Here is a 127,835-nt window from a genome sequence, read left to right on the forward strand (position 1 = left end):
TTCCCTGCAGTCTTCAGGATGTCCAAGAGCGGAAGGTTTTCGAGACCGCCCAATAGATCCTCGGAGAGCAGGCCATTGCTGAGAGCTGGAAATGGGTATGGGGTCCTTGGGGGTCAGATCTGACAATTATGGGTCCTCAGTCCTTACCCCCTTTTATCTCTCTTCCCAACCAACCACACACACACACACACACAGACATACACACACACCCCTGAAGGAGGTTGTCACAGACTCTCACTTACCACCTGTCAAGCTTCCAGCAAGATCTGTGGAACTCAAGGGCAGGGTCGGAATCATAGGCAAGGGCAGTGTCTGGTCCAGGGGCAAGGTCACGGCTTCCAGCAGGACCAAGGTCTGGGCCAGCAGCCCACAGAAGACAACAAGGCCCCCAGTTTGAAACATCTTCTCATTCAGTATCTGTGGAAAGAATGACAGGTCCACTGTGGCACGAATACAAGAGAGGAACCCATCCACCGCCTGCCCCTGCACACCAGGGAGTGAATAGCACTAACTAACACGTTTCCTCCGAGCCAGGCTTTGGGCTGAGTCCTCCACACTCAGGCAGTGGAGGGGAGGGGACGGAATGGGCCGATCTCACCTGGCTTCTCAGACGTCCCAGCAGATGTCTTGGTCTCCTCTTCCCTGCTGGCTACTGCTGAGGAGGCAGCCTCTTTTATAGTGTGGGAATCCGGAAACGAGCAGTTGAATGATGGGCTTCTAGATAACTCAGAATTCTGCAATCTGGTGGTGTCTTTCAAAATAAGATACCAAAGTAATAATTGCTCTCCAAAGTAAATAATTGCCAGTTACAGTAGTAGGTGGGACAGTTAAGCCGTTTGATTGACAAGTTAAACAGAGGAAAACTTGAGATGGGGATGTTACTCAAGACTTCATGGTTTCACGTGTGGGCCTGAGGCTGGGGACCCACGCTCTGAGGGCCTGATGATCACACTTGGAAACCCTGGGAGAGGCAGCCGGTGGAGCCCAGGAAGGGACCTCAATCTCGTATCCAGACCTTTTCCATTCCTGGTCCAATTATTCTTTTCCAGTTGGAGGGCTCTTGCTCCCAAAATGTCAAAAAAGAGTCAAACTGTCTCTGATTTCCCTACATCTGGGGCACCCCTCAGTTCCAGCGCAGGGGAATCCTGACTTCTGAATCCTAATTGCATGACAGTCACATGCTGGGGGCTACACATCCTCACAGAACCCTGGAGGGAGGGGTTGCTGTTCCTCCTTTGCAGAGGAGAAAACTGAGGCCCAGCGGGGTCAGGTGCCCAAGGCACAGAGAGGATGGGGCAGAGTTAGTGAGACAGGCTGGGGCCTGGGACCTGGGACTCTTTGCTGCACTGCTTACACCTGGACAAATGTCTCCTCAAGCAACAAAATACAAAGAACTCTAAGGGACTAAACATAACTGCGTGCATGGGCAGTTGGGGCAAATTATGGACAACAAGATACAAAAGGACCTAAAACCCATCTGCCACTTCTGAAGAGCCAGGAGCAAAAACAGAGTACTGCGCAAGCCCCCTGAACTCAACACCACCAGAGGGGTGGGCAAACTACGTAAGCCACCCCTCTAGCCTGACCCCTGGACGCACCCCTACCCTCACCCCATAGAAGGAACCAGCTTGCCCTGCCTCGGGGGGTGAGCAAGGGAACCTGTTACTAGTTTTCACTCCCCCCTGCTGCAGCAGGGGCGCCCATAAAGCCTTGCCTGAATTTCTTGTCTGGCCTCTAGTCAATTTCTATTGATTAAGGAAGGCCAAAAACCCTGGTCAGTATCATTAGGACTCAACCCATTGGATAATAATAACAATAAAAACAGTGTCAACAGCTAATACTTGCCAAGCTCTTGCTGAATGCCAGGCGCGGCATCGTTTTTCACCTCCAGCCCCTCACAAATCCTCACAACCCTGTGTGGCATGGGAATGAGTATGTCCATTCTACAAAGGGGAAACTGAGGCTCGGAGTGTGAGGTGACACGTCCAGAGCCTCATAGTGGGCATGGGGCCCAGGCATTCACGCTCTAGTTCTTTCTCTTTTTTTTGCGGTACGCGGGCCTCTCACTGTTGTGGCGTCTCCCGTTGCGGAGCACAGGCTCCGGACGCGCAGGCTCAGCGGCCATGGCTCACGGGCCCAGCCACTCCGCAACATGTGGGATCTTCCCGGACCGGGGCACGAACCCATGTCCCCTGCATCGGCAGGTGGACTCTCAACCACTGCGCCACCAGGGAAGCCCTAGTCCTTTCTCTTAATCACTGGGCTGAGAGATGAGGATGCCTTGGGCACGCTCTGACCGTTTTGCATCCCCCTGTCTGTGAATGTCATGCCTCCCACTTTTATAACCTGGAAAATGCTTTCCAGTTTCCCAGGCCTGAGGGATTGTGTGACATCCTGGTCTCTACCCTTACCCTTTCTTCTTCCCTTCCCCAAATGAAGTAATGAGGCAGTTGTTACCACCCCTTGGGCCTTTGGAGTCTATTTTACAGATGAAAAAACGAGGCACAGGGAGGTCCAGGCCCTAGTCCAGTGAGAGCAGCACTTGTCTTGCAGAACCAAACACATTATAAGCAAAAGCGGAGAGAGGGGCTTCCCTGGTGGCGCAGTGGTTGAGAATCTGACTGCTAATGCAGGGGACACGGGTTTGAGCCCTGGTCTGGGAGGATCCCACATGCCGCGGAGCGGCTAGGCCCGTGAGCCACAACTACTGGGCCTGCGCGTCTGGAGCCTGTGCTCCGCAACGAGAGGCCGCGATAGTGAGAGGCCCACGCACCGCAATGAAGAGTGGCCCCCACTTGCCACAACTAGAGAAAGCCCTCGCACAGAAACGAAGACCCAACACAGCCAAAATAAATAAATTAATTAATAAACTCCTACCCCCAAACTCCTACCCCCAACATCTTCTAAAAAAATAAAAGTTTAAAAAAAAGAAAAAAGGCGTAGAGACAAGGGCGAAATGCACATTTGTGGGCTACCTACTATGTGCCAGGTGCTTTCCATACTTGAACTTCATCTTTGTCATGAGTGGTTGATATTGTTGAACCTCAAATGTCAGATAAGGAGACAGGTTCAGAGAAGGTGATTACTTCCCAGGGATACACAGCGAATGAGTGGAGTCAGAATTCTCCCCTGTGTCTGATGCCCCTGTAATCAGTGAGCCACGCTGCCTTCCCCTCATGTCAGACCTTCACTGGAGATGCTCCCACTTCCTGTGAGAGTCTGGCCGATGCCTCCAAGGGGCTGGGCCATGGTCTTGAACTCAATCATCCATTCAAACACTCACCAGACTCTTCCCACAGCTTGTATGTTGTCAGTCATCCTCAAAGGAGTCCCCTTTTATGTTATCTTGGTACAACTCTTGTGGTTTGGGTCAGGTTGCTACTATTTTTTGGGGAAACGGAAGCAGATAAGCCAAAGAATGGATTCAAAGTTTGTTACTGGATAGCTAACAGCTGATGGTTTGAAGCTAGGAAGCTGCATTTGTGTTACGGCAGAAAGGGGATGGATATGGGCGCATATTGCCCTGGTTCAAATCCTGTGACCCTGGGCAAGTCCCTCCAAACCTTTGAACTTCAGTTTCCTCATCTGTAAAATGGGAGGATAATATCTACCTCACAGGGCTGTGGGAGATAATGTCTGGGGACGGGGTATGAACTTCAGTTCATAAACTCATGTGTCTACATTATTTTTTGAAGATTTTTTTTTGATGTGGACCATTTTCTAAAGTCTTTATTGAATTTGTTACAATATTGCTTCTGTTTTATGTTTTGCTTTTTTGGCCACGAGGCCCCTGGGATCTTAGCTCCCCAACCAGGGATCGAACCCGCACCCCCTTCATTGAAAGGCAAAGTCTTTTGACCATTGGACTGCCAGGGAGGTCCCTACATTTTTTTTAAAATACATAATCCCTTAATTTATTTATTTATTTGCTTATTTATTTTTTTGTATTTTGGGGGCGCCATGCCATGCGGCATGTGGGATGGTTCCCTGACCAGGGATCTAACCCGGGCCTCTGCAGTGAAAGCTCTTAACCACTAGGCCACAAGCGAACTCCCCTACATATTTTTTTTCTAATGTATGTATAGTTAAGCATTTCAAATGCCATTTTGCTGAGTAACAAAAACTTCCCCATTTCCCCCTGGGATTTTATTTCTGTTCCAGGGGATTTATTTGTGCCAAGGCATCTGAAGAAGGCTGTCCTGTCCTGTTTTGACTGGAAATATAGAAACAGCCATATGCCATCTAACCCCTTGATGCCAAGATGCTGTGCTTCCCTCCTGTCCAAAAGGCCCCTTCGAATTTAGCCTTTACTTTTTACTGGACACACTTGCTGGACACCCAAAATTGTTCTGTGTCTCGATTCCTTGGGCCTCAGGCAGGACCCCGGGGGACTGCCGCAGCCCATCTGTCTAGGACTACTGAGACCTTCCAGTTAACTTTCTCTCCCTGGGGTTCTGCCACCTCTCCTGGTTCTGGAAGGGAATGTGGGCACAGAACCCCTCTGTTCTGGAATCCCGCACATCAACTTGGGGTTCCTGTTGTCCTCCTCCCACGTCAAGGTTTGCCTGGGGAGAAGCAAGGCCATGAGACACTTCTCAGAACCCACTAGAACTATTTTCTCTTCAATTTCTCTTGTACCCTCACACTCCACCAACCCAACATGGGAAATTTTCTAGTCCTGGGGGCAGGAAACCTTGCTTCAGTTCATCATGTATATGCTATTCTTAATGTCTCCTATGCCTCAAATTTTGAAATGAAAAACCCAGGCTTTGGGAGTTCCCTGACAGTTCAATGGTTAGGATTTGGTGCTTTCACTGCCGTGGCCTGGGTTCAATCCCTGGTGGGGGAACTAAGATACTGTAAGCCGCAGGGTACGGCCAAAAAAAAAAAGGGAGAGAGAGTGAAAAGAGAAATAGTATCTTATAACTAAAACAAACAAACAAACAAACAAACCCCCAAACAAACAAAACAACTCAGTCTTTAAAAAAATTTAACCTACAGTAAAATTGACTTTTTTTGGGTGTATAATTCAATGAGTTTAACACATGATTAGTTTTATGTAGCCACAATAATACAATAATACAGAACAGTTCCATCACCCCCAAAATACGCTCATGCTGCCCTTTCATAGTTACCCCCTCCCTCTTCCCCTGCAACTAGCAACCACTGATCTGTTTTCTGTCACTGCTGTTTTGTCAGAGACCCAGGCTTTGTAGACTCAAAAGCCTTCGCTCTGCTCTGCTTAAGTTGCCCTTCCTTGAAACACAGGTACTGCTTGTTCCAGTGCCCTGAGCAGGGCAAGGGTCATGGGGCATCAGGAAGCATGGACGGACACCCAGCTAACATTTCAAGACAGTGTTTTCCGCATTGGCGATGTCAATGCCTCCCCAATGTGTTTGTCAGAAACTGGAGGTCATGCCCTTTTCTTCCTACATATCAGATTGTGACTGTGTTTGGGAGCCTTTACTGGTGTCATTTTGTGAATCAAGGGATCCATTTTTATGTACTGAATTGAACTATGGTTTAAAATAGACTGAAAAAGTAATATTTCCCCTCTAATAAGTGGTTATTGTAAAGAAGAATGGGTTAGTTTCAGATCAAATAAGGAAGCTACCTCTTCTCTGTATATCCAGTGTTTGTGGTTCTCTGTATATCCACTTTATATTATTGCTAATGAACATGTGTTCACTGGTGAAAAATCTGGAAAATACAGATGAACCAAAAGGAAAAATTAACATCTAGAGTCCTGCCACTTCCCTTTTTATTTTAATAAATATCGTCCAGTCCGGTAAAAAAAAAATGAGATCCATTTCTAAAGGGCAGAGTTCATTTTATTTTTCAAGGGACTCTGAACTATGCAAGGTCTGTTCTCCAGAACTTGGGGGTGGGATGCTGGTTCTCTTCCCTGGGAGTCAGAACTCTGTACAGAAGGGCCTGGAAGTTACAAGCACAGGTGGGCAAGGTCTGGAGCAAGCTTCTGAGTATTTGGGGCTGAATTTTTGCTTCAATTACCCCCCCCATCCCGGACCCCAGTATCATAATAGAGGTCCATTGTGAAACAAGCTCCTCCAGGAGAAAACACAATGAGTCCACAGCTCTGTGAACCTCAAAATGAAAAGAAAACAGAATGCGAGAAACCCAAGGAGACCCCTTGAGAAAGGCACCCCTGGCAGGGTCAGGAAGAAGGCAGACAAAAGCTGCCTTCACAAGGGACCAGGCAACCTCGCTGGAGGATGGGGCCCAGCCCTCCCATGTTTGTTCTTTGAATCATGAGCCGGAAAACCCCTGTAAACTCAAGGCTGTCAAGGGGGATCATTCGTGTGAACATGGGTGTTTAGGGTTGCAGATCCCCAGTGAAGCATTTCGGATTAGGGAGTCTGAATTGAAAGATGGAGACATGAGTATCTCTTGCCCTATTCTCATCTCTGAGCTGTTGACACTTCCTTGTTTGAGCTTGTCAATCTAGCAGAACGCAGATTTCAACATTTTTCTCTCAGTGTGGGGTTGTGGGTGGGATAGGGGTGTTAGAAGGAAGGGAAGGAAGACTGAAGTGGGGATTCAGAGTGGTCAAGGCTGTGGGCTCTGGAGTCGGGCTGCTTGAGTGCAGTCGACTTGGTCATTTCCTGGCTCTGTGACCTTGGGCAAGTGGCTTTCCCTCTCTGAGCCTCAGTGTCCTCATGCATGAATAGGATAGCAGTTTTGGACTTCATGGGGTTTCTGTGAGGATTTGATGAGATGCTGGATGCAAGCTCCTAACGCCAAGCTTGGCACATGCAGAGTGCTTAGATGTATGTGCTACTATTACTGTGTGTGTGTGTGTGTGTGTGTGTGTGTATTTCCCCTTGATTTCTCAGTATGTTGTCCCTTTCCTTGGGTGGAGGAGGGCAGGAATCTATATTTAAGAAGTGAGTAGTCATTAATCAAATAATTAACAATGAATTAAATGACTTTTAATAAGTATTTCCCATGGACCTAGCAGATGCTAAACATATTGCAAATGTCTTTTCATGTACTCCTACAAACATTCTGCATGGTAAATAGTTTTTATTTTCAAAAAAAATTTTTTGTTAAAATATAACATACACAAGAAAAATGCACATAAGTGAACAGCTCAATGAATTTTCACAAACTGAACACCCTCCCCATAACCAGCACCCAGATCAAGAAACAGAGTGTTACTAGCCCTCCAGAAGGCCCTCCTACTACTTCCAGTCACTAACCCTCTCCCTGAGGGTAACCACCATCCTGACCTCTGACAGCACGGATTAGGTTTGCTGTGTTTGAGCCTCATATAGATGGGAGATGTGTGTTTCGGGGCCTGGCTTTGTTAGGTGTGTGAGATCCATCCACGTGGTTGTGTGGGTGTAGGTTATTTTCATTACTGTAGAGCATTCCACTGGTGACTATCCCACAAGGTATTTACCAACTCTATTTACCCATTCTTTTCATGGGCATTTAGGGAGTTTTCACTCTGGGGCTATTATGACTATGGGTCTATGAGCAATCTTGGACACGTCTTGCGGTGCCCATGTGCATGTATTTCTGTACCTAGGATCGGGACTGTGGGTCAGAGGGAGGAATATATTGCCCTTCAGGGGATGTTGCCATGAGTTTTACAAAGTAGAGATGCGACTTATCTCGCTCCAGCAGTGTGAGGCCCCTGCTGCTCCACATCACGTAAGATTTCTATTCCCACTTTGCAGGGGAGGGAGACCAAAAGGTAAAATGCCTTGTCCCTGATACAGTTAGGGAATCATAAGACGAGGACTCACCCATTATTTAACTCTGGGTATTTGCTGAGCACACACTTGGTGTCAGGCCTGTGCTGGGGGCTGGAGGGTCATTGGTCACCATGATACACATGTTTATACCCTCCTGGAACTTCTCGTTGGGCTGAATCAAATTTGAACTCAGATCTGTTTGGTGCCAGTGTTTATACTTTACCACTCTGTCACCGTTCTTCTTCACCCCCTTGGAGCCCAGCAAGGTTCTGGGCACATATCAGGTGCTCAATAAACATGGGTTGAATGAACAAGGGGATGGGAACTCTCAACAGGGCCCTCCCCACATTGATGAACACATCCATGGATGGGCTATCGGCTGCAAATTACAGGAAAAGAAAAAGTGTTTTCTCTGGCATTTCTGGGCTGATGAGCAAACCCAGGCATATCCTGGGTTTGGGATGGACCTTATCAGCCATCAGTCAAGTCTCAGGATGGGCCTTCATCAGGTCTGATTTTTGGAACTCAAACCTCAGGGCCCAGGCAGAAGGACCTCTGTACCCTTCAGAACTAGAGTTTATTGTGGAAGAGGACAGGATGTCCACAGGGCCTGTGGTAAAAGTGGGACATCGGAAGCCCCACTCTGAGGGAGACTTGTGGTCTCCAAATCTGGAATCTCCTTCTGATTATCAGTGGGCAGCTAGGGGGTGCTCAAGTCTGGCTCGTGAAAGGCTGGCTGGACTCAAAGTTGGTTGAGTTCATGAGCAATGGCCTGCTCTGTAAGGAGAAGAGGCAGAATCAGTCACCAGGTGTCTGCCCTCTGACCCCCAGGTCCACACCGAAGGGGTCACTCATCCATCCATGCTGACCAAGGCCTGGTGCCGGGAACATTCACATTAAAACTCTTAAAATGGTATCTAATTATTCAGTTCTTGTGTTTTCCACTCACTGTGAGCTCCCTGAAGGCAGGGACTATATCTGTTTATCTGCAACTGGGATGGGGGTGGGCTTGGGTGTGTGGGAGGGCAGTGCTCCCTAAAGGGTTGAGTGGAGACCTTGGGAGAAGCTCTGGTAACCTGGAGGTTTGGGTGAATTGGCGGGGCACAACCTGCTCGGTAGGGGTGCCCTCTGCTGTCCCGGCTCTCTCGGGGGATAGTGAAGGTCATGGTCATATGGTCACCTCTGAGTGTCCTCGGAGCACATGCAGACACCCCTCAGCAGGCCTCAGTGAGAGCTTCAGTGGGGGCACCTCTTCTGGCCATTTGCCCGTCCTGAGTCCTCCCCCCGGAGGGACACAGGTGCTCACTCACCCATGAGGCTTTTCAACAGTTTCACATCCAGCTGCCTGAGGATTTCATCGATCAGAGGACATTCCTGAGCCACCAACACAGAGAGGAAGGTCAGACCAGGGAGCGGGAAAAGAAAACTGGAGGGGCTGTGGCTGGAATCCACGGGATTTCCACAAGGAGTCATGGCAAGTGTGGCTCCCTTGTACTGAACGCCAACTACCCACCAGGTGCTATACACAGTACTTCTGTGCTTTGCCCCCCTGAATCCTTGTGGCTCTCTGTGAAATGGGGACTGTGACGGTTCCCATGTTACAGATGGGGAAACTGAGGCTCAGGGAGGTTAAGTCACTTGCCCAAGGACACACTGTCAGTAGATGGCAAAATTGAACATCTTAATTTGAGATTTCTCAGGTTCTAAAGCCCAATTCTTTGCTGAAATGCCAATATATATGCCCTGACCCTTGGACTCAAGGATGCCCAAGGTGAAACTACTTTTCTGAAACTTACCTGACTTTCTATCAGGTGTGGGAAAACTTTTTCCAGGTTGTCTCTGAGGTTGTGGAAAAAATGTTTCATCTTTGGTGGGATATCTCTAGAAAGAGAGATAGATATACAGAACAGAACAGATAAATACAGACAATACTAATGTCAGGTGCTGTGTGTGGAGAACATCTCACACAGCCATTTAATCCTCAGAGAGCCCTACATGAGAGGCATCATTGTAAGCAATAGTCAAAGGCGCAGCTCAGAGAGGTGATGTGCCTTGCCCAAGGTCACACAGCTAGTTAAGTGCTGATTAGATTAGAACCAGGTCAGTAACTACAGTCCACAGTCTTCTTCGTGGATGTCCGGCATGATCTAGGCATTCAGTGAATGTCTGATGAATAAATGAATGGATATCCACTGATGACCTAGTTGCTTTCAGCATTCTGGAATTACAGAGAGAGATCAGACACAAATCTTGCCCTTGAGGGACTCAGTCTGTTGGGGTTGACACACTTAGTCATCTAGTCTACAGATCTTTATTTAAGTCTATTTTTTTCTATCTTGTTCACTACTGTATCCTTAGCATCAAGCATGTTGTGCCTAGCACATAGTAGGTTCTCAGCAAATATTTGTTGAATGAATGAGTGATGAGGAAGAGCTTTAAAGAACGAAGGAGGGGCATCCAAGCATAAGGATCAGCATGTGCAAAGGCACGGTGGTATGAAAATGTACGGTATATTGATGGAGGGGGGGTTCTTCAGAGAGACTTGAGGGCAAAAGGCTGCAGAGTGGAGTAGGGGACAGGACAAGTAGGGCCTTGAGTGACATCCAGGAGTTTGCTCTTCATCCAGAGGGCACTGGAGAACCATTGGAGTGTCTGGAGCAGGGGCTGGGTTACATGGTTAGATTTCTGGGCTAGAAAGTGATTTCTGCTGCAGGGGTAGAAGAGAGTGAAAGCGGTGAGGTCTGAGTCAGGGAGAGTTGGAGGAGGTTCCCACAATGGTCCAGGAAGTGGACTATGAGCCCAGTCAGTGGCTGTGGGGATGGAGAGAAAGGGAGCAGGGGAGGGTTGCCAGGAGGTCATTGATGGGACCTGTGGAAGATGGGCTGTGGGGAGTGAGGCAGAGGAGGAGTCTGGCTTCTGGGAGGGTGGCAGGGCCATCTCTGGGATGGGGATGCAGGAGGAGGAACAGATCCTGGGGAAGGTCCTGGGTGAGATCTGTTTGGGGCTCACCCAGGAGCTGGTGGAGACCTGCGGCTGCAGCCAGGGCCAGTCAGGAAGGGGCCCAGCCCTGGGGAGGGGCGGCTGGGATCTTACTCAGTGAGGACAGTCATGCGGACGCTGCTGGGCTCCACGCAGCAGTTGCCTATCACCAGATCCCTCCGGCCAAACTCATCTTTCTCCAGCCGGAACTCCACAGCGAGGTTCATGCGTGCGTGTGCCTTTATGATCTGGTTATTGAAGGGCCTGGGGACGAGAGAGAGGAGGAGGGGGGAGGGGCAGGAGACAGAGAAAGAATAGAAGGAGGAGGAAGCAGCCAACACTGGAGAGTGGCTCTTTCAACACACCAGCACAGTGGGGCTCCACGTTGCCTGGATGTTAAATTCTGTGGTCAGCCATTAAGGAGAAAAACATTACTAGCCAGAGTGCCTTCTGAACATCCTTGAAATGGACCAGATTAGGGGGCCTTCGGAAATTCAGAAATTGAGAGTTAATCTTATTCTAAAAACCTTTACCATTTAGTGGAGCCCTCCCAGAGGCAGTAGATGTTAAAGGGTAGTCTAAACCGGAGGAGGGAAGGGTGATGCGATCATTAAACTGTTTCTCTTTTTAAAAATCATTGTAGGGAACTCACATAGGTTTAAATGAGCAACCTGCTTCCACTGACCAATGATCGCCATCCACATTTCAGCTGCAGAAACCAAGGCTCAGAGAAGTGAAGTGACTTGCCCAAGGTCACACAGCAAGTGAGTTCGGAAACCAGGAATTGAAACCAGTTTGCAGCAGAAAGATCTGGGTTCCCCAAATTGCCAAAATCCGCCCTTCCTCCCCCCACTCCCAGGTTCCCAGTGAAGAGGAACAGTGCCCTTCAGGCCCCGCTTCTGCATGACTTACAGTCTCGAGTCAATGTCAAATTCAAGTGAGATGTTTGCCAAGAACCACTCCTTATGGAAAGACATCCGGATCCCGCCATAGTCCAGCTGAATGTTGGTGATGTTGGCGCTGCACAAGGAAAGAGCAAAGACCCCCGCAAGGGTGAAGGGCCTCAGACCTTAGGCTTTGGGCGTTACAGACAAGGCTGGCCTGTCTCCTAGCAGTCAGATTTGGAGTCAGATCCTTTTACAGATGCTCTGAGGGCAAGAGCTCCCTGCAGGAGCCCTGGGGTTACAAGCTGTCCCCGAGCGCCCCTGAACAGCTCCACACAACTGACTTGTGAAACCCACAGCCAGCTGCAGACCCAGCTCCTGGGCCCGTTCTCAGAGCCAGCCTCCCACTCTCAGTGGATAGCCCCACCACCTGCCCAGGGGCCCAGACCCAAACCATGGGAGCTGTCTTCAACTTCTCTCCATCCCTCACCACCACATTCCACTCATTAGCAAATCATGTTGGCTCTGCTTGCAAAATATATCCTGAAATGCAGCACTTCCCATTACTCTGTTGCTTTCGTCTGGTCCAGGTCACCATCACTTCTTGCCTGGAGATGCTCTAGTTTCTCTCTGGGCTCCAGGCCACGATCTTGGACTCTCCACAAACCATCTCCATGTGGCAGCCAGAGGGGCCTTAACACTCCCCTGTCACTCAGTGTTCTCCACTGGTTTCTCACTGCTCTTGCAATAAAATCTGAACTCCACATCACAGCCCCTCAGATCTGCAGGGTCTGGCCTCACCTGCCTCTGCAGCCCCGTCTCCTACCACCCTCCCCTTGCTCACCCAGCCACACAGGACTTTTCCTCTTCCTCAAATGCATCAATCTCCTTCCTACCTCAGGGCCTTTGCACTCACTGCGCCCCCATGACCTCATGTCACTTACCTCCTTCTCTTCATTCATATTTCTACTTAAGGGTTAGGAAGGTCCCCCAATCAGCCCTCTCACTCTCACCCCTGACCTGGCTAAATTTGTCTTCATGTTATATCCCTCCATCTGAAATTAGTTATTTACTTTTGTGGCCTATCTCACTAACTAGGATGTAAGATCCAAAAGGGCAGGGACTGTAGCTCTATGTAGAGCTGTATTCCCAGTACCCAGCCCAGGTGCTGGTACACAGTAGGCGCTCAATGAATAACTGTAACAATTGTTAAAGGAATGAATGAAGGCAAGTGATTGTGGCTGCACACAGCAAGGGAAACCCTGCTGGTGAGTACTGGCGCTCATTAAAATGGAGGGAATGAGGGATTCAAATCAGAGAGGAGGTAGGTCAAGGGCACAGCAGGCTGGGATCATGGTGTTACATTTGAGCAGCTTTGAGACCAGGCAGCTGGGGAGGCCTGCATCCATTGAGAGGAAGGGGGGAAAATGGAGGTGGAGGACAGGCCCAGTTCGGCGAGGCTAATTATACCAATGGCTATGCATCCACTATGTGCCACAGGGAAAGCTCGTAACAGCCCCAGGACGCAGGGATCATTACACCCATTTCCTTGAGGAGGACTCAAGGCTGAAGCTCAGGGAGCTCAAATGCCTTGCCCAGAGTCACACAGCTTTCAAGCAAGAGTGGGGTTCAAATGTCTGACTCTAGTCCTGGTTTCCATGGGCACCCCAGGTGTTTATCCAGGCTGTGCTTTGGGTACCCATTTTATAGATGAGACCAGAGTGGCCCAGCAATCTCCCCAAAGTTGGTGGCAGAGTCAGGATTTAAATGCAGAAACTTTTGCTCCCAAACCTTCACCTTTAATGATTCTGCTGTGCTGCCTCTCCCAGAGACCCTTTGTACCGGGTCCCCTACTCATCCTTGTGTTGGGTCTGACATCTCCTTCCAATCCTCCCTCCTTTCCTCTTCACAGGCCTTGTACTGCCATGCCCTCAAGCTCTGCCCTCTTACTCAGAGCTTTATCAGGAGTCCCAGGGCCAGTGATGGGGCTCAGGATCTCACCTGCCTTCTTGATGCTGCTGAAGACTCATGCTGTCAATTAGCCATCCCACCATCCCCGAGGCCATCTGCCTGGAGGCATTCAGACTGTCCAGGAAGCGGATGTTCTGGATTCGGCGCTCTGTATTGCGCTTCATGAGGCCCTGGGCAATAACTGGAAATGGATATGGGACCAGTGGCATTGCACGATGTCCTGGCAAAGGTGGGGGGTTTGGAGCCAGGAGGCCCAGGTTGCAGGCTGGCACACCGGCTTCTTGCTGAGTGATTGGTGTGTCATCCCCCTGCCCCCAACACTGAGATCCACATTCTTCATCCGTGAAATGATGCTTTGCAGTGCTGGTGTGACACACCTCCAGAGGGTCTGGCAGGCAATAGCTGCTCAAGAGAGATATTATGGTTGAAAATCTGCCCAGTGCTGTATCTCTGAATCTGGAACACAGAGCCTAACGTGCAGGATCTAGATCACAGTAAATGTTGGTTCAAGAGAAAAAAAGGTGGGCAAATAAGGAGAGAATAAATGGAAATCCTCCCCACCATGCTCGGAATAAACTGCAGGGCTGGGTGGAGCTACCAGCGGAAAAGAATGAATTCCAAAAAGGAGGGAAATTTGAAAAGCTATTGACTTGCGTGAAGTCCTAACTCTCTGGGCCCTAGACCCCAGCTGCCCAGATTGGGAGCCCAGTTCTGACAAACCTCAGAGCTCACCTCAGGACACATTTATTGCACTGACTAAACCCTCTAGGTGTTCAGGCCCCACACTGAGAACTATGTATTACTGCTGAGCCACAGAAGCCATTGTCACACCTCACCCGTATCCTCCCGGGCCAGCCCCCAGACCCCCTTTCAGCACCCCATGTTTCTGCTGCCTAGAAACAAGAAAGTGTCTCTGGGGCTTCCCTGGTGGCGCAGTGGCTGGAAGTCCGCCCACCAATGCAGGGGACACGGGTTCGAGCCCCGGTCCAGGAAGATCCCACATGCCGCCGAGCAGCTAGGCCTGTGCACCACAACTACTGAAGCCCGTGCACCCAGAGCCCGTGCTCCGCAACAGGGGAAGCCGCCGCAATGAGAAGCCCGCGCACCGGGACAAAGAGTAGTCCCGGCTCACCGCAACTAGAGAAAGCCTGCGCACAGCAACAAAGACCCAATGCAGCCAAAAAAAAAAAAAATTAAAAAAAAAAAAAAAGTGTCTCTGGGGTCATAGATCTGGGTTCAAATCCTAGCTCTGCCAACTCCCTGAGTCTTGATTTCCTCATCTGTGTAATAGGGCAGTAATAATACCCATCTCATAGGATACTTACTAGGAATATTGAGACATTTAGCCAAAGGATATTTACTGAGCATCTACTGGGTATCAGGCCCAGTACTGGGCACTAAACACACAAACCATTTTTCTATCTAGTAGGAGAACATACAGTAAAGAAATAGTTTCAAGGATGGAGTGAAACTATAGGTATGCCTAGAACTCTTAGTAGTTCTTGGTTAATGATGATAGTAGCACTTGGGAATTTGTGAGCAGCAGACACTAGTAGTTGTCAGTCCAGTATCCATCCATCCATCCATCCGTCCATCCATCCATCCTCCCATCTATTCTCCATCTATCTGTCTATCCAATATCCATCCATCCATCCATCCTCCCATCTATTCTCCATCTATCTGTTTATCCAATATCCATCCATCAATCCATCCATCTACCCATCCACTCTCCCATCCATCCATCCACTCATCCATACATCCTCCCATCCATCCTCTTATCCACCCACTCTCCCATCCACCCATTCATCCTATTCTTCCCATCTGACCCCTGTTTTGATTCAGACACTTTTCAATTCCTGGTCCAGATGAGGTTGTTGATTATCATTGCATGGTGACTCTTACAGGTACAAAGTTTGCATATGATCCAAGTTGGTTCTATCAGACTAAACAGAAGACCCTATGCTTCATGTTTGAGGGGAAGGTTTCTTTCTCTTTCTCCTACTGGAAAGGAACAAGACAGCCTATAGCTCCAATGGCCACTGGCCACCATTTTCCTATCACACTGTGAACCAGCAGCCTGCGGATGAAACCATGATGATAACAGAGCTAAAAAAGGATGAAATTCAGTTCTGGTTGGCAGCTTTGAGCTGCTGATTGAACCAAACCCGGAGCTTGCCCTACCTATGACTTTCAGTTGTGTGAAATATTTTTTTTTATTGTTTAAACCAGATTGACTTGGGTTTTCTGTAACACCGTAACAGATACGTGAGAAGTGGTTGTAGAGATAAACATTTTCACAGTTGAAAAACACTTTGCACATACATGCCTTCATTTAAGTCTCAAAAGCAGCCCCATGAAACAGCATTCTAACCGCACCTATCGTACAAATGAGGATACCTGGAGCCACAACCACATGTGAATATATTTGATAACCTAAATGCAATGCATACCTTTATGGCAAACCATAAAATGCCAAGTCATGATGAGGGGAAATGGAAAACACTGATAACTTAAAACCATTAAGAAATAGAAACAGGTGATCTCATTCCCCAAAAGTTTTGATCTAGATGGTTTTATGGAAGACTTTTACCCAACTTTATGAAAAGGTAATTGTGAAAGAAAATAGAAGAAGAAGATGCAAAATTCATTTTATGAGGCTGGTACAACTTGCTTCAAGAACAGTACAAGGAAAAGATATTACACATCAATTTTATGTATGAAAAATTTGCTCAGATCCTAAATAAATTACTAGCTAACAAATCTAATAGCTAATAGTACGTTATAAAAATGTCATATTGCATTATAAAATATAAATTTTAGTTTGATACATTATAAATACATTAATGTATATTATAAAAATAATACATTATAAAAATAATAAAGTACATTATAAAAATAATACAATAATAGCAGATTATAAACAGATAATTATAGTATGTTATAAAAATATCATATTTATTCCAGAAATGCTAGGATGAGTTCAACATAAGAAAATCTATTAATACAGTTTATCACATTAACAGAGTAGAAGAAAAAGATGGATGAATTTTTAGATGCAGAAAAACATTTGTTAAGGCCCAATACTGATTTATGATTAAGAAAAATTTAGGAAACTAGAAATATAAGGGGACTTTCTTAACATGATAAAAACTATATCCCAAAAACCTACAGAAATATACTAAGTGGTTAATTCTAGATATATTCCCATTCCTATAGGAGGCCTTGGCTATAGTGCAAGATAAGAAAAAGGCACAAGAACTATAAGGTTTAGAAGAGAAAAGATAAGACTGTCACTATTTGCAGATGATATAATCCTCTAGATAGAAAATTGAACAGAATAAATAAGACTAATAAATAGAACTAATAAGCGGTCAGTAAGACTTTTGGATAGCAGATTAATTTTTAAAAATCAACAGCTTTCCTCTCATCTGTACCAGCAATACCAACTAGAAAATATAACAGAAAATTAGGCAATATTTACTGTGGCAACAAAACCCATAAATTCTCTAGGAATCAATTTAACAAAACATACTTAAGTCATTTATATAAATTTAAAATTCTATTAAGGGATCTAAAATATAACCTGAATAAATTGAAAGATATACTACTTTTGTAATTGCCTAACATAATACTGCAAAAATGTCAATTGTCATTAAGTTAATAAACAAATTCAGTGAAACCTTAATTAAATTTCCAGAAGATTTTTTTCTCTTTTTTAAGGAACTCAACACAGTCTAAGATTCATTTGGAAGAAGAAAGTTCTATCAGATAAAATGGCATTTTACAAAGATGTAGTATTTAAAATGTTATGTTTTGGGTACAGAAACAGTTACACAGACACAGAACACAGAACTCAAAAGGGAATCCATGTGTTTGGAAACTTGACCATTTAGTAGGTAGGTTGAATGGACTCATAAGGAGAGAAGTGAAGCTGAATCTCTAATTTACAGATGTAAACATACATAAAGATGGCCTCCAAATGGATTAAAATCCTATATGTGAAATGTGAAAGTGTAAAGCTGTTAGAAAAAACAGGGTAGAGACAAGGGCTTAAGACTCATCAAATATAAACCATAAGATGAAATGTTGATGAGTTTGAAAATATTCCTGTTCAATGAAGTGTCTACAAACAAAGTTAATAGGTGACAGTTTGGGAGAAACGTTAGCAATGTTTAGACCTGACAAGGGACAAATGTCAAGAATAAATGAACATCTTCTCAAATCAAAGAGGATTAAAAAAATTGGAAAGCAAACAGAAAAATGGGCAAAAGATAAGAACAGGGAATTCAAAGAAGTCAAAATGGCTAACAGAATTAAGACGTGTTGCTCAAGCTTCTCACTAATCAGATAGTCAAACTAAAACAATTAGATATCACTCAAACACACATCAGACTGGCAAACAATTAGAAAGATGCTGTTATGTACTAAATTGTGCTCCCCCCCGCCCCAAATCAATATAGTGAAGCCTTAATCTCCAATGTGACTGTATTTGGAGATGGGGCCTTGAAGGAGGAGTTAACATTGAATCAGGTCATAAGGGTGGGGCCTTAATCCGATGGGACTGGCGTCCTTATAAGAAGAGGAAGAGACACCAGAACGTGCTCACTCACCCTCTGTACACACACAGAAGGACACAGTGAGAAGGTGGCCATCTACAAGCCAGGAAGAGAGGTTTCACAAGAAACCAACCCTGTGGGCAACTTGATCTTGAACTTCCAGCCTTCAGAGCTGTGAGAAAATAAATGTCTGTTGTTCAAGCCACCTGGTCTGTGGTATCTTGCTGTGGCAGCCCAAGGAGGGTAAAACCAGTGGATTCTATCCAGTTTTGGGAAACAAGGGATACAGGTATGCTTGTTTGTTACTGGAATGGGTGTAGACCTGCACAGCCATCCTAGAAAGCAATCTGGCAGTCTTCAGTTAAATTCAGTTTGCACCTGCCTTAGAGCCCAGCCATCTCCCTTCAGGGTATAACCCAGGGAAATTCTCCCATACGTTCTAAGAAGGACACGTGCGAATGTTCATCGCCGTGTAGTTTATAATAGTGGGGAGTTAGAGACAACTCAAGTGTTCATCCCTAAGGAAATGGCCAAGTGATGATGAAGTGGATGTATTTCATGGACTTTTCTGCACAAGTCTGAAGCAACAGATGTCAACAGCACGGTGTCCAGTGAAAACAGTAAAAAAAAAAAAAAAAAAGAAATCTATATGGCATTACCATTTATGTAAATCAAAACACTGTATGTTTTACAAGGATATGGGCATTTAAAAACACATATATTAGGGAATTTCCTGGCTTTCCAGTGGTTAGGACTCTGTGCTTCCACTGCGGGGGCCCGACTTCAATCCTTGGTCAGGGAACTAAGATCCCACAAGCTGTGCACCACCACCCCAAAAAAGCCAACACCTATATTAAACAAGCTGCAGTGCCTGCCAAGGAAGAGGGGAATGGGAGTGAGAATAAGAGGTCAAGAGGAAAATAACATAAAATAAAGCACAAGAGGGGTCTTGCCATGGTTCATGATAATGATGATGTGCTAGGAATAGGCATATGATCAACTCAAACTCAATTCTGTGTACTTCAGGTCTAAGAAAAAAGGAAGAGAAGAGGGTAAGTGACCAATTCCAGGTCATCTAGCAAGTCAGTGGTGGGGTCAAGTTAATGCTTTCCCTACCCTCCCTGTGATAGCGGGCAGAGCATGGGCTTAACTTACTTCTTGCCAGACCCGATTTGTTGTCTGTGTGGGTCTTGGCCAGGCCAGGCCAGTGCTGCTTCTGTAGTGCCAAGGGCAAGGCCAGCAAGCTGAGGAGGACCAGGAGCCTCCAGAGTGAATGCATCTTGGGTTCTTGGACCTGTGGGTATTAAGAAAGGTCAGATGGTACCCATGTGGATGGCTGCAAGGGTGGCCACCCGGATGGATGGACTTATGGTTTTCTGTAAGAAGACGACACCGGGCTTAGCCCCCAGCATGCTGTGGGGACATGTCGTGATGCGCACTGGCAGCTGCCACTGGGGTTTCATCACATGGTGAGGGCAGCAGGTGGAACCCTGTGGGGAGGCCAGGGATCCAGATGGAAGCCTTGTTGCTTAGAGACACCCAGTAGACCCCACTGTTGGGTCATCCAGTGGGAAACCTCTCCCAGACCAGCACAGGGTGGATGTTGGTGACTCTTCAGTGAATGAATGAATGAATGAATGGGCAAGGATGGTTAATCTCAGGCTTTCCAATTGGCCTAGAACTTTCTTAAGGGCAGGATCATCTGCAATGCCTATCGCAATGCTTGCTTGTGAGAAATTAAGTGCTGATGATTGTTGAGGGACCAGATGACTGAATACATAAAATAGTGAGGATGGATGGCCTCTGAATCCCCCCACTAAATTATATGTTTCTGGAGCGCAGGGTGTGAATTTAATTAATCCTCCTGTGTCCAGTGCCTCCCATGTTTACCACATGGCAGTTACCAGTGATGTTTATTAAGTGATACAAATGAATGAATGAATAATTGGATGGATGGATGTTTTGTGGATAAGATTTACAAGGAGGGGACAGAGAGCCTTGAAGCCAAAGCGTTAGGTTTATCTTGTTGCTCTGGGTTGGAGGGTCATTAAGAATTCAGTTCAAATCCCCTCTCCTCACCATCTCAAGACATGGCATCCCAATCCATCCAGTTGCTCCAACCACAGCCCTTGGAGTCCCCCTTGACTCACTCCTCTTTCCTCATCTCCCATGACCCATCTGCCAGGAAGTCCTGTCAACACTTCCAGGATCTGACCACATCTAACCACTCCTCCTCAGCTGCCATCATCTTGGCCTGAGTTATTGCAGGGATGTCCTACCTGGTGTCCCAGCTCCTTCCCTGGCCCAACTACAATCTCTTTTGCATACAGCTGCCTGAGAAATCATTTTAAGACATAAATCAGACCATGGCACTCCTTTGCTCAAAACCCTCCAAAATTTCCCGTTGCACACAGAGCGAAAGCTGAAATCTGTGCAATGCCTCTCAGAGCCTGCAGGGTCTCTGGTGTCCTCTCTGACCTCACTCTGTCCCTCCTCTGATCTCCTGCAGCTGCACAGGCCTTGGAAGTCTGGGACCGACAATTCAGCTGCCTTGAGCTCTGAGACAAAGGCTCTTTCCCCTTCTCGTCCTCTCCCCCCAAGATGCAGGGGGCATGCAGGGTCCTGTGCGAATTTCCCAGAAGCCCCGGGCCATCCTTGGACACTTCACTTCTGGTCTCGTAAATCAAAAGCATTAGTTCAGGGTGATGGCTTTCCTGATCTGAGGTCCTCTCTCAGTGTTCATGCCCCACTTGGGGATGTTTGTAGAATATCAATTACTTTAAATGTACTTTTCTAGTCTTCCTGGTCTTGTGTAACCAGTTGGGATTTTGTTACTTTTTTTGTCAAGAAAATTAGAGAAGAGTGGTCACTGTTGTCCTTGGCTCTTTGGAGAGCTGAACTGGGGGTGGTGGGGTTGTCAGCCCCACCTCATCACAGGCTGTGGTTGTCAGGGCCACTGAGTGTAAAGAAATGATGACGTGTAGGGTGTAGAGTTCTGGGTCTGGTGCATGACAAGGGAGCAGGAAGCACTGCTCAGGGGTGAGCCCCGGATTTGAAGCCAGCTTAATGCATAATCACACGCGGTTAAGAGCATGGGTTTCTGAGTCACACAGACCAGGGTGCAAATCCTGGCTTTCCCTCCTGGCAGACTCAGGAGGGAAAGCCAGGATTTGCACCCTGAGTCTGGATAATAGTGTGGGGCTGTAATGAGACTTAAAGAGAATCATGCACAGCAATGCTCAAATACCTTGTTGCTATGATTGCTGTCATCGTCACTCTCACCTCTCTGAGCCTCAGCTTCATTACCTGTAAACCAGGGAAGCTGGTGGAGTGAACGACACCAAGTATGATTAGCCTAGAGATGGTGCCCAGGACGCTGAAAGTGCACAACCTGTCAAGGAGCCACCTCTCCTGAGCACGTCCGCAAATGAGTGTACAACTGTTTGGCAATTCTAGCAGGAATTACAACTGGGGGTGCTGTGATGGTTCAGTGCCTGGAGGCACTTGCAGGAGGGAGCCTGCAGACGTCCGATCAGATGGTGGGCTTTGCTCTTGTTCATTCAACAAACAAATAGGGTGGGACTTCCCTGGTGGCCCAGTGGTGAAGAATCCGCCTGCCAAGGCAGGGGACACGGGTTCGAGCCCTGGTCTGGGAAGATCCTACATGTCGCAGAGCAGCTAAGCCCGTGCGCCACAACTACTGAGCCTGCTCTCTAGAGCCCACGAGCCACAGCTACTGAGCCCGCATGCCACAACTACTGAAGCCCGCGCGCCTAGAGCCCCGTGCTCCACAACAAGAGAAGCCACTGCAATGAGAAGCCCACGCACCGCAACGAAGACCCAATGCAGCAAAAAAAAAAAAAAAAAAAAAAAAAAAAAAACCCAAAAAACAAATAAAGCAGCTAAAGACAGTGAGTGCTAAGTGTCAGGCACCATGGGCTCTGAGCAGCCAGGCAGGTTCCTCGTCCTCCTGGAGCTCACACGTGCTGGGGAGACTGACAGTCTGCATCTCTCCCCGCCAGGAGCATGTGGTTATGAAGCACGGCTCTGCTGCGGAGCAGAGGTGGGGGGCCGGGGGAGGTCAGCAAGGGCTCAGTGAGGGGAGACCTGATAGTTGGGGAGCAGGGTAAGCAGAGAAAAGACGTCCCTGAGGAGGTAGAGCTTGAGCAGCTATTTAAAAGAAAGCCTATAAGTCAGCTGGGTGTTTTCCCGGCCCAGTCCCCCACGGGTGCTCCCAGGGAGGAGGCCCCTGGAGGGATGCTCTGCCCTGCGTAAGAAGCTACTTCTCAGGTTGGTGATGCCGATATTTACCTGGTGGCCTCATTCACTTTGCTAAGCCTGCTCCGTGTGGGATCACATTGCACCCTCCAACCACACATGAGGGGACATGAGCCTGAGGGGCTGCCACCCCAGAGCTGTGAGATGCTATTTCCTTTGGGAGAGGGAGATGCTAGACACCCCCAAACCTTACCCATTAGCAATCTCCTGTACTATTTCAAAGAACTTACCTTAGAACAAGCTTCTTTACGTTTTTGGGAGGCATTTTGAAAATTGATGAAAACTTGGGTTTGTGATGATAAACATATATGTACCTGGTTTAAAAATGTTACTCACAGTAGCAGGATTTCTGTGGTCCTCTTAAGATGTGCCCACTCACACTGGCCAAAACCCCTGCTCCTCTGGGTAATTGGCTTTCCAGGAGTTTGACTTGGAGGACCATTCACTTGTCCAGTCAACCAATATCCCCTGTGGGCCACGATGTGCCAGGCACTGTGCTTGGCTCTGGGCAACAACAGAATCCCTGCTTCAGCAGCAGCTTATAGTCTGGAGACAATGAGAACAAAAGATGAACAATACGTGAAATAATTACCAATTGTATTGAGGGGGGAAAAAGCAAAGTGAAATTGGGAATTGCAGGGAGGCCACTTTAGAAAAGAGTTAGGGAAGGTTTCCAGAGAGGTGACATCTGAGCTGGGCCCAGGAGGAGGAGACGGAGCTGGCCTTGGGTGCAGGTGTAGGAGGGCACACCTGGCAGGTGGAACCACAGGGAAAGTCCCTGGGGTGGGGAAAGGCTCAGCAGGTTGGAGGAACAAAGGAACTAGGTGTGGATGGGACCTGGGGTGAGAAGTCAGTGGCCATGTGCCCCGAAGAGGCTCTGGCTCACGTCCATGGCTCCAGGGAGGGACACCCAGGGATGTAAGGAGACAGCCGCCTCCCCTAGCAAAACGAGGGTTGTACAGGCTTTTGTTCATGAGCGTCCTCCCATGGCCATTGGGAGTGGCCACTTCCTCCTCTCCTTGGGCTCTAAGGCAGCTCTAGGTTCCCCAAAGCAGAGGTCCTCACACTCCAGGGGGCAGTAGAGTGGGTGAGTAACATGCAGATTCCTGCACCCGAATCAGTAGGGTCTGGGACAGCCTGGCTTAGTCCATTCACTGAGAATCACTCATCTAAGGAACAGGATCTGTTATTCATGTATCCCATTCTTGGTAGAAATGTACACATTTTACAGTCATGGAAGACTGGACACTGGAACTTTAACCCAAAGTCAAATTTCCCTAAAAGTGGGGGTAGGGCTCTTTCTGAGTGGAATATTAGGTTTGATAAAAGATGATGATGGTGGCTCTTCTGGGTTCTGGGGTGGCCTGGAGAGGGGGACAGGAAAGTGGAAGAGCTTGGGTTTCTGGGAGCATTGTAGTACTTTTGGGGGGAATGGGTGATGCTTGTAAAATGCAGATTCCTAGGCCACCCCTGAGCAATGGAGTCAGAGTCTTCCTGGAAGTGGGACCTGGGAATAAGCTTCTGGGCAATCCCGCTGTACATGGAGCACGAGGCCCCCTTAGCTGAAATAAGAGTGATGATACTAGTAAACATTTGTTGAGCGTTAACTGTGCTTGAGGGGCAGTCTAAGCGCTTTGCTTGTAATCGTTTATTTAATCCTCCCCAGCCCTCTGAGCTAGGTACCGTTATTATTGGCCTTCCTTTGCAGAGGCACAGAGAGGTTGGGTAAATTCCCTAAAGTCACCCAGCTGGGTGAGGTGGGGCTGGGGCAGGAGCCAGGCAGCCAGGCCCACAGGAGGAACATCAGAGGAGCTGTGACTCATTCCCCATCAACCTCCCCATCCCACACCCCACTCTGCCCCCCAACACCAGCCCACAGCCCCCACAGGCATTGCAAGGAGAGCAGACTCATCGAGCCTGACTGTGGGCCAGCCTCTGCTCTAAGCATTCTTTGTAGGTTAATGAAATTAATTAATCGATCCTCCCAATAACCCTCGAGGCTTGCATTGTTACTGCCCCATTTCACAGATGCAAAGCCTGAGACAGAGAGATGGGGTCACTTGCCCAAGGACACACACCTGTGTATGGGTCTGACAAGACCAGGCATGACCCAAGGCTGGACAGCCTCACCATCGGTGATCCAGGAAGAAACTACGGACAGGACTTCTTGAGCAGAGGATAAAGCAAGCAGCCCACAGAGGAGAATGAAGAGGCCAGAGACCTTCAGCTCCTTGGGTCAGGTACCTGTGGGGAAGCAGGGCAGAGAGGGTTGGTTGTGGATCATTCTCTGAGAGAATCTCCCCAGAGCTTGGGTCCAGGATGGCCACGGAACTCATGTGGAACCATTTTACAGATGGGACCACTGAGGCTCAGAAAGGAGATACACTTTTCCTCATAGTATAGAGCAAGAGATGGAAGGTCCAGCCCAAGGCCACACAACCCATATTTATGCCCAAAAGATCTGGATATATAGATTTTCCTGCAGGAACACAGCCTTCTTCAGTGGAGCCGCACTGAAGCCCTCCACCTCTTACCAGGTGTGGGACTGTGGGATGTAGGGCAAGTTGCTTCATCACATGACACTGTGTGCAGGACATATTATCCTCCCTTTACAGGGAGGAGTTGACAGTGATGTGCACTGGCTTCAGAGGAAGGTACTACTGGAAGGAAACCTCGAAATTGGTATACAGATTTCCCTCAACTCACTGGACTACTCTTAAGCTCACTTTTGCAGTGTGAGACTTGTGATACTGTGATTTATAATAAGAAATGTATTTTTGGTTTTTGTCCCTGTTTGTGGCACAGAGCTCCTAAAACCCTTGGAATTTCCTAAGTAAAGAGAGCAGTTAAAGTGTCTTTTGTTATGTTAATGAGGCAACTTCTGGAAAGCACTTAAGGATGGGGGCCGGTTGCCAGGGGAACCAACCAGGTGATAGAGAGTTGGAACTTTCAGTCCCACCCCACAACATGCCCCTCAGGGAAGGGAGGAGGGCTGGAGGTTGAGTTCAATCACCAGTGACTAATGATTTAATCAATCACACCTATGTTAGGAAGTCTCCATAAAACCCCCAAAAGATGGATTCACAGAGCTTCTGGGTTGGTCATCACATGGAGACACAGGGAGGTGAATCTGGGTGATTGATGTACCCAGAGAGAGCATGGAAGCTTTGCACCCCTTCCCACATACCTTGACCTATGCATCTCTTCCATCTGACCATTCCTGGGTTATATACTTTTATAATAAACTGCTAGTCTAGTAAGTAAAATGTTTCTCTGAGTTCTATGAGTCACTCTAGCAGATTAATTGGACCCAAGGAGGGGAGTCATGGGAACCTGATTTATAGCCAGTCTGTTAGAAGCACAGGTAACAACTTGGACTTGAACTGGGCATCTGAAATGGGGGGGCAGTCTTGTGGTGCAGCCACTATGGAAAACAGTATGGGGGTTCCTCAGAAAACTAAAAATAGAATTACCATATGATCCAGCAATCCCACTCCTGGGCATATACCCAGACAAAACTATAATTCAAAAAGATACATGCACACCAATATTCATAGCAACACCATTCACGATAGCCAAGACATGGAAACAACCTAAATGTCCATCACCAGATGAATGGATAAAGAAATGTGGAACATATATACAACGGAATATTACTCAGGCTTTTTATTCTTATAAAAAAGAATGAAATAATCCCATTTGCAGCAACATGGATGCAACTAGAGATTATCATACTAAGTGAAGTAAGTCAGGAAGAGAAAGACAAATACCATATGATACCACTTATATGTGGAATCTAAAATATGGCTCAAATGTACCTATCTACAAAGTAGAAACAGACACACAGACATAGAGAACAGACTTCTGTTTGGTATGGGGGAGGTTGGAAGGAATGGGGTTGCACTGGGGGTTTGGGGTTAGTAAATGCAAACTATTACATTTAGAATGGATGAACAACAAGGTCCTACTGTATAGCACAGGGAACTATATCCAGCCTCCTGGGATAAACCATAATGGAAAAGAACCTAAAAAAGAATGCATGTATGTGTGTGGCTGAGTCATTTTACTGAACAGCAGAAATTAGCAGAACATTGTAAATCAACTATACTTCAAAAAAATAAAATTAAATTTAAAAAAACAACAAAAAAATATGCTGCCTACAAGAGATTCACTTTAGTCATAAGGACACACATAGACTGAGAGTGAAGGGATGGAAAAAGACATTTCAAGAAAATGGTAACAAATGAACAAACAAAAAGCAGGGGTAACTATACTTACAACAGACAAAATAGACTTTAAATAAAATTGGAAAAAGGGACAAAGAAGGTCAATATATAAAGAGGGTCAATACATCAGGAAGATAAAACATTTACTAATATTTATATGCTTAATATTAGAGCACCTAAATATATAAAGAAAGAATAAAGAGAGCCAGAAGGAGAAATAAACAGCAATACAATAATAGTTGGGGAGTTTAATACCCCACTCGCAACGATGGATAGGTCATTCAGACAGAGAATCAATAAGGGAAGAAAGGATTTCAACAACACATAGACAAAATGGACCTAGCATACATGTACAGAACATTCTATCCAACAACAGCAAAATACACATTCTTCTCAAGCACACATGGAATATTTTCTAGGAAGACTGCAAAACAAGTCAGAGCAAACTCAAGCAGACTGCAATCATACCGAGTACAATCTCCAACCACAATAGCATGAAGCTAGAAATCAACAAGAGGAAAACTGGAAAATTCACAAACACATGGAAATTAAACAATACTGTCCTGAACAACCAATAAAAAGAATAATTTAAGGGGGAAATAAAGTTTCTTGAGACAAATGAACATGGAAACACTGTATATCAGAATTTGGGGGATGCAGCAAAATCAGTTCTAAGAGGGAAGTTCATAGCAATAAATGCCTACATTAAGAAGCAAGAAAAATCCCAAATAAACAACCTAGCTCTATACCTTAAGGAACTAGGAAAAGAAGAACAAACTAAGCCCAGAGTTAGCAGAAGAAAGAACATAATAAAGATTAGAGCAGGAGTAAATGAAATAGAGAACAGAAAAATAATAGAAATTATTAACAAAAGTAATAGTTGGTTCTTTGAAAAGGTAAATGAAATTGACAAATTTTAGCTAGAGTAACCAAGGAAAAAAGAGAAGGGAACCAAATGAACAAAATTATAAACAAAAAAGGAAATATTACAACTGATTCCATGGAAATTCAAAGAGTCATAAGAGGCTGCTATGAACAACTATATGTTAACAAACTGGATGACCTAAAAGATTCGGGGAAATCTGAGATTAGAGCCCATGGTAGGTATTTACTCCTCTTTCTCCCTCCTAACTGGAGACAAGAAGGTAAACACAGTTTATTATTATTATTGTTATTATTATTATGATTATTAAGGGACATTATATAATAACAAAAGGGTCAGTTTTTCAAGAAGATATAGCAATGCTAAATGTGCATGCACCTAACAACAGAGCTTCAAAAAGCATAAAGCAAAAACGGATAAAGCTGAAAGGTGAAATAGGCAAATTCACAGTTATGTTTGGAGAGGTCAACACTCCTGTCTCAGTAATGGGAAGAACAAAGAGACAGAAAGTCAACATGGATATTATTATTACTGAGAGCTTAGTATGTACCAGGCTGAATGCTAAACACTTGCATTTTCTCATTTGGTCAGCACAGTACCTATGAATTAGGTATTATTATCATCCTCAGTTTACAGATGTGAAAACTGAAGCTTAGAGAGGCTAAATTGGTTACAAAGTCACAAGTTAGTGGCAAAGCAAACTTGACACAAGAGTCTGAACTCCTTTTCACCATACTATGCTCCCTCCCAGGTACAGGAATAAGGTTGAAATTAGGGGTCCCAACTCCTCTGGGAGCCCTGCTCTGCTGAGATGGGTGGGCCTGACCTGTCCAGTAATGTGAGTGAGATGTTGGCTGGGTCGTTGGTGCATTATTCCACGATCACTGTGGAGACACCAGTCTTGGCATCAGTTTCAATGCTGACACTAGTCTGGAGGTCCAAGTTGAGGCCCAGGTCGACAAGCTCACCCAACAGAGGCCTGCAGGAAATAAGATTCACAGTGAACAGAGGTCTAGAAGTCCATTCACATTGTCCACTTGAGTTCATCCATCTGTGTGGACATTATATGGGATGTCTATGGATAATGTCAATATGGTCTATTTTCTTTATGGAATCTACTTTTTTACATTAGGAGTTTATTCACCTGGCCACATGGGTTTGGTTCATGTGATATTTCTATACAGTATGACACTGATAATTAAAATAAAAATAATAGTTAACATTTATTGAGCACAAATTCTGTGTTAGGTGTTTCAAAAAAACTATTTTACATGAATTGATCCATTGAATCATTACACCAATACCATGAGGGAAAAGTACTATTATTGGTACTGGTACTCGTATAGAGAAGTTAAGTAACTATCCCAAGACCTCATAGGTAATGAATGATGAAATCATAGTGCAGTTACTTTATAAAGACTCTTCTACACATCCTCATTTTCCTGTCTCTGTATCTGATTCCAGATTGGAGATCCATCGGCCATGCTGCACTGCCTCTCCCAAACCTCAGATTCTAATGCCTACTCATAGGGTCAGGGTGATGTTAGTGGTGATGGGGATACTCAGGCTAGCACCTTTGCCATCAGGAGTCACTTAGAATTTGATATCCAGGATGTGGACTTTACTGATTTTCAACCTGTGCCAAAACCACAGTTCACCCTTGTCACTCCTCATGACAGCCATTGCTGGGCACTTCTCTATGCCAGCATCGTGATGCGCATATGAGCCTCACTGACCTTGCCTGCTTTGGTCTTCATGAAAGCCCCGTTCAGAGGTTTGAATCTCTCCATTGGATGGCGTGGCATACTGGTTTCCCCCAAGACACAAAGGGTAAATACGTGTCAGAGCCAGAATTTGTTGTTGTTGTTGTTTTTAATTGAAGTATAGTTGCTTTACAATGTTGTCTTAGTTTCAGGTGTACCACAAAGTGATTCAGATATAGATATAGAGATAGATAGAGGTAGATAGAGATATATATTTTATTTCAGATTCTTTCCCCTTATAGGTAATTACAAAATATTGAGTATAGTTCCCTATGCTATGCAGTAGGTCCTTGTGGGTTATTTATTTCATATATAGTAGTGTGTATATGTTAATCCCAAACTCCTAATTTTCCCCCCACAGTGCTTTCCCCTTTGGTAACCATAAGTTTGTTTTCGATGTCGGTGAGTCTGTTTCTGTTTTGTAAATAAGTTCATTTCTGTCATATTTTAGATTCCACATATAAGTGATATCATATGACATTTGCCTTTCTCTGACTTACTTCACTTAGTATGTTCATCTCTAGGTCCATCCATGTTGCTGCAAGTGGCATTATTTCATTCTCTTTTATATACAGTCAGAATTTGAACCCAGAACTGCTGGACTCCAGAACTTCATGTGTGGAGCCACCTATGTATTGTGAATTCTGGTTTCCTCTCTCCTGAGGGCATTCAGACTATATATACTCAGCTATTTTCAGAGAAGACAAGTCTTATTCCTTGGAAAAGTGGCTTTAGGCACCAGCAAACAGGTAGAGGTAAGGGTAAAGAGAACCTTCATCCTGACCCTGAAATCACAGAATGAGAAAGCCCAAAACCATGAGATGCCCAGCATCAGGCTGGGAGCACTAGCAGAGAGCTCCAGGTCACCCAGTGTCCATCTCCTCTGGTCGCCCACCTGCAGCTCAGTAGGGATCTGTAAGCCCGTCCTCCACATGAACACGTCCAGAGCAAAGTAGGGGTAGGGCTGGAGGCTTCGGGAGCTAGTTTTCCTCACGCTGACTGTGGTCCCACCATTAGAGCACAGAGCAGGGAGAAGGTGGTAGCCCAGGTGCCCAAGCCTGGGCCTGGGACGTGGAAGATGCTGTCCAGCAGAGCCTTGGGCCGATCAGCAGATGCCCCTCCCTTGGCTGTCTGTGCCCACTTCTGCAAACACATGAGGTCCCTCTTGCCCTGGTTGTGGGCACAGAGCTGAGGGCTGTGCTGAAATCTTGTGAAGAGAGTTTTTCCCGCCTCAGGAACACAACCCAGGGGGCCAAGTGTGATGTAGTGACCTCAGACCTGGTGTTCACCCCAGGCCTTAGCTGTGTCATCGTAAAATGGGTAAACAACCCCCGTGCCTGGATCCAGATTGCAAAATGGAAATTAAAAGGGTACGGAGGGGGCAATATTCAGACCCCGGCTCTGGAGTTGGGCAGGCTGGGATCGAATCCTCTCTCATTGCCTGTTGCTGGCTGTGCTGCCTGGACAAGGGGCTTCATCACCCTGAGCCTCAGGTTCCCCTACCTGTGAAATGGGACTAATGATGGGCCTTTCTCCCAGGCATATTGTGAGGATGCGGTGGGATAATGTGTGGTAGGCCCCCGATACATGGTGACAACAGTGATGATGATTATAATTATTGCTGGTTTCTGGTCACTTCACTCCCCTCCAACTCAGGTCTCCCATCTGTATGTGGCCCCGCCCCACAGGGTTATGGAGAAGATTAAGCATCCAGTATGCTTAATGCTTAATCAACAGCAACAGCATTTCTTCTTTTTGTGTGCAGTAAAGACCAGATGAGCTAAAATGGTCTCAGGCCTCCATTATACCTGTGTCTGGAAATTCTGACTCCCTTAGGTTGTGTATAGCCCTTGGCAGGTGTCATTCCTCACTGAGCCTCAGTTTCCCTTCCAGGGCCAAGTAAGGGAACTCTTAGGAACTATGTTCTCAATTACAAGTCTGATTGATTGTAGGGACTGGATGGAGCGTTCTACTGAGAAGCCCTCCCAGGCAGCTCCTGGGCTGAGAGGGCATCATTGATTAGCAATGTCTGCCACAAGTTCAGGAGGGGAGAGTGGAGCAACCGCACGTTTGGTGGTGCGGGACCAGGTCATCTCTAAAAGTCCCTCCAGCTGGTGATGGGCACATTGACACCACATGTTCATGGAGGGTGGGACTCTGGGACCTGCCTGGTGCTGGGGTATGGAGGAGGAGACCCCGATCTGGGTTCCAGTCTTGGCTCTGTTAATAACCTGCTTTGTGACCTGGAGCAAGACACTCATTTCCTCCTAGGGTCTCCGCTTCCTCTACTACAAAATGAGCAGAGGTTCCCTGATAGATAGCTGAGCTCTCAGGACTCTGAGAGGTGGTCAGATCATCTGGGGGCTACTTGCTACATTTCCACACTCTTGCTCTGAGCAGGAATCCCACCAGCTCCTAGGGGCACAGTGATAATCGCCCCTACTCTGAGGCCATGAGGGCCAGGACTACAGGGCATCATCCCCAGGGCCTGACACACAGTAGATGCTCAATAAATATTTATTACAGTCTGCAGAAGCATTTTTCTTTATTGCTGATTAATTAAAATATACACATTTAAAAATTCATGCATTTTATTTATAACAGCACAATAAGCTTGCTCTTAGTGTCAGCCTTGGCTGTGCATCCCGGACTTTTCCCTTGTTGGCTGTGTGACAGCAGGCAAGTACCCTAACCTCTCTGAGGTCTGGGGTTTTTAACCATAAAATGAGAACTAGAATGTCCTCTACCTTAGAAGAGCTGCTGGGGGAACTAAATGAGGAAATGTCAGTAGAGAGCCCAGCCCAGCCCTGGCTGCAGAAGGTGCTCCATGAATAATTGCGATCATCATCATTACTATTATTACAATAAATAGTAGTGAGTGGTGACCTATCACAGCATTTAGGAGCCCAGGAAAATAGGAGGGTGACAAGGGGCAGTGTGTGCAGTTCTCAAAAGCATGCTAGGCCTGGGTTCAAATCCTGACTCTGCCACTTACTAGCTTTGTGACCTTTCCCTCTCTGAGACTCAGCTTACTCACCTGTAAAGTGGGCACAATGGGTCTACCTACCTCACTGAACCAGTCTGAAGGGTACACAAGTTAACATGTATCAACCTGGACACAATCTCTAAAGATGTGCTCCTCTTGCTCTTCCACTGGAATGGGGGCCCCATGAGGCAGGGGTTTTGTCTGTTTTGTTCCCTGATGTGTCCCCAGTGCCAAAACAATGTCCTGTAATAGTAACTGTTGAATACATGTTCCTTGACTTGTCATTGTTGTTGTTGTTATTATAATACACAGATCAGGGACCTTGCCCATGGGTGAATTCCTGAGGGAGAGCCATGTAGATCTGTTTTCAAGTACTTTGCTTGCACATCTGCCTCTCTCCAGACACTTGGCACGTTTGCTGCATTACGACCCATTGCTCCTTTCTCTCAGGCCCCTCCATGTTATGGTGACCCCAGGTCTGTGTAGTGGCTGAGAGTGTGGGCTTGGTTGGCTGGGGGCTTCTCGCCTCAGCTGTGGGCCCCTCTGAGCCTGTTGTTTCTCTGCTCTGGGCGCTAATGCCAGGCTGAGTGCTTCTCCAGGCATCTGTGACGTGCAATAAGAGGATGACAGTCGGGTGGGCACAACTCGGGGTGCATCAGTGCCCCTTCCCGCCCAAACCCTCTCCAAACCCTGCAGGGCCTGGGTATGGGGGGGCACGCAAAGGGTGCTGGCAGTGGGTAGGGAGGTTGGTTCCCTCTGAGGACATCTGAGGTCCAGACTGGTCCAGGTCATCCCGGAAAGAGAAGTGATGACAGCTCCTTGCACCGAAGGTATTTGTCTTTCAGGGACAAAGGTCCCAGCCACGAGGGTCGTGAGATGAATTTGTTATTGAAAATCTTCAGCGAGTCATTAAGGCTTAGCCGTCCCAGGACTAGGACATCCTACTCACCGCGTGACTGCTAATCCTCAGCCATGGCAGCTTCCTGGTCCCACTGACTCAGCCCTTAAGCTCCGAGCTGGTATCTCTTTCCAAACACAGTTCAGGCCCGAGTCGAGAAAGGTCCTAGGAGGTCATCCAGGCTACTGAGATCAGAGAGGATGTGGGTGTGGCTGGGGTTGCACAGCGGCAGGGGCAGGTCTGGCTGAGTCTCCGTGCTCCCACTCAGCTCCCAGGTTCCGCCCACAGGCTCCCCTCCCCCACCACTTCCCTCACAACGGCAGACATGTGGAAGGGCACCCACGTCCCATCCACCAAATGTAATTTCTTCATGTTGCTATAAAAAAAGCTGAAAGAGGGGCTTCCCTGGTGGCGCAGTGGTTGAGAATCCGCCTGCTAATGCAGAGGACACGGGTTCGAGCCCTGGTCTGGGAGGATCCCACATGCCGCGGAGCAACTAGGCCCGTGAGCCACAACTACTGAGCCTGCGCGTCTGGAGCCTGTGCTCTGCAACAAGAGAGGCCGCGATAGTGAGAGGCCCGCGCACCACGATGAAGAGTGGCTCCCGCTTGCCACAACCAGAGAAAGCCCTACTCACAGAAACAAAGACCCAACACAGCAAAAATAAATTAATTAATTAATAAACTCCTACCCCCAACATCTTCAAAAAAAAAAAAAAAGCTGAAAGAATCGTCATTTTGCTTTAGAAATCAGGCAGGCAGGAATAATTCATCCAACTTATAATAGGCTCGCATTTCTCAGACTTGAATTGCTTCCTCGGGAATTCTTGCCAAATAGGAAAGATCAAAGTAACAACTGTTTTCAAACATATTGTCATTTTCATGACTGCTAAATATCACAATGAACAAAGTTGTTATAATGTTACAGTCTGAAGACCTTTAATTTAAACTTCAAGATTTTGACATTTTTCTGATTTTGAAGGGGACACATTTTGTTTTTTTCAGCTTGCAAACATTTTCCCAAGCCCTGGGCTCTGTGTCTGGAACACCTATTGGGTTAAACAGCTCCCCCAGGTGCCGGCCCCTAGAAAATGAAGAACTACTTCTCATGGACTGACCGATGGACAGGCGGGCTCGTCCCACACCCCTCCCAGGTTCAGGTCTTCTTCCTCCTGCCCCATGAAATGTCCCCTGAACACTTTGCCCAAATCTCCCAGAGAAGATTCAGCACACAGTTGAAGGGAATGTTCGGCAGGTCTGGCTCCTTCCCCGAGTCCCTTGAAGTCTGGACACCTTGTCTTTTTTCACCTTGGGTCCCTCAGAGCAAGATCTGATTAGAGTAGGAATCAAATGATGTTTGTGGGAGGGAAGAAGGGAGAGAGGATGGAAAGAGAGGAGAAGGGAGGAAAGGAAGGAGGGAAGAAGAAAGAGAGGGGTTGGGAAAGGGAGGTCAGCTATGTCCTATCAGATCAGATCTCTGAGGTGAGGGATTGCATCATCTCCGAGGTCCCAGTGACCAGCACAGGACCTAGCTTGGCTAACTGACATGGGCTGACTGTCTGAATGAATGAATGGGCAAAAGAATGAGGTCAGCAGCCTATTGACATGAGTGAGCTCTGAATCCCTCCCTAGTCTTAGCTGACCTCCCAGAATTTGACCTCTTGTCTGTCTTCACCCTGTGTCATCTTCCAGATCCTTCCTGCTAAAGTGAACTGCGCCCCTCATCCATCTATCTATCCCTTCATTCATTCATTCATTCATTTAACAAATGTTAATAGTTTTGTGCTGGGACCACTCATCCATTTGATAACTGTTTATTGGGCACTTCCTGAGGGCCAAGTCCTATGTCAAAGATGAATGAATCTTGGTCCTTGTCCCAGAGATGGGCCACCCTCCAGGGCAGTAGATGAGCCACTGAGATCAGCTCATGACTACTGAAGGAAAGTGTAATCCCATTGTTTACTCCTCCAAACAACCAGAGGCAGGTAATATATTTATCCCCATTTTATAGACAAGGAAACTGAGGCACAGAGAGGGAAAGTGAATTGTCCAGGGTCACTCACCTAGTAAGTGGCTGAGCTGGGATTAAAACCTAGGTAACCCGATCCCAGAGTCCGTGCTCTGAGCCACTTACATCACACTGTCATTTACATCTTAATAACTGACATCCCTCTTGGACTGTCTGAGCCCTTCAAGGGTAGGAAGCACTCTGATTCATCTCCGTTTCCCTAGCATCACTCTGTGTCAGAGGGGGCACTCCATAAAAGTTTGTTGGTTGAAGGAATGTGTGTTAGCCCTTTCCCCTCTGCTAGACTGGGTCTCCTTCAGGTCAGGGACCACGGCTCTGCCATCTTTGTGTCCCCAGGAGCCAGCTAAGGCCTGGCTTGTGGTAGGTCCCAGTAAGCACTACATTGAATTAAAGTGAAAAGAGCAACTTAATCAAGTTTGACCAACTGGCTGAATAGATGAATGTAGGGGATGAGACCCAGAATCTAGCAAGAAGAATCCAGAATTCCATCCATCCTCCCATCCTTCCATCCATCCACTCATCCCATCATCCATTCATTCATCACATTTGTTTGGAACTTCTATTCTGGCCCTGCCCCATGCCAGGCTCTGGGGTCCCAAAGAGCACTCGTGTGTGCCCACCTTCAGCGCCCACCAGCAGTGGGTGGAGGCAAACATACATACTGACAACTATTTTCCCCAAAGCAGGTAATGTTCTTGAAAATGTTCTATACATTGAAAACTTCATGCAAATGGTCAGAAATTTCCCTCTTCCTGCTTTGGCTGCTGTCCCTGGCACAGAGCCTCGTCCTGAGGAAGGCCTTTCATAAACACTGAATTGGGTTGAATTGAGCACTTTGGGACATGAAAGAAGAAACAATATGACATTATGGTGTAGCTGGAGATAATACAGATAATACAAAAGACCGATGTTGGCAGAATCCCCAAACTTGGGGTAGCTCTGAGTGTGTTTGTCTCACAGGGCTTTCGATAATTAGCCAGACTTCAGCTGGAACCCTAACCCTGCTGCTGACCAGCTGTGTGACCTTGGGCAAGTTACATAGGCTCTCTGAGCCTCCATTCCTCATTTGCAAAGTAGAGCTCACGATAGTGCATTTGATAAAGTTGGTGTGAGGATTAGGTGAGATTTAAGCCTGGAAGCAGTTAGCCCAGTGTCTGGCACATGGTGAGTACTCAGAAAAGCTAACTCTGCCCAGGGGAAGGATTAAGGGTGAGAAAAAGGACAGGGTCTCTTTCCTGACCCTACTTCTTACAGGTGGTGATTTTAGGCAAGTCAGCTCTCTGAACCTCCTCTCTAAAATCAGATGTGGATCCTGGCTGGGAGGCACTGGGGATGCACTGAATAAAAAGGAGAATAGGGCTTCCCTGGTGGCGCAGTGGTTGAGAGTCCACCTGCCGATGCAGGGGACACGGGTTCATGCCCCGGTCTGGGAAGATCCCACATACCGTGGAGCAGCTGGGCCTGTGAGCCATGGCTGCTGAGCCTGCACGTCCAGAGCCTGTGCTCCACAATGGGAGAGGCCACAACAGTGAGAGGTCCGCATACCAAAAAAAAAAAAAAAAAAAGGAAAAGGAGAATAAAACGTCCTGGAGCCTTATGTGGTGGCCATTGAATTAAAGGGGAGGAAATGCAGAGAAAATAGCAGAACTCTTTGCCTTTCCTCACTGGACACATGTCTTGTGGGGTATCTCTCACTATCATTCTCAGGCTTCTTGTCTCTCTGGACGGTCCCCAGGGCCTCCTCTCTGGCTTCCTGGACCTGCTTTGCCCAGAGCCAGGTCTGACGATGTCACACCCTGCAAATCTCTCCCATCTGGCAGGACAGGAATAAAGGCCCAGACGTAGAGAATGCACTTGAGGACACGGGGATGGGGAAGGGTATGCTAGGATGAAGTGATAGAGAGGCATGGACATATATACACCACCAAATGTAAAATAGATAGCTAGTGGGAAACAGCCGCATAGCACAGGGAGATCAGCTCTGTGCTTTGTGACCACCTAGAAGGGTGGGACAGGGAGGGTGGGAGGGAGGGAGACGCAAGAGGGAGGGGATATGAGGATATATATGTATACATATAGCTGATTCACTTTGTTATACAGCAGAAACTAACAGAACATTGTAAAGCAATTATACTCCAATAAAGATGTTAAAAAAAAAATCTCCCCCACCCTTCAGGGAACATCCCCTATGAGACCCTCAATGATCCACCCCGCTGGCCCTTCTTACTTTCCTGCCTTGTGGTTTTGGAATAGGTCTCTTCCTTTTCCACACACACACACACACGCACAAACACACACACACACACACACACGATTGTCAACTCTGAGAGGCCAAGGTCTGTCTGAGATGCATCTCTTGTTTCCCAGGATGGTTTACACAGAATGAGTTGAAATGTGTTTGTCAATTGCATCTGTCAGGATTATTTGTGTTATTTGTAATGGAAAACACTACCCAAACTGACTTAAGTGTAAAAGGGAGTCATTGGCTCCCCTTAACTCAAAGGTCAATGGATTTCAGGCATGGCTGAAGCCAAGTGCTCAAAGGAAGGTTTCAGGACAGTTTCTGTCTGTGACTTGGCTCCGCCTTCTTCATTGGCTTCATTTTCAAACCGACTCTCCCCAAGGGGTAGCAGAGATGACACCAGGCTCACATTCTCTCTCTCTCTCTTTTTTTTTTTTTTTTGCGGTATGCGGGCCTCTCACTGTTGTGGCCTCTCCCGTTGCAGAGCACAGGCTCCGGACGCGCAGGCTCAGCGGCCATGGCTCACGGGCCTAGGCACTCCGCGGCATGTGGGATCTTCCCAGACCAGGGCATGAACCCGCGTTCTCTGCATCGGCAGGCGGACTCTCAACCACTGCGCCACCAGGGAAGCCCCAACCCTAGCAGAAAGAGCGTTATCTCTCTCCTAATACCTCTTCCGAAGTCTAGGGCTGATCTGCATTGGTCCGTCTGGGGTTACATGCCGAGCTCTGAGCAAATCACAGTGGCTGGGGTGAAGGAATACACTGATTGGCCACTATGAAAACATTATGCCTGCAAAGGCGGCAGAGATGGAATGGTGGGCAGGGCAGGAGGACAGGCAGGGGACGATGGCCAAGGAAGAACTGGTTTCAAGGAGGAGGAAGTGATGTCTGTGCTGCCATCAAGTAAGATGAGGCTGAAAAGGGCCTGCTGGTTTCTTCCACATGGAGATTGTTGACGTCCTGGTGAGCACTGAGCTGGTAGGGTGACCAGTGAAACTGGGTGGGCAGAGGGGTAAACGTGTCCCAAGCAAGTGTGCTGCTCAAGGGGTGACCTGTGGATCAGTAGCATCAGCGTCTCCAGGGAGCTTTGAGGAAATGCAGAATCTCAGGCCCTGGCCCAGACCAACCCACCAGAACCTGCATTTTAACAAGAGCCCCAGGCGTTTTGCACTTGTTCCAGGCTGAGAAGCCCAGCTCTGGGGAAATCTGGCTGTGAAGGAGGGGAGGAGGGCGCTGGAGGGAATGTGGCATTAAGAGAGGAACCTTGATTCTTCCTTAGGAGGGAGAGCCTGAGACGTGTTCAGCTGTGCATTCTTAACAATGAGAAAATTAACTTTCTGTTCCCAGCATGAAACTTCATTTGTATTTTGCAAGACCCTGTTTCAGATTTGCATAAATCAGATTCACATAGATGTGACCTGAATGTATTTGCTGCCTGAAGGAAGGAACGTCGTGGTGGTGGTGTATCCTGAGAGTCTCCCACGGCAGGTCCTTTGGTGCCTGGAGGCCCCCCCACCCCAGGATCATTGATTCTGGACCAGGGACACCTGGCCCCGCAGAGACTTGGGGAAGAACCAAAGGCCACTCCAATTCCCTCTTCTCTCCCTTCTTTGTCCCCGCATCTGGCTCCATGTGACTCCATTCCAGGCCCATGGAAACCCTCGGGGTGTTCACAGAGATGGTGCTGGCAAAAGGAGGTTGACAAAACAAATGCTGTCACATGTATCACTGGGCCAGAAGGGCACATGAGCCACCACCGTCAGGGTTCTTCTGGCCGGGGCCCAAGGGGCACGAGGGAGGCCTAGAGAGGACTGGGCTCTGGGGCCGCTTTGTGTGGGGTGTGGGGAGAGACCTGGGGGCTTGGGACCCTCCCGTCACTGCGGGTTCCCAATGGCCCGACCTGTGGTCTCTTGGCTGCCACCCCATGAGTCCCCCCACCCCCAGGATAGAGTTGTAGGACCAGGCAGTGGTGAAGAGGCCCAGCTTCATGAATCCCAATTCCCTGTGGTACCAGTGGGGAAACTGAGGCCAGAGCAACACGGGGTACTCAGCAAGGATGTGGCAGGGTAGTGCTGGGCCAGAACGAGAACCTACGGCATCCCTCCTCCCTGAGGCCCTGGACACCCTCCCTCTTCCAGCCTCCTGCTCTGCCAGAAGGCCTGGGTCCTAATTCACTCTACCTCCTTCCAGCTGTGTGGGAGTCGGCTAGGCAGCGAGCCTCTCTGAGCCTCAATTTCCTCATCTGCAAAACAGGGTTAGGGTTACTTCCTAGGATGGTTGTGAGGACCACATGGAATGGCCCATGTAAGGAGCACAGCACAGGGCTGGGCAGAGACTAAGAATAAACAAACAGCTAAGGTCTACTACCTATCGTAATGGTATTGCTATTACTATCCCTATTTTTCAGATGGGGAGACTGAGGTTAAGCGTCTCCGTAGACTGAAGAATTGGGATCTGAGCCCAAGAGTTCTGACTCTCAACCCACACATCTAGTAGCATCACTTCTCTGAGCCTCAGTTTCCCATCTTTAAGATGAAGCTAATTACACTGACCTTGAGAGATGGATTTGAAAATTAAACGAGATCATGAAAGCCAAGTGCTCAGCACAGTACCTGGCATTAAAAAAAAAAAAAAAAAAGTGCTGCTTTATACAAATTATCTTCAGTGTAAGAAACATGAGTTTGCAGGGTCATGGCTCCACCTTGTGGTATCATATGGGAACTGCAACCTATTACCCAACCTGGGCCAACCCCATGGATTCTTCTTACTCCTTCCTCACGGGGCCTGGAGGGTAGGCGGTAGGGGGGTAGGGAGGGAGTGGAGAGGAGGGTGACTGAAGCTCATGGAGTCTCCAGCCCCTGTGATTGTGGGAGCTCATCTATGGGGAGCAGGAGTGAAGCGGGGAGGGGGGTTGACAGTGTGTTCTCACAGCCCTTTGCATTTTCCCTTCACATCTTTGCACCAGTTCTTCCCTCTGCCTCGCAGTTTTTGGACCACCCACCGGTGCAGGCAGTTTATGACAGTGTCCCAGGCTCTGCATCTAGGCTTTCCTCATGCATTGTGTCAGGATTATCCTATAAAATAGCCACTATTCTCACTCCCATTTTGCAGAAGAAGAAACTGAGGTTCAGAGTCAGTGGGAAGGGTAGCTTTTTTTATTTTTTTTTTTTTTTGCGGTATGCAGGCCTCTCACTGCTGTGGTCTCTCCTGTTGCGGAGCACAGGCTCCGGACGCGCAGGCTCAGCGGCCATGGCTCACGGGCCCAGCCACTCCACGGCATGTGGGATCTTCCCGGACCAGGGCACGAACCCGTGTCCCCTGCATCGGCAGGCGGACTCTCAATCACTGCGCCACCAGGGAAGCCCAGGACTTAGCTTCTTGAGTTGTCAGAGAGAGGTCAAGGCTCCACAGTACAAACTAGAAGGGCTCAGCCTGGGAGCCCAGGGCTGGTCTGGTGCCCGTAGGGACTACAGTCCACTCCACACTGCTTCTAGGTGCTTCTGGGGTTGGTGGTAGGGTCTTCGTGCCCAACCCCAAGGTGGGACCTGGGCACAAGCAGGGACTGGCAGGACTTGCCAGGGCATCAAAGGCCAATGCGAATGGCCCACCTAGGGCCTGGGACAAGCAGGCTCTACAGAAGGACACTGGCAGGACCCAACCTTCCCTCTGAATGCTTGACTGACGCCAAACAATTGTTCGGACCGAAGGGAAGTCCTTAGGCCCAACACTGGACATTCCAGCCATCCCAGTGCCCCAGCCAACACCACATGTGACAGAAGAACTGCTCAGTTAACCCACAGAAGCATGATAAATAATAAGTTGTCAGGCTTTTTAAGCCACTAGGTTTTGGAGGGGTTAGTGATCAGTGATAAATAACTGAAACAGAGTATTTCCTAGGAATCAGCAGCCTCAAAGGCAATTTTATCACATATGCCAGCATCCCACGTTGTGCCTGTTACTTCAATCTGTGGGATGCCCTTGCCCTTTCTCAACCTCACTGGATTCATCTGAAAAATGGAAGGATTGGACTAGAAGACTACTCTTTCTCCTAGTGAACCTACAACTGACATCTTAGGTGTGGGATTGAAGGCCAGGGTGGTGAAGTTAGGAAGGAAAGAAAGCAATTTCAGAGGCAGGGTCACTCACAGGACTTTGTGACATTGTGACAAGACTCTGATGAAGTAGCCATTTCAATGAATCTGGAAGGACCTTTGCGAATGATTTGACTAAATGAGTATAACAGATGTGACACCACATGACTTCCAAAATGGATCCTAAAAATGCCATTCAGCTTCCATTCTGTGCCTTTGGGATGCTGTGCCTTTGGGATGCTCAGCCTTTGAACCCAGCACATGGACAGGCCACGTGTAGGTGTTCTGACGACAGCCACCATCAACCACCAGCCAGCTGAGTGAGGAACCCCCCAGGTGACTCCATCCCCCAGACAGCAAGTCACCCCAGCCATTCTTCCCAGCTGAGGCCTGACGTCTTAGAGCAGAGGTAAGCCGTCCTGACCCACAGAATCTGTGCAAAAGCTAAAACTGTGCTTTATGCCATTAAGCTTTCAGATGGTTTGTTACTCAAGATTAGTAGCAGAAACACCTACTAAGTGAGCTCTTTGGAGGGCTTCTAGCATTTGTTATTCATCAGCTACAACTGAAATAGGACATCAGTGGAGCTACCTAAGAAGTCTCATTGCATGTCCCGCCATGAAATCTGCTGCGCTGCTGTGCTTCAAGGAGCAGCCTCGCTCACATGCAGAGAACTAGAATCCCTGCAACTTTGAGGAGCATCCTTGGTTTATTCGTGGAAACTCAGTATCATCCAGAGCTGGTGGAGATGCTTAATAGAGCCTCTTCTCACTTTTAAATTTAAATTAACAGTTCATTTGGTTTTGTCATTGTCAACTCAAGATGGAGTGATGGTTTGGTCCATTTCACCGTGAGCCGAAGGAGGAGGGGGCGGTGTGGTCTGAGGCCTGAACAATCAGGCCAGGTGTTGAAGACTCTCTTGAGTCAGAGGCACTCATCTCATCGAGCCTCACTCCTCGGTTATACCCAGCACTGTCCCAGAAGTCCCAGCGTGCCAGACCACTCTTTATCACTTGGATCGTCCACCCCAAGCTACTCTGCCCAGATTCTAATCTGATCTGCGACTCTTTCTCCTTCCCTACTCTTTCAAACCCACTTTCTCACTTTGAAAGAATGCCTGAGCATACCCTTTGACTTTTGAGAAATCATAGCCAATGGGAAATGAAATGAGTTATTTATAACCCCAAAATGTACACCCCCCCCAAAGTTTCAATTCTTTCAAAAATTCAACAGCAGAAAAACTTAAACTTGTTGAAGGCTGTGGGTGTGTTTTAATGTCTGAGGAAGGGGTATGAGGGCCATATGGAGGGCTTCACCATCCCTCCTCCAGCACAGGACCAGCAGACAGATGGGGCTGAGGAAGGGGGTGGGGGCAGGGTTTGCAGGGCCCTGTGAGCAGTGGTGAGGGGTCTGCATTTTGCTCTGGGTGCTATGAAAAGTCCATAGAAGAGCTTGAAGCAGAGAAGGGAGATGACTGGATGTGCAGTTTTAAAAACCCAACCTTCTGGCCGCTGAGTGGAGAAAGGATAGTAGGTGCAAGACTGGAAGAAGGGAGACCAGTGAGGAGGCCGGAGCAGTGGTTCAGAGGAAAGATGATGGAAGGGGGTAGAAAGGTGGAGGTAGGAACAGAAACAAATGGATGAATTCATAAGGATTTGCAGGAGGGGTTCTAACATTGGAAGTAGGAACAGCCTTAGCCACTGGCCTGGAAATCAAGTTCCTGTCGCCCTCTTGAGGCAGGACTTCCTCCCCTCTAGCCTTTCCCAGGGCAGACTGGACAGGAAGTCCTGAGCTACTTCTCTTTGAGCCCCCTTCCCAGGAGCTAGGATTTGGGTGTTACCAAGGAGACCAGGAGAGAAAGAGACCCTGGATCCTGGGGAAAGGAAGGGTGATAGACTGTGAAGTCCCCTAGAGGGGTCTCTGATGATGCTTCCTCCTCAGAGAGACCTTCGCTGACCACCCAGTGGTGCCTCCCCCTCCCCCTTCCCTCCCTGATATGTGTCCCCGTTTATCTCCCTTATAACCCTCAAGATGATCTCAAACTAGCCTTTTTGTTTACTAATTTACTTGTTCTTGTTTCCTTAGACCTTACTATTATAGGTCTGTCTTGTGGACTAGGATCTAAGCTCCAGGAGGGCAGAGTTGGTAGCCACTTAGTGAATGAATGAATGATGCAGCCAGGAATAAACACAATATATTGGGTTACAATAAACTGTTGCAAATAAACTAAATAGTTTAGCTCCCCAACATTTAAGTGAAAGAAAAAACAAGACATGGGGGGAAAAGGCTTTTTAAAAATCACTGGGAGGAAGAAATATCTTACTTGTGTAAAAGGGCCTTCAGTATTTATATGCCCCTTCTAGGCTAGAAGCTGGGATCAAATAAGTCTGTTAAAACTGCTCTAAATGTGCTGCGTGGCTCTAAACACAGACATGGAGCTGTTTGGGAGATCTGCCCCTGCCTTGCTCTAGGAAAGATCCCTTGGGCATTCTCTTGCCAGCATGCCAAGTGCCCCTCCTTGTTCTCAGTTTAGCTCTGATCAGAGGTGTAAAAGTTAATAAACAGAAACCTCAATTAATTAGAGTTGGGAGACCAGAAAGGGGAGCTGCCACATCCCACAACAATAGCAGAGCCCAACAGGAAGAAGAAAGACTCCTCTTCCCTGATAAGGACTCGGCCCATGAAAAGCCACGGACTCTTTGTTCACTACAGACCCAGCAGCTTCCTTTCCCCCCTCTATAAAAGGGTTCTCCTTCCCTTGCTGCGAGGGGACTTGCACATGGCTCACCATGGCGGCAGACCCCAGATTGCAATTTTCTGCTGTGCCTGAATAAGCCCATCTTTGCTGAAGAAATAACTGGCTGTCTACTTGTTCTAGGTCAACAGAGGCAAGAGGTCCCATAGGCTCACACTCTAGAAATTAGCTCTAACCACAGCAAACACAAATTAAGCACTTACTGCATGCCAGCCTCAGTGCTAAGCAGCTCGGGAAAAAAATGATCTGATTTAAATAGCCTCACACTCATTTTAGAGTATTATTATTATTATCCATTTTATAGATGGGAAAACTGAGCATCTGAAGGCTAAGGGGTTCACCAAGTCAACCAAGTGACAGTGATGGAATGTGAGCCCCATCCTCCTGACTCCAAAATTCTTTCTCTTTAATGACCTCCTGATGCCAGAGTTGAGGTTGGTGATGTATAAAGCTGTCCTGTGGCAGGGGAACCTCTCTATAGAATGCTGTCTGATTGTTTTTAATATGGAGACATTGGCTGTTTCCCTCACTGTCTGGCAGATAGGGTTTCCAGGAGCCGTGGGATGGGGCTTGGGGAGCAGTTGCTTTGAGCAGACAATACATGGCCAAGATCTAGGTTTCATTCTAGGATGTATAGTCACTGGGCTTTATTTCTAAAATCCAAGGGCTTGTCTGTAAAGAACTGATATGGGAGCTTCCTTGCTCACTTTGTGGGCTGCTGCTGCATCTGCGCCTCCCCAGCTTGGACCTGAAGGCATGAGGTGCCTAGTATTTCTGCAAACTCTCTATGGCAGCAGGAGCCTCACTGCCCCTCAGTCACGTCTCCAGCCTCACCTACACAGGAGGACACGGGAGAGTGTGGGAGACATTACTGTGCTGAACGATATACCTGTTTTTCCTTTCCTCCTGATCACACTTCCCTACCCCTTGAGGTCAGGCAAGATCATGTGACCTGCTTTGGCCGATGAAATGTCAGCGGAAGTGATGTGCTTCTCTTCCTGGTGGTGCTGGAAGTGCTGATGCTTGACTCCCTATGCTTTCTTTGTTCCGGGGACTGTGCAGCTTTGGGGCCAAATTCAGCCCAGGGCTTCTTCTTGCATCTTACCAACAGAGGAAGTGTGGTGTGGAGAGGACATGGGCCCTGCAGCTAAATCATCAGGTTTAAACCCCAGCTCTGTCACTTTGCAACTGTGTGACCTTGGGCAAGTCACTGCATTTCTTGGTGCCTCGGTTTCCCCACCTGCAAAATAGGGACCATCCTGGTGGTCTCTTATGGTGCTCTTATGACATTAAATGAGATCAAGTCCCAAAGCCTCAGTGCTGGGCTCAGCAGGTAGCAAGCAGTCAGTAAACGTCTCTCAGGAAGATGAAGCAGGAGGGTATCTTATTTTTGCCTCTTTCATCTTGCCCCTGGGACCTGAGATGTGCCCATCCACCCTTCTGGACCTGGGCAAATCACATGCTGGGAACATAGAGGGGAGGGGGTGGCGAGAGGGCAACTGAAAGCTGAGAAAGGAGAGGAGACCCTTGTCATCTTGGTGCATGGCAGTTAGGCTAGAGGGCGATCTCTCTGGCAGTGTGCAGTCAGTCTGGTGACTTTGAACTTGCTGCTTCTGAGTTCTGGCCCTCCCCGTTGTGCTGCGGAGTTGCGGGGTTGGGGGACTGAGGCATGAGGGATAAGCCAAGTGAAGGCTGAAGAAAGCCGTGAGAACTGAATTAAGGTCTCCTCCGGCCCATCTGCAGCATCCTCAGAGGCGTCTGTCAGTTTTCAGTCATGAACTGAACCACCCTTCGTGCGGCTGTAGCTACATCTGCCAGGTGCCTCCCGCGAAGACTTGAAGGAAAGAAACACCCAGACCCTGAGGGAGGGTCCTTTGTGGAGACTCACCCCAACTGCAGGGAAAGTGGAATCTTTTATTGAAAGCGTAATGTTCTTGGCTTGGGGTCTGGGGGCAGCCTGGAGTCCGAGGGGCCTCAGTCCTCCAGGCGACCGCCATCCCCCCGTGGGGGTGGGGAGCAGGGCTGACCATGGATGAGATTGTTTGTCAATAGGGGCAATGGCTGGGCCCTTTCTCAGGGTGGGGGCAGGTGAGAAGAGGGTTGGAGGGCTGGGGAGGGGACTGTCGAAGGGCTGAAGGGACTTGGAGCCGGGGACCGTGTCAGCACGAGCCTTTCCTGGGCTGGTTCTGGCTTCTTTCGGGGCTGCGGCAGCATCCCTGCCTCTGTCACTCAGGTGCTCAGCACCAGAAGGTCCTTGGAAGGCAGAACAGAGAACCCAGTTAGTGGGTGGGGTGGCTTCTGGCTGCAGCCTCCACAGACAGTCACTTGCCTATGGATCGAGCTAGTCGCATTTCTCGGCAGCAGTAACTCTGAACAGAGGAGACAGCTGGGGTCAAAGGGTCCTGAGGATCACCCTGGCCGTGTCATCAGCTTGCTGTGTACAGGGCATCCTGGGCAAGACCCTCCCCTCCCTGTTTCTCATTTCCTTCTTTTCCAAAATAAGAGAAGCAGGACTGAGCCCCTTCCACACTCTTCCAAAATCCAGTTTTTGTAATTAAAACACAATAATAAATAATAAAAGTAATAGACCGAATCCATAGAACAAATGAATACCCATGCGTCCATACTGATATAAATCATTGAGTAAATAAATAAATGGGGGAGAAGGGATGGCTTTTCTTGACGGCAGAACTCCATTAATAAGTGTAAAAGGAATTACAGAAATAGAAAATCACAATCGGGCAAACAGCACGGTAATAACTGTTGTAGGCAAGGACCATTAAGGAATGTCCAAATCAGTGGGAAAAGTATAGTGAGAAACAGGATATTTGTGTAGTGTCAAAGAAGTTTAAGTCCCATGAGATATTTATTAGTTGCAAAGGGAAAACATAGTAACTTAGTGGAGAAACCTAGCAGGAACCATCTTAACCACAAGATCAAAGTGAACATGTCTAGGAATAAGAGGCTGACATCATGTGCCCCGACATAGTGCACAGCATCATTTGGTGGAGTTCTTGTCCAAAATACATAACCTCAATCTAATCATGAGAAAATATCGGTCAAATCCAAATCGAAAGAATCCCACAAAACGGGCCCGACTGGGCTTCCCTGGTGGCACAGTGGTTGAGAGTCCACCTGCCGATGCAGGGGACACGGGTTCGTGCCCTGGTCCGGGAAGATCCCACATGCCGCAGAGCGGCTAGGCCCGTGAGCCATGGCCGCTGAGCCTGCGCGTCCGGAGCCTGTGCTCCGCAACAGGAGAGGCCACAACAGTGAGAGGCCCGCGTACCGCAAAAAAAAAAAAACCAAAAGAAACAAACAAACAAACAAAAAACGGGCCCGACTCATCAGAAATGTGAAGGTCATAAAACACAAGGAAAATTGAGGAACTGTCACAGATTGGAGGACACTAAGGAGGCTCACGTGACTGGAGGCAAAGTGGGACCCTGGACCCTGAAGCAGACAAAGGACGTTAGTGGGAAACCTGGTGGGTGAGGCCTGTAGATTAGTTAATAGCTTTGTATCAATGTTAATTTCCTGATTTTGATCATGGTACTCAGGTTATAGCAGATGCTAACATTAGAGGAAGCTGGGTGAAGAGTGTCCTGGAACTCTCTGTACTATTTTTGCAATTTTTCTGTAAGTCTAAAGTTATTTCAAAATAAAAAGTTAAAATAAATAGCTAGACCCATATAATAGTTACAATAATAGGAAGAATAGCTACCATTTACAGAGGGCCTTCAAGATCCTCTGAGTCTTTCTTTTGTTTTTCTCAGTGTTTCTTTGAACCAGTGGTTCTTCACCTTTCAGACTTAACACCCATTTTACATTTTATTATAGGTCTCCATATTATTTCCTTTATTATTCTGAAACAAAATTCATAGATTATACAGTCTACTTACACATTTCTTTAAAAAACTAGTATAAATTCACTCACCAGAATGTAAAGAAGAAATAAGAGGTAAGTAATTTATAATAAAATAATATGTCTTTTAATGTGAAATATTGAAACATGATTATTCAGGAGAGAAAGACTCATCCCCACTAATTTCAAAAATCCCCTCAGGTTGGGAGGTGGGTTGCAGTACAGCCCTGGTTGAGAACCACTGGTTTGAGCTGCCTCTATTATTTCAGTGCAAATCCTACCTCTCACTGGCTGAGTGACCTTGGGCAAATGGCCTACCCTCTCTGATACTCAGGACCTTCACCTATGATGTTAGGGCAAACATCAACCGGAGCCCTGGTAAGGCCCAAATGCATACAAAACAGGGCAGGGGGCACTGCACACGCTCAGTAAATGGTAGTAATGATGATGGTGCTGCTGTTGATGATGATAAATTTGTGCCAATCCTGTTCATATTTCCTAACCTATTTTTCAAAGTGAATGGTAACAGTTAACACTAAAATTCTGTATCTCATTTAATCTGTCACCATAAATTCCATGAGGTGGGTAGTGTTGCCCCATTTTCAGATGAGGAAACTGAGGCTCAGAGAGGTGCTGAGGTCGTGCAGGAGCTCAAGAGAAGGGACAAGGACCGGCACCCGAGGACTGTCCCACAGCCTGCATCTGACTGCTGCCCACACTGCCCACCCAAGGTCTCTGCCACTTCCCTTGACTGCTCCCCTAAGGTGGTGGGGGGCTGCCCCTGGGCTAAGGCCCAAGCCTGGCATGAGTGTGAGGAGCTGGGCTCTCTGCACACGGTTGGTGGCTATGCAAATAGGTTCCACCTTTTGGAAAGGAAATTGTCAATCTGGGGCAAAGGCCCATTCACTCCGCTTCCGGGAGTATGTTCTAAGGAAGTAAATCCCGAGGCCAGAAACAGTTCTGTCCACCAGGATTGACACTGGAGCCTTCTTTGTTACAATGATGACACTGATAACGATGGACACTTCTAGAATGCTTACTATGTGCCAGGGGCTGTATAAGGCACCTATATGCAGAATCTCCTTTTAACCTAAATGCAGTCCTATAGGTAGGTACTATGATTAGCCCCTTTCTATAGAGGAGAAAACTGAGGCCCAGGGTTACTCAGCTGGAAACTGACAGAGTCAGGATTTGAACCCAGGCCATTGGGCACCAGCACCCTTATTCTTTAACTCCTATGCTCTACTGACTGACCCCCTGATCAAGTAATGTTTAAAAATAAGACTCCAGGGCTTCCCTGGTGGCGCAGTGGTTGAGAGTCCGCCTGCCGATGCAGGGGACGCGGGTTCGTGCCCCGGTCCGGGAGGATCCCACGTGCTGCGGAGCGGCTGGGCCCGTGAGCCATGGCCGCTGAGCCTGCGCGTCCGGAGCCTGGGCTCCGCAACGGGAGAGGCCACAGCAGTGAGAGGCCCGCATACCGCAAAAAGAATAAAAAATAAAAAAAAAATAAGACTCCAGAAAGACTGGAATGAAAAACGGCAAAATGTTCTAAGTGGCAATTTCTGGGTTGCAAATACATCAAGGAGGGTAAACACATGTTTGATTAATCTTTTCTGTATTTTCCAAATTTCAGATACTGAGCACTTGTGTTTTTTGTAGTGGTAGTAGACCCCCTTCATGGCACCAGCCATGATTATAATTAGTGACTATTTCAGGAATATTTACCCAAAGGCCCATCTCCCCACTGGTTGGGAAAGCTTTACAAGGGCCAGGATTGTGCATGTTTTTTTGTTCACTGCTGTATCCCCAGCCCCTTGGGAGTTGTCTGGCACACAGTAGGTGCTCAATAAAAGTTCTTCTGATGAACTATGTCACACTTCCACTTTGGGCAAGCCCCTTACTGCTCTGAGCCTCAGTATTCCTATCTGTGAGATAGGGGCAATGACATCTGTCTTGAGGACTAAATGAAAGCATGGATGTGAGAAGCTTCATTTAAGGCTCTTTGGCAGCTTTGTTTCTTGTTCGCTCAGCCCCATTCTTTGAAAGAAGAGGCCCCTGTTATCCCGCCCTTCCCTTCCCTTCTCTTTCTCCTCCCAGTTCCTAGGTGTGGAGGGGAAAGCAGAACAGAGCTCTATCTCCCCTTACCTCCAGGATGTCGATGTCTGCATTGCTGAAGTCAATGTTGAGGATTTTGGGGAGAGGGATGCCAGAGCCCATCACGGCTGCAGGGAAAAAAGCATGATCAGGCATAGTCAGCATGGCGGTAGCCTTTCAGAAGCCACCAGTGTTTTCAAGAAGACTAACCATGTCTTTCATGCCTCTAGGCCTTTGTCCTTGAAGGTCCTTGTGCCAGGAGCACACTGCCTCACCCTTGCCTGCCTGCTGAGTTCTGAGCCTTCCCCGAGACTCTGTTTGGATGTCACCTCTGTGACCCTTCCTCCACCCCAGACCAAGCAACTCTGGGCCCCTGCCACTCTTCCCGGACAGCTCCATTCCAGAAATCATAAAATATTAATCCCCTGTCTCCACATCTGTCACCTCCACCAGATCGTGAGTTTCTTCAGGCAAGGACTGTGTCCCCAGCATCACCCAGCCCTGGGCCGGGCACAGAGGAGGAGACAGATATTTGCTGATGAAGGTGTGGAAGGATGCACATGGGACCCCAACAAGTGACCGCCGTGGGATGTACTGTTTGGTTTAGATCATCAGAGCCTGACCCACTGATTAACATTCCAAGAAGGAAGGAAGAAAGGAAATGAGGAAGGGAGCAGGAAAGGGCAGGTGGGGGAAATAGGATGGAGTGAGGTTGAACAGACTTCCTGACTCCAGCAGGATTTTTCAGAGAGCTAAGAACATTGTGAATCTACCCCAGAGGAACCTATTCAGTATTTCCCAAACTTGCTTGACCACGGAACCCTTTTCACAGAGTATCTTGTGGGACTAGTTTTCTATGGAACCCTCTTTGGAAATCATGGATCTAACCCACTCTCTCACTTTTGAGAATGGTAAATCACACTATAGTGAGATTGAGGGACTTGCTGCCAGGTTCACAGTGCCTCTGCCAGGACGAGTGTCTCCATCTCTTGGCTTCCAGGTCAGCCCAGCCCGGCCAGCTCCTGAGAGCATCCTCTCCTGCCAGGGAACGAGCATGTGCCTGGTGACCAGCACTTCCCTGTGATTCAGATTCAGCCTCCTCTGGTGACAGTTCCCAGAATAAGGGTCTGTTTGACATCCAGAGCTCCAAAAGGACCCGGCTGGTACAGCTGATGCGGCCCCTCTTCATCCTCTCTTCCAGGAAGCGGAAGTGGGGAGAGAGAGGTTGGGGTGCAGTAGCATGAGGGATGGGGACTAAGGTTACTGATGGGGAGGCTGTCCCAGCCTCCAGTGGCCCCCGAGTCCAACAAGGAGCCGCAGAGAGGAGGCACCACGCTCAGTCTGTTCTATTTATAAATTTGGGTAAGAAAACTCTCTAACTGACAATGTGACTGCCTAGGGGGCAGATTCTGGGTTAGGAGGTTAGGGATCCCCACAAGAGCAACTTTAGCTTTGTACTGATTGAACTTTTTACAATAATAATGTATGCACGTGGTCCCTATGAAAGGAAAAATAAATACACAATTAAAAATAAGTCAGGAACACAACCATGTGAATATACTTAACTTAAAAATGGCTAAGAAGGTAAATTTTATGTTATGTGTATTTTACAACGAAAAATAAACACTTAAAAAAATAAGTCTGGAAACATCTTGAACTGTATGCTAAAAAACAGAGAAAGAACCGTTTAGAAGGAAATATACCCAGATGTTGGGATTAATTGTCCCTGGGAGGTGAGATTTTCTCTCCTAGACTCTTCCGGACTCTCTAAAATGTATACGCATATAATTTTCATATATATTCAGAAGTTTACATAGATAATCAGAAAAATCAGCCAAATAAGGGCGGAGGGAAGAATACAGCAAAAGTGGCAAATAAGGAAGTTGATGGACTCTTGAGGCAACATTTGCATTCAGAGGCTGAAATAAATAAGCTTAGAGTGAAGTTCTCAGAAATACTATTGAGGTGGAACAGCTGTGCATCAAATATGCCCAACAAACCAGTAGCCACCCGGTCCCCAAGTCTCACGCCCCCAGGGAGGCCCGGGCACCTGCTCTCACCATTCATCGCGGGCATGAACGCCAGGTCAAAAATCATCCCGACCAGCACCTCCAAGAGGCCAACCTGCAGAGGAAGAACAAAAGGGCAGTGGTTCGCTCAGATCCAAAGGGATGCTTGAGGCCTCCCTGTGGCTGGAAGGGAAGCCACAGAGCTGTCCCGGGACAACCTGGGAGGAGGCAGTCAGAGCCCCTGTGATTCCAGAACCCCCAAGCTGGTAGCCCTGAAGCGCACCTGGTCAGCCTGCTCCCTGTACAGTTGGGAAGCGGAGGCCCAGAATGGGGCAAGTGCTGGTCCAAGGCTTATGGTGAGGCAGGGGCCGAGGGAAGCCCAGCCAGCCTCACAGGGATGCTATTCCTAGATCTCACTCTGGGGCCTGAGCTTGGTACTTACATCAAAATTGCCCACATCTGAGGTTCTGAGGTTGAGCCTGGTCCTGCAGATAAAGAAAACAGCTCATTAGAGGTAGAGATTGCCTGAGAATCATAAGGGGCTCACATTTCAATAGACTGCCATAAGCCCCTCCACCAACATCCTCACAGAGACCTCTTTCAGTCTGGGGGAGGTAATAAGAACAAGGCTGGTCTCCACGTGGGGAGCACTAACTATGTGCCAGACACGATGCCATATGCATACGGCTCACATCACAGCTGTGTGTCCTTGGCAAAGTACCTAACTTCCCTGTGCCTCAGTTTCCTCCTCTGCAGAGTGGATGGCTGCAACGACTAAATGAGATAATTCAAGTAAAGCCCTTAGAATCACACCTGGTACCCAGTGAGTGCCGTGCACGTGAGCATCGCTACTACCTCGTGTGATCCTTCAGGAACCCCGTGGAGGAGGAACCAGAGGCTCCCAGGGAACTGGCCAGGGCCACAGAGCTGGGGAGAGGGCGCCCCAGTCTCGCACCCTGAGCTGCACTCATCGCTGCTGTGCTGTCCTGAGCAGGGAGGCCCAAGGCCTGGGTTTGAGGTCTTTTCTCTGCACCGTGAGGGCCTCAGTCTCGCTGCACCTGAATCTCACCTGCAAACCGACAGTCCCACCCAAGAGGCCAGACCAGACCCGCCCATGGGGCAGAGAGACATTGGAGCCACTGGCGTCCAGAGCGAGAGAAACAAATGAGGCTTCTCAGGGGAGAAGACTCTGCTTTGGAATGTTGGATTCCTTCCCGACTTCCACTCCCATCCCTCCTTCTCCCTCGACCACTCCATCCACGACGCCCAAGCTCTTTCCTGCCCCTGGGAGTTTGCCTGCACTGCTCATGCTGCCTGAAACCCCAGCTCTTCACCTGGCTGCCCCCTTCTCCCCATCCAGGCCTCAGTCTCAGATCTCCTTAGAAACTCCTGAATGGCTCTGATTAGCATCATCTTATGAGTAGCTCTCACTGTTGGGCCTCATAAATATTTGTTGTAAGACGAAAACCTTACAATGAACTAGGCACATGCTGAAAATGTTACATACTCTCTCATTTATCTTGAAGTGGGACTAATAATAGCCCTTGCTGCCATAGGCTGATGTCAAGAATTAAATGAATGGGAATTCCCTGGCAGTCCAGTGGTTAGGATTCTGCGCTTCCACTGCTGGGGGCCTGCATTCAATCCCTGGTTGGGGAACTAAGATCCCACAAGCCGCATGGTATGGTCAAAAAAAATAATTAAATGAATACATTGAAGGCTTAGCTCAATGTCTGGCACTTAGAAAGCATCTAATAAATAATAGTTCTTCTTATTATGAGTCCTATGAGGTATAGAGACAAAGATGCCCATTTTCAGATGAGAAAACTGAGTTTCAGAGAGGCAAGGTCACTTGCCTTACATCACACAGCCAGTCGGTGGTCACGTGAGGATTTGAACCCATACCACTGGCTCCACAGCCTGTGCTTGTAACCATTTGACACAGCTCCAGGTCAGACAGACCCGGGTTGGTTCACTGCCCCTCTCTGTTCTCATGGTGCAGCCTTGAGTAAGTAAATCCACCTCTCTGAGCCCTAGTTTTCTCCTCTTTAAAATAGGAGAATAACAGCCCTGACTCTGCAGGGCTAAACCAGATAAGACATCGAAGTACCCAGTGCAGAGCTTAGCACATCGTCACCACCAGCAGCATCATTATTGTCCATGCTGTTGTCAGCAGTAGGTTCTTCTGTGAAGCTCACAGCTCCACCCACCCTACCCGGCTCATGCCAGTGATCTTGGCAATCACGGCCCATTTTCCCCTGTGTGGCCCCTTGGATTTACCCTGGCAGCCGTGCCCGGAGACGTCTAAGCCCTCCCTGGTCCCTCAGTGAATTGGCACGAGACACAAGAGCACCAAAGAGGCCTTTCTGAGGAGCAGGAGACCGCGGCAGCAAACACCCTTACTTGTCCAGCTTGGTGTCAATCATGAGCTTGTCATTCTCCACGGAAAACATGGCCAAGAGTTCTGTGTCCTGGAGGAAAGGGAAGGTGAGTGGAACATCACTGCTGTTACATGCTGGTCATTGCTTGCTGGCGGCTCACTGGGAGACCCCCAGTAACGCAGACCATATGATGGATTTTCCCCACCTCCAGAGGGAAGGAGATGGGAATCGTCAATTGCCTGCATTAACTGTTGTTCACAAGTAAGTCACGGCAAGGCCTGGGGAACATTCCTCAGAATGACAGCTGTCACAGGAAGATGACGATTGGCATGCGAGGTGTTTATCAACTTTCTCTGAGCTGTCTCAGAGGAGGTGGGGATGGCCTGCAGCCTAGGAGGCCTGCTTCAGATCAGCCATTGCAGATGGGATTGGGCATCGTCACTGTCAATCATAACTGCCCCGCCCTTCCAAGGAGAGGGCATAAAAGGTCCAAACTCATCCGCCTTTGCAAGTAGAAGCCTTGTTGTAAGAAGATCCCTATTTGCTTCCCTGCCCTCCAGGTCATCTGGTCCCCAAACTGGACTCATAGTCACTGTGGTGGGGACCATGGGGATTTGTAGGTGTCTGCAGACTCCCCGAGACCACGTGACCACTCAGCCCCACTCACCACATCGATGAGGCAGATGTTGGTCTCGACATCATTGGGCTGGGAGACCATGACCATGGAGGTGGCAAACACCTTCACCAGCGCCTGGTCCTTCTGCAGCATCACTGAAGGTGGGTTGGGCACCTGGATCCTGATGGTGAGGGAGCGGGACTCGGGGTACTGCTGGAACACCTGTGGGCGGACACTGGGTGAGGTGAGCAGGGCCCTCAGGGATGGGCAGGCTCGGGGTCGTCAGTCAACCTCTAAACACACAGCACAGGGTTCCACACTGGATAGTTTCAGACCCAACAATATTGCTCAAGTCCTACAAACCACATGCAAAGCCTCCAACCACTGTGCGGTTTGGACAGGGGCTGCCTTCTCTGAGCCTCTCACACAACGTTATCATGAGAATTCAATGTGATCATGCCAGCAAAGCTTTGAACTCAATGCCTGACCCTCGGAAATGTTCAAAACCTGGTCCTTAGGGAGATGGGGCGGGGGGATGGGGCGGGGGGATGTGCACTGAGGCCAGTGCTGGGCATTCATGATTTCATTGATCCTTCACAACTCCATAGGGGAATTTTTTCTCCATGTTACAGATGAGAAAACTGAGACTCAGAGGGAAACATCAAGCGAATTATCCAAGGCCAACAGGAGAGTTGAGATTCCAGGCCAGGTCCGTGTGACTCAGAAACCCAGGACCTCTCACTGACTCTCTCGCCCCACCTGGAACGAGAAAGTCCACAATTCGGGGTGCCTCACCATGAAATTCCCAGAGCAAGGCACAGCCTGCCCCACCTGCCTGGATTTGCTGGGGTCTCCGGAGACCCACGGCGGGAGGGATCTGAGCCCATTGGCTGCAAAATTGATTCCTCCAAAGCTAATTGGCTAAAGGGACAATTCATCAAATGACCAGCTTCCCATATTTGCTAAATAACTGATTTACCAAAAAGTTTGTTTTAAGGAACACTTTTCTTGAATATTTTAAATGAGCATAAGTATGTGGGAAAAACCACAAAGTTACTTTAAAAAGAAACTAATTTAAACATAAACTTTTATACTTGCAGTGCAGCAGTGTGGGTCCTCGTCCTAAGAAGACATTCATTTTCTTGAACACATTCGAGGTGAAACTCTTCTGGACAAGCTCTTGGTCTAATGGCAAATCTATCAAGTTCAGCCAATTGACCACTCAGTGGACTCACCTTTTGACAAATCGGCTTCCAGCAAATCAGTGATTTGGTGCATTGGTTTTTCACAAAAGGATTTTCAGGATACTTCCTCAAAGGGGCCTGGTGTCTCAACCACCTCTGCCCCAACATGCAGAATCTCTAAGAATTAGCAGCACTGCCTTCACAGGGACCCTGAAAGGTTACCTTGAACTCTCTCCCCGCAGCAGTAGGGGACCAAGGATGCCCTCGTAGCTCTGGTCAGGCGTCTCCAGGTGACTCCATTCCTCTGTGTCTAGCCTGAGCCCCCCTGCTGCAGACCCAGCTCCACATGAAGCCCTGCGTCCCTGCTTTGACCACATTGTGTGACCGCTCTGAGCCTATTTCCCCATCTGTAAACTAGCCCCGTGGATAGGGGGGATGATTAAAACCAAATGAAAGAGTGGATTCTTAAAAACTTTCATGAAGCGTAAAGTGCAGTGCACATAAGAAGTGGTCCAATATAAGATCCAGTTGACTGAGGGGTCCACTTGCCTCCTGGAGAGGCCACTATTTATGGCATTAGTAATGGTGCCCTGCCATTCGGCTTTCAACCACATGAGGGTGATAGTGATCATTTGTGGAATTTGATCTCCTTTCCTGCCTCCTTTGAATTCCACCCAGAACCAGATGGGACAGGTAGAAAGGAGATGAAAAATGTCTAAAATGGCTGTAAAGTACCGCAATCCTGTGCATCTGTATAACACTACATAAGAAGTTCTTTGGTGCCAGGTGCAGGATAGCAGGCCTGGGACCAGAGCTGGGATGAGAACTGGGATCAGAAAGGCCTTTGTTCCAATTGTGTATGGTGGCTGATCCAACAAGAGTACATTTGCTCTTTTTTTTTTTTTTTTTGAGGTACGCGGGCCTCTCACTGTTGTGGCCTCTCCCGTTGCGGAGCACAGGCTCCGGACGCGCAGGCTCAGCGGCCATGGCTCACGGGCCCAGCCGCTCCGCGGCATGTGGGATCATCCCGGACCGGGGCACGAACCCGTGTCCCCTGCATCAGCAGGCGGACTCTCAACCACTGCGCCACTAGGGAAGCCCCATTTGATCTTTTTTTTAAAAAAGATATTGTTATTATTAACAAGAACAATCATAGATAACATTTATCAAACGCCTACTCTGGGCCTAGGTTCAAATCCCAGGTCTGCAGCCACGCTGTGAGGCGGGCTTTGTTGCTCCTGTTTTCCAGATGAGGAAACTGAGGCTCAGAGAGAAGTCACTTGCCTAAGGGAGTGCTGAGTTGGAATTCAAATTCATGTCTATCTGCTCCAAAGATCTGGTCCTTTCCCTCTAGGCCTCCGTGCACCTACATGTGCCCCATGTCAGCATCTTTATGTGCATTATCTCCTTCACCTCCTTTATCCTCCTGGATGAAACTGTGCAAAAGGTATTAGCATCCTTTTTTGACAGATAAGGAAACTTAGGCTCAGAGATGTTAAGACTCTTGCCCAAAGTCACACAGCGAGGAAGTGACCAGGCTGGGATTAGACCCGGGCAGGCCAGTCCACCGCTAGAGCTCAGGTTCTTTCCAGCTCAGCCTTCTGTGCCGCGCCCCCTCACAGGGGTCCGGCCTCCAAGCTTTTGTCACTGCACCCCCAGGGGGCGGTGGGGTGGAGTACCTCACTCTAGTACTGAGTGTCTTCCCTTCGCACCCAGCTCCTGGGACAGCTAGAGGGGGCGTGAGGCTGAGACAGGGGTAGGCACCAGCCTTACGTACCTTGGGAATCAGGGCTCCCAGTGTAGACGTGGTGAGTGGAGGAAGCTCTTCAAACTGCAGGGAAAGAAGAAGGGTTATGAGAGTCCCTGAAGCTAAAGGGACAGACAGGAGTTGCTAACACACTGTGTTAAATTCCTGCACCCTCTCAGACAACCAGTGGGGGCATCTCCTCCCCCTTAAAGACCTCTTGGGAGGCTCTGCCTGTCCAACAGTGGCCACCATGCAGACCATAGTATCTGTTTTGTGTTTAAGTGGATGGGGGCAGCCACTGAAGCTTACCACAGAGAGGACTTTTCAGGGCAGGAGGCAAGACCTGAACCTTCTCCTCTAAAAATGTGATTCTTTATTAAAACAAGGTGAGCATCAGCGTGTCCATGTGCAAAACCCAGGGTCCACTACGTGCATGATTCTGCCATATCCCTGAACTACCTGTACTATTATTTACTTAATATCTTCTTTAAATGAGTTTACTTTTTAAAATGTCAAATACTAAAAAATGGAAAGCCAGTACCACTTGACAGAAGGAGATGGCAGGTGTAAAACTAAATGCAATAAAAACAAGACAATGACATTACATTCTGCATGGATACCGTTGTCTTTGGGGGACTTTGGGTGGGAATGCTGTTCTCTCTCAATTAAAAGAGGACAACTTAAAGTTTAAGAGAGGGTTACATTATACTGGCACCAAATGGAGACTTTTCTCTTGATAGAATCGAGGTTGACATATGTATATGATTTTTTTTTGAGAACATCTTGTTCTTATGAGATACACACTGAAGTTTATGGAGTGACATGTCATGATGTCTCCAAACACTCAAGTTTTTCAACAGCAGATAGATGGATGGATGGATGGATGAGTAGATAGGTGGGTGGGCAGATGGATGGATAGTTGGAAATGAAGCAAATGTGACAAAATATTAGCTGGTGAATCTAGGTGAAGGATATTATGGCATTAATTGTACTATTTTGCAGCTTTTATGAAGGCTTGAATTTTTTTTGAAAGAAAAGATTTGCAGAGAAAATGACTCTGGAACATACCTAAAGGTGGTATTTTATTCTTACATATCTTTTAGTTACATAGTATCAATGTTTACCAAGTAAAAGGATTCTAAATATTTATATTGAGATACAGATATATGGATTTAAATCAGGCTTTTTTTAAAAAAAAAGAATGGGAATAAAATAGAATTGGATAGGGAGCAACTTTTTGATGTTGTTTAGTGTCTTGTCTGTGAATCACCTAAAACCCTCCCAGGCACCACACTTTGGTAAACACTGACATAATCGATACACATTCTGAACTGGAGATAAGTCAAGGGGTGGACTGTCTACAGTTTTTGCTTTAAAGCCATTTCCCCAAGGCCCTGGGGACTAGAGAGGATCAACAGCGGGCTGTTTGCTGCCCAGCCCACCTCACCCTGGGGGCTGTGACTCACCATGCCGTCGGTGATGTCAATATCCAGCGCCCCTCGCTTCTGCAGGAGAGTCAGCACTGAGCCCAGAAAGTTGGCAGAAATGGCCAGTTGGCAGTTGGTGTTGTCACCCATGGGGGGCAATTCTGGCATCTTCTGCCTGGGAGACATGGCTGGCCGCCCCAGTGGATAGTCAATGAGCTCTCCTCCAACCTCCCCAACCAGAGTCTGGGGAAGCAGAGAGGAAAGGGGTCACAGCAGGGAGAGGTGCAGGGAGAAGAGTGGAGGAAGCGGGCTGAAGGGTGGGGGGAGGACCTGCACCTGAGTCCAGGAAGCCTTCCTTGGTTAAACCCACTGGGTGGGAGTGACTTTTTCATTTATGACCCTCACAAATTCAATTTGTGATGGAATAGCATCTCTTGCGGTTCCCGCTTTATGACCACTTATAATTAAGCCGTGGTACAGCACCATATATTTGAAATACGCCATAGATTCTGACCCACCCCACCCTCCCAGCCTTGCTCTAACAAGGTACAAGTTAATGCACCTGCACAATATACACTGGAGTATCTACTCTAAAGACTAGACTACTTTCCATAGCCTACAAGGCATTGTGCGGTTTGCCCCATCTGGAGCCACTCTGCCCCTCACCCACCCTTCTGCAGGGCAGCCACCAGGGTCTTGTCCATCCCTGCCGCCACCTCAGCACCTCCACCATGGTGCTTCCCACCTGCCGTTCCCTCCCCTACACTCTTCTTTTGTTACATCCCGCTCATCTGGCTGGTCTCAGCTCAAGTGTCACGTCCTCCAGGAAGCCCTCTGTGACCTCTCTGGGTGAATCATACCCCCTGCTTTAGGCTCTGATAGCCTGGGGCCCTCCTTCACAGACTTCATGGTCTCTAATTGTTTGAGGGATTCTTGGATGGCCTATCCGCTCCAGTAGATGGTCGGCTCCATCAAGTCAGAGATCTTGTTGTGCTCATCACTGCACCTCTAGCCCCAGCCCAGAGCCTGGCACACAGCAGGTAACTGATAAACGTCTCTTGAATAACTATGTGTTCATGGATATACTCGGTGTGCACAGGTGTGCTGTGTCTGTGAGGGCACGGTGTGTGCTCTAGCTCTGCGTCTGATGGACGAAGTGGGGAGGCACTCAGGTTTGCACAGGCCAGGGGAAGTACGTCTGCGCGTGCGCCTGTGCAGTTATGGGCCAGATTCAGTAGTGTGCTTGAGCCAGCTCACACCAGCTCATGAGAGCCAATTCCAGGCACCTCTTCCCTACACCATGTTTAGGCCAGGGAGGGAGTACTTATACCGTGGAAATCATCAAACACTGCAAATTAGGGACTTTAAAAAAAAATCATGGAGTGGTTAATGCTTACCAGCACACGATTAGCCAGATCCACTCCTCCAGCAAACCCAAGCCCATAGCAGCAGCTCTCATAGCTAGAAGCCAGATTGCCTGGTTCAGAACCCAGGTTCACATTTACTAGCTGTGTGACCTTTGGCAAGTGGCTTAACCTCTCTGCGCCTCAGTTTCCTCAATAAGAGTGCCTACCTCATATGGTTAATCTACATAAAACACTAGGAATGTGCCTGGCACACAGTAAGCACTCGGTAAGTGTTCGCTATGATTGTGTTTCCCAGCACGGCTCCTAGAAGGTCTTCATCTAAGCAGAAAAGGGTTCTGTTCAAGTGCTGCTTCCCAGACATTCAGCAGCAGCCCTGGGGGGCTCTCACTCTCACCTCTGCCTATGGGGAGAGGGCCACCTCACCTGCCCGAGCCCAGGCACTCACATTGAGGTCCAGCTCCAGGAATTCCCCAGTCACGAGCGGGAGGCTGGAGAAAGTGTACTGGATGCTTCCCAATATTCCCAGAGGAATCAGAGCTGCAGACAAAGGTGGGGGTCACAGGAAGGTCCCCCTCACCCGCCCAGACACCCTCCTTGTGCCCTGAGTGGAGCGGGGCAGCAAGGTTCCAGCTCCAGACACCACGGAAAGAGCAAGCATTCTGGGTAAAAACCCAGCTCTGCCTCTTCCTTGCTGTGTGATCTCCGTCAAGACACTGCACCTCTCTGAATCTCCATTTCCTCCTCCGTAAAATAGGCTTAATAGAATTCCTTGGACTATATTGGGGAGCCAATGAGATTCTGCATATTGATAAGCTTTGTAAGCTGTGAAGTGCTGTACACGAGGGAAGAAGTTTTAGGGCTCCACAACGTGGTGCTTAATTGAATCTGGCATTTCCCTGACTGCTTGTGATGGACAGCCCGACCTTCTGGGCTCTTCTGGCCCTGTACGGCTGTAGAGACTGTGCACTGCATAACTGATGCTACCATTATGTTGTGGTCTATCTGGAAGGAGGTCCCTGGAATCATGGAGTGAACGACCTGGACAACCACATGGGGCAGGCTTGCCTTCATGAATGTTCACTCAGAAATCCTGGATCAAGGGCTAGTGCTGGAGCCTGAGTCTGAGGACCTGGACAGTCTCCACAGCGTCTGTCACTCTCTAATCTATTGCTATTCACTCCAGTCTCTCTGGGGGCTGAAGCCAACTCCCCCACTTTAGAGATGAGGAAATTGGGAAGAGTCTCTCCAAATCCACACGATGCCCAGGCTGAGCCAGGGCTCGAACCCAGCCAGTCCAGAGCTGTAGCACCCTTGGGTCCAAGCGGGAACCTCCTCCCTCTGGGACTTGGGGGGATGTTTGGGGACAAGAGGAAAGACCAGGCAGCCCCTCGCCCCTGGCGTCAGCCGCATAGCACCCCACCCCACTGGGCCTTCCTCCCAGACGTTGCTGTGTCCCCAGGGCCTTCCGAGGGCTGGCCCAGATCAGGCGCTAGTGGATGTTGGTTGAATGAAGCAAAGCAGGAAGGACTTACAGTCCACGAGACCCAGCTGGTCGTTGACAAGCCCCAGCACCACGTCCACGATGGGGCAGAGCTGTAGGGTAGAGAGGGCATGGAGCTCTGGTGACGGCGCAGGGGGTGGAGGAGGGGGTGAACGAACAGTAACAACGGCAATAGCTACTGTGTACTGACTGCCTCTCTGTGCACTATGCGGGGGCACTGTCTTCCCCGCAGCCCTATGGGGAAGGCTTTCTCATGATCCCCATTTTACAGATGGGAAAACTGAGGCTCAGGTGATTCAAACCCAGAACTGTGTGGGTCTCGAGCTTCACCTCTTTATCCCTCCACTAATCTGTCCCTCCACATTCCTCAGGGCCCTTCCCAGACCCCCAAGGACACATCCCAGCCCCCTGGCTCCCTCCATCCCTCTGGGTCACCTGCAGGCCTCCAGGGATGGAGGCTGGATGACTGTGGCCCCTCGGTCTAAGGAAAGTCTGTGCCCCCCGCTCCCCGTCCCAGGATGGGTTCTTACCAAGTCCGGGAGGACATTGGCCAGGACTTGGTTTACTAAGTTGTCCACAAGGTTGGGAAGAAGCCTGAGGAGAGAGGAGTGGGGCGAGGAGAGACTCACCAAGCTGTCCACACTTGGGGCCCCTGTCCCAGTGCTGTCTGAGCAGCAGAGCCCTTGAGTGCTGGAAAATTGTTCTGAAGGCTAGAAGGTCAGTGTATACTCACCCTAGACCTGGCTGGACAGGCTGCTCAAGCAAATGGCTTGGCTTTTCATCATTCATTCACTCATCTATTCATTCATTCAAGAAACAAACAAATGTTCCTTGAGCTCTACTATGGGCCTAGCCTAGGCTGGCACATTCCTGTTTTTTAACTGCAAATGGCATTCCCTCCTGTTCATCTGCCCCTCTAACGGGCTGTTTGCTGCAGCTTTGCATAATCTTCCCAAAGGGAAGATGAGTGTATTATTTTACCCAAGCACCTAGCACAGTATCTGGTGCATAGTAGGTGCTCAATAAATGTTTGTGGAGGAGAGGGAAGGAGAAATACTGGTCCACCAGAGAAAATGAGTTCTTGGTGCTGAAAAGATTGGGAAATATGGTCCATTCTACAGACAAGGAAACTAAGGTCCAGAGAATTGAGCCAGCGCAAGTTCTAAGTGCATCACCCAGCTCTAAACTAACTCTCCTAACCAGTTAGTGAAGGGAGGAAAGAGATTACTGATACATAGACAAAACACATAGATGGACGGACTGACAGACTTGTAATACGTTTGTTTGTTTCTAATGTATTTGTTTCCCGAGGCCCTGCGGTGATGAGAAAATGAGGGAAACATGGCTATCCTAACACAAAAGTATCACTGACAGCCTGACCCCTTAGATCGGTCCCCCTCTGCCCTGCTGTGCCCCTTCCCCACCCCCAGGTTGAAACTGATTGTCCAATGCTATGCAAAGCAAAGAATTTCTTCAGATAAAGTCCTAATTCCATCGTTTCCCCCAAGGTTACTATGTGTTATGGTCTCCTTTTTAAGCGAATTCACCTTAAGGAGTCTTGTCTTGGTTCTACATCTCCTTGGATGATAAGGGCTGTGAGAATGCACATGCATGTTTATCCGTGTGTGTGTGCCCACCCACGTGTGTTGGGGGGATAATTTGAAGTTAATCTATGTATATTCAGGGCACAGACTGCTTTCTCCTGGGAAGTTATCCAACAGACACATTGGCCCATGTGTGAAAAGATGTATGTAAAAGACTATTCTTTATAACCTCATTTGTCAGAGCAGATTAGACAAATTGCAATGTTCAACACCAGGGAACAGGGCAAATCAATGATGGTTCATCAAGACAGTGGAATATTACACAGCTGTAAAAAGGTAAACAAAAGGAAAGCATGTTCCGTACAGAAAATTTTCCCAATAGATAAATGGTGAGAGAAAAGTGAAAAACAGTGTTTACAGTATGTGCTCATTTGTATTAAAATGAGGGCGGGGAATGAGAATTTACATTCACGTTTGCTTCACTTGTTCAAAAAAATTGGATGGAGAATCAAGAAACAAATAACCATGGTGAGGTCAATGGGAAGGGGGCAGATGGGAGACAGGGAGGGAGGGGGCTGTGCCTTCTTATCATTTTATATTTTGAACCATGTACTACCAGGTATATTTCCTTGTGAAAATGTGAATTAAAAATCTGTGAGGTTTTTGTGTTTCCCTCCCTCTCCTCTTCTCACCAGAACACCCCTGGGGCTGATTTTCTCTGCCTCCACCTACTCTGGAGCAGAAACAAAGACTCAGAGAAGCCCACATGAATGGGAAATGTGGGGCTCAAGTTACACAATGATTTTCTCTGATCCCACAGTCTAGATAAGATGAGGGCTGGGGGGATTGGGCCAAGAAATTGATAAGGCAGGAGGGGAAGGAGTAGGGGGCCTCAAAGAGAGAAGCAGAACAAGCATCTCCCAGGATGAGGGCTGGGGAGTGAAGAGAAAGGGACTCAGCTCTGAGCTGCCCTCATGTGCCCTCATCTAAGACCATCACCTGGGGGCAGCATACCGGTCAATATACAGACACTTGAAACCACTCTCCACAGAAGGTGCTGACTTGGCCTCTTTGTGGGGAGTGTGTAATAGAAAATACTCACCACCTGACCAAGGTCACATTGAACAGAATCAACTGGGAAATTTCCCTGTGAGTTGGAGCACCAATGGATGCAAAAACTCTGTTAGACATATTCATAAACTCTTAAAATGTGCCAGATTCTTCACTAAGTTTTTTACATTCATTATCTTCATTCCAAAGGGGAAAAGAATCACCCCCACTTCACAGATAAAGAAAGGGGAGCTCAGAGAGGGGCAAAAGAGTTGCCCAAAAGTCACACAGCAAGCGAAAATGAAGCTGAAGAGGTGTGAACCCCAGCCTGCTTCCAGAGCCTCTGCTCTTAAATATGGTTTGCCAAAGACAGACCACTCCAGCATCTGCCAAGGCACTCCACAGCCCGCTGGTACTCACCCTCGCAGCAGCTTGACTTTGATACCCCCCGGGAGGGTGTCACATTGCTCCATGACCAGCCGTGGGTAACCCGTGCGGTCCATGGTCAGCTGGACCTTGGCCGTGATGTTCACCTCCACTGCGATGTCCAAGAAGCCAATAAGACTGGAGGAGACCATGGGGCCAGGGAGACAACGAGTCAACTCCCAACCACCACCTCACACCTCGGCTTTTGCTCCGGCTGGTCCCGCCATCTACTATGCCGCTGGCTCACGTCTAGGGGTCCCAAACCAGGCTTCTCTGGTCCCTCAAGTCATCTGTGAACAATTCTACCTCCCCTTAGCCTATGAGAGCTCCAAAGACTAGGAATAGAGATCCATAAATGAACTCTATGTATAAATGCTGGTTTCCAAGGTGACCACCCAATCATCCGGCTTTGTAGGCATGACCTCATCCCATGGGATAAATCGATGCAAAAGTCCACTGTCTGAGGTTCTCTAATGAACACCACCTACGTGGCAGGCACTGTTCAGCAAGGCCTTTGCTTGCTGTCCCTCGCTGTGGCTGCAGCCACCTGGAAAAGGATATGTCTTATCATGCCCATAGCAGGTGAAGACACTACAGCTCAGTGAAATTAGGGGGACTGGCCTGAGGTCACAGATTAAAAGAGAGAGTCAGGATTCAAACCCAGGCAGTCCCCAGACTCCAGCCTTGCAGATCTTAACACCACACAGACTGCCTTTACTGCTCGCCGCTCAGGAGATGACCTGAGCCCAAAGGTATAAGCCATGCGTGTGCTGGTGACACCTCAGGTCTTTTAGTCCCCACATTATGGACAAAGATGGGAGATGACCTGCCCAAGATCTCCCAGCTAGGATGTAGCGGGGCAGGGACCCCTCCGGGACCAAGGGCACACACCTTTTCCCGTCGATGGCCACGCGGGTGTACAAGTTCAGGTAGACGCCCACACCCGGCAGGAGCCGCACAGACACCCGAGGGAGAGTCAGCTCCATGATGCGCAGCCTGAACAGGACCGAGAGCGGTGAGAGGGCGTCCAGCCCCACTGCCTGCCACGCTGCTCACCCGGGACCGCCCTCCCTACACCCTCCTCCTCTGAGCCCCATTCATTCCTCCAGACTCCAGAAAGACCTGGGGTTTGTGGATAGAACTCGGAAAACACAGAGAAGTTAAAGGCAAAAAAACACCACGACCCATACTCCCACTGGAGACCCACCGTTTATATTTCCATGTATTTCCTTTGAATTTTTTTTCATGTAAAGATGCTATTCCTTCTGCCTGTCCCTGCCCCTCTTTGCCTGGTTCCCTCCTACACATTCTTTAGATTTCAGCTCCAGGTCCTCTTCCTCCAGGAAGCCTCCCCTGATCTCTCCACTATACACATCCTCACTTCTCCATGAACTTCTTAGCACTGTTGTAATTGTATGATTGTTTCTAGGCTTCTTTATTGATGCCATATACCCCACCAAGCTGCAAGCTCTGTGAGGACAAGAGATGTGTCCTGTCTTGGCTCACCATGAGGTTGTGTCCCTAGTACCAATATAGTGCCCCACACATAGTAGGCCCTCTAAATATTGGTTGAATTAAATAGTGAATGTGAGGAGGAGGCTGGTATAGTTGAAATTATAATATGTATGTATGAGCCTTGGGTTTGTTACACCTAGACTATATTACTATGACGATTCTACAGATGAGGGAACTGAGACTCAGAAAGAGGAAAAGAATGGCCCAGAGTCACACACTAATATAAAAGGTTGAACTGGGACTCAAACTCAGGGCTGTCTAATGACAAGACCCCAAATCATACAACTTGGGACTTGAGATGTCCAGTCCTGGGGCCAAGCCCTAAAGTGTACAGGGCACTGAAGACCATCCCTTTTCCAACTCCAGGCCTCTGGGGGTGATCATTCCTGTTTGGAGGTTCATCAGGGAGCTTGATAGGGAGAGCCTGGACCCTCCTTACCCTGTGATGCCCTGCATGGTGCTGAGGATGCCACCCTCGCCGAGTGCACCCAGGACACCCCCTCCTCCGAGAAGTCCTCCAACACCAAGGAGACCACCTCCACCGAGCAGGCCACCTTGGCCCGCTAGGATGCCGTTGGCTGTCAGTATGCCTCCAGTGCCCAGCAAACCACCTGGGCCCAGCGCCCCAGTGGCTACACCAGGTGGGATCTCTCCAGGCTGCAGCTTTTGCCGGTGAAGTCTGCCCATGGTCGCCGCCACTTCCGCTGACCTGTACCGCCTGTGGCCCCTCTGGCTGCCATATGCATTCTCAGCGTTGCGGTAGTTGCCCTTCCGGAGGTCCCTGATGCTTCCATCAGACTCAAGGATCTCACCGTAATGGTATTTGTCCCCCAGCTGAGCGGTGTTGTCATTGGCCTCAACGTGACCGTACTTGTAATTACTACCAAGTTGGTTGCCACTGGTATACTCTGGGGGTGGTTCTTGGATGTGAAACTCATTGTAGGGAACACCACCGACACCTCGGGGGAATTCAGCGCCTCCGTAGTCATCGTAATGGTGTTGGCCACCACCCAAAAGACCACCACCACCACCCAAGAGACCACCACTGTCACCCAGCAGCCCCCCACCACTGCTACTCCCTCCACCCAAAAGCCCCCCACCATTACCACCCAGGAGGCCTCCATCACTGCTGCTACTGACACCCAGTAAGCTTCCACCAACTCCACCCAACAGGTCACCACCCCGGCCACCTCCACCTCCACCAAGCAAGGCCCCCAGGAGAGGCCCACCACCATCACCACCAGCTTTATCCATGGGCACTTCTCTCAGGGCTGAGCGGAGAGCATCACTTTGCTGCAAGGTGCCTGAGATGGCTGCAGAGAAGCAAAGGTCTCAGTTAGGGGCTCTTCCCCCTCCAGCCCCCAGGCACTGCCTCCCAGCATTGCTCGGCTCTCTGGGCCCCACTTTTCCCACTGGTAAAACGCTGAGGTCGAATGGAAAGACTCCTCCAGACTAACCCAGCCCTGACACCCCCGGGAACTCATTAGCTGCTGGCTTTGACCTCTCACACTTTAACTGGATTTCGACAGCATTCAGCTAAACCTGGATAGATTTTCTTCATGATCCTCCCTTCCAGTGCTCCACACTTTACAGCTTAAAAAAACCTACTTCCTTGTGCATTATTCAATCTGATTCCTGGGAAATAGTCAAGACCAGAATTATTGTCCCCATTTGATGGATAAAGAAATTGAGGCCTGTGACACTTAGGAAATGACCTCATTTTTTTATTCTTATGATAGCCTTGGATAGGAATTAGGGCAGGGAATGTGTCCTCATTTGCCAGATGACAAAAGTGAGGCCCCAAGAATTGAAGGCAGAATCAATATCAGCTCCCACTTTTGAGGGCTTTCTATGAACCAGGAACTGTGCAGAGTTTTCCAAAGTTCATCTCATTTAATTCTTGAATCAATTCTCTGAGAAGGGGACCATAATTACACCTTCTTTGCAGATGAGAAAACTGAGGCTCAGAGAACTCAAGTCATGGGCTTAAGGTCACACAGTCAGTATCTGAACACCAGGAAGGCTGACTCTAGGACCCAAGCTCTTAATCACTGCTTTCTACAGCCTCAAGCATAAAGTCCCCAACATGGTGTCTGGCACATAGCAGGTGCTCAGGAGATGGGAGCCAAAAGAAAAAGAGGAAACTAAGGCCCAGAGAAAAGCCACCCATCCATCTGATGTAGAATCTGCCAGTAAGGAAGAGAGTCCTTGGGAACTTCAGACTTGGCTGGACTTCCCTCCCTGCCCCCTGCCACTCCCCACCCACTGCAGGGCTGGACTCACCATTGCTCAGCACGTCTTTGGTAACCCTGAGGACAGTGTTTGTCTCTTGGCGGATGCCACACACAGCCACCACGGACAGAGTAGCCACACACCACGCTGTCCACATTCTGGCACTGCTTCTCTGCTAAGGAGACAGTGGGTCGGTCATATGGCCATGGCTGGGTGTCACCGCACTGGCCAGCAGGTGGAGTTAGCACCACCACCCCTCAACCCGCCAAGAGTCACATCAAGACCCTGAGGCCCAGAGACAGGGTAAACGACCCCAGGTCATAGAATGGGGCAGGTCCAGAGTTCCTGATACCACCTTCTGAGTTTTTCAAATTGCAATTAATCTGGGGGCTCAAAGCAGACCCATTAACCAAACTGTCCCATAACATAGATGTTTTATTATCTCCTGAGATGAAAATTTACAAACGGAGCCTCAGGAAGAGAGAAGAGTAACCGGGATTCCAACCAAAATAGCAAATTAGTAGAAGACAGACTCTGGGGAAATGTCTCCAGAGATTTCTGGAGAAATCCACTCATATATTCATCCAACCATCCATCCATCGATCCAACCATTCATCCAACCATCCATCCATCCATCCAACCATTCATCCACTCATCAACCATCCATTCTCCCCCTCTTATTCATCCATCCATCCATCCAACCATCCATCTATCCATCCTCCTTCCCATCTACCCATCATTTATCCATGTTCCAACCAGCCAGCAAGCCAGTCATATGTCCATCCATTTATCTTTCTTTTCTTCCATCTTTCCTTCCATACATCGATCATCCATATATCCTTCCATCAGCCCATGCAGCTGTCAAACATTCATCTAGCCACACTTCCATGCATCCAGCCAGCTAGCAAATACCTTTTCCTACCTCTTTGGAGGAGACAGTTCTACACCATGTAGTTAAGATTAAGGGCTCTGGATCAGAGCTATCTGCGTTCTAATCCTTAGGCAAGAGACTTGACCTTTTTGAACTACAGCTTCCTAGTCACCAGCACATCATATCTGGTACATAGCAGACACTCAGTAAACAGTAGTTATTGTTTGGGGACTATTATTTCAGACCCCTAAGAAGTGGGTGTGAAGTATTCTGAGATTGGAGGGGTGAAGCATGCATTTGGGGATGAGCAGGTCAACCTCCAGGAAACTTTATTTTGCTGCCTCCATGTCTAGTCCACTTCTCTCACTCCACCAGCCCAGTCTAACCGTTCTCCAGCCTCAGAGAATCAGAACAGGACATGGCCTCCCATCTGGGCCAGACTGTGAAATTTTTGGATTCAGTTCCACTTATGCACACTCTTCCCTTTTCCCTGCCCCCACGTCCCTTGAAGTTCACAAAGCCCCCAAGTTCTTTTCCCGTTCCTAATTGCTCCCAGGAGAGTATCAGAGGCACTCATTTATACTAGAATATTAAGGACTAATATGTTCAAGAGGTTTTTTTCCTCCAGCTTCCTCACCTCATCCTAACCCCACTGCCCAGAGAGTTCTGTGTTCAAAGAGGGATCACCACCTTCAGTTTAAAAAGATGGGCATCAGGGGGCTTCCCTGGTGGCGCAGTGGTTGAGAGTCCGCCTGCCGATGCAGGGGACACGGGTTCATGCCCCGGCCCAGGAAGATCCCACATGCCGTGGAGCGGCTGGGCCCGTGAGGATGAGGATGGGCGTACCCCGCGCGCTCACGCCCAGCGCCACCCGCGACAACACGTTCACCTCCGCTGCCAGCTGCAAGAGGCCCCCCAGGGGGCTGCGAGACCAGATGCTGGGGGCGTGGCCAGGCGGCCAGGCGGCCAGGCGCCACCCACCAGGGCCGCCTTAGCCGCGCCCACCCCGGGGCCGCTGACCAGGGCTCTGACGAGGGGCGGGTGGGTTAGCCCCATTCCCTCCTCTAACCTCCTGCCTCCCTGCCCATTTGCATGTCCCTGCGCCCCCTCCCTCACCCCCACCAGTGAGCTCCAGGCAGTGGGGTAGGGGTCTCCAGAGAGAGAGATGGAAGTCTCTGGACGTCAGTGGGATGGAGATCCCTGGGGAGGGGTAGTGGGGTGGGATCCAGGGAGGGAATAGGAAAGTGGGAGTCTCTTGGGAAGGAAGGAAGGAGGAAATAGGGGGGCAGGGGGTGGGTGTGGAGAGACAATAAGGTAGGGGGTCCCCAGGGGCACACTCACCCGGAGCCATGCAGGCCCACCTTGGTGTGCAGGCTCAGCTGCACTCCAAACCCCGGCAGCAGCTTCAGAGACACCTTCGGCAGTGTGATTTCCTCAGTCTTCAGCCTGCATGGAGGAGAGGGCCACTGACCACCAGACAACTCCCCCCCCCCCGCCCCCCCCCGCCCCAGCGCCAGTCCCTCAGTGCCTGGACCATCCCAGACCGGGCAGAGCCTGGAGCCTCTCTTGGGTGTGTCCCCTGTCCCACCTCTAACCCATAAACCCAACTGTGCGCCCTTGAGCCAGTTACTTCACCTCTCTGGACCTCAGTTTCTGCATCTGTAAAGTGGAGTTATACAAGTTCCCACTTCATAGGGATGTTGCAGAGACAAATGAGATAATGTAGGTGCACAGCTGGTAAAGCATATGCTCTGGAAGTGTAATATCATCATCCTCACTGGAGGCTCAATTAGCTAAAGTGCTCCCTCCACCCCATCCCAATGGCCTCAGCCCTGGTTCAGTCTCTGGCCTGGGTCGTTGTCCTTCCACTCCCATCTCCTAGGCTCTCACACACACAACCCAAGGGGGTTCTCAAACACCCCACGGTTTATTATTTTCTCTGTCCACTGGGCCTTTGCCCAGGCTGTTCCCTCAGTCTGGAATACCCTTTCCTTAATTTTCCTGCCACTCTGCATCCACTGTCAGCTAGGTGACTCCTCCAGCTCTCCTGATTTCAGCTAGGGTAGCTCCTCCTCCAGGAAGCCCTCCTTACTGCTTCTCTGACTCAGGCAAATACGCTCCTCTGAGCAGCCCCCACAACCTGCCTGGTCTGCTTCTATCACTGCCCTGAGCTTACAGGATCATGACTGCTGGGTCCGACCTCATACTGGGGGCTCTTTGAAGCTAGGACAGTGGTTCATGTCTGAAGCCCCAGCCTCACCAAGTAGAGGGGATTCTACAGTGGAAGGGGGACTAGATCTACTAATAATGATAATAATAATAATAGTTAATATTTATGAAGCATTTATTATGTGCCAGGCTCTGTTTCAGCCTGATACAGATTCACTGTCCTGGCAACAACACCATGAGTAGTTGCTCATGGTGCAGCCAGTAAAAGCCAGATGGTTCAAATCCCAGCTCTACCACTAATTGACCGGGTGACCTTGGGCAAATCACATTGCTGCTCCGTGCCTCAGTTTCCCTGTGTGTAAAATAGGGATAATGACAATACCTACCACAGATGGGCACTTAGTGATCCTTGAGCAGTCAGTCCTTACCAGCCCCCTTTCCATACATCTGTTTACTGTTTTGGGCGGTGGGCATCCATTCTCCTGCTCCCAGCACTCCATTTCCTCCTGTAGAGTAACACTTCCCCATACCCCTCTCCTGGCCTTCAGCCTTTCTTGAGGCCTGTTGTTTGGCCATCCCCTGATCCACCACCAGCTGTGGACTCATTCCTGTCTACCTGGGGCAGGCAGTATGGCGGTGATCAAACACCCAGACACCGCCCCCGTCCTGCCCCGCTACTGCACTCCCTAGCTGGGTGAGTTCAGGCAAGTCCCTTCACTGCCTGTGGGGACGTCGATCGTCTCACCTGTTAAGTGCAGTTGATAACATTCCTACCTCTAGATTCATTGGATAATTTACTCACAATGCTTAGCACAGTGCCAGGCACCCAGAAAACCTGTCTAAGTGGTCATTAAGTTATAAATATTAGCTCCTAAGTGATTTCATTCATTCATTCAAAAATATTTTTTGAGCATCTGTTATATGTCAAGCACTATTTATGATACTGGGGACACAGCAGTGAACAAGCCAGACAAAGGTCCTAGCCCTCCTGGGGTTTATAATCTAGCAAGGGAGATAAGAAAAAAAAAAGTGAAATATCTGGGGTACGGGGGGGTGATTCATTCCCTATAGAACATGAAGGCAGGCAAGGGGACAAGGAGAGGCTGGTCAGGGCAGGGGTCTTTGGAGCAGACACCTGAAGAGGAGGAGGGAGGGAGCCATGCAGATACCTGGATTAACCCAGAGAGAGCAACTTGGATTAGCCCAGAGAGACTGAGCAACTTGCCCCAGGTCACACAGTGAGTAATTGAAATTGACCCCAGAGCTGGAACCCTCAACCACAGGGGCATGCTGCCTGGCATGCAGTAGACTCTTTATTTTCTGACTCTGGTTCTTGGGACTCCCTGTCCAGGCTCCCCATGAAATTCCCACTGCCTGCCAACAAATTAAAAAGAGTCAACATCTTCTCTATTCCCTGAAGCAAAGAAAAGATCAGACTTCCTGTAGGGCACACAGTAGGTAGGTGGTCAAGCGGCCACACGGTAAGGACTCACCCAGAAACCTCCTTGACAACGCCAAGAACCCCTCTGTAGCTCAGCAGGCCACCTCCTCCAAGCAGGGCCCCTGAGCCCAGGAGGCCCTGGTTCACAGATGTGACAGTCCCCAGCACGTTCTGCAAACAGGGTGGTGGGGAGGAATGTTCGTTTTACAGATGAGGAAGCTAGGGCCCAGAGAGGGGCAGAGATTTGTCCAAAGTCACACAGCAAGTTGGGTTTGGGACCAAGAGTATGACTAGGGCTCCTGACCCTGAGTCACCTGGTAGCACTGAAAGTTGGGGCAGAAGTAAAGGAGGGAGCACGCAGCCACCAGGGAGCGATCAAGAGGGAGGAGGCGACCTCTGCTCCTCCTGGGCACCCTTGGTCTGACTCTGTGCGGATTGTGAGAAGAGCAAGATGGAAGGGACCGCCCTGTGGAGGTTGCAGCGGGCCGGGGTAGCCTCCGTGAAGCATTTGCTATTCACAACTATGGTCACCCTGGGCCGTTGAGCCCTGGAGCAGCAAATGCCCAGTGGAGTTCCCCCACCCCAGAAACATGGGGCAGAGACGTTGGCCCAGCCAGCACCCTCCCCTGGACCTCCTCAACCGCCCTCCCCCTGATCCCTGAGGGAGACACAGGCCCCGCATGCCCCTCCCACCCGGTTCACCTCTCAGAAGAGAGTGAACTAATCGCCCACTGGAACCTGCAAGCAAAGCTTTAACCCCCTGAACTCCCTATGCAGTTGGGAATCAAAACCTGTTCTCATCTGTTCCTGAAGCATAAGCACGTGAGCCTATCTTTGGGGCGGTTTACTCTGCAGCTGGACCCCTCACACCCTGCCCACCTCGGGCTCACCTTTGCCGAGTTCATCCTTGTCAATTGAGCAAGCATGCCCACCGTCTCAAGCAGCCCCTGGCACGGAGTCACCAGACCTCAGAGGAGAGGCAGAGACCACACGCCCAACGTCGTCGGCATCACACCTACTGGGGGCGGAAGCAGGAGCCCTAAGGCCATCCTTTTGCCCAGACGTTATCTTCTCTCTGCCCCTTCACCAACCCGGGGTCCTCCTGCCCACCTGGCACAACTCAAGCCCAGCTTCACCCCCTGGAAAGCCCTCTCCATCCAATTCAAGCAGCGGCTAACACATTTGACTTAAAAGTCTTAGTCCTCTGCGGCCCCAGTGGCCCTGGACCTGTCTCTGAGGGAGAGCCACAGAGGGGCCTTCCTTTCTGGGACAGCAGGATGGGAGCTCTGTTTACCGGACTGCTTTCCCATTGGCTCAAGAGGCCATTCCAGAAGGTGTGGCTGATTGGAGACATTCAGCAGTTAGATTAACATGTCCCGTTTCTCTCCTCCTCCCCTGCCTCTATCCTGGAGTGATGTTGAAAGGAACGAGATAGGAGGTGAGAGCAGGGCTAACTTACTAGTTTCATAGAATGGGATTTCTCTGTATGAAGTTCCATATCTGCCAACCCAGTCACATACCCATCTATCCCCTCATGTGACCCCTGCTTAAACCCTTCAGCAGTCCCCCACTGCCCTCGGGATAAAACCCAGGCTCCTTACTGTTACTCACAAGGGCCCTGCCTGCCTCTTTGACCTTCTTAGTCTTAACCATGACAAGCTCCTTCCACCTCAGGGCCTTTGCACATGCTGTTCTTTCTGTTAGGGAGGCTCTTCCTCTGGTTCTTTGCATGACTATCTCCTCATCTTTCAGGTTCTGAATAAATGTCAACTGCTTGGAAAGGCCTCCATCCTTTACTTTGTCCACAGAAGCCCATCTGTCACTAAACATCATCCAGAATATTTACTTTAAGGCAATTTGTGATCATGCATTGTGCTTGTGTCCTCATGAGCCATGTCTGTGAGCCCTGTGAGGGCAGGGACTGTGTCTAGGGCCTCCACGCACTGTTGTGTGCTGGAGGGGGTGCCTGCTAAGCGGGCAAGAGTGGATGGAAATCCAGCCCTACTTCACTCACCAATAGTTTGCCCTGGTGCAGGCTGTGTCTACCCAAGAGGACACCTTTTCCTCATTTGCACAGAGGTACATATGGGCTCTGTATGGACTAGCAGCCATCTCAGCAGGACTGGTCCCAGAGGGGTTCCCTGTAACCTTGAATCTCTTATAGAAGGAAATATTACCACAATGAGAAACCAGTCAGAATCCGTGGCTTAGAGAAAAATGGAACCTCCTGCCTTGAGCCTAGGACAATTCTGTCCTCAGTCCACACATCCCTGCTTTTGCCCCTCTCTGAGCCCCAGTTTTCCCATCTGCAAAATGGTCTTTTTCTCCCATCACCCTCCAGGTACTCCCAGTGTTCTCCTAGGGAGAATTCTTTCAGTGCCCATCATTCAGATGGGACAGCAGGATGGTCGCAGGATCAACGACTGAGGATCTGGATAAAGCCAGGTCTCCCACAGGCTGCCTTACCCGCTCCTGCAGCTCCACGAGGAGTGGGTGGGCGTTCCCAGCCTCCTGTCGGTTCCTCCACCCTCTCAGGCCTGTGGGCAGCTCTTATATGCCCACAATGGCTCTGGGGACATAAAGGGGCACAGCCGCCAGAAACCCGTTAGTGTGTCCTGTCAGAAGCAAATTGCGGTTTTCCCTGTGGGTCTGGGCTAAGCCTTCCTTCCGGGGGGAGAGTAAAAGGGGGGACTGGCTGGGGTCAGTGCCCCAGGGTGGGAATGAAAGCACGGGGACTGCAAAGGCAGCCACCTCCCCCCCAGAACTTGGGGTGGGGTAGGGCATTCAGCCCATATATGGGGTCTCCCTCCAGGGTTCTCCAAGGGTCACACCCCGATGGCACAGAATCCACCCTGCTTCCCCACCTACCCCAACTGAGGCCCAGGGAAAGAAGGAAGGAGCTTAAAGCTGCTGGGTATTCTGTCCCTCTGCCACTCCCCCCATCCCAGGCCTGGCATGGAGATGGCCATGGGGCCTGGAGAGAGGAACTCTGGGCCAGCATGGGGGAGGGGCCCCAACTCCACCCCCACCTCCCAAGACCCAGTGTCCCCACCCAGGGTTCCAGAGCAGGCTGCTTTTTTCCCTTCCTGAGTCTGGTGCAGATGACGGTAGAGAGAAATTCACTCATTCATCCATCCATTCATTCATTCATTCTTCAGCAGGCATTTGTGGAGCACCTACTGTTTGCTAGGTGCTGGGGATACACATGTAAACAAAAGAAACAAACCACCTGCCCTGAAGGAGATGACCAGTAGAAATATAATGCAATTAAAAAGTTTTCTAGTAGCCACATTTTTCAAAAGGTGAAAAAGAAACAAATGAATTAATTTTTTAACATCTTAATTGGAGTATAATTGCTTTACAATGGTGTGTTAGTTTCTGCTTTATAACAAAGTGAATCAGCTATATGTATACATATATCCCCATATCTTCTCCCACTTGCGTCTCCCTCCCACCCTCCCTATCCCACCCCTCTAGGTGGTCACAAAACACCAAGCTGTTCTCCCTGTGAAATGAATTAATTTTAATAGTATAGTTTAAATTGTACGTGAAGAGTATATGGCTGTTTACTGTTGCTATACTTTCAACTCCTCTGTGGATTTGAACATTTTCAAATACAAAAATGGAAAAAGGACTTCCCTGGTGGCGCGGTGGTTAAGAATCCGCCTGCCAATGCAGGGGACATATGGGTTCGAGCCCTGATCCGGGAAGATCCCACATGCCATAGAGCAACTAAGCCTGAGCGCCACAACTACTGAGTCTGCGCTCTAGAGCCCGTGAGCCACAACTACTGAGCCCGCGTGCCACAACTACTGAAGTCTGTGCTCCGCAGCAAGAAAAGCCACCGCAATGAGAAGCCCACGCACCACAACAAAGAGTAGCCCCTGCTCGCCGCACCTAGAGAAAACCCGCATGCAGCAATGAAGACACAATGCAGCCAAAGATAAATAAATAAACAAATTTATTTTTTAAATGGAAAAAAAATAAAAAAAATAGTATAGTTTATTTAACTCAATATATCCAAACATTCAATCAATATAAAATTCTTAATAGGTTCCCTACACTCTTTTTCTTATACTAAATCTGGACACCAAACTTGGACTCTCACATTTCAAGTGCTCAGACTCTTTGTATGACTGTTGGCCATCATGTTGGCCTGTGCATCTCTGGAGGGACCAGCTAAGCATGTGATGCAGTAAGTCAGGGGCTGATGACAAAAATAAAGCAGGGGAGGGGGTGTAGTTTTCAGTATGGTGGTCGGGGGGAGGCCTTACATTGGAGCAGGTGTGACTTTTGACCTGCAGGAGGAGAAGGAGTGGGCCAGGTGGTTACCTGAAGAAGAGCCTGCCAGATGGAGGGAAGGGCAAGTTCAAAGGCCCTGAGGTGATGTTCCAGGAACACCAGGAGGCCTGTGCGGTTCAAGGGGTGTGGGGACCATGGGGCGGAGGAGGTGACGGGGCCCCTCAGGTTACCATACAGACTTAGAGACTTTGGCTTTTGTCTACAATTCTTCAGCAGGTCCTAGCTAGGCATCCCCTCCTCCAGGAAGCCCTCCTGACTCCCAAGCTGGCTGTGATCCCACAGCCTCCTGGGATCCCCTCTCTCAGAATCTGTGACATGCAAGGCTGTAACCGTGTTTCTGGGTACTCGTGGATCTGCCTCCTGCATGGGGCCCTGAGGCCCTGCCTGGTGAGATGGGAAGATGGATGGTATTTGCCTGATTCACCTCATAACCTCTGAGCCCCTAACCATACAGTGTTTAGCCTATGACTTTAGACACTGAGCCTGGTTACTCAACCACATCACTTAAAAAAAAAAAAAAAACCTTTTATTGAAATATAAAGCCCAGGGCTTCCCTGATGGCTCAGTGGTTGAGAGTCCGCCTGCCGATGCAGGGGATACGGGTTCGTGCCCCGGTCCGGGAAGATCCCACATGCTGTGGAGCGGCTGGGCCCGTGAGCCATGGCCGCTGAGCCTGCGCGTCTGGAGCCTGTGCTCCGCAATGGGAGGGGCCACAACAGTGAGAGGCCTGCATACCGCAAAAAAAAAAAAAAAAAAAAAAAAGAAATATAAAGCCCAGATCCTAAGTGTACAGCTTGATGAATTTTTACAAAATTCTTTTACTCCAGAAGCCCCCTTCTGTCCCTCAGTCCTGACCTCTAACACAATGGATGATCTTGGTCTGCTCTTGAGGGTCCTGTAAATGGAATTGCACATGTGCACTCTTTTGTGCATGGTCCCTTCACACCCCATGTCCCTGCAATTCATTCACGTTGTGCAAGGCAATGATTTGTTCTTTGCTCTATGCTACTCCACTGTGTGAACACATCCAGTTTGCTTATCCATTCTCTTGTCTAGAGGCACCCAGGCCTTCCAGTTGTCGGCTATTAGAATAAAGCTGCTCTGAACCTTTGTGTTGAGTGTTTTTGTGGACATGTGTTTATTGTCCACTTCTCTTGGGTGGCCAGCCAGGAGACTGGGATTGCTGGGTCCCAGCAGCGCATCGCATGGAGAGTTTTCCTAGGAGCCTCCGGGGCTATCCCATTGCCTCTGCACTGGCACACCCACCAGCGGTCTGAGAGTCGCAGCTGCTCTGCATCCTCGCCAGCACTGGGTACCACCAATATTTTTAAGACATTTGTTGGGGGGGGAAGGAGGGAAAGCTATCACCTGCCATTTATTGAGCACTTATTGTTTGCAAGGCACTGATGTATACGAATCCGTACAGTCATCACGATGACCAGGAAGGTCAGCTCTGTCATAACTCCCTGTCTTACCCTCAAGGAGCCAAGTCTCTCTCTCCAAGGGGAAGCCATTGGCCCAAGGTCCCAGGAGAGTCCAGCCAGCCCATCTGACTCTGACACTGTTCATCTCCCCCCACCACCTTTTTTTTATTGTAATATATTTGATTTACAATGTTGTGCTAATGACACTCATCATCTTAACCACTGCCCTGCCCAGCCCAGCCCCCGAGAAAGGAGAAAAGTGCTACTTAATTTCTGGCCTGCCTTATCTTCGCCAATTCCTTCCAGACCCCACTCCAGAGGAGACCCCTACTCGCCAGCTCCCTAGGCACCTACAAGCCACCTCATGCACTGAGGCTGAGTCAGGGATTGGGCCTGCCAATGGGAAGGATGAATGAAAGTACATTTCTCCAGGCCCCACCCTGCAACCCTGACTCAATAGGCCCAGGGTGGAGGACCCAGGAACTGGCGTGCTTAACCAGCCGCCAGGGGCAATCTGATGTGCAGCCCTTTTGAGAACCCTGAGTGATGTGGAGCCACAGAAGGGATTAGAGCAGGGGAGGGATTTGATGAGGAGATGTACCCCTGGACATTAGTTCCTAGAGTGAAGTCCCTGGAGCCAGAATTCCTGGGTCCAAATCCTGACTCTGATCATCACTATCTCCAAGCCTCAGTTTCCCCAGCTGCAAAATGGGCCGATGTTAAAGATGCCCACCCTCACCTGTGAGGACAGGTATCCAGGAGATGGACCTTAGGGCATTAAGGAAGGGCTGCCAAAGATGCCTGAGAAATTCAGACGATGGCAAGATCCCCGGGAGGCCTTCCCGTAGGTACTGGAGCTGAGAGTGTGCTGGGAAGGGAGAAGGCAGGATGGGTGGTGACTGGTGTAGACACAAATGTGGGGGATGGTGTATGGTCTTCAGCTTCTCTGGGGGGCTGCCTGGCAGGCTCTGGGGCTCGATAGCCGTGGGCTCAGGATCAAAGACGGGGCTCTGCTCCCTCCTTGCTCTATGCCCTTGAGCTGACTACACACCCTCTCTGGACCTCCGTTTCTTTGAAGAAGGATGATGCATCTAGCTGCTGAATGTGGTGTGAAGAAGCAAGGAGGAGACTTGGACTCAGGCAGGCAGGGTTCAAGTCCCAGCCCCCCATGCAAGTGTGTCCTTGGGCTCTGGCCTCATCTCTCTGAGCCTCCACGTACTCATCCAGGGTTGGGAGTCTTGGAAGATGAGCAATGCCCACAGGCAGAGAACCCCCATCATTGCCTCTCCAGGAGGTGGAGTCACAGCGCAGGGCTCCCCTTGCCAGCCCAGCCCTTATTTTCTGCCCAGGGTAAATCTGAGGCAACTGATCACTCAAAGAATGTCACAATCAGATTAGAGGTCAGAGCACTCAACCTATTTCCCAGATGGGAAAACTGAGGTCCAGAGAGGAGCTATGGTTTGTTCAAGGCCAAAGCAAGAACCCTATCCTCCTGACTCAAGCTTTGTGCCTTGGTTTCTTCATCTGTGTACTGACCTGGGAAAGACGGTGGCATGGCTTTAGGTGGCCATGAGTGTGCTATGTGAGCATCCAAGGATGGGATTAGGGGAGTGGAGGGGGCATCTCTGGCACGTCTAGGGTCAGGCATCAGTCACCCATGGATTACCCAGGCATCCATATCTGCCAGGCCAGTCTCAAGACCACCATTGTCCCAGAGCTGGGAGATGATGGGTGATGAGATTAGGGATGACTCTGAGGGAAAAGGGGACGGCCCTGGCATCGGGGCCAAGGCGAGGGAGGGGCCCTCCTTCCTCTGCGACATGGGTCTGGGCCAGGCTGGTACACAGACCCACCCCCATGGAGACAGAGACCTTCTGACAGACGCACACAGCAACACAAGGACACGTGGATACGTGGGGCCACCATCTCAATAATTTCCAGGGCTGGAGCACCAGCTGATCATAGGGGGCTCCGATGTACTTTTTTTTTTTTTTCTTGCGGTACACGGGCCTCTCACTGTTGTGGCCTCTCCCGTTGCGGAGCACAGGCTCCGGACGCGCAGGCTCAGCGGCCATGGCTCACGGGCCCAGCCGCTCTGCGGCATGTGGGATCTTCCCGGATCGGGGCACGAACCCGTGTCCCCTGCATTGGCAGGTGGATTCTCAACCACTGCGCCACCGGGGAAGCCCTCCGATGTACTTTTATTTCAAAGTTATGGACTTTTTTTTTTTACATTTAGCAAATGATACTGATTTTCAGGGTCCACTTGGAAAATTTTACTTTAAATTGTATTTTTAACTTAGTTATATGTAAACATACATTTACTTTAAAAAGAGTCAATTTGAAGAACAGTATCAGTGTGAATCCCAGGAGGGGTGATGGGGCAGATATGACAAACAGCAGGAGCCAATCCTCACATGAGTGTCGTCTGTGAAACGGGGAAACACCCTGGGGCAGACGACACGTGAGTGACGTGGGAACATGCAGACGCACGCAGACGTAGACGAACACCAGCGGTCTCTTCACGCACAAACCTCCACAACTGGACACTGATGTCTGCACGGACGCCTTGGGCCGCCGTGATCCAGAGGACATTTATACACTGACACGTGCTTTAAAATGCACATGTGCTCCAAAATGCACACTCCAGCACACAGGTGTGTCTCTGTTGGAGTGGTTACACACACTCCAACAGAGACACACCTGTCCACATCTCTCTCAGCCTTACAAGCTCACCGGTGCTCACTTATGAGCACTTACTTTGTGCCAGGGGCCATGCTAAGCAGTTTTCATGATTCGATTCATTTAACCTTCATGACAATCCTGCTGAGCAGGGCTGGTACTGTCATCATTCCCATTTTACAGGTGAGAAAACTGAGGTTCAGAGAGGTGTGTCTTACCCAGGGCACACAGCAGCAAGGAGGCAGGGCCAGGAGTTGAACCCAGGCAGACTGGCTCCAGAGTTTGAATTCTCATCCCAGCTCTGTCCCCTGAATTGCTGGGTTCCACCTCTCTGAGCCTCGGCTTCCTCATCTGTGAGATGGGGACAGTGCTTATCTCCCTCAACTCTTGGGAGGATTAAAGGAGGTGATACAGGGAGAACTCCAGGGAGTGCACCAGGCCTTCTACAGGCTCCTTGTGAATAAGGCCGTCCTCAAGTTACCAAGATTTGGGGGCAAGCAGCTAAGGTGGGGTGAGAAGAGCTTGTTAAACTGTGTAACCATGGGCAAGGGAGTGGACATCCCTGGGCCTCAACTCCCTCTCTGTAAAGTGGGGATGGCAATGGTCACCCTCCCCTCATACGGTTATTGCATGGATTAAATGAGATGGTACAAGTAAAGCCCTGAGCATGGCATTCAGCAGGTACTCAATATATGCTCAAGCCTGCCCTTCAGACCCCAACCTGCTCCTAGATCCCAAAACCCACTGAAGGGGAAGAAAAAACACACATCGATTTGCTACAAATAAAGAGGTCAAAACATCAGATGTTCGTAAGGGCCTTTCTCCTGTTTACTGCCAAGCCCCCAGCCCAGTCCCGCCCTGTTCACTCCTCACCAAGGGAAGCACCCCCAGTGATAGGGGGCCAGACCCACCCAGCTCCAGCTGGGCTCCTCCACTGGGTGCAGCTGGTTGGTGGTGTGCGGGCAGCTGGCAGGCAAATCCTGCCGCGCTCAGTCCAGCTTCAGGTCCAGCAGCAGGGCATTCTGGCAGGAGACAGAGGGCCAGGTGGCAGTGCAGGGAACAATGATGGGGCCGCCCAGACACAGGATGGGATGGACTGGGGTGTGGTCAGGAAATGAAATGAGCGTGGTGTTTAAGAACAAAGGATGAACTTGACTGGCCTTATGACCCTTCACCCCTCTAAGCCTCGACTTTCTCAACAGTCAAGTGGGGAGAAGCCACCCCTACCTCCCAGAGTGGAGCAGTCAAATGAGAAAAATGTCCATTCAATGCTCCGAGTGCAATGCTTGGTGTGCAATGCAAAGCTAATATGTACTGTATGCCTTTAGGTGAATTATCTCAATGAATCATCACAACAGCTCTCTGAGGTGTTTACCATATTATTATCCCCGTTTTAGGCAACAGAAAAATTGAAGCGTAGAGAAAGAGGAAGCAATTTGCCCGAGGTGGCAGAGAAGGAGAGTAGCAGAATTTACTTTTCCTCCTGGGGATCCCTGGCCAAGGAGGGCCCAGTTCTGAGGGGAAGGGTCTTGCCCAAGGGATTGGCAGGATTGTACTGATGCTGCTCCCTTCCTCAGTCCAACTCCCTCCAGATTGAGAGAGGCAGGCTTTTGCTCATTGGCCAAAAGTATTGGCGGACATGGCCTTCCCCAGCTCCTTTCCTCACCTCTGCTATGTCCAGCTCTGCCAGGTTGTAATTCATGTCCAAGAAGTCTGGAAGTCTGGAAGTGGGAGCCCAACTTGGACCACATCTGAGAAACACAGGAAGAGTCATTTCAGCCTGCCTGCTCTGATTGAGGAGTGACTGCCTGGGGCAGAGAAGTGGGAAATAGTGCAGTGATTGATTCAGGATGTCTGCCAGCTGCGCAGGCCTAGAGAACATCAGCTGGATCACCACGTACTTGTGTCCCAGGTCTGGGTCAAGATCTGATTCATGGTATGCGGTCAAGGGTCAGAGTCCAAGTTGTGGGAGGGGCCTTTGTCCCCAGGTAAGTGACATTAAGATGACATTAGCCTCAAAGATTCGGCAATGACTATCCACTCCCTTTTAGGTTTCCTCATCTGGGGCCAATGGAGGGGCTTTGAGACCACCCAGGGGGCATCCCTTCCTGCTCAGAGTGCTTCTTGGCACCAGCAAAATCAAAGCCTGTTGGAGCCCTCAACATTGATGGCTGGGATGTAGGCTTCTTGGAGAAAATCAGTGATGAAGCCAGTCAATGCCTTCTCCTGGGGGAGAGAGAGGAAGAGAGAAAACACCCTCATGCTGTCATTCAATTAAATTCAGCAGATCTTTTCAGCCCTCACCCCAGCTGGGTTCGGGGACCACAGGAATGAACATTAGAGACATCAAACTGCATCAGAACTGCGTCTGACTGTTAGACTGTAGGCTGAGGCCCTTCACCTCTGCTTAGCCCCTCTTCAGGTGACACGTGGGCCTTAGGTCACAGTGAAGGTATGGAGGAATTCAGGAGACACTGGGTGGCCTGTGGACCTACCCCTCATCCTACAGAAAACTCAGTAGCTTTGATGAGTGATTCATTCACTGCCTCTCTGTTCCTCAGTTACCCCATCTGTGAAAGAGAAATATAATAGCACCTACTCACAGTTTCCGGGAGGATTCAATGGGTTTGGATAACGCACAAAGTGCTCAGCAAGTAGTGTTGCTGCTCTTGTGATTATGATTATTATTAGCGCCTACTCTGTCAGGTTCTGTGTTGGGCCCTGAGACTACAGAGACTAATAAAAATAGCAGCTGGGGGCTTCCCTGGTAGTGCAGTGGTTGAGAGTCCGCCTGCCGATGTAGGGGACACGGGTTCGTGCCCCGGTCCGGGAAGGTCCCACATGCCGCGCAGCGGCTGGGCCCGTGAGCCATGGCCGCTGAGCCTGTGCTCTGCAACGGGAGAGGCCACAACAGTGAGAGGCCCACGTACCGCAAAAAAAAAAAAAAAAAAAAAAAAAAATAGCAGCTGGGCCAACCAAGCCAGTTAAGGTTGCTGCTATGCATGACAATGCTTTTAAAATCAATGTAGGGAGATGTCCAGATTCTATCCAGAAGAGAGAACAGAGACTCAGAGAGGCTAAACGATTTTCCTAAGGTCACACAGTCAGTCAGGAGCCCCAGGGCCCACGATGACCTACTCTATTCACTCTGCCTCCATTTCAGAGCCCTTCCCCGCAGTCCCAAGGAAAACCAGGCCCAGTTTCTTGCTTTGAAGCCAGACCAGGCAGAAGTACTTGGGACACTTACAGTGAAGGCACCAATCAATGAGGACCCCCGGGACAGGCTCAGTAATCTGCTGAAGAGAGGGAAACAAGGAGGGGGAAGGTCAGTCACAGCCATTCCCCTGGCCCTGGAGAAAAGGGATCTCAAACACCCCCAACCCCTCCCTGTTGCAGAAGTCCCCTCTACAGGCTTATTCCAGGTGCTCCTAAGTCTGTTTACATGCTACCTGTGATGGGGCACTTACACCTTTCATTAGAGCCCATTTTGTTTCCCCCACCTCAAACCACTGCCTCCTCTCATTGGTCCTGACTCCGCCCTCTGGCACCCCAGCCCTGTCTATTGCTCCTGCCCAAGGCCAGATATGCAGATGTTTGTAGCTCAACTAGCCAGTCCCAGATTTTTGCAGGACACAGAATTGGGGCCCCTCACACGGCCCCCTCCCTTGCACAGCCTCTGGTGGGCACTAATACATCTTGGCACCAGAACACAGACCATGTGATGGTCATCTGGTGGTTCTATCTTCCCAACATCTATTCCCTATTCCAGTAACACACCCTCCATTTTCCACTCACAATCCAAGGCATTAAAGTGGGGCAGAACCCAGAGCTCCCAGGGTGAGGACCTGACCCAGGCCTGGCCAATCAGAGCATTCCATCTTTAGAGTCACAGTGATTAGCTTAGAGTTGGTCATGTGATCCATGATAGACCAATGAGAAGCAGCCTTTGGGATTTTGTTAGAACTATTGAACAAGAGACCTCTCTTCTTGTTGGTGTCGCTTTGCCACCAGCCGGGGAGAGGCTGCCTGAGAATGTCCGATAAAGTGGACAGCAAAGGCCAAGGGAGGAGGGGGACAGATTGTGAGAATTTTGTGCACCTAGGTCCAGCCATGCCTGAAAGGGGAGATCCACCCCTAGAGATTTTAATTATGTGAGTCAAAAAGAGCCCCTTTTGGGCTTAAGCCAGTTAAAGTCGGAATTGTCTCTTGCAACTATAAATGTTCACTGTTATTGGTATAAAGAAAGGCTTCCTGGAGGAGGTGGTATTTGAGGTGGGTGATGACAGGCAGGTGGCATTTGGGTGGCATAGGTAAAGCCTATTAATGCAAAGGGGACATGGGTTTACAATCAGATTCACTCTCCAAGAGGCTAGTGCAATAGTGGGAGCAGTGGTGGGAGAATTTAAGAAGGGCCTAGAGTGCCAGGCTAAGATTTGACAAAAGATCGTGCAGACTATTGGGAGCCATTGAGGGTTCTAGAACAGGGCTAGTGACCTGAGCAGCCTGGCAGTGTGGGCTGTGCTGGATGGATCAGAGGGAGGTCCTAGAGCGGGAAACCAAGTGGTGTTGGTATTGTAGCAGGCTCCTACCTGTCCAAAGAGGTGGCCATCTGCAGCCAGTCCTCACGAACTGAGTACTGGATTTTCAGGTTGAAGTGCTGATACGGGGGGAAGCAGAGAGAAGGCAGTGGGTCCGCCATCAGGGCTGGTAAAACCAGGGGCTCTACCACCTTCCCAGGACTACCACCACTGCCAAGACAAAGCAGGAGTCTTCCTCTCTGCCCATCCCACCCTCAGGAACTGAACCCAGCAGTCCCCCCATGTGCCCAGCTCAGAGTCCTCATCTTCCCTGTACCTAGCCCAGGATAGCACTATCAAAAATTCTGGCATGTTTGTAGGTACCTGAACACAACATGTTATTGCTCCAGGTTACATCCTGCGACTCTATCTGGAGTGCCCTCCATCACCAGCTTCCCCAACATCAATCCTTTCCCTGGCCAGCTCCTGCTCAACTTTCAAAACATAGCTCAGGCATCACCTCCTCTAGGAAGTCCTCTGGATTTCCTCAAACTAGATTGTGGATCTCTCTAGACTCCCATAGTTCCCTGAGTGAGCTTTCACTGCCCTTATAGATGCTAATGAATGTTGTTGGGAGGGAGAGAAGCAGAAGGGAAGGAGCGAGGTGGGCGGACGGAGGGAGGGAGGAGAAAGAAAGGAAGGACTAAACTTTTGACCCTTCTTTTGTTGATCTTTCTAGTCATTCCAAGTTTCAATTGCAGAGCCAAAAATCAGACAGCAGGTGACAGTGCCTGGGAGGTTAGGATCACACAATTGAGATTAACTAAGAACCCTTCAATCCATTGCTTGACTATGAGCTAAAAGCCTACACTCCAGCCTCGAATATCCATGAGATTGGGCCAAACTGGGAAACAGATTCCACTCACAATTTCCAGGAGAAAGAGGGATACAGGGGCTTTGCCCCACAGCAGAGGAGCAAACGTCTCCAGGGTGCCATGGAGGTGCAGCAGGCTCTTGCCTGTCTTCATGGTGACCTTGGGGGGCTTGTTTATCCTGATCTGGGTCACCAGGGGTTTCGGCTTGGGATAGGCCTTAGCCACCTATAGAAACCAGGAAACTCCCCTCAGGGCCAAACCTCAGACTGGTGGCTTCAGTTGAAACCAGGAGTCCATAATGAAATAGGTGATTTCTACCTTGGAAGCATGATATGCAAAGGCTGAGATGTGTCTATCAGGAAATAAAAGAAACAAAACAGACAATCTGGCTATTTCTATATTGGACATAGAAAGTACAATGCACAAAAGCTGGGCTGTTTCTGTGCGGGACCCAAAGAGTACTTTATGGAGAAGCTGGGATGATTCCACACTGGACAAGGGAGACACGGTATTGAAAAATCCCTTGTCCCTTTGCCTGGGGAACAGGGCAGGGCAGACGTGGTGATCATGGGTAGTTGGGTCACTCACTTCAGGGATGAAGCCAGCCAGTGTCTCAGTGGTTTGTGGGGGCAGCTCGCCAATCTACCAAATAAAAGTCAAGGTTAGGATTACTGAAGGCTTCCCTGAGCCATCCTAACAAACCTCTCCTCTGACACAATAAGGCATGCCCTCTGAGATTCCTTCATTGAAACAGTTATCACTCTTTGATTAAGTAGAGAATGAGCTCCTGGGTAGCCCAGACTGTGGCTCATACATTCCAATGCCCACAGTTTTGAGTACAAGATCACAAGTTGAGAAAATTTTGTTTGATGAAAAAGCAGACAGATAGATGGGAGAACGGGTGGATGCAATGGATCAGAGGGGGTGTGTGAATGGATTCGTGGATACCTAGATGGATGTGGAAAATGGATAAACAGATGAGTGGGTGAATGGATGGGTGGGATGGATGAGTGTGTAGGAGAATGAATAATGGATAGATGGGCAGGTGGATGGGTGGGTGGAGGGATGAAAAGAATAATGGATGGGAGGATGGGTGGATGGAAACATGGGGGAATGGCCTGATAAATGGATGAGAGAATGGATGATGAATGGATTGATGGGTGGGAGGATGGATGTGAAGGTACATGGATGGATGGTGGGTAAATGGATGAGAGGATGAATAAAGGGATCAGGGGAGAGTGAATGAATGGATGGATTGATGGAAGGATGGATGGATGGTTGGATGGATGGATGAGCAGATGAGTAGGAGGATGGATAATGGAGAGTTGGATGGGTAGGTGGGTGGGTATCTGGGTTTTTGGGTGGTAAATGACAGATGCATAGATTCAATCATTCAGTAATATCAGGCCCTATTCTAGGTGTGGATGGTATGAAGTGTAGGGTGGGTGCTAGCTGGAAGGATAGAGTCTAGGACATGAATACATAGTAGCGAGATAGACTGGATATAAAGGAGGTGGCTGGATGGCCAATGCATGAGAGTTGTAGGTTGATGGATAAATACCTGGTCGTATGGACAATTAAATGGATGGATGAATAGACAGTGGTTACATGGACAGAGAGATAGTGGATGGAGGGGTGAAATGACGATGGAAACTCAAATCAGTCCTGGCCCCTCCCAGTCCTAGCATTACCCACACCCCAGGATGATTCTCAGAATGCATGTTCTGGGCAGGGGCTGTCATTACAGGGGGCAGATGCAGAGGTGGGCAGAGGTGTGGCCACTGGGCAGCTCACCGTCACTTCCTGGACATTCACATCAAAGGACTTCTGCAGAAGAGCAAGCTCTGCTGTGAGGAAGGTGGCTGAGAGCAGCAGCTGTGAGGAGCCTTCGGCATAGTCCTCGGGGAACTCGGCCTCCCCAGCATCAGCAAACTGGATGGTGTTGCCCTTTTCCTGCTGCACCGCAGGCTGTGGGACAGCCAGGGGAGAGACACTCAGCCTTGGCCATGAAGGACTGTGGCTGAGGGCAAGTCTCAGACCTCCAAACAAATGGTGCTCAAATCAGCCCCAAGTCAGCAAGTCATAAGATGGTGGAGCCAGAGCAGGCTGTAGTGGCTCAACTCTCCCAGTGTGCAGATAGGTAGGCTGAGGCCCAAGAGGATAAGGGGGTCAGTCACTAAACCACTGACGGTTCCTCCTAGGATTGTGTAAGTAACCTCAGTTAACTCTCTAACAAGGGTTAGAGCCCTCAGTTATACAGAACCTGTTCCCTGCTTTATTCTCAGGAGAAAGAGGTAAATGGAAAACAACATGGGGCCTGTAGGAACCACGCTGGAGGAAGACTTCATAGGGAGGTGACTGCTTGGGATGTTTCTTCCCATTCCTGGAAGATGCATTCACCTAGTCACCGGGGCTCTGGAGTCCTGTGTGATGACCCAACCCTGCCCCCACTCACGGGAGGCCCTAGCCAAATCCTGCCTCCCTCCTGGGCCCGGTGCTCTCATCTGCAACAATGACAGGGTACAACTGGGTGAGCCACTCATCGGGAGAAGCAGGCAGCCTTGGGAGAAGGCGTGGGTGTGGGGTCAGCCATTCCGGAAATCAGCTCAGGACTCGGGGTTCGTGTTGAGACAGAAAGAGGGAGAGGGCCCTCCCACCCTCCGTAGTCCCAGCCCAGCCACCTGCCCTGGTGGAAGCAGCCCCCACCCCTCAGGCCAGTAAGACCCCCAACTACTGGTGACCCCTAGCTTACACTGAAGTCCACTTGAATATGGCTGGCTGTGGTGGTCGGTATGGATGCCAGGACATATCTGATGGTGCCCATCTGGCCCACGGGCAGGGGGGCTGTGCAAAGAGGAAGGTTCACGCAGAGAGGCACCAGCCCAGGGGCAGCCTAGAGAAGCCTGCACCAGCCAGCTGCCACCTGAGCCTGGCCTGGGCACCAGGACCCTTGGCCCTTTGTGTGACACAAGGCAAATTGCTTAGCATCTCTGGGCCTCAGTAGTTTTATCTACAGAATGGAAGCAATGGTGCCTGGCCTAGAAAATCACACCCCCTCACATCACTCTGCAGGCACAGAGCTTGAATGTTCACCAAGGGTTGTCCAGCTCAGTTCTCGCAACAGATTGGCAGGGTCAGGATTATTGGCTCTATTTTACAGATGCACAGACTGAGGCTTGGGGGAGTGAAGTGATGTCCCAGGCCACACTGCTGGGCACATGAACCAGTTTTCCTCAGTCCCAGCCATTGGACTTTCCTCTCCCCCACCCTGGGGAGCCCTGTGGACCCTGAGATGCAGGGATCCCCTTGGCAAAGGAAAGAGTGGGGTTACTATTGGGATTATTATCTGTGGTGCAAGGTTTGTGGATGAGCCCACAAAGGTTGCTGTTCTTGCAGTCTGGGGTGTGATGGATAGAACATTGGATGGAAGGCTGAGAGACAAGAACCCCAGAGTCCCACAGGGTCTCAGGTGCCCCATCTGGCTAGTGAGGGGGCTGGGCGGACTCCATGACCTCAGACCTCCTCTATCCCTAGGCTGGGCTGGGAGCAGGCACTTGAATGGGGACTGGGGCATCAAAGTCCAGCCATCCTGCTGTCCCCATGCAGGAGCAAGTTATGGCTAGCTGCTCACCATTCAGGTTGGCTCACTTCTTGTTCACATACATCAGGACCGCATCAATGGCTGGACACAGCTGGAAGAAGAGAAGGCACTGAGCTGAGAGGGTCCCTGTGTGGAGGGTCTCACTCCTCACAGCTGAATGTTCCTCCATGGGGAGTCTCAAGAGCCCTGGAGGGACAGGGACTAGAGGGGGAAACCAAGGCCATAGTCCCACAGGAAGTCAATGGCAGAGCCTGGGCTAGAATCCAGAACTCCTGACCATAGCCTGCAAGATCAGTGAGGACTCATTCCCCAGGGACGGGTGCTCTCAGTGGGGTTGGCAAGCTGTGCTGTGCAGGCTGCCATTTTCTCCTCCCCGTCTCACGGAAGACATCACTAGCTGATCACCGTACTTTCTCCCACCGAGCCAGCCACAGTCTCAGAATCCTCAGCCACCAGCAGTCAGTCAGGGTCAGCACCCGAGATGGAATGCGCTTGCCAGTCCTGGTCTAAGCACTGCTGCGGATGAGGGGCGGAGGCTTGCTCTGGGCACTCACCAGGCCAGGAAGAACTTTGTGTAAGGTGCTGTCCAGGAACTTGTTGACCACCTTGGGCAGCATGCCTTAGTTGCCATCATTCAAAACTTGATAGATTTTAGGGCTTCCCTGGTGGCTCAGTGGTTGAGAGTCCGCCTACCGATGCAGGGCACGGGTTCGTGCCCCAGTCCGGGAGGATCCCACATGCCGCAGAGCGGCTGGGCCCGTGAGCCATGGCCACTGAGCCTGCGCATCCGGAGCCCGTACTCCACAACAGGAGAGGCCACAACAGTGAGAGGCCCGCATACTGCAAAAAAAAAAAAAAAAACCTTGATAGATTTTAAATATACAGATATGGTTCTGGGATCTCCTATGACAATGCACAGAGTGATGCAGCTCACAACGCTTTGCACTATTTAAGGATCATAGAAGAAAGAAAGTCAGCTTGGAGCAACTGAGAAAACCCTTCAGCAGCACATGTAAAGTTCTTCTTTCACTCCTTCCCAAGTAATAAATCGTTTACTAAATGTTTCAGCTTGTGTGTTGTTTCTAAATCTCTTCACAGATTCCATCAACACCCCGGATCAGATTTAATTATCTCCAAGAAGTTGTTATTAAGCTCTTTTTAATGGCTTCAACTTTGTATCAGTGTACTGCATTTATAAACTTTGTACCATAGGCAGATTGTAGCACCCAGTTTACAATGCTACGTATGAAGAAGGAAGAAACTGCATGTTTGTTGCTGCTGCTGATGATCACAATGATGAAGAAATAAAATTATTGCTAGCAAGAGTCATAAAATATATATGGCTTTTTATAAGAACATATATATTCATATATGAGTTCTTATGCATATATAATACACACACACACACACACACACACACATATGTATATATGGATTCTCTTGGAAATCCAGAGTCCTGGCGATAATGAGTCTGCATTCCCACAATTAGTCCAACCCCTAAAAGTGTCTGAGTTTGAGGTGCCCCCACCTACCTCTGCCTTTGAGCCTCTCTGCATTACAAGGGGCTGTAGGGGTAAACTAGGCTCAGTTCTGTGTCCAGATTCAGTGTCTGGCTTTTGGAGGAAGTAGCCAAGGGTCTTGCCAGCCCTGGGGACCCAGGAGCCACAGTCTTGGCCCCTGGGTGTAGAAATCTACTAATTAAGAGGCACCAGGACCCCATGCCTGGTCGCATCTCGTAAATCCTCTTGTACCCACTCAGCCAGCAGGTGGGATCTAACCTGGTGAGAGAAACACTCACCTGGTGGGCTGGAACACCCCTCCACTCCAGTCCAGGAAATGCGGGACAGTGACCTGCAGGGCGCGCTGGAGAGGGGCTTTCCTGGCTTCAGTCACTGAGGGGCCAGAGCAGGGTGAGGTCAGGTTGTCCTCAGGAGCCACCGAGAGAGACCACACTGCCCACCATCCGCCCCACACCTTGGGCAGAGAGAACTCAGAGATTGGAAGGGGTGGCCTTGTCCTGGGGTGCACGACCCCACCAGGCCCCTCCAGATGTGCTTTTCCACCTCTCTCACTTCTGCCTCTCCAAACCCTACGTGTCTACCCTTTCCTCGAAAACAGTCACACCCTGTGCCCTTTTGCAAGGATCTGAGCAGACCCCACCTCCCCGGGAGCCTCACAAGCCCCCAGGCAGAAGGAGCATTTTCCAGTCCTGCGGGGATGGGGTGGGGACCGCCTCACCTGGAGGCTGAGGGCTCTGGAGTCCCTCAGATTCTGGGTGCACATCCCAGCTCTGCTACTCACTCTCTGTGTGGCTGCCCTGTGCCTCATTTCCCCTGCCTATTCATCTGCAATGACTAGAATGGTGCCTGTCACATGGGGTCCTTGTAAAGACTGACTCCGTTCACAGTAAATGTTAGCTCCCATGGCTATTTGTTTTTTGTAGTAATAATGGCTAGCACTTCTACAGTGCTCTTCTGTGCCAGGCACTGTTCTGCGGGCTTTAGTTTTCCTCAAAATTCTATGATGTCAGTACAATATTCGGCCCAGTTTTCCGAGCGCTAAACACCCCGCCCAGGAGAACTCAGATCTGGGCCAAGGCACCCGGCCCTCAAGGCCCTGGACTTCCTCCCATACCTGGACTGCTGGGCTGACAGAGGCGCTAACTAAACAATTAAACACGAGCAGAATTAAAATGAGAGGTTGTGGTACAGGAAAGGAGCATCAGAGGAAGATCCCAGAGGCCCGAACTTCCCTCAGACTCTCTGTGGGACCTGGGGAGTCCCTGTGCCCCTCTGGGCCTCAGTTTCTGCAGACCCTAGAGCATAAAGGTGGTGGTCTCCATGCTCCCGAGGTCCCTCTCTTGCCTGACTGTCTGCGGCTGAGCTGAGATTCACATCCAGACTTCTGGACTCCATCCACAGTGCTCTCCTGACGCGGGCTTGAACTCTGGGGCTTGCGGGATGGGACGGGAGTAAAAAGCCACCAGCCTGGTCATGGAAGAGGTGTGTGCAGTGTGTTCTCGGCAATTTGTTTCCACTGAGAACAAACAGGCAGGTGCACCTGGGAGGGCTGTCTGGGGACAAAGGAGGCTCACACAGCAGAGCAGAGGGAGGGAGCCAGGGGAGGGCAGTAGGCCTCCTGTCCCTGCCTGCAGTCATCCATGTGCCACACTAACACGGATCACTGACCCCTTTCACTGTCTGCCCATCTGCCCGGATGCAAGGTTCCAGAAGGCTGTGTGTGCCCCACAGGGACCCTGCAGCTTCCTTGAGCCACTGCCTCGCTGCTTCGTGGCCTGGGACCCCTGAAAGTCCCCTCCACTGTCTGATCTGAGTTTCTCACGTTGTTATCTGAGTTTGGTCTGGCCTTGGGGAAAAGAGCTTCTGATCTCTCACCGCTGACCCAGCCTTGGTGGGATCCCAAAAGCCTCCCCGGGGACAGCTGGTGAACAGCTTTTGTCCCTTCCTGGGCCTAGATGTGGTAGGACTGGACAGGACTTGGAAGGAGGGAACAGAGACATGGGACACAGGCCTCACCCAAAAAGGGCCCAGAGAGGGGCTGGTTCTCACTGTGGGCCCAGCAGCGCTAGACGTGCCTCTCCCCAGCACGCGTGCGCATGCAGGCTCCCAGGCATACGTACACCCAGGGTGCACAGCCACAGCGGTATACACGTTCAGGCCTGCACTGTGGCCCTTGTACACAGGCCAGTGGTCAGGCACCCTCCCCAGCACACGTGGGCACATCTCCATGGATTTTCAAACTCATACCAGACGCACACAAGCAAAAGGAGCCCCTCCAACCGACCCATCCTCACATCACTTGGGCATGGGAGCACATGTGCACACCGGGCACGGCTTGTAACTCCCACTCACGCATTCATTTATTTATTCATTAATAAATACTTGTTGAGCAGCACTGTCTGGGGGCCAGGGACACAGCGGCAGAAGAGAGAAAATCCAGGTCCCTGTGGGGCTTTGAGTTCATCGATGCACGCGTACACTTAGGATCGTACACACACATACAGACGTGGACTCACAAGCACATGCTCATGCAGAGACACGCAGGACAGCCTGGCGGCACGTCTCTTACCATAGCTCAGCACTTCCTTGTTGAGTCTGACCATGGTGTGTGGCCTGGAGGCACCGACCATGGGCAACAGCAACGCCAACAGCAGGCCCAGGCTGCGTGCCCGAGCCATGGTGGCCCTGGCCCCTGGCCCCTGCCCCCCAGGATCTGTGCGCTGGGGTGGGGACAAGCATCAGGGAATTTGTCCAGAGCGGTCCCACCCTGGGCAGCTTAAACCTACCCCAGCCAGGACGTCACAAGCCGTGAGTGGCGATCCCAGCCCTGCTCACGACCTGCCACACATCAGTTTTTGCATCTCTGCACGGGCAAGAATCCCCTTCCCAGCCTGCTTCATCAGGAACCACGGGGGGCATCTGGTCTGGAAACGGCCCCCAAGGCCCAGAGAAGACGTGGTCTTGCCTAGGGCCACACAGCAAACTAGGACCCGGTGCAGGACCCAAGTTGTGCCAAAGGAGGATGGAGAGACTCCCAGATGTGGAGACTGAGGGCAGCTTCCTGTCTCAAGGAGGGAGCCCAGGCCCAGCACCCCAAGGCCCAGGGCTGTGTCATCTGATGCCAGGACTCCAGCCCAGCCTGGTGCCCAGTTGTCCGAACCCAGCCAGAGGAGGACCCAGGGTGGTTCCCATCCTCATATCATCCTGTGCCAGGTGAGGAATGTCCTAAGTGTAGGCCTGTCACATGGCCCCCGGCCCCTCCCGACCTAGCCCAGCTGGGTGGACTTGGGGAGAGGGAGTCAGGCGGGACCGGGGGGGCCACTGCTCAGATGGGTAACTAAGGCCCAGTGAGGCGGCACTTGCCCAGTGTCCCACAGCAAGACCAGGGATGGACCCTCTGCAGAAGGCTTTGGGAAGTAGCATCCGCACTGAACAGATGGAAAAGTCAAGGCTCCTCCCTGGAGGAGTGCCCGCCCCATCTCCATTCCTATCTCAGGCAGTTCCTGGGGTAGGTGGATTCTCAGTCCCAGCCAAGCCCTCCGCGTTCCAGGGCAGGTGTGGAAACCGCTTTATGAGGCTCCCTGGTACACAGGGCCCACTGTGGGGGATCCAGGGAGGGGCAGGTTTGCTTGTGGTTGCAAGTGTTTTCCCTGCAAACATGGCCTTTGCCAAAGTGTGTGATCCCACGTGTGCGGGGGGGCTGCCACGTCCATGTAGCAAGCCCGCTGCCAACCACTGCAAGACCCTGGGGCCGGGCAGCTTTGGGGCCTCAAAGATCAGCAGATCTCTAGAAGGAGGGCTGCCCCCGGGAGGTCCCCTCATCGCCCCTGGGTCAGGCCCAGGAGGAAAGGGATGCCCAAAGCCAGGGGGATGACTGACCTCTCCACCTGTGACTCCACGCAGAAACCCAGCTCTTCTAGGAGGCGCAGGAGGCTACCTGAGCCCCAACCGACTGAGCCCTGTTCCTGGTCACATACTTCACCCTCATCAGACATGGAACCCAAACTCAAAGGGCGGCAGACGAGATGGTGTGGAGGACCCAGTGCTGCTACTTAACACTCAGCGTCTCTCCAGATGCACATCCCACTCACAGAGGACTGAGCCCATCTGCTCTTTCCTCGTTACAAACTCGAGCCTCCGCCTTGGCTATACAGGGCCCAAGGAACTGTGTGTGCCCCTGAGTGGGTTTGTCTATACATGCGCGTCTGAGAGGTATATGCGTCCTTATATTTGTGTGTGGTTGTGTGTGCATAGTCATGCATACACATGTGTACTAGGTCATAATTACTGGCATCAGAGGAAAGTGTGTGTGTGGGGGTGTGCACATGAAATGGACGTGTTGCCATCTTAGTTTATGGTGTCACATGCCTGTTTACATGAGTGCAGGTGTGGGGAGCTCTGTGTACAATATGTTTAAGTGGGCTTAGTATACTGAGTGTGTCTGTGGGTCTGTACATGTATGTATGTGTGCATAGTGGACTGGTTCCTGACATTCGGGGTATGCCTATGTCTTTGTGTGTGCACATACACGTGTGCACAGTAGGTAATGGCAGAACTGCAGGGAGGCCCCCCATTCCTCTGCATGGCTCACCTGGGGTACAGACACAAGGGGCCCCAGGGCCTTCCCCCACTCCAGAGCCCTCCATGGCTCCCACTGATTCCACACCAGCCCATATACCAGGCCCAGAGTCCAGGCCCACCCGCGCTGGGTCCCCACTAGTGCCCACAGAGCTGACAGGAAGTGCAGAAACCATCCAGCCCTCCCCTTAGAGACCAGAGTTCCCCTGGACCAGCCGTGCCTCCTAGCCCATGCTTCCCTGCCCCATTCTTTAGGCGAAAAGGAATGAGCGGAGCCAGCTGCATGCTCCCTAATATTCTTCTTCTGGCCTCAGTTTATCCACTGATGTATAAGACCAGCCCTCCTGGTCTTCGCTGTAGCCGAGGCAAACAGCAGACGCAGCAGAAAGCAGCACAAATATTGACCAAAGCCACTCTCAGTGTTTGCTCTAGGCATGAACACTTCCTCTTCCTACACATTTCAAGCACCAGGGGACTTTGGGTGACAGCCAGTAGAAACAAAGGAGGTAGATTCTCACCAGCCCCACCTCCCAACCAGCAATGGTAAGCACTGTTCCATGAGCACCCACTACGTGCAGGCTATTCTGCAGCCACTTTACCCTCCACCCCGAGAATAGGAGCTGCTTCTGCTCACCCCTGTGCTTAACAAATAGCAGGTGCCTGATAAATACTTGTTCGATGAATAAATGAATGTACCAATGAAATGCCCTTGTAACAATGACAGTGGCAGCATTTCAGGGCTTCCCCTTCACCAAATATTCTTCAGGGCACTGTCTTAGTTTCCTATTGCTGTTATAACAAATTACCACGAACTTAGTGACTTAAAACACAAATTTATTACCTTAACAGCTTTGGATGTCAGAAGTCCAAAATGGGTCTCCCTGGGCTAAAATCAAGGTATTGGCAGGGCTTTGTTCCTTTCTAGAAGCTCTAGAAGAGAATCCACTTCCTGGCCTTCATTCCTTGGCTCATGGTTCCTTCCTCCATCTTCAGAACCAGCAAGTTCGGCTCCTTATGCTGTCATCTCTCTCCTCTTCTGCCTCCCTCTTACACTTATATGGACCCCTATCATTACCCTGGGCCCACCTGGATAATCTGGGATATTCTCCCATGTCAAGGTTAGCTGATTAGCAACCTTAATCTCATCCACAAGCTTCAGTTCCCCTTACGTAACCTAAAATATTTACATGTTCAGGTTTTAGTATGTGAGCCTCTTTGGAGGACAGTTACTCTATTTACCACAGGTACATAGCCTGCAATTTGAGCAACTGCCACCAGGGGGCAGAAGTGAAATCATTTTTAGCTCCACAATCCAAATAGGCTCTTCACAGGCAGAACTGACCAAAAAACCACAGCCAGACATTCCCCTTCTGTATGCTTTTCTTTTTCACCAGTAAAAAGTAGAACTTTATTAAGACAACAACACATAAACATCATTTTGTATTATGTAAAATACAAAACACCAGGGAGAAGCTCGGTATTGCAGAATAAATTCGTGTACAGCCTAAGAATGTGGGAAGCTTGGGGCAGAAAGGGGCCTGGGAGCAAGAAAAAGCATGGCCTGGATATTGGCATGCCAGGTCTCTCCCCTGTCCAGCCCCTGAGTCCCTGGCATGGCCCTTCCTTTCTTGAGACCTCAATTTCTCCATCTTTAAAGTGGAAAGTTGGTCAGAATGGATTCCTCCAAGGGGAAGTTCCAGGGCCAAGCTAGAGACTGGGCTGACCATCCCCACCTGCTCTGTGAGGTCACAATGCCAACAGCTCCCCTTGACCCAGGAAAGATTCCACATGGCACCTTCCAGGGAATGCTAGGAGGTGGCAGCAGAAGTAGCCACTTCCTCCTCACCGACTCCCAGAGAGCCCTGCCACCAATTCCCCATCCTAGAGAAGGACATCGATGCCCCAGTCCTCAAGGAGCCCTGGGGAGTCGCGTGACCCACGCGAAAATGTGGCCCACTTCCCCAAGGAGGTCAGACCCAGGAGGTGAGGACAGCATCCCCTCCCTCTGTCCAGCCCTTGACAGTTACAAAAGGCTGCCCCTCAGCCTTTTCTTGGAAGTCAGCGGGCATCACCAGCTGCACCTACAGATGCAGCACCTGAGGTCAGAGAGATTGGACTGTGGCTTTCCTAAAGCCTCCCGGCCAGGAAGTGGTGGAGCGGTTATCTTTTCAGCACGTGTTTACTGAGCACCTGCTGTGTGCCAGGCACTGGGCAGAGTGCTGGGAGCACGGCGTTGCACCAGATGGGTGTGGTCCCTGCCCTCGTGGAGCTCACGTGAGGGAGACAGATAGTAAATGAGAAAACACATATCTCTGCCATCTTTATCTGTAGGAGAACTCTGGCTGCAGGTGATGGAAATTCCAGCCCAAAATGATGCCTACCTCTGGGCCCGCAGAACAGGTGTATGTCCCTAGAGGGTATACAAAACAGTTCACTGGGGTAACGGGAAAAATTATTAGAACTTCAGTATGTATTTTCCTTTAGCTCATCCTCTTTTAATTTATATTCCTCAGGAAGGTATAAATAAAGCTTGTACATTTGAAAGAGCAAATAATATATCAGCACACTTGTAGATATATATATATATATGTATAGCTATACATATATATATATAAATAACATTGGGAGTATAATAAAAAATGATGTTTGGAGACCATTACCTTAAGAAATAAAGAAAATATGTATACGTATAGCTGATTCACTTTGCTGTACAGTAGAAACTAACACAACATTGTAAAGCAACTACACTCCAATAAAAATTTTTAAAAAAGAAAGGAAAGAAAAACGTACAACACAGGGAATATAGCTAATATTTTATAATAACTATAAATGGACTATAACCTTTAAAAATTGTGAATCACTGTATTGTACACCTGTAACTTATAAAATATTGTACAACTATATTTCAATTTAAAAAATTTTTTAAAGAATAAAGAAAATTTATCTCACATATTCAAAGGTCCCAAGATATGAGTGGCTCCAGAGAACATTAATTTTGAGGTTCTGCAGTGCCAGCCAAGACGCAGGTTCCTGCCATCTTTTTTTTTTAAGTTTATTTATTTATTTATAGCTGTGTTGGGTCTTCGTTTCTTCGTGCGGGCTTTCTCTAGTTGCTGCGAGTGGGAGCTACTCTTCGTTGCGGTGCGCGGGCTTCTCATTGCAGTGGCTTCTCTTGTTGTGGAGCACAAGCTCTAGGTGCGCAGGCTTCAGTAGTTGCGGCCCGTGGGCTCAGTAGTTGTGGCTCCTGGGCTTCAGTAACTGTGGCTCATGGGCTCTAGAGTGCAGGCTCAGTAGTTGTGGCACATGGGCTTAGTTGCTCCGTGTCATGTGGGATCTTCCCGGACCAGGGCTCGAACCCGTGTCCCCTGCATTAGCAGGAGGATTCTTAACCACTGCGCCACCAGGGAAGTCCCTCCTGCCATCTTTTTGCTCTCCCTTTTGGCCTCCTCTCATGGTCACAAGATGGCTACCACTGTCCCAGGGGTCACACAGAAGCATGGCCATATAGGGTAGAAGGAGAGTGGGTATTGCATCCTGTAGGTCTCAGCTTAGCAGTGAGAAAACTTTTTCCCCAAGTCCCAGACCCCTGTATCCACCCCAACACCTCACCCCTGCAGACTTCCCCATCCTTGTGCCAACAGCAAGGGGACTGAGAATACAACAGGCTGAGACCAATCAGGACCATCTAAATCACTTGGGGGAGAAGGGGACAAGGGACCAAAATCAGCCTTCTGCCAGTAAGAGGAGAGAGTGGCTTTTGGAAGACTGCCACAGCAAACGGAGTCCTTTTCTCTAAAGAGACCTGCATCGGGGGTCAGCCAGACCTGGTTCTCTCCCTGATTCGCAGTCCTGTGTTCTTGAGCAAACTTTTCTGCAATTCAGTTTCTCCATCTGGAAAATGGGAACGCCACACTCCTTGTAAGTTGTAAAACGCAATTGTGAATCTTGTTGTTGCCAGGATCACCCAACGAGGCCGGAACATCTGCAGGATGACAGAGGAGCCTTTCTCAAACACGAGTGAGAAGGGAGGGGAGAGGGGATCCCAGGGTCATTGTGGGCAGTGAGGGGCTGAGGCTCAAAGATGTCAAATGGACAGCCCACGGTCACCCAGCAAGGGGAGGGGCAGGGCAGGGGGCATGGATGCTCCCCCAGTGTCTGCAGGCACCATGTCCCAGAGGCTGGCAGTGACATGACAGCCCTGTGCTCTCTGCAGGTGACGCCTTCCTGTTGCCTATCCGCGTCTGTGTCTCAGGCCTGACCCAGTGCATCCTGGGATGTATATGTACGTATAGACAGAAGAGCTGCCTTGGCCATCAACATGGGCCTGGGAAGAGGGCCCAGCCTCAAGTCAGGCCGCAGGTTGAGCTCTGGAGGTCTTCCCTTCAGAGGTGTCGGGGGTGTCATTCCAGAGAGGATCTCTTTGGCGGTTGGAGAGAGGGACTAAGAGAGAGACTTGCTGTTTGGAGGAGAAGCTAACTTCCAGCCCTTTTCTACTCTGTCACCAGGCTGGTCCCTGAAGTCATGGGAATGGTTCGATGCAAATCACCCTCACTTCAAGGACATGGTTCTGACCACACCCTAAAGATCAGTCTTCTATGTTCATCCAGCCACACTTCCACTATTCATCCACTCAGTCATTTATCCAACCATCTGTTCACATATCCACCTTCTGGAATATCCATGTATCCCATTAGTTCATCCATCCCTCCAATCCATTCACTGAGTCATCCATCAATTCACCTATACCTTTATTTGTTACTATTCATATCCATCCAGTCATCAACCCATCCATCCTCCTAACCCCCCTCTCATCCTCCCATCCTCCCATCCTCCCATCCTCATTCATCTTCCTATTCATCTATCTTCCAAGCCGTTCTCTTACCCATTCTTCCATTTATCCAGGCATACTTCCACCTATTCATGCATCCTGAACCCCTACTTTTTGCCTAGCTCCCCCATGCGGGGCAATGCTAGGCACCCAGTGATGAACCAGACAAGGACTCTTCTACTGAGAAGCTCTCAGTGTCTGGGAATGGACATTAGCAAGGACATCTCAGACTTTTCATGTGCCTGAGTCACTTTTAAGTGTTTATTAACCGCCGGTTGCTAGCGGGTTTACTATAGTTCCAGTACTCACTCCAAGCTGGTGCTTACCCATAAGTAGAGCAAAGGACTGTCCTGGGCTCGAATAGCAAATTGAGAGGGTCTCCCAACAACAGGGTCTCACCCCTGTGAGTTGTTGCAGGATAAAAATGAGGGTGCAGCTACTCACTGCTTTCCTGTCTTCTCCACAGCCTTGATCACCTGCCTGGTTTGCTTCCTGAGGACTCAGGCCCACCAGGTTCTGTTCAACACCCGCAGGTGAGCAGGGGCAGGTGAGGGGAGGGTTATGAGGACTGGAACCGTGCACTGGTGACCATGGTAGCCCCATCACTGGTTTGGACCTCCCCTCAGATAAGCTATCTCAAACCTGGTTTTTATCGGATCACCTCACCCCAGACCCCAGTGTGGCTCCCCATCGCTCCAGCACCTCAGCCTGTAGCCCTCTGAAATCTTGTCCCACCCTTTCTTTCCAAGCTCCTCTTATTCTGCTTTCTGCTGTGGATCCATTGGGCCAGCAAAGCTAGGATTCTCACTCCCTGGTCCCACTATTCGTCTTCCCACCTCCATACCTTTGTACAGGCTGTTCTTCCTGCCTGCAATCCCTGTCCCATTCTTTCCCTTTCTGTTCCCTGCCCATGCAAATGCCTCTAAATTCCTGCAAGAGTTTTCCACTTCATTCATTCATTTAAAGTTTATATTCTAGACACTTCTTTAATGCCTACTCTGGGCCCAACCTGGCCTCCATCACTCATGAGCTCCCAGTTAGGTGGGGCAGGCAGACACCAAAAACAGTGCCAAGCTGGGAGTGTTGACTCTGGAGGTTGTAGGCAGAGGGGACATTTGAATGAAACCCTGAAGGGTGCATTTCCCGGGAGAGAAGAAGGGAGGGGACAAACAGTATATAGATGGAGAGAGGGAGGGAGAAGGACATGGGTGACCACTGTGAGTTGATCTCTGATGGCCCCAGATACTGAGGTAAGAGCTTTCTTTCCTCTGAGATGCTGTGGAGCCACAGAATATGGCCAGCATTAGGGAGAGAGTGTCATTGCCCAGAAAGGAACCTGTCTCTTGGGGTGGGAATGGGGCAAGAGCCAGGCTAAGACTTACTAGGCTGTGCAGAGCCATACCTCGCCTTGACCAATGCTTCTCTGTCTTCCAGATGCAAGCTGTTCCTCCACAAGCTCATGGAAAAGACAGGTGTTCTGGTGCTCTGTGCTTTTGGTGTGTGTCCAGAGTCCTGCCCCATCCCAGGTGGAGGTATCCCTGGGTTCTTGCCCATCCTGGGGAGGGAAAGAGTGAGGGCTCTGGCACTGACTAGGTGACACTGGGTCAGGCACTGTCCCTCTAGGAGCCTCAGTGTCCTCATCTGTCTAATCAGTGTTGCTCGGAAGATTAAATGAAACAATGACCAAGAAAATTTTTTGAAAGCTAAGAAAAACTTTGAAAACTGTAAAGCTCTCTCCAGACCAGGTTATGATAATCATTTCTCTCTCTCTCTCTCTGGGTCTCTATGGCTTCCTACCAGACACCACCACCACCTCCGCATCACAGCTTTGTTTTTTTCAAGCAAAGGAATCTCCTCCTTCCACTTAAGGGCACCACGGGCTTTGGAGCCGGGGGAGAATTTCTTAGGAAATTAGAAATTTCTAGGCAACATAACCCAACAGATAAGATTCTTTTAAATAGCTTTATTAAGGCGTACTTGACATACCATAAATCACCCCATTTTAAAGTGTATAATACAGCAGTTTTTAGTGTATTCACAAAGTAGTGCACCCATCACTACTAACAAATTCCAATATTTTCACTGCCCCTGAAAGAGACTTCCCAGTCCCTGGCAGTCATTCTCCTTGCCCCCTCCCCTTTGACCTAGGCAACCACTAATCTATTTTCTGACTCTATGGATTTGCCTATTCTGGACATTTCATATAAATAGAATCATACAATATGTTGTCTTTTGGTTCCTTTCACTTACAGTGTTTTAAAAGTTCATCCATTTTGTAGCATACGTAAGCATTTCATTCCTTTTTATGGCTGAAAATCCATTGTATGGGTAAGCCACATTTTGTTTATCCATCCATCAACTGATAGACATTAGGGTTGTTTCTGCTTTTTGGCTGTTATTAATAAAGTTGCTATGAACATTCCTGTAATATTTTTGCATGGACACGTGTTTGCAATTTTATTGGGTATATACCTAGGTGTAGAATTGCTGGATTACTCTAACTATCTAAGGAATTGCCAAAATTCTCTTCCAAATGGCTGCACCATTTACATTCCCACCAGCAATGTGTGAGGGTTCCAATCATTTTTTTTAACATCTTTATTGGAGTATAATTGCTTTACAATGGTGTGTTAGTTTCTGCTTTATAGCAAAGTGAATCAACAATACATATACATACATCCCCATATCCCCTCCCTCTTGCATCTCCCTCTCAACCTCCCTATCCCACCCCTCTAAGTGGACACAAAGCACTGCTGATCTCCCTTCCAATCATTATTGTCTGTCTTTTATCAGCCATCCTAGGTCATACAAAGTGATATCTCATTATGGTTCTTACTTCATGTCCCTAATGACTAATGATGTTAAGCATCTTTCCTTGTGCTTATTGGCCATTTGTATATCATCTATGGAGAAAGGTCTATTCAGATCTTTGCCCATTTTTAAACTGGATTGTTTGACTTTTTATTCTTGAGTTCTAAAAATTCCTTATATAGTCAGGATTCAAGTCCCTTATCAGATATATGATTTGCAAATATTTTCTCTTATTCTGTGGGTTTTCTTTCTTGATAAAGTCCTTTGATTAAGGCCAACTGTAAATTTTGATTAAGTCCAATTTCTCTGTGTTTTCTTTTGTGATATGTGCTTTTGGTGTCATATCTAAGAAACCATTGTCTAGCCCAAAGTGATTAGGATTTACTCCCATGTTTTCTTCTAAAATTTTTATTGTTTTAGCCCTTACATTTAGGTCCATGGTTCTTTTTTTTTTTTTTTTCCTTGCGGTACATGGGCCTCTCACTGTTGTGGCCTCTCCCATTGCGGAGCACAGTCTCCGGACACGCAGGCTCAGCGGCCATGGCTCACGGGCCCAGCCGCTCCGCAGCATGTGGGATCCTCCCAGACTGGGGCGCGGACCCGTTTCCCCTGCATCGGCAGGCGGACTCTCAACCACTGCGCCACCAGGGAAGCCCCATGGTTCATTTTTCAGTTAATTTTTGTATATGGTGTGAGGTAAGGGTCCAACCTTATTCTTTTGAAGTAGATATACAATTGTTCCAGCACCATTTATTGAAAAGACTATTCTTTTCCCCATTAAATTGTCTGGTACCCTTACTGAAAATCAATTGACCATAAATATGAGGGTTTATTTCTGTACTCTTAGGTCTATGCTATTGACCTATATGTCTATCTGTTTGCTAGTACTACCCTGGATTGGTTGCTTTACAGTAAGTTTTGAAACCTAGAAATTGCTTTGGCTATTATGGGTCCCTTACATTACAATATGAATTTTAGGATCAACTTTTCCATTTCTACCAAAGAGGCTATTGGGATTTTGATAGGGATTGCATTGATCCACACATGAATCTGGGGAGTAGTATCACCTGAACAATGTTAAGTCTTCCTATCCATGAACGTTGGGCTGTCTTTCCATTATTGGTGAATAACTCTATGCCTCCTTTAATTCTTTCAATGATGTTTTGTAGTTTTCAGAGTGCAAATTTTGTACTTCTTTTGTTAAGTTTATTCCTAAGTATTTTATTCTTTGACATTCTGTTATAAATGGAATTGTTTTCTTAATGTCATTTTCAGATTGTTCATTGCTAGTGTTTAGAAATACAGTATCCTCAGGGGGGCTGGTTCCAGGAACCCCTGTATATACCAAAGTCTGCAGATGCTCAAATCCCTTATATAAAATCATGTGGTACAATGAATACAGTCAGCCCTCCTTACTTGCAGGTTTTGCATCCCCAGATTTGACCAACTGCAGATGGAAATTTAGATCAGCAGTTGGTTGAATCTGCAGATGTGAAACCCCCCAACATGGAGAGCCAACGGTATATTTATTTTAAAAAATCTGTGTGTAAGTGAACTCCACAGTTCAACCCCTTGTTGTCAAGGATCAACTGTACAATTGATTTTTGTGTACTGATCTTGTATCCTGCAACCTTGCCAAATTCATGTGTTACTGCTGACACTGGGCAAGACACCCAGTTTTGTATACTTTAAGATCTCTATATGCAACATCATGTCATCTGCCTTTTATTTCTTTTTCTTGACTAACTGACCTGGCTATAATCTCCAGGATAATGTTAAATAGAAATGGCAAGAGCAGGGAATTTCCTGGTGGTCCAGTGGCTAGGACTCATTGGTTTCACTGCCAGGGTCCGGGTTCAATCCCTGGTCTGGGAACTAAGATCCCACAAGCTGCATGGTGCTGTCAAAAGAAAGGGAGGAAGGAAGGGAGGAAGAAAGAGAGAGAAGGGAGGAAGAGAGAGAAGGAAAGAAAGAAAGAAAAAAGAAAGAGAAAGAAAGAAAGGAAGGAAGGAAGGAAGGAAGGAAGATGAAAGAAGGAAAGAAAAGAAAGAAAGAAAGAAAGAAAAAGAAAGAAAGAAAGAAAGAAAGAAAGAAACATGGCAAGAGCAGACCTCCAGACTTTCACCATTAAGTATCATGTTAACTGTGGGTTTTCATAAATGGCCTTTTTCAGACTGAGAAAGTTCCATTCTATTCCTGGTTTGTTGAGTGTTTTATCATGAACAACCAATGGGTTTTACAAGCTTCTAATAATGGCTTGAATAATGAGATTTCAGGCAGCACAGATATCATAAAATGCAGGAGAGACCACACCCCCTTTTCTTCTCTTTGTCAATTATCCCCAGTAAGATTGAGACAGGAGAGGGAGAGGAGACAGATTATTTGGTTTATGTGAGACACTTTGCATATATGATATCATTCAATCATGAAGTGGATATTACTGCTATTCCCATTTTACAGAGGAGGAAACTGGAGTGTAGAGAAATTAAGTAACTTCTCCCAAATGCTAGTAAGTGGCAAGGCTGGGATTTGGCTTCAGATGGCTTCACTCCAGGGCTCTTAACCTTTCATCTTAAATGGCTCATTCTCATTCCCCTGTCCCCACAGGATTCTGGATGCTTTCTATGCACTTGCCATCCAAAATGGAAGTCTGGCAGGTGAGTGTGTGTTCTCTTCAGGCCCCACCACTGACTGGCCTCACCCCAGCCAGTCAATGTCGCTTTCATAAGCTCCTTTCACTCTTACCACATCTGGACCCCACTCAGTTCCTGACTCATTCCAGCTCCAAATCTCTGCCTTTGCCATGCCACCCACCTGGAACCCATTTTTCCTGCCAAAATGTGACTTTTGAGGACCAGATGCATAGTTCATCCTCCAGGATGCCTCTCCTGTCACTCATTCCCAGAAGTGACCCATCTCTTCTTTATCAAGGCCCCCACCTACAGTGGGATGGTGAGGCCAGGGAACACATTTCTCTCTCTATTCAAGGCAGTTTGTTCTTCTGCTTAATTGAGATGAGACCATTTGCTTTGTGGTTCCTGGAGAAGAAGGAGGAGGAAATCAATGGCCAGAGCTCCCTGTCTAAGGACAGAAAAGAGCCCTAGAGAGAAAGGGGATCTGATGGGCCTGTCCTTCCCTCTCCTCTTCTCCCCTCATGAACTTCATCATATATATGCTTCAAGATCCAGCTAAAATGTCACCTCCTCCAGGAACACCTAAGCATTCCCCTCTCCCACAATTTTCTGTAAACATAAATGCAATTTTTTGTAATCATAACTATTTCCCCAACTGTATTGGGAGTCCTTGAAGGCAGAGCCAGGTCTGATTCATTCCAGCAATGTCCACCTCAATGCCAGGCACAGGGTGGACACGATCAATGCTGGATGTCTAGATGGCTAGATGGGAATGTGAATGGATGGGGGATGGAAGTAATGGATGTAGGGATGGGGGAAATGGATGGGGGAAAAATGGATGGATGAATGGAAGAGTGTACAGATGAGAGAGTGGATGGATGGGAGGGCAAATGGGATAGGGTGAGTAAATGGATGGATGGATGAATGGATAGTTCAGTGGGATGGTAGATAGATGGGAGGGTAGAGGGATGCATGCGTGCATGGATTGATGAGAGGGTCAACGGGTAAGGTAAGGCAGATGGATAGGAGGGTAGATGGATAAGAAAGATTGGATAAATGGAGGAGCAGATGGATGGAAAAGGGTCGATGGACGTGTATGTGGATGGATGAATAAAAAGAAGGGTAAATTGGATTTTGAATGGATGGCAGGTGGATGGGTGGGTCGGTGGGTGGAAGAATAAATAGGAAAGTGGATGAGTGGATGGATTTATGGTTGTGGGAGGATGGATGGATGAAACTCTATTGGGCCCAGATTAGGCCATCTGAAGAAGATCTCTTGCTTTCCTCAACACCCCACCAGGATGACAGCATAAATAGTCCACTGAAGAGCTTGAGGTAAGAAGAATCTTCTAAATAGTCCTATTATCACCTAAAAACCAGAGCTATAGCCAGAACCTGAGATGTATTGGCTAAGAATATGGGCTCTGCCAGAAAACCTGGGTTTAAATCCCAGTTTCCATACTTCCTAACTGGTTGAACTTATGCAAGTCACTTCACACCTCTGGGCCTTTGATTCCCCATTTATGAGTGAGGTATAACATCCACCCAGTTCTAGGTAATTATGGGTATTAAAGAAGATGTAAACTGTCTTGAATAGTTCTTGGCCCATAGTTAGTGCTCAGCAAATAAGAAATTTTAACCAAGATACCACCTGGTGGCAGCATCCTTAAATGCAGACAAAATACTCAAATATTTAGAAGGAATGATCTGGGTTTAAGGATAGTTGGATAGTCCAAGCAGAAGGAAGAGCATGAGTAATATTTTAGAGATAAGAACTTTCTGGGTAGGTTCAGGGATGGGCCCATGAGAGTGGAAAAATATGAAGCTAGTTCTCTGTGGGCTGACTTGCAAAGGTAGAAGCTGAGGGTAATAGCAGCAGCATCACAAATTGGTCAGTCCATATTCTCACTCCTTCCTCATAAGGATGTGCCAAGAAGAGGTGCAACATCATGCTGGGGAAATCCAGGACCTCCGAGGTAACTTGAGTCAGCTCATTGCCAAGCTCCAGAAGATGGAAGCCATGTCAGATGAGGTGAGATGCTGGCCATTCGGCCCCCAAACATCTGACCTCTCTTTGTTTGATGCCCCACTCCTCATATTCCAAGTTTTGGTGGAGCATATCTCACAATAATTTCCTGGGAAAGAGCAAAATGAGGTATATTATTTTTTTAAGAACTTGCATGTTTGAAAACATCTTTACCCTACTGTTGCACTTGATTGATAGTTTGGCTGGGAATAGAATCCTAGATAGGAAATTTTCCCCTGAGGATTTTGAAAGACGTCTACTATTGTGTTCTATTTTATACTGTTGCTTTATAGAAGTGTAATGTCACTCTTATTATTCATCCTTTGAGTGTGATCTGTTTTCATTCCTGAGAGTTTGTAGGATATTCTTTTTACCTCCAGTGTTCTATATTTCATCTGCTTGGGGGATTGCTGAAATTATTGACTCTCTGGGTTGTTTTTTTTCAATAGTTTAGGAAAATTCTTAGCTATTATTTCTTAAAATATTGTTTCTACCCCATTATCTATCTCCTCTCCTGGGACTCCAATTACATCTATGCTAAACTTTAGAGTGCTTTCCACATAATTCCTATATTATTACCTGGTTTGCTTGCTTTTCACTCTTTTTCTCTATGTGCTTAAGTTTTGATACTTCCTCTTCATATTTCTTCAGGTTAACTAATAATCCTGTAGTCTGTTCTGTCCAATCTACTCAAACCTTTCCATTAAGTTCTTAATTTCATATACTGCATTGTTTATTTCTAGAATATATATTTGAATCTTTTTCATAGATTTTAATTCTATGGTGAAATTCTCCATCATTTCATCTATGCTGTCCGTCTTTTCCTTTATTTTATTTAACATACTGGTCACAATTATTTTTAAATCCTTGTCTGCTAAATCTAGTATCTGGATCATCTATGGTCTCCTCCTATTTTCTGTTTTTTCTTTGGAGTATCAATCTTATGGTCTTGCCTTTTCATGTCTGGTAATTTTTTAGTGTTTTCTGGACATTGTTTACAAAAGAACTAGATGCTCCAGATAATTATAATTTCAAACAGGAAGAGTTCCTCCTTTTCTTTGTAAGGAAGATGAAGTATACTGATTGCTTCTATGTAAACATGCATTGAACTGGTTCAGACCTGGATTGCAATTTTTATAGGATTTAGTCAGAGGTTTTCAGTTGCACCCTCTAGCCTCCTGCCCGTGCAGTTTCAAAAATTGGTAAATGTCTTTTTTTTTTTTTTTTTTTTTTGCTGTGCTGGGTCTTTGTTGCGATGTGTGAGCTTCTCATTGTGGTGGCTTCTCTTGTTGCGAAGCTCGGGCTCTAGGCTTGCGGGCTTCAGTAGTTGTGGTGGGCGGGCTCAGTAGTTGTGGCTCATGGGCTCTAGAGTGCAGGCCCAGTAGTTGTGGTGCATGGGCTTAGTTGCTCCATGGCACGTGGGATCTTCCAGACCAAGGATCGAACCCATGTCCCCTGCATTGGCAAACAGATTCTTAACCACTGCACCACCAGGGAAGTCTTGGTAAATGTCTTGATGGGAAAGACTGCCATGTGTTTGAGGCCTCTTGAGTTTCCAATTTTTTTAAATTTATATTATTGAAATATAGTTGATTTTCAATGTTGTGTTAATTTCTGCTATACAGCAAAGTGATTTGGTCATACATATATATACATTCTTTTTCATACTTTTCCATTATGGTTTATCACAGGATATCGATTATAGTTCCCTGTGCTATACAGTAGGACCTTGTTGTTTATCCATTCTATATATAATGGTTTGTATCTGCTAGTCCCAAACTCCCAGTCTATCCCTCCCCCACCTCCCCTCCCCCGTGGCAACCACAAGTCTGTTCTCTATGTCTGTGAGTCTGTTTCTGTTTTGTAAATAAGTTCATTCATGTCATATTTTAGATTACACATATAAATGATATCATAGTATTTGTCCTTCTCTTTCTGACATACTTCACTTAGTATGATCATCTCTATGTCCATCCATGTTGCCACAAATGGCATTATTTCATTCTTTTTTTTTTTTTCTTTTTGCGTTATGCGGGCCTCTCACTGTTGTGGCCTCTCCCGTTGTGGAGCACAGGCTCCAGACGCGCAGGCTCAGCGGCCATGGCTCACGAGCCCAGCCGCTCTGCAGTATGTGGGATCTTCCCGGACTGGGGCACAAACCCATGTCCCCTGCATGGCAGGCGGACTCTCAACCACTGCACCACCAGGGAAGCCCTATTTCATTCTTTTTTATGGCTGAGTCGTATTCCATTTTATGTATGTATATATACCACATCTTCTTTATCTATTCATCTGTTGATGGCCATTTAGGTTGTTTCCATGTCTTGGCTATTGTAAATAGTGCTTCAATGAACATTGGGTGCATGTATCTTTTCGAATTATACTTTTGTTTGGATATATGTCCAGGATTGGGATTGTAGGATCATATGGCAACTCTATTTTTAGCTTTTTGAGGAATCTCCATACTGTTTTCCATAGTGGCTGCACCAATTTACATTCCCACCAACAGTGTAAGAGGGTTCCCTTTTCTCTACACCCTCTCCAGCATTTGTTATTTGTAGAATTTTTAATGATGGTCATTCTGACTGGTATGAGGTAGTCCCTCGTTGTTTTGATTTGCATTTCTCTAATAATTAGCAATGTTGAGCATCTTTTCATGTGCCTGTTGGCCATCTGTATGTCTTCTTTGGAGAAATGTCTATTTAGGTCTTCTGCCCATTTTTGATTGGGCTGTTTGGTTTTTTATTATTGAGTTGTATGAGCTGTTTGTATATTTTGGAAATTGAGCCCTTCTTGGTCACATCATTTGCAGATATTTTCTCCCAGTCTGTAGGTTGTCTTTTCATTTTGTGTATGGTTTCCTTTGCTGTACAGAAGCTCATAAGTTTGATTAGGTTCCATTTGTTTATTTTTGCTTTTATTTTTATTGCCTTGGGAGACTGATCTAAGAAAAAAGATTGGTACGATTTTTGTCAGAGAACGTTTTGCCTATGTTCTCTTCTAAGAGTTTTATGGTGTCATATCTTATATTTAAGTCTTTTAGCCATTTTGAGTTTATTTTTGTGTATGGTGAGATGGTGTTCTGACTTCATTGATTTCATGTAGCTGTCCAGCTTTCCCAACACCACTTGCTGAAGAGACTGTCTTTTCTCCATTGTATCAATATATTCTCACCTTCTTTGTCAAAGATTAATTGACCATAAGTGTGTGGATTTATTTCTGGGCTTTGAGTTTCCAATTTTGGATACAAAATCTCTGACCCCACTGGAAGCCTTCTCTGCCAGGGTCAAGCTTGGATTCTCAGCCTCTAATTGTACCCATAATTGGTTTAGTGCCCTCAGGTAAGCACAGCTGTAGCTGCTCAGTATTGCTTTACCATTTCTTCTAGGGCAGTAGTTCTTACAGTGAGGCCCCTATTCCAGCAGCATCCACATTAACTGGAAAAATGTTAGAAATTTCAAATTAATGGGCCCCACCCAGACCTACCAAATCATATACTTTGATGATGGGAACCAACTATCTATGTTTCAACAAGTCCTTCAGTGATTCTGGCACACAATAAGGAGAATCACTGTTCTAAGGCTCTTGCTTGTTTTGTTTTGGGGTCCCCTTCCTCAGAGGGACTTGGTTTACTAAGGCTTGTGAGACCAGGAAGTTTTATTCTGCCTTTCAGAAGCTTTCAAAGTAGCCCTTTAGCTTCTTACATAGTCTTGGGGTTCAGTTAGCATCTAATGGAGGAAACTGGTCATGGTCAAGGCTCATCAAATCTCCAATTTTGTCTCACCCACTGTATGTAACTGTTAAAAACTTTGCTACTTTCTCTTTTACCAGTAGCAGCCCCTGTCTGACCTAAACTCAGATCCTCAACCCATGCCCAGAATCATCAAATGCCCCAGGGATTTTTTAAAGAATGTCAGCACATTTTAGAGTGGTTGTCCCCGCTCTAGAATTTTAGTTCCTCTGTTCCTGTTTCTTTCATAGATCAGTGATGGTTTTAAAATATGATTTAGTAAACTATCTGGCTTTTTCTAGTTGTTTTTAGTGGGACCATTGGTTCTCTGTAACTTACTACATCTTACCTTATATCTGAAATGTCATAATAATGTGCCTATGGGCTGGCCACACTTGGAACCCTTTTAATTTGGAAACATGTGTTCTTTAGTCCTAAGAAATGTTCTTTAAGAAAGACAAATACCATATGATATCACTTATATGTGGAATTTAAATATGATAAAAATGGACTTATTTACAAAACAGAAACAGACTCACAGACATAGAAAACAAACTTACGGTTTCCAAAGGGGAAAGGGGGGAGGGATAAATTAGAGGGAGAGTTTGGGATTAACATATACACACTACTATATATGAAATAAACAACAAGATCCTACTGTATAGGACAGGGAACTATATTCAACATCTTTTCCTATAATAGAAAAGAATTTGAAAAATATATAGATGTGTATAACTGAATCATTTTGCTGTACAGCAGAATCTAACATAACAATGTAAATCAACTATACTTCAATTAAAAAAAAGAGAAATGTTCTTTAATCATGTGATTAAACTGATGGTTTCCCCCTGGCCCTGGTTGCTCTATTCTAGGTTTTGAAACTCCTTATTATGTGGATGTCAAACTCCTAAACTAATACTCTGGGAATTTTTTCTTTTCACCCCATTTTCCTCTCTTTATCTTTCTGCTCTACAGTTAAGAAAACATTGTCAGCTTTATTTACCAAAACTTCTACTGAGTTTTTCATTTCTGCTAATGTATTCTGAATTTGTAACGTTTTTCTCTTTGTTCTCTCGGTGCTCCTTTTCATATTCTTATTTTCCTATTCTTATTTTATAGATGCAATATTTTTTTTTAATCTTTTTATGAGCAATATCTTTTCTTACCTTTTGGAGCTCAGCTCTTACCTCTCTGTGCCTCAGTTTCCACAATCAACGAAATATAGTAATCACTGCCCTGTAACACTCTAGCTATCATCTTAGTTTCCACTGCTGCATGACAATCCATCCTAAAACGTAGTGGTGCAAAACTACAATTTTATTATGTTCAGAGATTCTGTGGGTCAGGAATTCAGACAGGACACAGCGGGGATGGTTTGTCACTGCTCCATGATGTCTGGGGCCTCAGCTGGGAAGACTTGAAGGCTAGGGGTGACCCAATAGCTGAGTCTGGAATCATCTGGAGGAATCTTTATTCACTTGTCTGGAGGTTGATGCTGGCTGTCGGCTGGGAACTCAGGGCTGTTGACTAAAGCACCCATAGGTGGTCCCTTCGTATGGCACGGGCTTCCTCACAACACGGCAACTGGCTTTCAAGAGTGAGAGTCCCCAAAGCAGGCAGTTCACCTTTTAGGACTGAGCCCACAAGTCGTACAGCATCACTCCTGCCATAGTCACAGGCCCATCCATACCGATGGGGCGGGAACTGAAGTCCCGCATCTCCATGAGAAGGGTGTCAAAGCCACACTGAAGGAAGAGCGGGGAACGGGAGACATTTTTGCAGCCATTTTTAGTAAATACAATCTGCCACAGCTGTGAAGAGTCTAACAAAATAATAGCAAGTGATTATTGAGCACCAACTATGCTAAATGCTTTGTGGTCTTTCTCTGGCAACAGAGCATAGTGGTTAAGAGCCTGAACTCTGGAACCAAAGTTCCCAGGTCTGTCTCTTAATAGCTGTGTGACCCTGGACAAGTTACCCTTTTGTGCCTCAGGGTTCTCCTCCTTAAAATGGGGATGATAATAGTACATACCTCCTAGGGTTGCTGTGGGGGTATAAGAGTGACCATATGTGAAGCCGAAGACAGTCCTGGCATATAGTAGCGGCTTTATGAGTCTCAGCTCTAATCCTTGCAAAAGTAGGAGGTGGATGCGAGTATCAGCCCGTCTTACAGACAAGAAAATCGAGACTCAGGGGCCGGTAAATAGCCCAAGGGCCCTTAGTAGGAAAAGGTCTGACTCCAGCTCCCCTCCCCTTAACTTCACTGAGACTCCTGGTCCTGCGTGTGTGACATCCCATCACAGTGGGTGTCAAAATACTAAGTAACCCCATGGGTGGGATAGGGCTGGCCCTGGGCTTCCTCACAGCATAGCACCAGGCAGCCCTGTGTGTGGATCATGCAGGGCCAAGCAGGTAGGGACAAGAGGGAGTCCTGAAGGCACACATCACCTGGTGTGAACACGCCTGTGGACCATGATCCCTAAGAACACACCAGTGCACAGCTTGGGTTTTCTGCCTTCTCAGCAAAAAATGGCCCAGAAAATAATGAAGATGATCCAAGGAGATTACATTGAAAAGCCGGACTTTGCCCTGAAGTCGATAGGTGAGTGCCTCCCCCCGCCCCCCTCCCCCTCGCCCCACCAATCGGCCCACCTCCAGTTTCCTTAGAAACCCTTCAGAGGGTAGATTTCAGTTCTGGTCTGGGGCACACTCTGCTGCTGGGAAGTTTGTCCTCAGAGCTAACCTCTGCCCCCCAGCTGGTCTTGTTACCGTTTTCCATTCTCTCCCATGGCAGCTGAGGTGGGAAGGGGAGGCCCTTCCCCACCCCTCCCCCACCTATCATCCTCCAAACCCAGGGGTCAGCAGAGCTATCCCTGCCCGGCTGGGGAGACTGACCACGGGCCCAATTACAGTTGGGAATTGTGCCTTGGAAAAATAAAGCCAGTGGCTGCAGTAGAGGGGTGGGAAGGAGGACGCTGGGTTGAGACCTGGTGAGGAGGGAAAAGCGTTCCAGACTGAGGGAACCGACGTGAAAGGTGCCCCTGTGAGGGGCTGCGTGGAAGGCGGGGAGGTGGGCTGGCAGGGTGGGCTGCCCTGTGCAGACAGTACCAACTCACACAGGCACCCCCAGGCCCAAGGAGGTGTAGGGTCAGAAGGCATCAGTCTATCTTCTCAGGCCCGGAGTTTCTTCCTCTGTGAAATAATGGCCATAGTAATAATAACTAGGTTATAGTAACTAGGCTGACGTAAGTGAGCAAGCACCTTACTTGGCACCAGGCGCTGCTGGAAAAACAGTTTGGTGTATTAATTCCTTGTAACCTCACAACAACCCTATGAAATGGATGCTATCATTACTACTATTATTGTTACTATTATTATACCCATTTCCCAGAGAACACTAAAGTCCAGAGAGCACCAGTGACTCTTCCAAAGTGCTCCCCCAGCATATAGTGAGTCTCCCCTCCACCAGGCAGAAGCCAGGGCTGCTCAGCTGGAACACCCGTCCCCCTGACCCTGCACCATCACCTCCCATACAGGGGCCTCCATCGACTATGAGCAAACGTCAGCCCCATACAACCACGACAAGGCTCGCTCTTACTGGAACTGGATCCGGCTGTGGAACTATGCACAGCCCCCGGACGTGATCCTTGAGGCAGGAGGAATGGCAGGACTTGGGGATAGTGGCAGGGGTGTGGTCAGGGGCCTGGGGGCAGGAACTGAAGGCAGAGGTTGGAGTGAGAGTGCAAGGGGTGGGGGCCTGGGGCAGGGGTAGGGGTAGGAACAAGAGAGTGGGGTGCAGAGGCAGAGAAAGGGGGCAACTGATGGGGCGAGGGGGGACTCGGGGGAGAGGTCAGGGAGCAAGGGCAAGAGGCGAGTGCAGGCAGCAGGAACCCCTGGGGGGGCTAGGCAGGAGTAGGGGACAGGCACAGGGGCAAGGACAGCCTGCTTTGGCACTGGAAAGGGCCCCTCCCCCAGCCCTCAAGGCTTGAGGGGCAGGGAACCCTCAGGGCCCCGAGAAGGCCCCTGCCCTCGCTGCGCTGGGCTGAGGGGAAGGCTTATCCTTGCTGCCTACAGTCAGGGAAACTTCCTGGTGTTGGTGGTACTCGAGCCAAGCTTTGTAGACAGGAAGGACCTGGCTCATCCAGGAGGGCCGAGGAGGTCTAGGCAAGCCAGGGTGGGATGAGGAATCTGCTCTCACCCACCCACCCACCCAGCAAAGCCCTCATTGCATCTGCCACTTCTAGCCCAACGTGACACCTGGCAACTGCTGGGCCTTCTCGGGTAACAGAGGCCAGGTGACCATCCAACTGGCCCAGAAGGTCTACCTGTCCAACCTGACACTGCAGCACATCCCCAAGACCATCTCACTGTCAGGCAGCCTGGACACTGCCCCCAAGGACTTCGTCATCTACGTGAGCATGCCCTGGCCGGGAGCGATGCTTAAGTGAGGGAGGGGACAGCTCATAATGGCAGTATTCCAGGCACTGTGATAAACTGTCTGCACAATTCCCGAAGCCTGCAGGGGCTGGACCTTAAGGCTGGGAATAGCCAGGGTCGGGGTCAGATCACAGCCTTCAAGGAAAGGGGGTAAACAGTACTTTATTTCAACCCAAGCTTTTCAGAGCCAATTTAGTCTTCAGAGACCATTAAGCCCCCATTTTACGGATAAGAAAACTGGAGATTCAGAGAAAGGGCAGGGAAACATCAAACCCTACAAGTCAATGGCAGAGTTAGAAGTGGACCCCTAGCCTTCTGACTCCCAGTCCAATGCTCTTTCCTATTCATTACTCTGTGCTGCAATGGAACGGTGCCCAAAGAGGTAGGGAGCTCCCCATCCTGGGAGGTGTGCAAGTCTCGGCTGGGAGAAGGCAGCACCCTCTAGAGGTCCTACTTGGGCCTGACACTTTCTTCTTGGTTCTGATTCTCCAGGGCATGGAAGTTTCCCCAAAGGAGGAGGTGTTCCTGGGGGCGTTCCAGTTTCAGCCAGAAAACATCATTCAGATGTTCCAGCTCCAGGTACCTGAGAAAAACTGCCCATGTTGAGCACCTAATGAACACACACTGTGTGCAGGGCTTTACCCAGGGGACCCCACTTCATCTCCCAGCAGCCCGAGGAGGTGCACAGTTGTCACTAACCCATTGACAGATGAGGAAACTGAGGCCCGGAGTGATAGAGCTACTGCCCAGGGCCTAGAATAGGACCCTGAGGAGACCTATTCGCTTCCATTTCCCTGACCTGCCCAGGATCCCTCCCGCTGTGGTTCCTCCCAGGGACAGCAGGTGTTGAGCAGGTGGGGCCTGTCAGGCCAGGGTTGCTGGCCTCAAACTTAGAGTCTCCATACTGGGGGGACACATGATCAGCACCTGGTCCAACCACAGGTGGGGAAGCTGAGGCCTGGAGGGAAGGGAGTTGGGGACAGAAGCAGGACCAGAGGGTGGCTGCTGGAATGGCCCTGAGACTCAGTGGAATGTCTAGGCTTGGGAATCAGGCTGACCCCGACCCAGATCCTGACCCAACCAAAAGTTCTGTGTGATCTCAGGCCATTCCCTTTCTCTCTGGGCCTCCGTTTCCCCTGGTGTAATTCCCTGGGAGGTTGAGACCATCCAGTGAGATCTCACAGGCCAAGGCCCCCTTTTGCACTGGGCTCCATCCCCTCTGGGGAGGGTGCAAAAAGGGGAGGGGGAAGCACTTACAGAGCACCTACTGTGTGCCAGGTGCCAGTAAGCCATCTGGCCCCAAGATCTCATTCCATGCTTACGGCAACCCTGAGAAGCAGATATTACCGCTCCCTGTTACAGACGGGGAACTGAAGCTCAGAGAGGGTGTGGTTTGCCCAGGGTCCCGGAGCATGTATGTGCTGTGCTGGGATGCATTCCTCATCACAGTCTATCTGTCCTCTGGCCTCATCCCCTTCCATCCCAGCCCCTGAGTAGCAACTTACTGTGTGGCTTTGGGACATTCTGCTCTGTGAGCCTCAGTTTCCCCACCTGAGAAATGGAGGGTTCCCTTCCTCTCCCAAACACTCCTCTGGACAGGTCGGGTGGGGGCCTATGGCGAGCTGCCCCCCATCTGTGACTCTTTTCTAGAACCACCCTCCCAGGACTTTTGGATCAGTCAAGGTGAAGATATCAAGCAACTGGGGGAACCCACGCTTCACCTGCCTATACCGAGTGCGTGTGCACGGCTCTGTGACTCCACCCAGAGAGCAGCCTAACTAGAGGCCCCACCCCGAGAGAGATTAAAGTTTATTCTCCATGCCCCTGCCCAAGTCTGTGTCCTTTGGCCCCGAAAAGTGAGCATGGGCTAGGGTTTGATGTCTGAAGCTCAGTTAGCAATTATCAATCATATGCTGGGTACCCAGGCACCCTCACAGCAGCCCCATGAGTTCCCATTTCACAGATGGGGACAATGAAGTCTCCAAGCAAAAAAAAAAAAAAATGACTTGCCAGAAGTCACAGCCAGCATATGGCAGCACTAGGATTCAACCCCAGGCAGTCTGATGCCCACACATGACTCAGCTTCCTGGCTTCAAGTCAAGCTCTGCCCCTGACCTGAGTGTGATCTTGGGCAAGATCCAGCCCTCTCAGTCTCTCCACTGTACAATGGGGACAGAATTATGGCTGTTGTATCAGATGATGTGGGAGATGAGAAATCCCACACTTGACCATCACAAGAGTGTTTCAGCATCACTGATCATTACGGAAATGCACATCAAAACTACAATGAGATACCACTTCACACCCATTAGGATGGCTATCATCAAAAAAAAAAAAAAACAACCAGAAACAGTAAGTGTGGATGAGGATGTAGAGAAACTGGAACCCTTGTGCACTATTAGTGGGAAGGTGTGTACAGCCACTGTGGAAAACTGTAAGGCAGTTCACAAAAAAATTAAAAATAGAATCACCATATGACCCAGCAATCCTGCTTCTGGATATTTACCCGAAAGAACTGAAAGCAGGGTCTCAAAGAGATACTTGTACACCCATGTTCATAGTAGCATTATTCACAACAGCTGGAAGCAACCCAAGTGTTCATCATCAGATGAATGGATAAACAAAATGTGGTCTATACGTATAATGGAATATTATTCAGTCTTAAAAAGGAAGGAGATTCCACAATGTGCCATGACATGGATGAACCTTGAGGACATTATGCTAAATAAGCCAGTCACAAAAAGACAAATACAGTATGATTCTACTTATATAAGATACTTAGAGTAGTCAAATTCATAGAGACAGAAAGTAGACAGGTTGCCAGTGGCTGAGGGAGGGGAGAATGGGGAGTTAGTGTTTAATGGGTACAGAATTTAAGTTTTACAAAATGGAAAGAACTATGAAGATGGATGGTGGTGATGGTTGCACAAAATATTATGAATGTATTTAATACCATTGAACTGTGCACTTTAAAAAGGTTAAGATGATAAGCTTTATGTTACATGTGTTTTACCACAATTTTAAAACTTGAAAAAAATTATAAAATATCTGAAATCCTGTAAAGGAGAAACTCTGGGAAACTTTAGAAACATTGTAAGAAAATTCTATAAATTCTGATAGCGTGTTCCATGTCGTCACTGTATACGATCAGAAATGCAGATGCAAATATTTTTTTGTTCCTGTTCCCTCAATCAGTCACTCATTCTTTATGTGCGTAATCTTTGTCATAGCTGAGTCTCACCTGTTCTAGTATTTACTTAAGAGCTTACGGAAGTGCTAAAGCCAGTATCTACTGTGAGTATCTACCACGGTTCCACCTATGGAGCTCTCAGCACAGAGCATGGCACACAGTAGATGCTGTGTAAATGATGGGTAAATGATCACCAAGGTAAATGATCACTGTCAACCTCTGGCCCCAGGCGGGTGATAGGAGGTCCAGTACCCAGGGACGGGGTGACGCTGTGCTAGAAGGGGGCAGGCTGCTCAAGCCACAAAGGGCACAGGGATGGAACCTGCAAGGGAGGGACTCCATACAGGCAGGGGGAGGCAGGTGGAGAGGCTGGCAAGGGTTCAGCTGGACATTAGAAGGGCAGATAAATCAGAAATACACTATCTCCTGGGAGAGCACCCCAGACAGGCCCTTGTCCTGCTGCAGAACCCACCCCTCTGGCCATCAGGAAGGCTCCTCACCAGCCCCTGGGAACCCTCCAGCACCCGGCCCCAGGGCCTGCCTCTAATGGTCTCCATGGTCAGGGTGGTTTCAAGGGGTCACCTCATCCTCCTGCCACTCCCTGCCCCCTCCCAGCAACCAGTGGACCTGGGAGCCATTCATATCCAACTTGGCATTATCTCCATAGTTTTTATAAGAACCGTCCTTGCTATTAACAAGAATGTTTTTTGGGGTTTTTTGGGGGGTTTTTTCTTTTTGCGGTACGTGGGCCTCTCACTGCTGTGGCCTCTCCCGTTGCGGAGCACAGGCTCCGGACGCGCAGGCTCAGCAGCCATGGCTCACGGGCCTAGCCGCTCTGCGGCATGTGGGATCTTCCCGGACCAGGGCACGAACCCGTGTCCCCTGCATCGGCAGGCGGACTCTCAACCACTGCGCCACCAGGGAAGCCCAACAAGAATGTTATTAACACACCATACTGAAGTTTGGTGAAAAGTGAACCCAGATATACTCTACTTCCTCCCCCAAATGCCTCTCCCAATCTCACTCCTCCAGCTGTCCTACATGTTTCCTTCTAGTCATTTGTCTTTTAACTTTGTTTAAAGTGTCTTTTTTTAATTTTTTTTGAAAATTTTATGTCCAAAGTTAAATCAGTCTTTTCTTTTATAGCTTCTAAGTTGTATGCATTGTCAGGAAGGTCCTGCCCAGTTCCAAGATTACAAAAATATATTCATATACTTTCTTCTACTAATTTTATAATTTACATGTAATGTATGTACATACCTACACACTATAGATATATAGATATATACTCTTTAGTGCACACACACAAGATTTATATGTGTGAAAGCTCTTTAATGCATCTGGAATTTATTTTTGGGCTTGGTGTGAGGTAGGGATCTAGTTTAATTTTAGCTACATTGCTACCAGAGGCCACAATACAGTACCTTTACTAAACAGTCCATCTTTCATCTGTAGCTTGGAAACAGTGCACAGACATGTGACTGAGGCACAGAGAGGTGGAGTGACTTCTTAAAGTCACATAATGCATCATGTGGAGCTATGACGTCAACCCAGACCTTTCCAGGCCCGAAATGCTTGCTCGCCCATCCAACCCTTCTCACCGTCATTTCAGATTCCAGTCGGTTCAGGTGGACCAACTGTGGAAGTGTGAGGGACAGCAGGATTGCTGGGTCTGTCCCTGCTGCGCCCTGGGGAGCAGCCTGACTGCCCAGCCCACCCCAGGACACCGAGCCATCACACAGACTGCAGGGAAGGGCACAGCGCGGGTGCTCCATCCACGGGGGGTCCTGTTCTTCACCAGGAGCCCCCACAGCATGCAGCTCAGCCCTCTGCCTTATTCACCACGGGTTCCCCCTTCACCTGCCCCAGACGCATCCCCCACAGCCCCTGCCCTTGAAGGTCAATAAGCCCTGGGTTGGGCATTGCAGTCCACAGTGTCCTTGAACAGCCCTGCTGTACAGACAAGGAGACACGCCCCCAGAGGGACCCAGTGTCACCCAAGGCCCACAGCAGGGGCCTGCTCCGGCCAGAAGGGGCTCCTCTCTGGGCAGCATCCTGCAGGAGAACCAAGTTTGCCCCTGGGCCTCTCTCCCCGCTACCCCATGCCAGTCCCAAAACGCACAAGGCTGGCTGCCCGCCCGCCACCCGGCCCGCCCACTGGACCGGAGCAGAGGAGTGGGCAGCTGGCCAGGGTGGGAGTCGGCCCTGCAGTGACAGAACCAGAGGTACAGGGCGCCAACCCCGCCCCCCCACCGTGGTGCCCGGAGTGTCGCCGCCTGTAACCCTAGCTCAAGCCCCAGGATTTTCACTAATCCCGCTAATCCCTGGACGCCAGGCCAGGTAGCGCTGGGGCCAACGGGCAGGGCCTGGCTTCTCCGTGACTCAGAGCCCCCTGGACCAGTGATGAGACAAAGCCCTGGGCTCCACCCCTACCCTGTGCTCCCTCACCATGTGGCCTGGAGGGAGTCATCTTCCTAGGCTTAATTTCCCCACGTGCGTCCAAGAGACGCTAGTCCTCACCTCATCTCAGAGGCCAGAGGCAAACTGAGGACCCCAAGATCCTGGTGTGGAAGGCCCTTGTCAACTGAGATGATGGGTATGAACCCCTCACACACAAAGTGAGGGAAGTATCACAGTCTTTATTTCTCCAAACCAGATCCAGCTCTGAGGCCTCATGCATCTAGGCCAGTGGGAAGCCCGACAGTGGTCACAGTGGCTTTTTAGGCCACTTTCACCCTCCCAGGGCTCTTGGGGATGACAGCCCTGGAGAGGAGGGGTCGAGGCTGCTGGTCACCACGTGTAATGGTCAAGGTCAGGGAGCCTGAGCTTGAGCACCCCATCTACCCTTCTTCTCCACTATGGGGCCCAAGGGCTTACGGGAATCTCTAGGTGGCCTGGAAGGCTGGCCCAGACTCTGGGGCCCCTAGAAGCCCCTCTACCCTGGGTGTCTGGACACCACCTGCTCTTGCCCCTTGCACTAGCAGAGAGCCTCCTGCTCTGTTCTGTTCTCAGACACTGGTCCTGGGCAGTTCCCTGGGGCTGGGCTCCAGGAGGAGTCTGTCCCCAGCACTCAGCCCTGAGTCCTTTGAGCCCCTCAGCTTTGGCAGTGGGTCTGGAGTGGGAAAGAGGAGGAAGGGGAGGCCTTGTCCACCCCCCCAGAGCTCAGAATAGCAGAGCTCCCAGCGACCCCTCCCTTCTTAACCTGCCAGCTTGTCTGCTATCAATGCCACCAACCAGCCGTGTGGCCAAGTGAGGGCATCGCCTCCAGAAGGTGCCCCTGCAACAGGAGGGAAGTTCCCGGATGGCCCTTCCAAGCAGCACAGATATGTCAGGTGTCATCCTAGGACGCTTGAGACCCTGGGTGTTGCAAGGGGGCTGAGAAATAAAAATGACAATAATAAACACCCTTCATGGAGGGCTCACCCTGCTGGGCCTGCAGATGGGAACTTGCTGTACCTCTCCATGTCCTCTTCTCCCGGCAGCTCCGTGAGGGAGGTGCAACTGGAGGAAATGAGCGGGACGAGGCCTCGTGTGGTCACACAGCTTGAGAGCTGCAGAGCGGGAATCTGAGCCTGGCTGTCTAGCTCTGGAGTTGCTGCTGGTGTGGTGTACAGGAAGGGAAGGGCTGGTCATGACGGGGCCTGTGGCTGTGCGTTAGGTCCCTCCTGTGGCCCCTGTGAGAAGCTGGGGGAGCACGGTCTGACACCCCTACTGCCTCCCCTCATCACCCTCCTGGACAGAGCTGGGTCGGAGCAGGAGGTAAATGTGGATGCCACGCAAGGAAGGACATTCTACCAGTCCAACTCTGCAGGGACTGAGCCCCCTGTCCCAGGAGGTACGGAAGCCGGGGTGGGGGGTGGAGTTACACGAGAGCCCAGGATTCTTCGAGTTCTCTAACTGGTTTTAGAGGCGGCCCCTTCCTCCTCCTCCCTGAGGGGTCCGCAGCCCTCGACTGTCTATTGAGTACCACCCACGGGGAACGTTGTCTCTTATTTGAATCTTTTGAATCACCAGGAGGAGCTGCCTAGTTTTCCAGACGCGGCTGGAAGAGATTTAGTCACCGGCGCGTGGTCACCCTGCCAGCGCAGGGCAGGACCAGGGAGGCACCCAAGAGAGGGGAGCGGATGCAAGGGTCAACCTGGCCTGGGTGCAAATCCCCCTCTGGCTTCCGTGCTGGATGACCTGGGGCGAGTTACTTCCCCTACCTGAGAGCCTCTACTCTCGTCTGTAAAATGGGGGGAAGGGCACTTCCCTGGTGGCGCAATGGTTGAGAGTCCACCTGCCGATGCAGGGGACACGGGTTCGTGCCCCGGTCCGGGAAGATCCCACATGCCGCGGAGCGGCTGGGCCCGTGAGCCATGGCCGCTGAGCCTGCGCGTCCGGAGCCTGTGCTCCACAACGGGAGAGGACACAACAGTGAGAGGGCTGCGTACCGCAAAAAAAAAAAAAAAAAAAAAATGAGGGGAAGACAGCCACCTCCCTGGAAATTCAGTGGGATGTGCAGTGCACAGGGCCTTGGGACAAAAACCGGGGAGCTGAGCGAGACACCTCCCTCCCCAGCACTTCGACTCGTGCACATCAGCACCTGCACCACCTTCACCTCCGGAACATCCTCCTCACCCTCTGCACGCAGCTCCACCATCGTGGCTCATAGCAGCCTCCTCCCCAGCCCTGGCCCCGCTCCAACCTGAGCACGCTGCTCCCTGCTCCAACCCTGCAATGGCTCCCGTCTCACTCAGAGTAACTCCAGAAGAGGGGCACAGCACAGGACAGAGCGGGACCCGGGTGGCTGGGAGGCAGAACCAGCGCTACTCCTTTTGCGCTTTCAGCCCCGGAAACCTCTGACGCAGTCCCCTGCCCAGTTTGGAAAGAGCAGCCAGACTGGAGTTGGGCATTCCAGCCTCACTCAGCCGAGGGGTCTCAGACAGTTCTCAACCACAGGGGACCAAATGTCTCCCAGCAGGCCCTTTAGAGGAAGCAGAGGCTACACCCAGGCTAGGCTTCATACCTTTCAGAGCAATTCGCCACTCTTCACCTCTTCGGTCCTTTACTACTAGGGAGAGCTTGGGGTTCATCTACAGACTGTCGGGGCACAGCTGCGTCTGGATCCACATCCTTGCCTCCTTCCCAGGAGGGAGACTGCCGTACCGCACAGCCTTCTGAGATGGCCAAGCAGAAACGGTGGGAAGGAAGACCTGACAGGCAAGACCCTCCACCCCAGGTATCCTTGTCCTAGCCCACCCTCACCCCACTGAGGAAAGGCTGGGACCAAGGGTGACCCACGAGCTCTGGACTCTCTCCAGGGCACCATCCTGAGAAGTTCCACTCCGTCTGCTGACCAGGTCCCCAGAGGGAAAGGACTTTGCTGCTTAAGGAGCAGTGGGGGTGGGAGGCAGAGCACCTAGAAGCCAGGCGTGAGGGTCAGCGTCAGAGATGGCGACTGCCGGTCACACACGCACACACACGCACACACACTCCTCTGCCAGCTGCGGTGCCTGAAGTCTCACCAACAGACTTTCAGTCCTTTGCATGCAACTCTCCAGTTAAAAATTCACTCAAGGGCTTCCCTGGTGGCGCAGTGGTTGAGAGTCCGCCTACCGACGCAGGAGACACGGGTTCGTGCCCCGGTCCGGAAAGATCCCACATGCTGCGGAGCGGCTAGGCCCGTGAGCCACGGCCGCCGAGCCTGCACATCCGGAGCCTGTGCTCCGTGACGGGAGAGGCCACAGCAGTGAGAGGCCCGCGTACCACACACACAAAAAAATTCACTCAAGATTCATGACACGAATCCGTATTACACACAGACCATTTGGTAAAAAGCTATCTATAGGCACATGTATATATTGCAACATGTATGTGCACTTGTATAGGAACAGGAAGACACGTCTTAAGAGTCACTAGACCTCTGGAGGTTGAGGAAGGAGTCAGTCATTCTTCTCCTTTATACCCTCCATAAGGCTTTAGTTTTCGTGAAGGACATGCATCACCTTCTGGTTAAAGGCAGAGGGAGAGCTGCCGCAGCCTCTGGGAGCCTGGAAAAGGGGAACAGTGAGCGGGCAAACGACTTACTCCCCGGGCAGCGGCGGGGCGGGGGCACCGCTGCTTTGGGTGCAGGCGGCGGTGGTCCGCACCAGCCAGGCCAGATAAAAACAAGGAGGAGAAAGAATCACCAGAAGCAGGGAAAAGTGGGAAAAGTTCAAAAGAAGGATAAGACATAACAGAATCTGAGATTCCCAGCAGGAAAAACAGCCTTGCTGCTGCCTGGTCTGCAGTATCTAGTAAAATAAATGTGCCAGTCCCTCAGCCCATAGTGAAGAAAGACAAACGGCAAAATTCTTCCAGGTTTAGCACCAGCAATAATAGAGAACTTCAAAAACTACCATCTTTAAAAGATACCTAGGAAGGGAACTGCTGGCTTGTATATTTCTCCCCAGTGTGACCTAGTTCTGGAAGGAAGCTACAGCTGTTGAATTTCCCTTCAGTCTTGGCTGTGGACTCCTTGTCCTCATCCATTGTGGGGTACAGACCCCTTCTGCTTTCAGCTGCTATTCTCAGATACCGTCGAACCTGTCATTTCTTTTAGTCAGCACAGCTGCTTTATAGTCTGTGTCAGATAATACCAACATCTGAAGCCCTTGTCACATTTTGCTCATGATGTCTTATTTCCTTGTGTACCTGACTATTTTTTAGTATATGCTGTTCATTGTACTCAAATATTTGAAATAAACTGAAACCTAGGATAAAAAAAAGAGAGCGGGGGGGAGAGAAGTGCTCTTTCTTGAACATTCCAAATAAGGTCTCCCGTGAGGGTCTTTGTGCCTGCTGTTCCCTCTGCCTGGATAACCCTCCCTCCAGATAACCACAGACTTCACGCTCTGAGCAAATGCCACCTCCTCCATGAAGCACTCCTTGACCTCCCTGTTAAAATGGCAGCACCCTCTCCACCACCCATGCTGTTCTCAGTACCCTCGGCCCAGTT

The 127,835-nt window shown here is 49.1% G+C and overlaps 5 protein-coding genes across 5 annotated transcripts in view; 1 reads left to right on the forward strand and 4 right to left on the reverse strand.

Annotated features, from left to right (window-relative positions):
- Nucleotides 1–402, reverse strand: part of BPIFA1 (BPI fold containing family A member 1) — a 4,581-nt gene extending 4,179 nt beyond the window's left edge. Inside the window, exons 1-2 of the mRNA XM_060079178.1 lie at nucleotides 243–402; nucleotides 1–85 (exon numbers count right to left, since the gene is read on the reverse strand). The exon at nucleotides 1–85 is cut by the window's left edge and continues 75 nt beyond it. Of these exons, the coding sequence (XP_059935161.1) occupies nucleotides 1–85; nucleotides 243–402 (245 nt within the window). The remainder of the gene's footprint in view (nucleotides 86–242) is intronic.
- Nucleotides 403–8,463: 8,061 nt separating this feature from the next.
- BPIFA3 (BPI fold containing family A member 3) lies at nucleotides 8,464–19,390 on the reverse strand. The gene is made up of 7 exons (XM_060079088.1): nucleotides 19,267–19,390; nucleotides 13,586–13,736; nucleotides 11,613–11,720; nucleotides 10,815–10,964; nucleotides 9,518–9,602; nucleotides 9,032–9,095; nucleotides 8,464–8,498 (listed from the first exon to the last, which is right to left on the reverse strand). Exons 1-7 carry the CDS (start codon nucleotides 19,388–19,390, stop codon nucleotides 8,464–8,466), a joined length of 717 nt encoding a protein of 238 aa, XP_059935071.1.
- A 27,102-nt stretch (nucleotides 19,391–46,492) lies between these two features.
- On the reverse strand, nucleotides 46,493–69,378 carry LOC132476492 (BPI fold-containing family B member 4). Its single transcript, XM_060078472.1, has 16 exons — nucleotides 69,273–69,378; nucleotides 68,231–68,302; nucleotides 67,429–67,948; nucleotides 66,366–66,470; nucleotides 65,469–65,612; nucleotides 62,985–63,048; nucleotides 62,486–62,546; nucleotides 61,399–61,490; nucleotides 59,626–59,829; nucleotides 58,190–58,243; nucleotides 55,280–55,450; nucleotides 54,635–54,702; nucleotides 52,674–52,716; nucleotides 52,283–52,346; nucleotides 50,274–50,350; nucleotides 46,493–46,516 (listed from the first exon to the last, which is right to left on the reverse strand). The coding sequence occupies exons 1-16, from the start codon at nucleotides 69,376–69,378 to the stop codon at nucleotides 46,493–46,495; spliced, it is 1,869 nt and encodes a 622-aa protein (XP_059934455.1).
- Nucleotides 69,379–83,099: 13,721 nt separating this feature from the next.
- LOC132477133 (BPI fold-containing family B member 6-like) lies at nucleotides 83,100–91,720 on the reverse strand. Its single transcript, XM_060079496.1, is given in 12 exon segments — nucleotides 83,100–83,132; nucleotides 83,777–83,830; nucleotides 83,833–83,861; nucleotides 84,267–84,336; nucleotides 85,358–85,403; nucleotides 86,700–86,767; nucleotides 87,554–87,727; nucleotides 88,091–88,144; nucleotides 89,297–89,470; nucleotides 90,255–90,346; nucleotides 91,134–91,194; nucleotides 91,658–91,720. Coding segments are annotated over 12 exon segments (918 nt in total).
- Nucleotides 91,721–99,098: 7,378 nt separating this feature from the next.
- Nucleotides 99,099–119,448, forward strand: SUN5 (Sad1 and UNC84 domain containing 5). Its single transcript, XM_060079014.1, has 13 exons — nucleotides 99,099–99,184; nucleotides 101,160–101,218; nucleotides 101,415–101,483; nucleotides 102,496–102,562; nucleotides 103,464–103,525; nucleotides 107,448–107,497; nucleotides 108,774–108,808; nucleotides 109,397–109,505; nucleotides 115,753–115,831; nucleotides 116,766–116,881; nucleotides 117,474–117,641; nucleotides 118,159–118,245; nucleotides 119,317–119,448. Exons 1-13 carry the CDS (start codon nucleotides 99,099–99,101, stop codon nucleotides 119,446–119,448), a joined length of 1,119 nt encoding a protein of 372 aa, XP_059934997.1.
- Nucleotides 119,449–127,835: the final 8,387 nt, after the last annotated feature.

Source organism: Mesoplodon densirostris, chromosome 16, assembly GCF_025265405.1.
Source record: "Mesoplodon densirostris isolate mMesDen1 chromosome 16, mMesDen1 primary haplotype, whole genome shotgun sequence".
NCBI classification, from domain to species: Eukaryota; Metazoa; Chordata; class Mammalia; order Artiodactyla; family Ziphiidae; genus Mesoplodon; species Mesoplodon densirostris.

Coding starts and splice junctions, on each gene's coding strand:
- SUN5 (XM_060079014.1), top strand. CDS start 99,099: ATGCCCCAGTCCTCAAGGAGCCCTGGGGAGTCGCGTGACCCACGCGAA. Junction 101,484..102,495: donor GTGCATCCTGGGATGTATAT/GTACGTATAGAC, acceptor TCTTCTCCACAG/CCTTGATCACCTGCCTGGTT. Junction 117,642..118,158: donor CCAAGGACTTCGTCATCTAC/GTGAGCATGCCC, acceptor CTGATTCTCCAG/GGCATGGAAGTTTCCCCAAA.
- BPIFA3 (XM_060079088.1), bottom strand. CDS start 19,390: ATGCATTCACTCTGGAGGCTCCTGGTCCTCCTCAGCTTGCTGGCCTTG. Junction 9,096..9,517: donor CACACCTGATAGAAAGTCAG/GTAAGTTTCAGA, acceptor TTGGTGGCTCAG/GAATGTCCTCTGATCGATGA. Junction 8,499..9,031: donor ACTGTTGAAAAGCCTCATGG/GTGAGTGAGCAC, acceptor TTCTCCTTACAG/AGCAGGCCATTGCTCATGAA.
- LOC132476492 (XM_060078472.1), bottom strand. CDS start 69,378: ATGTGGACAGCGTGGTGTGTGGCTACTCTGTCCGTGGTGGCTGTGTGT. Junction 63,049..65,468: donor AAAGTCAAGCTGCTGCGAGG/GTGAGTACCAGC, acceptor CTCTCTCCTCAG/GCTTCTTCCCAACCTTGTGG. Junction 46,517..50,273: donor CAGACATCGACATCCTGGAG/GTAAGGGGAGAT, acceptor CTGCCTTCCAAG/GACCTTCTGGTGCTGAGCAC.